This window comes from Ursus arctos, unplaced genomic scaffold (genome assembly GCF_023065955.2).
Source record: "Ursus arctos isolate Adak ecotype North America unplaced genomic scaffold, UrsArc2.0 scaffold_34, whole genome shotgun sequence".
Taxonomy (NCBI): Eukaryota; Metazoa; Chordata; class Mammalia; order Carnivora; family Ursidae; genus Ursus; species Ursus arctos.
Window position 1 is genome coordinate 1,383,148 of NW_026623030.1, and position 144,179 is coordinate 1,527,326.

A 144,179-nucleotide genomic window follows, 5' to 3' on the forward strand; every position below is an offset into this window, starting at 1 on the left:
TGGCAGTGTCTTCTTCTTCTGACTTAAATGGAACCCAAAAGGGATAACGCTGATGTTAATATGGAAATTTGTCAGTTTGAGCCATAGGGAGTAGAAAAGGGGGGAAACTGGAAAAGAGTTTTGAAAGCTTTTAGAGGAGGTCCCACTGTGTCTGCTAACATCCCTCCATGCAGCAAAGTTGGAGAGGGGCCAGGAAATCAGGGACTAGGGAGTGCTGAGACAAAAAGGTGTCAGAACAGGGTCCCTGTCCTGGCACCAAGGCAGGAAGTAAGAGACCCAGGGGAGGGGCTTGGCCAGAGGAGATTGATCAGGTCTCCTGGGGCAGACATGGTGCCCAGGTCAAGGCTGCTGGGGAGATTCAAAGCATTCTTCCCAGACCATGGGTGCAATTAGGGGGTCGACTTGGAGCTCTAGTCACTTGGCTCTGGCTTCTCCCAGTTTTCCCATCAGCATCCAGTCCCTGGAAGCCAACAGGGTTGACAAAGAAGGGCTTCAGCCAAAGGTTGTCCTCCTTCCAAAGGGAGGGTCCCACTGTGTCAGCCAGAGGAGAATCAAGGGGGATGGCGGGCCCTAGGGAGTGGATGGAGCAGAGGTCGAGGGGCTGGTGGTAGCAGAGAGTGTCTCCCTTGACTCTCAAATACCTCCTTTGTTTCATTGTCTACTGAGTGTGCTTAGTACCAATGAGCACCCTGATGGTCCTGGCTCGGAGGCTCTGACCCCACCTCCCCTGTGTCTACTGCAAGGAAACCAGGAGGGAACTGGTTTGGGGCACAGCCTTGCCCTCCTCCCTCCCCGACTCCCATGCACCAGGGCGAGGGTTGCTGGGACGGGAAGAGGGAATCTGAGTCGGCCCTAGGTTCTCCAGGACTCCAGCAGGCACCAGCATGTCCTCAGCACCTGGGGCTGGAGAGACCCAGGTGCTGCTGCATGGTGTGGAGACGGGAGAGCTAAGAGTAGAGCCTGAACCCCAGCCTTGCCAGGTGCACCTGAGTAGTTGTATGTCCCAGAGCATGAAGGAAGGGCAGAGTGTTCCAGGCGCAGAGGCAGGGCCACGGCCCTCAGTGCACTGGGGGAGTTGGCAATGGGCAGATGTACTTCCTTGCACCACCACCCGGCAGGTCGTCCTCTCCACAGGTTCCCTGCTCAAGCTGATGGCCACATTGAATTGGTGTCCAGTTTATCCTTCCTTCCTGTGTGTGTCCTGTTACTGCTGCCTGTTGCGGGTTGTGATCATGATGTTTTTCCAGTGATGTGTAGCTACTGCCTATTGTATGCATACATGACTCCGTATGCCACGTTGGTTTACAGTGAATGGTCACCTCTTCTAGGAAGACCACATGTGGACAGTTTAGGAAACTCAGAGAGGGTCGTTAAGGAGGAAAGTCAAGAAAGGTTTTGCTAATAGCAGATGGGGGCTTCCCATGCACTGCAGGCCCCCCTGACTTACCTGCCAGTGTGGTACTTACCAGTAAAGATTATTGCTTTAGCCTTTCATTTAGAGAAGGAAGAAAGCCAAGAAAACTGAAACACACACACAGAGACATACAGACACACACACACTGAGGGTCATTGGGTGGCACACTTGGTTAGGCATCTGCCTTCAGCACAGGTCAAGATCTGGAGTCCTGGGATAGAGCCCCACAGCTCAGCAGGGAGTCTGTTTCTCCCTCTGCCACTCCCCCTGATCCTTCCCTCTCAATCTCTCTCTCAGATAAACAAATAAAATCTGTCACACACACACACACACACACACACACACACATGTGACTGAGAAAACAACTCTAGGCTAAAATGGAATGGAATCTTGAGCAATATGACATTTATAATGAATACCAGTCTTGGGCACACAGACATGTTCGCCATCAACCTGCCCTTGCCTTCTCAGGTTCATCCCTCCATAGAACACCTGCCATGGGCAGCATAATTTTTATTCTTCATTTTTAGGTTGAGAATCAGAGTAGGGGAAAGGGAAGCTGTTTGTTTGAGGATGAAAGGGCAGAAGGAGGAAGAGCAGACACAGATGTACAGCTGTTGCTCCTGGCCTGTGCTCCTGGTTCCCTCCAGTGGTTTCCTCACACCTGCCCACCTTCTTCTCTATGGGCCGGTGGTGAGTGCTTAGGGATGACTGATATACTAGTGGGATCCAGTATTGCAGATGCTTCAGCACAGAGGAGTTGGGGTGGGGTCAGTGATGAGCCTGCAGCAAGGGGAGACCCTGCCTCCCTCCCCCACCAACAGCAGGTGTTTGTGTATCATAAACAACAACACTTTCCTAACCATAGAGAGACTCTGACGAGTGGGCACCTTTCAGGGGGCATTTCCTGGGCAACACAGGCCTGGGATCACCAAGGAGACATAGCCACGTCATAGCAGAGACACTGAAGGACCAGGTACCCATCAACTCAAGGGCCTTCAGCACACCTGTGTGTTCAATGCAAGTTATTTACAAATAAGCTGATGGGTTTTGATGTTGCCCATGCACCAGTACAAACAAGTAGGGGTGGGGACGGTGACAGGTTGCAGCTGGGTGAGAGCCCACCACCACCACCAACTCACAATAGATGTTTCCACTGGGGTGGGCAGTAACTCTGTCCTAAGAGTAGAAACATTCTCAGAAGGACCCCAGCAGAGGGCACAAAAGAAAGTGCCCCTGCCTCGAATGTTCACAGAGACAAGGTCATGACAGAGCAGAAACACAGAAGGTCCAGAAGCTCATCACCATGAGTATCAGGAGCTCTTTATCTTCTGGACAAACAAGGCATGGATATTCAAGTTCCTGACTTTCAGAAATACATGGAAAGTGTTTCAACCTTTTCCACTAAGCTCTGTTGTCCAAAGATTCAGAAGTATCCCTCTTATTCAGGGCACATGTGGGGTCTCCAGGGAAGGCACCATGAGGACATCTGGGTTGATCCACTGTCTCTAGTCAGATTCCCCTGAGGTTCCAGCACTGACCTAATAAGAGTGTGTTTTTCCTCTTTTTGTGTTTCTGGGCCCAGACTGCCCTAACTAGTTTCCCTCAGGGCCTGGGGCTCTGGAAACAGGAATGACATTGGCAGGCATAATGATGTCTCCTGGCACCAACAGCATCCAGGCATGGGCCCCAGAGATATGATTTATAATGTCCATACTCGGCTGTCAGGGATCACTGATCCTTTCTCAGGCTCCAAGCCTGGAAACACAGCCGCCCTGACTATCTCTGGGCTCTAGGCTGAGGATGAGGCTGAGTATTACTGTTGTTCATATGCTGATAGTGGCACTTTCCACAGTGGTCCGAGTTCGTGAGGAACTGACACCAAAGCCTGCCTTGTGCTCACAGGCTCTCCCCTTGTTGTAAGGATGCTTTCCAAGCCCTTTGAACCAGGGGCTTCATGCAGCATGCTCTTGAGAATTATGTTCTCTCTCAGGTCCTCTCCTTGATCAACATAAGATCCAGGAGCCACACTCCCTATGCTCTTTTCCTTTAGTACAATGATGGCTTCTTCTTTCCCGTTTTGCTCTGTCCCAGAGTGGGACTTTTCTCATCTTTTCAACTCATCAACAAAGAAATGAAGAGTCAGTGTCTCCACCAGCACAGGCTCTTTCTACAATATCTCCTTTTCTTCTAGAAAGGAAGACATAGCTGATGGGTTTGTCCCCCTTTTCTCTGGAAAGTCAAAGCATCTATTTCCCTGATGAACAACCAGTGTGTAGCTGGAGCTTCAGTTGCGATTAATTGCTAATTATATAAAAATAAATTATGTACTTTAATAATTTATAAATAGATCCATGAATTGTTTGAACAACTGAATGAAGCAAGGCTTGGGCATCAGAAGATCTAGAAGGCGCACGTCATGTTGCAGAAGTTTCCCAGTTTAGCACTGGAAGTGCCATGTCCTCACAACAGCCTCATTCCCTGGTGGGGTATCAGGAAAGATGGTCACTGTGATGGTTAAGTTTTTGTGTCTGTCTATGCGGGTCAGAGGGTGCCCAGATGCAACATTATTTCTGGGTGTTGACAGTATTCCTGGCTGAGATTAGAATTTGAATTTGTGGGTTCAGTACAGCAGATTGCTGTTCCTAAAGTGTGTGTGAATGACCCAATCCATGAGGGCTTGAGTGGATCGGAAGCCAGACATGGAGGAACTCACCTCCCTAATCTCATCTCTGGTTGAGCCGGAAATCTTATTTCAACTTCTCCTGCCTTTAGACAGGAATTCACATCATTGGCTTCCCTAGTTCTCCGGCCTTGGACTCTAAGTGAATCACACCATTGACCTTCTGGGGCCTGTAAGTTGCAGATGGAAGCTCATTAACTTCCATGCTTCAATAATCATGTGCACCAATTTTCATATACATAAAATTTCATATGTATGAAAAAATATTTTAAATGTATATCTATCTTTTTTGTACATTCTATATAATATATATTTCCTATAATGTATATGTATATAATTATGTGCAAAACATTATATAGTTATGTACAAAATATGATATATATTTATATATCTATACACATTGCACATAATATATTTAAAATATAAATATACACAGACATATATATATACACACACACACACACACACACACACACACATGCGCACATACAACTCATATTAGTTCTGTTTCTGGGGAAAGCCTTGAATAATAGTCGCCCACTTGAGAGCTCAGTCTTTCCATAATGTTCTCACCATCAGTTATTTTCAAATCTTTTGACCACCTACCATATTCCTTTCCCTGATAACAGTCAGCAACTTTAGGCTTGAATCATCAAGGCCAGAACACTGTCATATATGGAAACCCTTAGCAGGCGGGTCCCAGCACAGTGGAAAGGGGGCCTGTGCTACGAAACAGGATAGTGTCTTGAGTCATGGACATTTTGAGTCATGGAGTCATTTTGCCTCCTTTATGAGGCAGTCAAGATTATTATATCTATGTCACGTGTAATTATGTGGGCACATTATTGCAGCAGAATTTTACATAAAACACTAACTCTTCTATTATAGGTGGTGCTGATGTTGCCTCTAGAACTCACAGAAAATGGAACAGATGCACAGCAGCTCCTCGTGAAGATCAGTGGTTGGTGTTTTGCAGGAAGCATCTGGATGCTTGGGATGTTCACAGGAGGTCTCTCTGAACCCTTGTCTATGTGAGGCTGGTCAGAGTCTGCACCTGCTGTGGGGTGTGGGTCTTCACAGAGACAAACAAGTTGGCAGAGGGAACACTGACAGTTGGCCTGAGGTCTTCTAGTGTAAGACGTCTCCCTGACTGTCATGGCATCAGTGAGATCTTTACAAAGTATCCACATGCGCATAGGAGGGCAGGGAGCCCCCATGCCACTTCAACTGTGTCTCCTATTAAATGGGACCACAGTTTCCTTCTGAGAAATTAGTTTCTATTTTCATAATAGGGAAATTACCAGGAAAATCACAGGCTAGATGTCAAGTGAACAGGTCAATCGAGTATGAGATCTGTGGAGCTGCCATTGCATCTTGTATGGTGTGACTCAAACTATAGGAACAGTCTTCTATGTCTTCTCAAATAATTCAACTATCCATATTTTCAAATCTTTTTTCTTTTGAAGACGAGAAAAGAGACACCTTTGATAAAACAACTGGAAATGTTTTAGAAGTTCTTAAGGTCAGTATATCCATCGATGTCTTTTTTTTTTCTCCATCTGAAGTCTGGAGTTCAATTTTTTTTTTCTGTTCAGTTAGCCACTGTATAGTACATCATTAGTTTTTGATGTAGTGTTCAATGATTCATTAGTTACATATAAACCAGTACTCACCACAACATGTACCTTCCTTAATACCCATCACCTGGATACCCCATGCCCCGATCCCCTCCCCTCTGAAACCCTCAGATTGTTTCCTGGAATGCATAGTCTCTCATGGTTCACCTTCCCCTATGATTCCTCCCCCTTCAGTTTTCCCTTCCTTCCCATAATGTCCTCTGTTCTATTCCTTATGTTCCACATAAGATAATTGTCTTTCTCTGCTTGACTTATTTCACTTCACATATTCCCTTTCAGTTCCATCCAAGTCAATGCAAATGGTGGGTATTCATTCTTTCTGATAGCTGAGTAATATTACATTGTATATATGAACCATATCTTCTTTATCCATTGGTCTGTTGAAGAGCATCTAGGCTCCTTCCACAGTTTGGCTATTGTGGACATTGTTGCTATCAACATTGGGGTGTATGAGCCCCTTCTTTTTACTACATCTGTATCTTTTGCTTAACACCAGTAGTGCAATTGCTGAGTCATAGGGTAGCTCTATTTTTAGCATCTTGAGGAACCTCTATACCGTTTTCCAGAGTGTATGTACCAGCTTACATTACTACCAACAGTGTAAGGGGGTTCCCTTTTATCCACATCCTTGTCAACATTTTTTATGCCTCCTTAATTTTTGTCATTCTATCTGCTGTAAGGTGGTATCTCATTGTGGTTTTGATTTGTTGAGCATTTTTTTAGTGTGTCTGTTAGCCATTTGTGTGTCTTCTTTGGAGAAGTGTCTGTTCATGTCTTTTGCCCATTTTTTGACTGGATTATTTGTTTTTTTTGGGTGTTGAGTTTGAGAGGTTCTTTATAGATCTTAGATGTCAGCCCTTTTCTCTAATATCATTTACAATATCTTCTCCCATTCCATAGATTGTCTCTTAGTTTTGTTGACTGTTTCCTTTGGTGTGCAGAAGCATTTTATCTTGATGAAGTCCCAAAAGTTCATTTTTGCTTTTGTTACCTTGACTTTAGAGACGTGTCTTGAAAGAAGTTAAGTGGCCTATGTCAAAGAGGTTACTGCCTACGTTCTTCCTCAGGATATTGGTAGATTCCTGCCTTACATCAGTGCTTTTATTATTCTACATGGGAATGGAATTGGCATGTGAAAGAATCACCATTCACATGCCCATTCATTTTCTGGGTCAGATACCAGACATGTTGTCTCAATATTTTTTCTCTCTTTCTCTCTGTCTCTTTTAATTTGCTATTGTTTATGGAATCTCTATATTTATCATAACCTAAAAGAAAAGAACGTAGTTATTGATTTTTTTATTTTTAAAAATTTACATGCTTTAGCTCTATTACTCATTCATTATTTTATGTGCCAGTTTTCATTTTGCCTCCTTTTTGAGGCAGTCAAGATTATTATATCTATGTCACGTGTAATTAATGGGCACATTATTGCAGCCGAATTTTACATAAAACACTAATTCTTCTATTATAGGTGGTGCTGATGGTGCCTCTAGAACTCACAGAAAATGGAACAGGTGCAAGGCAGGTCCTCGTGAAGATCAGTGGTTGGTGTTTTGCAGGAAGCATCTGGATGCTTGGGATGTTCACAGGAGGTCTCTCTGCAGCCATCCCAAGAGATAGGGATCCAAACTAATGGGCTGCAAATCTCATTTCAGATGGGTGCTGATATTGACAGTGTCACGATCTATTATTCTATTATTCTCCAAAATATAGACATCATTACCTAAACAAAGGTCTAAATAGTTCAGTAGTTGAATGTTTCAAGCACACAAACAATCATCTCACAATCTAAACTATTTTTTTCCCACAAACACTTTTCCTTTCCCCCATACCAGAGACCACCACTCTGTCCATCCCATGCTCTGGGCCAGCAACACATTGTTGAGAACTTCTTGCAATCACCTGTCAGGTGGTATAAACAGTGACATGAAAAGAGTGTCATCAGAGCATCTCTATTCCATAAAATTCCTGGAAAGATCTGTCAGTGCTGACCAGTTTCTCTACAAATCCACCTCCTCTTACAAAAACACACAAGTTTCTTGCTGTGGATGAGGAGAACTTGCCCCAGGAAAAACACAGCTGTAGGTCAGGTCACAAAGTGTGCACGAAGAGACAGACTGAGAAGATCCTGTGTCCCCTGTAGCACACAGACTTGCCCTGGTGAGAAGTCCCTGGAGCTGGGTCCCTGAGGCCAAACATGACTCCGAGTCCCTTTTTCCCAGAGGCTCAGACCCTGAATCCTTTCTCTGGATTTCAATGAGGTATTTCTCCACCCTACTCCCCTCTCTCTTTCTTGCATTATTCTTCTTTTCTAATCATATTGAGAACTCAATCATTTTCTCAATGTCCCTCTTTTGTCAGACCATCACCATCTCCTGTGCCAGAAGCATTAGTAATATTGGTAGTGGTAATTCTGTCTCCTGGTATCAGCAACTCCTAGGCACGTCCACCAAACTCCTGATTTATAATGGAAATACTCGGCCATCAAGGAACCCTGATCCCTTCTCTGGCTCCAGATCTAGAAACATGGCCTCCCTGACCATCTCTGGGCTCTAGGCTGAAAACGAGGTTGAGTATTACTGATACTCATATGGTAGGTAGCTACACTTTTTCACAGTGATCCCATTTCATGAGGAAGTGAGACCAAAGCCTACCCTCTGTTCAAAGGCTCCCTACTTGTACTGAAGGTGCTCACCCAACATGGCGACATCTGGATGCACATTTCTATGGAGGCCCCTTATTCTCTGGGGCAGGTGCAGTAGTTTCTTTAGGAATTCACACTTCACAAAATTAGTAGTCTGTTTCCTGAAAGTCCTGTCTCTTCTGAAAGGGACCATTGAGCCTTGATTGGTATTTCCCCTTTAAACCATCTAATGAGAAAGCACACAAGGTCAGGCAGCTCTCTGGGAATGGAAAGGACTTTACCCCAGGAAGGTCCACGGTTATGACTTGTTAGTCTCTGTACAGAGAAAATTAAGTGAAGAATGTCTTCCGCCCCACATGATAGAGAAATGCACTCTGATATTAACTCGGAGAGTTAGGCTCTTTAGAGTAATCCTGACCCCAGTTCCCTTCTACCTAATTCACAAACCCTAGAAAATTGCTCCTGTTTACTTTGGCTGTTTCTGATGCTGACTGAACTCTCTCTCTTTCTCTTTCTCTCTCACAATATATTTTGTTTCAACAGAAGTAAAGAATATTTTTTTTTCTGCCTGTGCCATAGTTCTCATCCAGGCTTTCTTCAGGGGATGGTTTAATTTGACCTCTAATATTTCCTCAACACTGAGCCCACAACTGCCACACTAACACAAACCCTGTGACAAGGCTGTTCAGGGGGACAAGCTACCTGGTTATGAGGGATAGCGTCTGAAGCACCTGGTGTGGCAGGTGACCCATTCCTTTCTTGAGGATGATGGATTTAAGAGGGATTTAAGGATTTAGTACTGACTGGGAGGGGAGGAAGGAAAGAGCAGAAGGAGCAGAGAAGAAATTCCAGCTCTCACTCAGCAGGCTTCCCCGGTGCTGGCTTACACCATCTGTGACCAACAGGGGGCAGCAAGGACCTGGATTTGGGGAAGGTCATGACTGAGATTTACCTTGACCTGTGCAGAGACCCAAGAGCAGATTCTTCCTGAGTCATGCAAAGGAGGACCATGTGTGAAGGGTGATCGAAATCTAATTTTCCCCAATAAGTTCCCTGCATCGAAGGCCAATGGACACCCCCAGGCCTCAGCCTCGAGTCCTGCAAGGAAGGGGACTGAAAAGCAAGAGGACCCACAATACTGAGGAAGAGAGGAAGGAGATAAGGAATGTGAATAATCCCCTGCTCTGTTTTTGGAGCCTATCAAGGAAAGAATGAATCTCTCTAACTCCAGCCCCTCTGGTTCTTTTCCCCAAGCTCAATCAGCACAACACAAGTAGAAAGGAATGGGATCATTTCTCAATTATATGGGGATTCCCACAGTAGGAACTAAGGGACATTCCAATTCTGGCTGCATTTCCTGGGCAGAAACATGAGCTCTGTCCTAGAATACTGATGTCAAAGTACTGGAATCCTTCAGCTAAGTTCTGTTGCCCCAGAATGCAGATATACCTAGAATGAAGGGTCAGATCAGAGGGGGTGAGGAGAGGCTTGGCAGGAAGCACATTTGCATGGAGGCCTCTTCCTCTTCCAAGCAGGGGAAGGGAATTAGAGGAGGGGGACACCCAGCCTTAAGGTTGGGGTCTCAGAAGTCAGTGCTCTTGGGGTTTCTCCATCACGACTAAGGCTCTGGTTCTCCTCACCATCCTCACTCAGGGCAGAGGTGAGGTCTCCATAGAAGAGACCATGGGTACATGTGGGCACTCCTATTTCTCCTCCTCAGTCTTAACTGGGGCCCAGTAATGAATTAAAAAGAGTGTGTTTTGTACTTTTCAGTGTCCTAGACCCAGTGTGCCCCGAATCAGCCTCACTCAGTACCTGGGTCTCTGGGAAGGACTGTCACCATCTCCTGTGCATGAATGAGCAGTGATATTGGGGCAACTGACTATGTCTCCTGGCAGCAACCGCACCTGTGATTGACTCTTAAACCTGTAATTCATTGTGTCACTAAGCAGCCCTCAGGGATCCCTGATCGTTTCCCTGGCTCTGGCTCTGACAACACAGCCTCCCTGACCATCTCTGGGTTCCAACCTGAGGTTAAGGCTGATTATGACTGTGACTCATATACAGCCAGTGACAGTTATCACAGTGGTGGAAATTCATGGGGATGTGACACCAAAACCTATCCTGAGCTCACAGGCTCCCTCCTTGCTCTGAAGACTTTTGCCAATCCTGTGCAGAGGGGGCTTCTTGCAATGTGGTCACAAGACTTCAGTTATTCACCCTCTCTTGTCCTCCAAGGATGTCCGAAAGGAAGACATTCCTTTGATGAATTTTCTAGGGACAGAGTCAGCTTCCACTTCCTTGTGTGATGTGTTCCAAGGTGGTCATTCCTTTTAAGTCTTCAGTGATGGGAGCAGAGTAAGTGGAGACTCCACGTAAGCACACTCCACCTGTTCTTGGGGAAAGTCTCACTCTTAATTGCACCATTGCTCACACTGGTAGAGGGCAATGCTGGTTTCCCTTTGTGACTTGTGATCCAACAAAACTTCAGGAATGGAGTAGGATGCCTGGGGAATTTCACCAAGTGAAGACAACCTATGGAATGGGAGAGAATATTTAAAACATATACATAGCATTAGTGGTAAATATCCAAACTTTCTAGGGAAAACAATTTCTTACATTCATGCCAGGAAGTATCTTCGCATCTTGGAGCCAGGTTCCCAGTCATGTTAGACCGATTCTCTCATCTGTCAAAGAATCGGTAAAGTAGGGACACTCTCTTCCTTGCTGTTTTCATTTTAAAGTGATGAGTCTCAGGAACTTGAGACAGTGATCCCTTGGTTGTACACCTGAAAAGGGTCTTATATGTGTGTGAAACACATTAAGTAATTTAACTGAGGGCAGAGAAAAAATTTACAACTCATGTTTTCTTGGTAAACATGAAAAGTAAGGAGAGCAAGGCCTTTCTTTCTTGGTGATCAGAGACAATTTCATTCCCACCCAACCTTTTTTTTTTTTTTTAGTTTTGTATTTACTGTTAGAGTCAAGGCACATTTGTAGGGAATTACTCAGGAGTCAGCCTGGCATATTCTTGTCTTGTCTTTGTGTCTCCAAAGCATTCCATATTCAGGCTCATCTTTCCTTCCATTTTACCTGCCCTCTGGATCTGCCCTGAACATGCTGGGGTGAGCCAGGAGGGAGGTCACAGACCACAGCCTCACCAGAACCACGGGAGAGTGGCTTTGTCCTACCATTGACTTGTTCTCTTTTAGAGTTTCTTCTCAAGGAGTCTGTGTGAATTTATTTCCACGAAAAACAAAATACCCACAGGGATAGTGTTTTCTCCTTTTTCATCTTGTTGCTCATGGCAATGCTCTCTTCTATATTTGTTCACAGTCTGCTCTACGTAAAGGACAGGAAAATTGCTGACGTCTGTTTGAGTTTGCTTTCAAAATTCTTTCATTATGATGCTTATCATATCTAAACAAACGTGCATAAAATAAATGTTTTTACTTTAAGAAGGAAAAATAAATGGAAACCACATCTACCCACTCAAAGCAGAGCCACCTAAAAAAAATAAATAAAACCTATCAGCTGTCTATCCTATCTGCAATTAACTCGTATATTGTGTGGGGTATTATTCACCCCTTTTATTTCCCACACATTATTTTCACCTTGGTATGAATCCCCAAACTTTTGGGAATCTGAAACAGTGAGTAGAAAGCGACAAACTAGCTGAGAAAGGAAAGGATAATGTGTCCTTTGGGTGAGATCCCAGGAGACCTTAAGCTTAAGAGAGCCTCAGGATCTGTGTGGGTTGAGTTTCCTGGGAGTTTAGCACAGCACCTACTGAAGAGGACCGACAAGGCCCTGGGAGAAGATGAGCGACTTCTAGAACTGGAAATCTGGTCTTGCTCTATGTGCGCCAGTTACTGAGTATCTAGCAGGAATATTGTCAGGGTTTAGGACTCCCAAATTTTCTACTAACTGGCTCAGCATGTCCTCCAGGAGGAGTCTCCGGACCCTTCTCTTGAGGGAGAGAAAGGGTGTCATCTTGACTGACCATGACATTGGTGCGTTGTCCTATGAAGACAAACCCAGCTCAGACAAGAAAGCACCATGTTTTATGCTCTCCTGAGACGAATCTGTTTGTGGAGGGGCTGGTAGAACACGGACTATTGTCTTACTACACTAGAGAGAGGTGTTATAGAGACTTAGCTGTTTATGTAATAACTTGCACTCATTCTAATTTTTGTTTTCATCTCCATCATCATTTCGATACTCATGACCAGTTGAGAGTCATGAGGGGACAAAATTCCTTGGTTGATGAATTACTACAACATCAATACTTACTCAAGTCAAACAGTTGTCTGGAAAAGGGTCCACACCTGCACAAATCAAATAAAATGTGCCTTTCTTTAGGTTTCTTGTCCTTGGGGTTTTTTCAGCTTCTGGAAACACGTTTCCTTCTAGTGCTCTTTGTTTTCTCTTTTAGGATACCCTATTCTATGCATTTTGGGGCACCTGAAGAGGTTCCACAATTTTCTGATAATTTTTGATCCCTAAATCTTTTTTCCATCCATAATTTAGATTGCATACTTTTGTATGCTATGACCCTGAGGTCATTATTCTTTTCTTTTCCAATATGTAGTCAGTTCCATATAATGTACTTTTGAGATGTGCTTCATTATGTCTTCTATTTCTTGGCTGAGATGGACTATCCCTCTGGTAATTTTCAAAGAAATTCTCCCCTTTTTTTGTGTCAGTTGTTAAGTAGCTGTTTGAAAGTCTTTGTGAGAAAATCCTAATTATCTGTCGTATAGGGTTAAATATCTTTAAATTTCTTTTCCAGGCCAGCTGGGATTTTCCTTGTTTCATATACTGAGTAATTTTGGCACCTGTCCTGAATCTATCCAGTGTTATGTTATGAAACTGGGATTCCTGTGTAAATCCCAAGTGAAGTTTTTGTTTTAGCAGATACTTGACCCAATTAGGTCCAAGCTCCTAGTTTCAAAGAGCCTTCTGTGGAATGTGATTTCTGTGTCAGACACTTTGCAAAACCTTTGTTCTGCTATTTGCATCTGTCCTAAGGGGAAGCTACACATTGAGCTCCACAGGTCACATTTGGGATGTCGGAGGAAGTCCCTTCCAGTTCTCTTACCCACATCTTTCCATCCTCCTTAGTAGCAGACACTGCACAAGTGTGGCTTAGAGATGAATCACGAACTCATAAACAAGTTACAGCATTGCTTTCCCAGGCTTCTCTCACTCTACCATCGCCCCAGTATTTCAAGTTCCCTGGATCTTCCTTCTGGTCTTGTGGATAGAAACCTGGATATTTCGCTCCTTTCTACTGCCATGGAATTCCCATAAAAATGCTGATATCTGAGCCTTGTTCCACGAGGACAGAGAGGATAGTGTTTCGGGCCAAAAAGCAAGTTGCCAAATTCATCACTGTTATTTTTCTCATTATACAAATATTTCCTTTCTCAATGGGCATAGAGAAGGAAAAGAAAAAACCCTAAAAGAAAAGAAAAAAATGGTTATCCAATCATGCTCTGAGTGTTAGAAATCATCTTTCTCACATGTCAAGCCAGAACAATGGGCTAGTCCTGGATATCCATTTGTCTCAAGCTGGTGCATGGTCCCGTCTCCCAGCTGCCTTAAGGGCAGGTGGCAAGACTGTGAAGGGAAAAGAGGAAAGTCAGCACTGTTTCTATGTTACTTGAAATGTCAATGTCATTCCCAATCTGCCTTGTAGGAGCTTGTTCTAGGGACTCAAATGGTTCTCACGTACATTATTTCTTCGCTTAAAGCAACATTTACTGGGGAATTGTGGTGTCTGCTCACTATGCCTTAAATGGAAAATGAGCCTCATAACAGTACTTCCAATTTGGATTATGATACCTGTGGAAACAGGCATTAGGGAAAAGGGGAAATTGAAAATGAATTTTAAAACTTTTACAGGAAAGATTAGGGAAGGGATATTCCACAATGCTTCTGTTCCTTCAGTGGTACAAGGTGCAGAGTTTACTTTTATGGTTACCAGTGGGTGAGTGGTGGTGTAAAACTGAGTAGATAAAACATGTCTCTACTGCCAGACAAAGAGATCTAATATAAATGAAATGAGAGCTGGATAATATAAATCTTATAACAAATAACACTCTGGGCACTGAGAAATGTCTCATTATCAAACCTACACAACCCTATTCTGATTCATCTCTCACTAGATAATGTACCATGGACAGTGTAACTTTCTTCTTCATTTCTCATGTTGAGATTTTCGGCTGAAGAAGGGCAAGTGGCTTGTTCATGAGTGGAATGTGCAGAATGTCCTGGCAGGTGCTCCTTTTCCCCTCCTAGGATTTGCTTTCACCTGCGGACCTGACCCTCCACATGGCATGTGGGTAAGTAGCTGGGGTGACTGACAAGCTGATGGGTTTCAATGTTGCATGTCCATCACCACCAACAAGTATGGGTGGGACCGTGTCAAGCCTGCAGCTGCAGGAGAACCCAGCACCAACCGCCAACTCACAGCAGATGTTTTCACTGGCATCAGCAGAGACACTTTCCTAACAGTAGAGAGATCCTCAGAAGTTGGTGCCCAGCAGAGGGCACAGAAGGAAGGGCCCCAAATCTTGCATGGTCACAGAGAAACACTCATGGTATTGCAGAAACACAGAAGGTCCAGGAGCTCACATGCATGAGGTCGTCAGGAGATGCTTCTCTTCTGGATATATCAGGCATAAAAATTCAAATTCTTGACCTTCAGAAGGTACATGTCAAAGTGTTTGAGTCTATTCAGCTAAGCTCCGCTGCCCAAGGATGTCAAATATCTAGGATGAAGTGTCAGATCTGAGGGTGTGAGGAGAGGAAGGTGCAGGAAGCACATTTGCATGCAGTCCACTCCCTCCTTGAGGCAGGGAGGGGGAGGAGATAATAGAGGTCTGGGAGAGACAAGCCTGTGATTGGGGGTCTCAGAAGGCAGTGCTGTTGAGGAGTCACCACCATGGCCTGGACTCTGGTCTTTCTCAGTCTCCTCACTCAGGGCACAGGTGAGGTCCCCACGGAAGGTTCTTGGCAACATCTAAACTGATCCTTTCTCTCCTCTTCAGGTTCACCTGAGGCCCCAGCACAGAGCTAACTATTGCATTTATCCTTTTTTTAGGTTCCTGGGCCCAGTCTACCCTGACTCAGCCGGCCTCAGTGTCTGGGGCTCTGGGACAGACAGTTACCATTTCTTGTACTGGAACCAGCAATGACATTGGAAGGTATAATTATGTCTCTTGGTACCAACAGTATCCTGGCATGGCCCCCAAAACTCTGATTTATTATGTAAATACTCGGCCATCAGGGATCCCTGATCGCTTCTCTGGCTCCAAGTCTGGTAACACAGCTACCCTGACCATCTCTGGACTCCAGGCTGAGGATGAGGCTGAGTATTACTGTGCCTCAGCTAGAAGTGGTAGCACTTATCACAATGGTCTAAGTTCATGGGGAAGTAAAACCAAAACCTGCCCTGTTCTCACAGCCTCCCTCCTTGCTCGGAAGATGCTTCCTCAATCCTAACCATTTACAGAGGGGGCTTCATGCAATATGGTCTTGAGATTTTGGTTCTCTCTCAGATTTCAGTTTTCCCTCATGCAATATAATAAAATAGAATAGGCTTCCAGGTGCATTCTCTGGGGAATTGTCAGTCTCTTTGTTCTTTTATATGTTCCCAGATATGATCTTCCCATTCATCAACAGTAAGTAGAGACTGACAAAGAGATCTCTGTTCTGTCTAATTTTCACAGGTCAGGGACATCCTTACTTTCAATGACAGCCTCTCACTTCTGTTAGGCCTCGTTGGAATAATTTATCCAGAAATGACCTTGTCTTACTCAACTCAGTGTCTGCCATACTCTAGTCATCATGATCCAGCTTGGTGGGATATTGTTCTGCATGTCAGTGTTTGAGAAAACAGCAACACAGTGAAAGCTGAAGATCTAGCTGAAGGAATGAGTAGAAAAGGAAGATGTTGTTTTTCCAGTGCCCCTTCTTGTGGACCCCATATCCAAGGAAGCTGAGCGGGGGATTTGGTGTTGAGATTATAGCATATGTGGAAGCTCCCCTACCATCCGACCAATAAATCTTTATGCTGGATTCAGCCCTGTCTTCCTGACAGGGTGGACTCTTTCAACATGGTTCCATTTTCCACATGGGAAGAGAAGGCTTGTGTCCATTCCTCAGGAACCCCATTATACTTGAGTTTCAAGAGGAGCTAGTCCACGTTCTACAGGGAATCCCAGTTATGACAAATCACTAAATACAAATACACGTTATATATATCCACGGATTCTCTGTCCCTTAATTAAGCCTGGTGTAGACCACAGAAAACCTGTTTCAGTAACCAATTGTTCTTAGTTTGCCAGAATTGTCCTAGTTTTTGCAGTGAAAGTGTCACATCCTAGCAATTCCCTCGCTCTCGGGCAATTCAGGATCCAAGGTCAGCATACCTAAGATCTCAGTCTTTCTCATTCTGTTCTCTCATTTAGTTACTTCTCCAAATCTCTTTCCAGTTACCTCCTTTCTTTTTTTTAATAATAATTTTTTATTATATTATGTTAGTCACCATACAGTACATCCTTAGTTTTTGAGGTAAAGTTCCATGATTCATTACTTGCATATAACACTCAGTGCACGATGCAATATGTGCCCGCCTTAATACGCATCACCAGACTATCCCATTCCCCCACTCCCTCCCCTCTGAAGCCCTCAGTGTGTTTCCCAAAGTCCATAGTCTCTCATGGTTCATTCCGCCTTCTGTTTACCCCCACTTTCTTCTCCTGCTGATCTTCCTGCTTCTTATGTCCCAAAAATGAGTGAAACCATGTGATAATTGTCTTACTCTGCTTCACTTATTTCAATAGTATTATCTCCTCCAGTCCCGTCCATGTTGCAGCAAATGTTGAGAAATCATTCTTTTTGATGTCTGAGTGCAGAAAAAGCATTTGACAAAATACAGCATCCTTTCCTGATTAAAACACTTCAGAGTGTAGGGATAGAGAGTACCTTCCTCAATTTCATAAAAACCACCTATGAAAATCCTACAGCAAATATCATTCTCAATAGGGAAAAGTTGGAAGACTTTCCCTTAAGATCAGGAACCCGACAAGGATGCCCACTCTCACCACTATTATTCAACATAGTACTAGAAGTCCTTGCAACAGCAATCAGACAACAAAAAGGATAAAAGGTATCTAAGTTGGCAAAGAAGAAATCAAACTGTGACTCTTCACAGATGACATATTAGTCTATATGGAAAACCCAGAAGAATCCACCCCCAAACTACTAGAAGTTATAGAGCAATTCAGTAATGTGGCGAGATACAAAATCAATTCTCAGAAATCAGTTGCATTTCTATACAGGGACAATGAGACTGAAGAGAGAGAAATTAGGGAATTCAATCCATTTACAATAGCACCAAAAATAATACATTATCTCAGAATTAACTTAACCTGGGACGTAAAGAATCTATATTCTAGAAATTACAAACCACTCTTAAAGACATTGAAGATAAAGACACAAAAAGTTAGGAAAATATTCCATTCTCATGGATCAGAAGAATTAACACAGTTAAAATGTCTATGCTCCCCATAGCAATCTATACTTTCAATGCCATCCCAATCAAAATACCAAAGACGTTTTTCAAAGAACTGGCACAAACAGCCCTTAAATTTGTGTGGAACCAGAAAAGGCCCCGAATCACTAAGGAATTCTTGAAAAGGAAAAACAAGGTTAGGTCATCACGGTGCCAGATTTCAAGCAATACTACAAAGCTGTGATCAAAAAGACAGCATGGTACTGGCACAAAAACAGATACACAGACCAATGGAACAGAATAGAGAACCCAGAAATGGACCCTCGGCTTTTTGGGCAACTAATCTTTGACAAAACAGGAAAAACATCCAGTGGAAGAAAGACAGTCTCTTCAATAAATGGTGCTGGAAAAATTAGACAGCTATGTGCAAAAGAATGAAACTTGACCACTCTCTCACACCATACACAAAGATAAACTCCAAATGGATGAAAGACCTCGTTGTGAGACAGGAATCCATCAAAATCCTAGAGGAGAACATAGGCTGCAACCCCCTTTACATCAGCCACAGCAACTTTTTCATGACACATATCCAAAGTCAAGAGAAAAAAAAGAAAAAATGAACTTGTGGGACTTCAAGATAAAAAGCTTTTAAAGAAAGGGGGGTAATCAGAAGGGAGAATGAAGCATGAGAGACTATGGACTCTGAGAAAAAAACTGAGGGCTTCAGAGGGAAGGGGGGTGGGGAATGGGATGGGCTGGTGATGGGTAGTAAGGAGGATATGTATTGCATGGTGCGCTGGGTGTTATACGCAACTAATGATACATGGAACTTTACGTCAAAAACCAGGGATGTACTGTATGGTGACTAACAATATAAGAAAAAATATTATTATAAAAAATAAATAATAAATAAATGTTAACTCATCCTGAAGGTAAAAAAAGAAAAAAGCTTGTGCACAGCCAAGGAAACAGTCAAAAGAACTAAGAGGCAGCCCACGGGATGGGAGAAGATATTTGCAAATGATACTACAGATAAAAGATTAGTATGGAAGATCTACAAAGAACTTGTCAAACTCAATAAACAAGAAACAAATAATCAAATCAAAAAATGGGCGGAAGATATAAACAGACACTTTACCAAAGAAGACATACAAATGGCTAAGAGACACATGAAAAAATGTTCAAAATCATTAGCCATCAGGGAAATTCAAATCAAAACCACATTGAGATATCATCGTACACCAGTTAGAATGGAAAAATTGGCAAGCCAGGAAACAACAAACGTTGGAGAGGATGTGGAGAAAGGGGATCCCTCTTACATTGTTGGTGGGAATGAAAGTTGGTACAGCCACTCTGGAAAACAGTGTGGAAGTCATTTAAAAAGTGAAAAATCGAACTACCCTATGATCCAGCCATTGCACTACTGGGTATTTACCCCAAAGACACAGATGTAGTGAAGAGAAGGGCCATATGCACCCCAATGTTCATAGCAGCATTGTCCACAATAGATAAATTGTGGAAGGAGCCGAGATGCCCATCAACAGATGACTGGATTAAGAAAATGTGGTCCATAGATAAAATGGAATATTACTCAGCCATCTGTTACCTCCTTTCTTCCTCTAACAAATGCTCAGTACCTTCATGTGTTATTCATCCACCTGGAAATGAGCCTCACATGGACCCCTAAGCATTTGGGTCAAATCACAGTGGGAAGGAGCATTTGCTTTTGAGGACACAGCATAAAAACCTAAGTTAGTCCCTCATGTTTGTGGAATGCTGTATAAAGACTATATCTGCATGTTGGATGTGTGTCCTGGTGGAGAAAACCTGAAGGAGGTAGAGGGGCCACTGTCTGGTTATTCTCTGTGGTATCTGGCATAAGTGTGCTTCCAGACGGGAATGACATCAATAGGTTCTTTAACAAGTATCTACATGGGCAGAGGAGTGTGGGAGGCACCATTTCCTATTCTAATGACTCTCCTTTTAAGATGGGGCCACAATATCCTTCTGAGACAGTAGTTAGTATGTTAATAATAGGGAACATTACAGAGTAATCCTAAGCATAGATATTGTTTGAACAGGATGGCTCCAGTATGACATAATGGGAAGCCATATCCCTTTATGTTTTGAGTATGTGGAGACTCAAGTTGTAGGAACAGCCTCTTGGGTATTCTGAAAAATTGAAGCAGCATACACTTAAATATTTTTATGAAAAGATGAGAGTGGTCGCTGCTTCAAAAATGTAGGTAAAATTGGTATATGATATTATGTTAGTTTTAGGTGGAGAGAGGTCATTTTTAAAACATGTTTTTAAATAAATTAATTTATTTATTTGAGAGAGAGCAAAAATTAGAGCGAAAACACGAGTGGGGAGAGGGAGAAGCATATTCCCCCTGAGCACTGAGTCTGACCCAGGGCTTCATTCCAGGGTCCTGGGATCCTGAACTGATCCTAAGGCAGACCCTTAACTGACTGAGCCACCTAGGTGCCCCTTAAAAATTGTTTTTCAACTTTTTCAACAGTAGTCTCCACACCCAACATGGTGCTGAAACTTATGAACCTGATCAAGAGTCACACGCTCTACTGACTGAGTAAGCCATGTACCCCTAATGAGGTTACTTTTGATAGAGATAATTTGAAAATTTTTAGGTGTCCAAATGATCTAAATATTGAGTAGTATTTTTCTCTACAGTGTAGTCAGAGAATCAATGCTTCAGGCAATTCTCATTGAAGGGGTCATAGAATTTCTAATTAAGTGCCAGTTATTTTCTTTGACATCATTTCTGCATTTTTTCTTACTTTATTTTTTCATAATAATATTTTTATTATATTATGTTAGTCACCATACAGTACATCCCTGGTTTTTGATGTAAAGTTCCATGATTCATTAGTTGCGTATAACACCCAGTGCACCATGAAATACATGCCCTCCTTACTACCCATCACCAGCCTATCCCATTCTCCCACCCCCTCCCCTCTGAAGCCCTCAGTTTGTTTTTCAGAGTCCATAGTCTCTCATGCTTCATTCCCCCTTCTGATTACACCCCTTACTTTATCCCTTTCTTCTCCTACAGATCTTCCTAGTTCTTATATTCCATAGATGAGAGAAACCATATGATAATTCTCTGTTTGACTTATTTCACTTAGCATTATCTCCTCCAGTGCTGTCCATGTTGCAGCAAATGTTGAGAATTCATTCTTTTTGGTAGCTGAGTAATATTCCATTGTATATATGGACCACGTCTTCTTAATCCAGTCATCTGTTGAAGGATATCTCGGCTACTTCCATGATTTAGCTATTGTGGACAAGTCTGCTATGAACATTGGGGTGCATATGGCCCTTCTCTTTACTACGTCTGTATCTGTGGGGTAAATACACAGTAGTGCAATGGCTGGGTCATAGGGTAGCTCAATTTTTAACTTTTTAAGGGATCTCCACAGTGTTTTCCAGAGTGGATGTACCAACTTGCATTCCCACCAACAACGTAGGAGGGATCCCCTTTCTCCACATCCTCTCCAACAATTGTTGTTTCTTGCCTTGTCAATTTTTGCCATTCTAACTGGCGGAAGGTGGTATCTCAGTGTGGTTTTGATTTGAAATTCCCTGATGGCTAATGATTTTCAACATTTTTTCATGTATCTGTTAGCCATTTGTATGCCTTCATTGGAAAAGTGTCTGTTCAGATCTTCTGCCCATTTTAGGATTTGTTTATTTGTTTCTCGTGTATTGAGTTTGAGAAGTTCTTCGTAGATCTTGGATACCAGTCTTTATCTGTAGTATCATTTGCAAATATATTCTCCCATTCCATGGGCTGCCTCGTAGGTTTTTTTTACTGTTTCCTTGGCTGTGAAGAAGCTTTTTATCTTGATGAAGCCCCACAAGTTCATTTTATCTCTTGTTTCTCTTGACTTTGGAGATGTGTCATGAAAAAGGTTGCTGTGGCCGATCTCATAGAGGTTGCTGCCTATGTTCTCCTCTAGGATTTTGATGGATTCCTGTCTCACAATAAGGTCTTTGATCCATTTGGAGTTATCTTTGTGTATGGTGTGAGAGAGTGGTCAAGTTTCATTCTTTTGCACATAGCTGTCCAATTTTCCCAGCACCATTTATTGAAGAGACTGTCTTTCTTCCACTGGATGTTTTTTCCTGCTTTGTCAAAGATTAGTTGCCCAAAAAGCCGAGGGTCCATTTCTGGGTTCTCTATTCTGTTCCATTGGTCTATGTGTCTGTTTTTGTGCCAGTACCATGCTGTCTTTTTGATCACAGCTTTGTAGTACATCTTGAAATCTGGCATTGTGATGCCCGCAGCTTTGTTTTTCCTTTTCAACAATTCCTTGGTGATTCGGGGCCTTTTCTGGTTCCACACAAATTTAAGGACTATTTGTTCCAGTTCTTTGAAAAATGTCCTCGGTATTTTGATCGGGATAGCTTTGAAAGTGTAGATTGCTCTTGGTAGCATGGATAATTTAACTATGTTAATTCCTCTGATCCATGAGCATGGAATATTTTTCCATCTTTTTTGTCTTACTCAATGTCTTTCAAGAGTGATTTGTAGTTTCTAGAATATAGCTCCTTTATGTCTCTGGTTAAGTTAATTCCAAGATAGCCTATGATTTTTGGTGCTATTGTAAATTTAAAATTGTTAGTGTATAAGGAATCATCATCTTCCATTTGTCTTGTAAAATAAGATACTGGATGTTGATTTCTGTATATTTTTAATCATATTTGCTTAGTCTCCAATTGGAACATAAGGATATTGCATACGTGCGGTCATTTTGTCACTTTTGGATGACTGTCATTTTTAGTGTTTGAATATCATGTCTTATTGTGTGGACACAAAAATCCAAAGGGATTGAAATCAGTCAGTGCCTCCAGCCTTTTGCAGAGGGAGAGCTGAATTTGTTTCTGGTGCTAACAAAACACGGAACAGAAGCAACCAGCTCACTGTAACGTTCAGGGTTTACTTCCTGCAAGAAGTGCCTGAGATCCAGAAAATTCACAGGAAGCATCTCCAAAGTGGTATCAAGAGACAAATATCCAGTCAATGAGGCTACAAAGCCATGCTCAATGTCCAGCTGAATGATTTATGAAAAAGTCAACTTGTTACTTTTTGGTATTGTATAAAATAATAGACACTGTTATCTAAATTCCCTCCAAAATTATAGTATGTGAGAATTTAAAGCACACGGGAATGACTGTGATTGTCAATACCAAAGCTATCCCAACTATTTCCTTCTGCCCCAATCACTGAGGCCACGAGGGAGCTAACTGGTCCAATCCTAGGCCAGAGTGTCATCTAACTTGTGCCCTGAGAAACACCTGTTACAGATATGTGAATAGTAGTACTTAAATGGTTTCTTTAGGACATCCATACTGTGTAGAATTCCTAATCTGTTTCCTGAGGGGACATTTCTCTTGTGGCAGGGACCATCAACCTTGATCAGAATTTCCCCCTTTAACCCATGTTGTGTAGAAAGCACATTAGGTCAGGCATCTCCTTCTGGATGGAGAGGAATTTACCTCAGGAAGGTGCACAGCTCTGAGCTAAGTTAGTCTCTCTATAGAGAAGATTAAGACAAGAATGTCTTCTCTCCGATGTAATCAACAGAAAAATGCACTCTGATGAGAGGTCCCAGGAGTTGAGCCCTTTAGAATATACCTGACCCCAGTTGCCTTCTAACAGATCCACAAGTAGTGGAAAATGAAATCACGATTTTTGTTAGGTTGGTCTCAATGCTGTCTGAGCTCTCTATCCTTTCTGCAATAGTTTTGATATCAAGATCATGAGAAACCAACTCTTGGTCTCCCTGTGCCATTGTGCTCATCAAGATTTCCCTCAGGGGTTGGTTTTATTTGACCTCTAACATTACCCTGGCCCTGAGCCAAGAACTCTCACACTAACAGGAACTCTGTGACAAGGCTGGGGAAGGGGAGAAGCTACCTGGTCTTGAGAGGTGAGTCCATGCCACCTGGTATGGTATGTGAATTATTCCGTTCATGAGGAAGATGGAAAAATGTCAAATGAACTCTAATGGATTGAAGAGGAATCTAGGGACTTGGTAGTAACAGGGCTGGGAAGATGGATGGAGGAGAAGGATCACAACAGGGATTCCAGCTCTCATTCAGCTTCCTCCCCTGGTGCTTGGGTTGCACCATGTGTGGCCACCAGGGGACACCATGGATATGGATTTAGGGAAGGTCATGAATGTGCTTTACCCTAACCTGTAGAATTCCCAAGAGCTGATTCCTCCTGAGTGCTGCAGAAGAGGACCATGTGGGAGGGGTGATCCAAATCTATTCTGTCTCAATAAGTTCTTACTCAAAAGTCCAACAAACACCTCCAGTCTTCAGACTCAGAGCCTTGTGAAGAAGGGGACCAAAAGAGGCATGAGAACCCATGCTAGTGAGGAGGAGAGGAGTGTTTGAGACATGTGAACAACTCCAGCTCTGTTTTTGGTGCCTACAGAAGAAAGAGTGAATGTCTCCTAACTCCAGGCTTTCATGGCCCTGTTCTCACCCTTGATCCACACAGCACAAAGGTAAGTTCTGGGATTATTTGTCAACTGCATGGAGATACTCACAGTAGGAACTAAGGGGTATTCCAAGTGTGGCTCCATTTCCTGGGCACTAACATGAGCTGTGTCCTAGAAAATTCATGTCAACATGTTTTAATCCTTCAGCTATGTTCTGCTGCCCTGGGATGGAAAAGTATCTAGAATGCAGGGTAGGTAAGGAGGGTTGATGAAAGGCACATACAGGAAGCACATTTGCCAAGAGGTCTTTCCATTTTCTGGGGCAAGGGCAGGGGATAAGTTAGGGCTTGGGGAGCCTGGACAGGGGTAGGGGTCTCAGAAGTGAGTGTTCTGGGGTGTCTCCACCAGGGCCTGGGCTCCAGTCCTTCTCAACTTCCTTACTCAAGGCATTCTTGAAGTTCTGTGGAAGGAACCAAAGGGAGATCTGGGCTGATCGTTTGTCTCCTTTTCCTCAGTATCTTTAAGGCCCCAGGACTGAACTCAGCAATGTGTGTTCTTCCCTTTTTAGGCCGTGGTCTCAGTCTATCCTAACTCAGCCTCTCGTGTTCTGCAAGACTCTGGGAAAGACTGTCAGTAGCTCCTGTGCTGGAAGCAGCATGATATTGGGGATTCATAATGAAAACTCCTGGTACCAACAGTAACCAGGAATGGCTTTGAAACTAATAGTTTACTATACCAATACTGGGCCCTCAGGTGTGCCTGATTGCTTTTCTGGCTCCAAGTCTGGCAAGACAGCCTCCCTGACCAACTCCAGACGCTAGACTAAAGGTGAGACTGGTTATCACTGCTGGTAGTATTAATTTCCAATGTTATGGGAAGGTGAGACCAAACCTTGCCCTGTCTTCACAGGCTCCCCCCTTGCCCTGCAGATGCTTCCCAACCCTGTACAGAGGGGGCTTCATGCAGGGTGGCCTTAGGAAAACAGTTCTCCTTTATCTCCTCTGCTTGATCACCAGAACATCCTAGCGCAACACTGCATCCGATGAGTACAATGATGGCTTCCTCTTTGCCTTTGTGCTCTGGTCCCAGAATGGGACTCTTCCCAACTTTTCATTTCAGCCACATAGAAATGAGGAGACTGTCCCCGTTAGCCAGAGCTTTTTCAAAAATGGGTCCTTTTCTTCTAGATTGGAAGAGAATGCTGTTGGATGTGTCCCTCTTTCCTCAGGAAAGCCAATGCATCAGTTTCCCTGACGAGCAACCGATATCTAGCTGGAGTTGCAGTTAGAATGGATCACTAATTATATAAACCTAAATAAATTTATTAAAAGGTTTAACAGTAAATCTATGGAGTCCTTGAACAACTGAATAAATCTAGGCCTGGGTATCACAAGACCCCGGGGGCGACCAACTCTAGTCCTGTTGCCAGAAGTTTCCCAGTTGATCACTGGAAATGCCATGTCCTCTCAACTACCTCATTACCTGTTGGAGAATCAGGAATGATGGTCACTGAGATGGTGAGGTTTTTGCGTCAACCTGCATGGGGTGCAAAGAGGAAACATTATTTCTGGGTGTCCCTCTGAGGGTGTTCCTGGCTGAGATTAGAATTTGAATTTGTGGGTTCAACACAGTAGATTGCTGTACTTAAGGTGTGTGTGCCTGACCCAATGCATGAGGGCTTGAGCGGAACAAAGGCCACGGACGGAGGAATTCACCTCACTGCTAACATCGCTGGTTGAGCTGGGAATCTTATCTCACCTTCTTCTCCCGATGGGCTGGAAGGCCTGGATCCGCTGGCTTCCCTGGTTCTCAGGCCTTTGGGACCTAAGTGAATTATGCCGCTGACTATACTGGTTCTGTAGGTGGCAGATGGCAGCTCACGAACTTCCCTGTCCAATAATCATGTGAGTCCTTCCTGATTGGATACAATTTCACAAGTACAGAAGTACATTTTAAATGTGTAAGTATCATTTTTGTATATTTATATATAATATAGATCTCATATAATTTATATATATTATACTTATGTACAAAACATATTATATATGTATAAAGTATATTATACACTTATATAAATGCATATAAGTACATCATATATTTTAAAATACAACAAATAAACACACACATACATATACACACATATACACACATACAACACAATGCGTATAGTTTGGTTTCTCTGGATAGTCCTCACCCACTTGAGAGCGCAATCTTTCCATAATGTTCTCACCATCAATTATTTTCAAAAATCTTCTCACCACGTACGTTCTTCCTTTCCCCAGTAAACAGTCAGCACTTTCGTTGTCGAATTATTGAATTATTGAGGCCAGAACAGTGTCGTACATGGAATGTTACAGGATCTTTGTCAGCACAGTGGGAACGGAGTCTGTGCTACTGAACACAGAATAGTGTCCTGACTAATGGATCCCTGTCTATGAGAGGCTGGTCAGAGGCTGCACCTGCTGTAGGGTGTGGTTCTTCATGGAGACAAACAAGTTGGCAGAGGGACCATTGTCTGGGTGGGCTCTAGGACCTCTAGTGGAAGCCGTGCTCCCTGACTGTCATGGCATCAGTGAGATCTTTACAAAGTACCCACATGTGCACAGGAGGGCAGGGAGCCCCAACAGCCATTTGGACTCTGTCTCCTCTTAGATGGGACCACAGTTTCCTTTTGAGAAATTAGTCTCTATTTTCATAATAGGGAAGTTGCCAGGAACATCACAGGCTAGATACGGAGTGAACAGGATCACTCCAACATGAGATCTGTGGAGCTGCCATAGCCCTTCTGTCTCGTATGCTGTGCCTCAAACTGCAAGAACAGTCTTCTAGGTCTCCTCAAATAATTCAACAGTACCTATTTCAAAAGCTTCTTTTAAAAGATGAGAAAATAGACACTTCAGATAGAATGATTTGAAATGTTTTAGAAGTCCCTGAGGCCAACTAATCCGCCCGTGCTTTTATTATACTACATGGGAAGGAATCAGCATGTGAATGAGTAACCATTCATGTGTCCATTGATTTTCTGGGTCAGATGCCATACGTGTGATCTGGATGTTTTCTCTCTCTTTCTCTCTCTATCCCTTAACTTGCTATTATTAAAGGAATCTCTATACTTATTATATCCTGAATGATACAACCTAGATATTGATTTTTGTGATTTTAAAAACTTTACACGCTTTAGCTGCATTGTGCATTCATCATATTATGTGCAAGTGTTCAATTTGCCTCCTTTTGTGGTAATCAAGCTTATTATTTCTGTGATGTGTGATTGTGTGGGCAGAATACTCAAAAAGACTTGACATGAAACCCTTAGTCCTCTCTTATGGAGGCCCTGAGGGTGCTGCTAGTACTCACAGAGATGAAACAGATGCATGATATCTCCTCAGGAAGAGCAGTGTTGGTTTTCTGCAGGAAGCATGTGGACACCAGAATGTTCACAGGTGGTCTCTCTGCTGTGATCCCAAGACACAGTGATCCAAACCAATGGGCTGCAAGTCTAGTTTCAGATGCATCCCTGATTCTGACAAAGTCATGATCTAGTTATGATGGTATTCTTATCCAAAAATTAGACATCATTACTTAAACAATGGTCTAAAGAGTTTAGTAGTTGAATGTTTAAAGCACATAAAGAATCTCAAGTCCCAAACAATTCTTGTTTCCCAGAACACTTTTCCTTGCCCCCATCCCAGTGGTCACCACTCTGCTCATCCCATGGTCTGGTCCAGAGACACATTGTTCAGAAGCTCTTGAAGCCACTGTCTTATGTTATGAATAGTGATATGAAAAGTCTCATCAGAGCATCTCTATTCCACAAAACTCCTAGAAAGGATCCGTGAGTGCTGAACAGTTTTTCTCCAAACCCACCTGCTACTAGAAAACACACTAGATCAAACATCTCTGTGGATGAAGAGACTTTGCTTAGGAAGTACCTAACTTTGAGGTCAGGTCACAAATGTGCACCAAGAGGCAGATAGAGAACATCCTGTGTTTCCTGGGCACACAGACTTGCCCTGTGAGATGTCCCTGGAGCGGGACCCCTGAGGCCAATCTTGACTCCCGTCTCCTTCTCCCAGAGGCTCAGACCCTGAATCCTTTCTCTGGATTTCAATGAGGTATTTCTCCACCCTCCTCGGCTGTCTCTCTTGCATTATTCTTATTTCTTAATCATGTTGAGAATAAAAGCATTTTCTCAATATCCCTATTTTGTCATCCTCGAACCAGCCGGGGCTGGAATAATTCAATGTGTGATGTTTCCTCAGCCCTGAGCCACCTCCCCCTACACACTCTATCCCTGCGATGTGGCTTCCTGGTGACTTTGAGAAAGAGCATGTGGGCCACTCAATGAGGCAGGTACCATATTTCGTTATGTACGAAATAAAGGAGAAATGGGAAGGATCTCAAATTACACCAGAAAGGATCAGAGCTTGTGACAGAGCTGGGAGGATTTGGAGGATGGGCAGGAGGAGGAGCAGAGCATGGGTTTCCAGCTCCCTCAGCTGCTTTCCATGGTGCTTGGCCTTTATCCTCTTGGCCACTAGGGGAAAGCGAGGACCTGAATTTGGGAAAAGCAATTTTTGCTGTTCTGTTATCCTGAAGGTAGGTCCAAAAGTGCTTCTGGAGCCACTCTATGTGCGACACAAGGGAAGGGGGGCCTAATATCTGTTGTATTCCAGTAGTTCCCTTTATGGAAGTTCCAGGAAACATCTCCTAATCTCAAGGCACTGTAGAGCAGGAGAGTGAGTCTTGAGAAAATTAACTGAGGGCACCAAGAGTGATTTGAGGGAGAATGAGACCCCAGCTCTGCCCGTGCTCCTGGCGAGAGGAGTAATTGAATTTCCCCTAATCTCAGCCCCCTGGAGAGCTTCCCTAACCCTCCTCCTGCACAGCAAAGTGGTCCTGGGATTCCACCCCCAGCCACACCAAGACTTCCCCAGTAGAAGGCAAGGATATTCCAAGGCTGGCTTGAAATCCTGGAGTCTGTCACAGACTCTGCCTCTCGTGATTCAGCGAATGCATCTGACGTGTTAACATCTGGACACCTAGGCTTTGTTACCAGCGATGAAGAAGTATTTGGTATAGAGAATCACATCAGAGTGGGTGAGGAGAGGCAGGGCAGGAAGTACACTTGCATGGAGGCCCTCCCTTCTCTGAGGCAGGGGGATTGGATAAGAGAATTATGGGGGAGCCAGGCTCAGGGTTGGGGTCTGGGAAATCAGTGCTCTTGGAGCGTCTCCACCATGGCTTGGGCTCTGGTCCTCCTCACCCTCCTCACTCAGGACACAGGTGAGCCCTCCAGGAAAGGGAGCACAGGGACATCTGGGCTGATCCTTTGTCTCCTCCTCAGACTCACCCGGGGCCCCAGCACTAAACTCACTAGATCATGTTCATTCATTTTTCAGGATCCTGGGCACAGTCTTCCTTAACTCAGCCTCTCTCAGTATCTGGGGCCCTGGGTCAGACCATCACCATCTCCTGAGCTGGAAGCAGCAAAAACTTTGGGAGTGGTAATTATGTCTCTTGGTATCAGCAGCTCCCAGGCACGTCCCCCAAACTCCTGATTTATAATGTAAATACTCAGCCATCAGGGATCCCTGACCCCTTCTCTGGCTCCAGATCTGGAAACACGGCCTCCCTGACCATCTCCTGTCTCCAGCCTGAACATGAGCCTGAGTATTACTGCTGCTCATATAGTGGTAGCGACAATTTTTCACAGTGATCCCATTTCATGAGGAAGTGAGAGCAAAACCTGCCCTCTGTTCACAGGCTCCCTACTTGCCCTGAGATGCTCACCCAACATGGGGACATCTGGATGCACATTTCCATGGAGGCCCCTTCATTCTCTGGGGCAGGTGCAGTAGTTTCTTTAGGAATTCACACTTCGCAAATGTCGTAGCCCGTTTCCTGAAAGACCTGTCTCTTCTGAAACGGACCATTCAGCCTGATTTGTATTTCTCCTTTATTTTTTAAAAAAATTTTTAAAGTTTTATTTATTTATTTGACAGAGACAGCCAGCCAGCGAGAGAAGGAACATGAGCAGGGGGAGTGGGAGAGGAAGAAGCAGGCTCCCAGCGGAGGAGCCTGATGCTGGCCTGGATCCCAGAATGCTGGGATCACGCCCTGAGCTAAAGGCAGACGCTTAACTCTGAGCCACCCAGGTTCCCCAATGGTATTTCCCCTTTAAATCATCTAATGAGAAAGCACACTAGGACAGGCAGCTCTTTCTGAGTGGAAAGGACTTCTCCCCAGGAAGGTGCACAACTATGAGTTGTTAGTCTCTGTACAGAGGAGATTAAGAGAAGAATGGCTTCTGCCCCATGTGATAGAGAAATGCACTCTGATGTTAAGTCCCAGAGGTGGGCTCTTTAGAGTAATCCTGACCCCAGTTCCCTTCTACCTAATTCACGAACCCTGGAAAAACTGCTCCTGTTTACTTTGGCTGTTTCAGATGCTGACTGAACTCTCTTTCTCATTCTCTCTCCCAATATTGTTTGATTCAAAAGTATAAGTAACTAATACTTTTTTTTTCTGCTTGTCCGATTGTTCTTATCCTGGCTTTCTTCAGGATATCATTTAATTTGACCTCTAATATTTCCTCATCCCTGAGCCAAAACCTGCCACACTAACACAAACCTTGTGACAAGGCTGTTAAGGGGGAAAAGCGCGCTACTTCTGAGTGGTAGGGTCTAAAGCCCCTGGTGTGGCAGGTGACCCATTCCTTTCTTGAGGAAGATGGATTTAAGAGGAATCTCAGGACTTGGTACTGACTGGAAGGGGAAAAAGGAAGGGGGAGAAGGAGCAGAGAAGAAATTCCAGCTCTCACTCAGCAGCCTTCCCTGGTGCTTGGGTTGCACCATCTGTGACCAACAGGGGGCAGCAAGGACCTGGATTTGGGGAAGGTCATGACTGAGATTTACCCTGACCTATGCAGAGTCCCAGGAGCTGATTCCTCCTGAGTCATGCAAAGGAGGACCATGTGTGAAGGGTGATCCAAGTCTATTTTGCCCCAATAAGTCCCCTGCATGAGAGGCCTAGAGACACTCCAGGCCTCAGCCTCAGAGTCCTGCAAGGAAGGGTACTGAGAAGCAGGAGGACCCACCCTACTGTGGAGGAGAGGAAGAAGATAAGGGATGTGAACCACCCCTGCTCTGTTTTTGGAGCCTGCCATGGAAAGAGTGAATCTCTCTAACTCCAGCCCCTCTGGTTCTTTTCCCCAGGCACAATCAGCACAACACAAGTGGAAAGGAATGGGATCATTCCTCAACTATATGGGGACTCCCACAGTAGGAACTAAGGGACATTCCAAGTCTGGCTCCATTTCCTGGGCAGAAACATGAGCTCTGTCCTAGAAAATCCATGTCAAATTATTAGAATCCTTCAGCAAAGTTCTGTTGCCCCGGGATGCAGATATACCGAGAATGAAGGGTCAGAAGCAAGGGGGTGAGGAGAGGCTTGTGCAGGAAGCACATTTACATGGAGGCCTCTTCCTCTTCCAAGCAGGGGAGGGTGGTTAGAGGAGGGGGGCAGCCAGCCTTAAGGTTGGGGTCTCAGAAGTCAGTGCTCTTGGGGTGTCTCCACCACGGCCTGGGCTCTGGTCCTTCTCACCCTCCTCACTCAGGGCACATTTGAGGCTTCCATACAAGGGACCATGGGTACATGTGGGCCCATTTTTTTCTCCTCCTCGGTATGACCAGACCCAGCAATGAATTAAAAAGGGTGTGTTTTGTACTTTTCAGTGTCCTGGACCCAGTATGCCCCTAATCATAATCAGCTTCCCTCAGTATCTGGGTCTCTGGGAAGGGCTGTCACCATCTCCTGTGCCTGAAGCAGCAGTGATAATGGGTCCTCTGACTATGTCTCCTGGCAACCACAGCACCTGCGATCGAATCTTAAAGTTTTGATTCATTGTGTCAATAAGCAGCCCTCAGGGATCCCTGATTGCTTCTCTGGCTCCGGCTCTGGCAACACAGCCTCCCTGACCATCTCTGGTTTCCCATCGGAGGATGAGGCTGATTATGACTGTGACTCATATACAGCCAGTGACAGTTATCACAGTGGTGGAAATTCATGGGGATGTGACACCAAAACCTGTCCTGAGCTCACAGGCTCCCTCCTTGCTCTGAAGATGATAGCCAATCCTGTGCAGAGGGGGCTTCCTGCAATGTGGCCACAAGAATTCAGTTCTTCACCCTCTCTTGTCCTCCAACGACGTCCGAAAGGAAGACATTCCCTTGATGCATTTTCTAGGGACAGAGTCAGCTTCCTCTTCTTTGTGTGATGTATTCCTGGGTGGTCATTCCTTTTAAATCTTCAGTGATGGGAGCAGAGTAAGTGGAGACCCCACCTAAGCACACTCCACCTGTTTTTGGGGAAATTCTCACCCTAAATTCCACCATTGCTCACACTGGTACAGGACACAGCTGGTTTCCCGTGTAACTTGTGACCCAACAAAACGTCAGGAATGGAGTAGGATGCCTGGAAATTTCACAAAGTTAAGACAACCTATGGAATAGGAAAGAATGTTTATAACATATACATCATATAAGGGGTTAATATCCAAAATTTCTAGGAAAAACAATTTCCTACATTCATGCCAGGAAGTACTTTTGCAACTTGGAGCCAGGTTCCAAGGCATGTTAGACCCATCCTCTTCATCCCAAAGAAATTGTTAAGTAGGGACACTGTCACCTTGATGTTTTCATTTCAAAGTGATGAGTCTCAAGAACTTGAGAAAGAGATCCCTTGGTTGTAAACCTGACAAGGGTCTTATTTACCTGTGAAACACATTAGGTAATTTAAGTGAGAGCAGAGAAAAAATTGAGAACTCATGTTTTCTTGGTAAATACGAAAAGGAAAGAGAGGAAGGCCTTCCCTTCTTGGTGATCAGAGAAAATTTCACCCCCCACACACACTTTATTTTATTTTTTTAGATTTATATTTATAATTCAAAAATCAAGGCACATTTGTAGGGAATTACTCAGGAGACAGCCTGGCATATTCTTGTCTTGTCTTTGTGCCTCCAAAGCATTCCATATTCAGCCTCATCTTTCCTTCCTTTTTACCTGCCCTCTGGATCTGCCCTGAACATGCTGGGGTGAGCCAGGAGGGAGGTCACAGACCACAGCCGCAACAGAACCATGGGAGAGTGGCTTTGTCCTACCAAGGCTTGTTCTCTTTTTCAGTTTGTTTCTCATGGATACCGTGTGTATTTAAATGAAAAGCAAAATACCCAAGGGGCATTGTTTTCTCCTTTTACATCCTGTTTCTCATGGCAACACTGTCTTCTATATTTGTTCACAATCTGCTCTACATAAAGGACAGGAAAAGTGCTCAGGTATATTTGAGATTGTTTTCCAAATTCTTTCATGATAATGCTTATCTAAACAATAGTGCATAAAATAAATGTTTATACTTTTAGAAAGAATAATAAATGGAAACCACATCTACCCACTCAAAGCAGAGCCACCTTTTAAAAAATAAAACCACTCAGCTGTCTATCCAATCTGCAATTAACTGTATACTGAGTGTGGTGTTATTCATCCCTTTTATTTCCTATACATTCTTTGCACCTCTGCATGCATCACCAAACATTTGGGTGAAACGGTGTGTAGAAAAGTGATACAGTGAGTGTAAAGCAAGAAACAAACTGAGAAAGGAAAGGACAATATATCCATTAGGTGAGATCTCAGGGACATTAAGCTTAAGAGAGCATCTGGGCCAGTGTGAGTTAGTCTCCTGGGAGTTTTTCACAGCACCTACTGAAGAGGAGAGATAAGGACCTAGGAAAAGGTGAATATTGTCACAGGTTGATCCCAAGTCCTGTACTAATTGGCTCAGCATGTCCTCTGGGAGGAGACCCTGGACACCTCTTTTGAGGGAGAGAGAGGGTATCCTCTTGACTGACCATGACATTGGTGCTTTGTCATGTCAAGACCAACCTAGCTCAGACCAGAAAGTACTCAAAAGGAATCCAGGCTAGAGACACACAGGCATTTCAAGCTGGTATCAGTGTTCCCAGCCCCTTAGTGATGTCAGTTTCCTCATGGATGAGCTTTTCGTTTGCTTGAGGAAGAGTCTGAAAAGGGGATGATCCCCTGAGGGAGGTCGCCCCAGATCTCAACATCTTTATCACACCCATGTTCTCATCCTAATAGCACACTGCCAACTCTACTTGGCTTCCGCTGATCCAGGCAGGTGTGTTTTATGCTCTGCTGAGACAAATCTGTCTGGGGAGGTTCTGGTAGAACATGGACTATTAGTCTTTCTACACCAGGGAGAGGGGATGTGGAGACTTACCTACGTATGTACTAACTTGCACTCACTCTAATTTTTGTTTTCATCACCATCATCATTTCGATGCTCATGACCAGCTGAGAATCATGAGGGAACAGAATTCCTCGCTTGAAGGTTTATTAAGAAATGAATAGTTACTCACGTCAAACAGTTGTCTGGAAAAGGGTCCACACAACCACGAATCAAGTAAAATGAGCCTTCACATGGTTTTCTTCATGTTTCTTGTCCTTAGGGTTTGTTCAGCTTCTGGAAGCACATGTTTCCTTCTTGTTCTCTTTGTCTTCTCTTTTAGGATCCCCCATTCTATGCATTTTGGGGCAGCTGAAGAGATTCCACAGTTTTTTGATAGTTTTTGATCCCTAAATCTTTTTTCCCTCTGTATTTTAGATTGTACGCATTTCTTTGCTATCCCCTGAGGTCATTAGTCTTTTATTTTCCAATCTCTGGTAAGTTCCATATAATGTACTATTGAGATTTTCTTCATTATGTCTTCCATTTCTTGGCTGATATGTACTATCCCTCGAGTAATTTTCAGAGAAATTCTCCCCTTTTTTTGTGTCAGTTTTTAAGTAGCTGGTTGAAAGTCTTTATGAGAAAATCCAAATAATCTGTCGTACTGGCTTAAGTATCTTTAAATTTCTTTTCCAGGCCAGCTGAGATTTTCCTTGTATCATATACTGAGTAATTTTGGCACCTGTCCTGAATCTATCCAGTGTTATGTTATGTTATGAAACTGGGATTCCTGTGTAAATCCTAACTGAAGGTTTTTTTTTAGTACATACTTGACCTAACCAGGTCCAAGCTTGTAGTTTCAAACAGCCTTCTGTGGAATGTAATTTCTGTGTCAGTTTGCAAAACCTTTGCTCTGCTATTTGCATCTGTCCTAAGGGGAAGCTACAGAGTGAGCTCCACAGGTCACATCTAGGATGTCTTTGGAAGTCCTTTTCCGTTTTGTTACCCACATTGTTCCATTCTCCTTAGTATCAGACACTGCACAAGTGCAGCTTAGAGATGAACCATGAACTCATAAACAAGTTGCAGCATTGCTTTCCCAGGCTTCTCTCCCTCTACCGTCTCCCCAGTATTTCCAGTTCACTGGAACTTCCTTCTTCTCTTGTGGACATATCCGTGGATTTATGGCTCCACTCCACTGCCATGCAATTCCCCTGACAGTGCTGATGTCTGGGCCATGTTGCACGAGGACAGAGAGGATTGTATTTGGGGCCAAAAAGCAACTTCCTAGGGCCACCACTGTTATTTTTCTCACAAGAAATGTACTTCCTTTCTGAAGGCACATAGAGAAGGAAAAGAAGAAACCCTAAAAGAACATAAAATTGGATAACCAATGTTGCTCTATCTATGTTGATATTCTCACATATCAAGCCAGAATAATGGGCTATTCTGGGATCTCTTTCTGTCTCAAGGTGGTGCCTGGTCCTGGCTCCCAGCTGCCCGAGGGCAGGTGGCAAAACTGTGAAGGGAAAAGAGGAAAGTCAGCATTATTTCTATGCTACTTGAAATGTCAATGTCATTCCCAATCTGGCTTGTAGGAGCTTCTTTGAGGGACTCAAACAGCTCCCACGTGCATTATTTCTTGGCTTACAGCAGCATTCATTGGGGAATTGTGGTGTCTGCTCACTATGTCCTGAATCGAAACTGAGCCGAGTTATAGTACTTCCATTTTGGGCTATGTTACCTGTTGAAACAGGCATTAGGGAAAAGGAGAAATTGAAAATGAATTTTTAAAGTTCCACAGGAAAGAAATAGGAATGGATACTCTATAATGGTTCTATTCCCTCAGTGGTCCAAGGTCCAGAGATTACTTTTATGGTGACCAGTGGGTGAGTGGTGATGAAACCCTGAGTAGAAAAAAAATGTGACTATTGCTAGACAAACAGATCAAATATAAATGGAATGAGAGCTGGATAATATAAATCTTATAACAATTAAGCACCTGGGCACCGAGGAATGTCCCATTATCAAACCTGCACATCCCTGCTCTGATTCATCTCTCCTTAGATTATGTACCATGGACAGTGTAACTTTCTCCTTGATTTTGCAGGTTGAGATTTGAGTCTGAAGAAGGGCAAGTGGCTTGTTCATGAGTGGAATGTGCACAATGTCCTGGCAGGTGTTTCTTTTCCCTTCCTTGGGTTTGCTTACACCTGTGGACCTGACCCTCCATATGGCATGTAGGTAAACACCTGAGGGGACTAACAAGCTGGTGGGTGTCAATGTTGCATGTCCATCAGCACAAACAAGTATGGGTGGGACCGTGGCAGCCTGCAGGTGGAGGAGAGCCCAGCACCAACTGCCAACTCACAGCAGATGTTTCCATTGGCGTCAGCAGTGGCGCTTTCCTAACAGTAGAGAGATACTCAGAAGTTGGTGCCCAGCAGAGGGCACAGAAGGAAGGGCCCCAAGTCTTGCATGGTCACAGAGAACACTCATGGTATTGCAGAAACACAGAAGGTCTAGGAGTTCACATACATGAGGTCTTCAGGGGATCCTTCTCTTTTGGGTAAATCAGGCATCAAAATTGAAATTCTTGACCTTCAGAAAATACATGTCAAAGTGTTTGAGTCTATTCAACTAAGCTTTGCTGCCCAAGGATGCAAAGAATCTAGAATGAAGGGTCAGATCAGAGGGGGTGAGGGAGGGAGGAAGGTGCAGGAAGCACATTTGCATGCAGGCCACACCCTCCCTGAGGCAGGGAGGGGGAGGAGATAATAGAGGTCTGGGGGAGACAAGCCTGGGATTGGTGGTCTCAGAAGGCAGTGCTGTTGAGGAGTCACCACCATGGCCTGGACTCTGGTCTTTCTCAGTCTCCTCACTCAGGGCACAGGTGAGGTCCCCAGGGAAGGGTCCATAGGGACATCTAAGCTGATCATTTCTCTCCTCTTCAGTTTCACCTGAGGCCCCAGCACAGAGCTAACGATTACATTTATCCTTTTTTTTAGGTTCCTGGGCCCAGTCTACCCTGACTCAGCCAGCCTCAGTGTCTGGGGCTCTGGGACAGACAGTTACCATTTCTTGTACTGGAACCAGCAATGACATTGGGAAGTATAATTATGTCTCCTGGCACCAACAGTATCCTGGCATGGCTCCCAAAACTCTGATTTATGATGTAAATACTCGGCCATCAGGGATCCCTGATCGCTTCTCTGGCTCCAAGTCTGGCAACACATCTTCCCTGACCATCTCTGGACTCCAGGCTGAGGATGAGGTTGAGTGTTACTGTGCCTCACCTAGAAGTGGTGGCACTTACCACAGTGGTCTAAGTTCATGGGGAAGTAAAACCAAAATCTCTCCTGTTCTCACAGCCTCCCTCCTTGCTCTGAAGATAATTCCCCAATCCTAACCATGTATAAAGGGGGCTTTATGAAATATGGCCTTGAGAATTCAGTTCTCTCTCAGGTCGTCTTCCTCCTGGATTGTAGTAAAATGGAACCAGCTCCCTTGTGAATTGTCTGGGAAATTGTCAGTCTCTTTGTTCCTTGACATGTTCGCAGAAGATAGTCTTCCCAATCCTCAGTGGCAGGAAGAGAGGGATAAAGAGACCTGTGCTCTGTATAATTTTTACAGTTCTCAGGAACATCCTTATTTTAAATGACATCCTCTCACTCCTGTTAGTCCAGGTGGGAGTCATTTATCCAGAAATGACCTTTTCTTTTTTTTTTTTAAAGGTTTTATTTATTTATTCGACAGAGATAGAGACAGCCAGCGAGAGAGGGAACACAAGCAGGGGGAGTGGGAGAGAAAGAAGCAGGCTCATAGCGGAAGAGCCTGATGTGGGGCTCGATCCCGTAACGCCGGGATCACGCCCTGAGCCAAAGGCAGACGCTTAACCGCTGTGCCACCCAGGCGCCCCAGAAATGACCTTTTCTTACTCAACTCAGTGTCTGCCATTCTCTACTCAACATGATCCATCTTGGTGGGATATTGTTCTGCATGTCAGTGTTTGAGAAAACAGCAACACAGTGAAAAGCTGAAGATCTAGCTGAAGGAATGAGTAGAAAAGGAAGATGTTGTTTTTCCAGTGCCCCTTCATCAATGCCCCCATATCCAAGGAAGCTGAGCAGAGAATTTGGAGTTCAGACTGAATGCTATGTAGAAGCACCCCTTCCCTCAGACCGATGAATCCTTATCCCGGATTCAGCCCCATCTCCCTGACAGGGTGGGCTCTTTCCAACATGGTTCCGTTTTCCACATGGGAAGAGAAGGCTTGCCTCCATTCCTCAGGGAACCCATTATATCTGATTTTCATAAGGAGCCAGCCTAAGTTCTACATGGAATCCCAGTTATGACAAATCACTAAATACACATACACATCATATATGTCCATGGATTCTTTATCCCTTAATTAAAGCTGGTGTAGGCCACAGAAAACCTGTTTCAATAACCAATTGATCTCAGTTTGCCAGAACTTTCCTAGTTTTAACAGTGAAAGTGCCAGATCCTAGAAGGGCCCTCACTCTGTGGCAATTAGGATGCAAGGTAAGCTTAGCTGAGAACTCAGTCTCTCTCATTACGTTCACTCCTTTAGTTAATTTTCCAAATTTTTTTCCAGTTACCTCCTTTCATTCTCCAATAATACATTCATGAGTTAATCATTGAGGCTGGGAATGTTCCACACACGACCCCTAAGCATCTGGTCAAATCACAGCAGGAAGGAGCATTTGCTTTTGAGGACACAGCATAAAAACCTAAGTTAGTCCCTCATGTTTGTGGAATGCTGTATAAAGACTATATCTGCATGTTGGATGTGTGTCCTGGTGGAGAAAACCTGAAGGAGGTAGAGGAGCCACTGTCTGGTTATTCTCTGTGGTATCTGGCATAAGTGTGCTTCCAGACTGGAATGACATCAATAGGTTCTTTAACAAGTATCTACATGGGCAGAGGAGTGTGGGAGGCACCATTTCCTATTCTAACGAGTCTCCTTTTAAGGTGGGGCCACAATATCTTTCTGAGACAATAGTTAGTATGTTAATAATAGGGAATCTTACAGAGTAATCCTAAGCATAGATATCGTTTGAACCGGATGGCTCCAGTATGACATAATGGGAAGCCATAGCCCTTTATGTTTTGAGTATGTGGAGACTCAAGTGTAGGAACAGCCACTTAGGTATTCTGAAAAAGTGAAGCAGTATACACGTAAATATTTTTATGAAAAGATGAGAGAGGTTGCTGCTTCAAAAATTTAGGTAAAATTGAGAGTTAAGATGGCGGAGGAGTGGGGGAACCAGACTCACTGGAACTCACTGGAACCAGACTGAGACCCAGAGCTCCGGCGCATGCGGGGGCGGATGGCTGCTGGCGGGGTGAGAAACACAAAGGACAGAGACGCCCCAGCCCTGGAAGTGAGGGCTGGGACAGCGGGTGTGGGGTGCACATTCCGGGACTCTGCAGGGTTGAGCAGCAACAACAGAAACAGAGTTAAAGTGGCCAGAACATCAGTGGAGAATGGTCCATGATCCCTCTCTTCTGAGACAGAGGCTAAGATTCATCTACTGCTGCTCTGACTCTCAGAAGAGGCACAGCAAAATGCCAGGGAAAGCCACGAGAGAACAAAAGCCTGGAAATACCAGCTTACAGTGGGCCCATCACAATCTCCCCTCCCAGGGGACATGGAGACACTACCCAAACAGGGTTGCCTCAGTATCAGTGAGGCAGGCCCCTCCCCCAGAAGGCAGCCTGAAAAATCAAGAAGCCCACATCCCTAAGATCCTTATAAAACAAGGGCACACTGCCTGGGTCCCAGTCAATAATTTGAGCTCTAGACAATCCCGCAACCTCTTCTCATCAGAATGACGAGAAAAAGAAATCCCCCCCAGCAAACAAAAGATAATGAGTCTGTGGCCTCTGCCACAGTACTAATAGATATGGATATAACCAAATTATCAGAAATGGAATTCAGAGTAACAATGGTCAAGATGATGTGTAGACCTGAAAAAAGTATCAATGAAAATGTTCATGAGAATATAAATTCTCTAAGGGCAGAAAGGAGAGAGAATCCATCAGAAATTAAAAATTCTATGAGCAAAATGCAGTCAAAACTAGAGGCTCTGACAGCCAGGGTGAATGAGGCAGAAGAACGTATCAGCGAGTTGGAGAATGGGTTAGTAGAACAGAAAGCCAAATTAGAAACTGGGCTCAAAAAAATCCAATCTCAAGAATGTAGGTTACGGGAGATTACTGACTCAATGAAATTATCCAATGTCAGAATCATTGGCATCCCTGAGGGGGTGGAGAAAAACAGAGGTCTAGAAGAGATATTTGAACAAATTGTAGCTGAAAACTTCCCTAATCTAGCAAAGGAAACAAGCATTCATGTCCAAGACACAGAGAGGACCCCTCCCAAGCTCAGCCATGACAAACCTATGCCACATCACGTCATAGTGCATTTCGCAAATATTAGATCCAAGGATACAGTGTCAAAAGTGGCCAGGGCAAAGAAATTTCTCACGTACCAAGACAAAGGTATCAGAATTACGTCAGAACTGTCTACACAGACCTGGAATGAGAGAAAGGGTTGGACGGGATATTTTTAAAGCTCCTTCAGAGAAAAACATGCAGCCAAGGATCCTCTATCCAGCAAGGCTGCCATTCAGAATTGATGGAGAAATAAAGACCTTCCAGAATCGCCAGTCATTGACCAATTTCATAACCACAAAAACAGCCGTACAGGAGATATTAAGGGGGGTTCTATAAAAGTAAAAAGGCCCCAAGAGTGATACAGAACAGAAAATGACAATCTATAGAAACAAAGACTTTACTGGCAACATGGCATCATTAAAATCAAATCTCTCAATAATCAGTCTTAATGTAAATGGCCTAATGCTCCCGTAAAACACCACAGGGTTGCAGATTGGATAAAAAGACATGACCCATCCTTTGCTGTCTACAAGAGACTCATTTTGAACCTAAAAATACATCTAGACTGAAAGTAAAAGGATGAAATACCATCTTTCACACCAATGGACCTCAAAAGAAAGCTGGGGTAGCAATTCTCATATCAGACAGATTGGATTTTCAACTAAAGACGATAGTTAGAGACACAGAAGGGCACTATATTATTCTTAAAGGATGTATCCAGCAAGTGGATATGACAATTATAAATATGAATGCCCCCAAAAGGGGAGCAGCAAGATACACAAGCCAACTCATAACCAGAATAAAGAGACATATAGATAAAAATACACTAACAGTAGAAGGCCTCAACACTCCACTATCAGCAATAGACAGAGCACTGAAGCAGAAAACAAACACAGAAACAAGAGCTTTGAATGCTATACTCGACGAGTTGGACCTCATAGATATATATAGAACACTACACCACAGAACCAGAGAATACACATTCTATTCTAATGCCCATGGAACATTCTCAAGAATAGACCATCTTCTGGGTCACAAAACAGGCCTCAACTGATACCAAAAGACTGAAATTATTCCCTGCATATTCTCAGACCACAACGCTTTGAAATTGGAACTCAACCACAAGGAAAAATTTGGAAGAAACTCAAACACTTGGAGACTAAGAACCATCCTGCTCAGGAATGATTCGTAAATCAGGAAATCAAAAATCAATTTAAACAATTTATGTAACCAATGAGAATGAAAACACAACGGTCCAAACCTATGGGATACTGCAAAGGCAGACCTAAGGGGAAAATACATAGCTATCCAAGCCTCACTCAAAAGAATAGAAAAATCAAAAATGCAGTTTCTATATTCTCACCTCAAGAAGCTGGAACAGCAACAGAGGGACAGGCCTAATCCATGCACGAGAAAGCATTTGATCAAGATTAGAGCAGAGATCAATGAATTAGAAACCAGGAGCACAGTAGAGCAGATGAACAGAACTAGAAGATGGTTCTTTGAAAGAATAAATAAAACTGACAGGCCACGGGCAAGACTTATCCAAAAGAATAGAGAAAGGACCCAAATTAATAAAATTATGAATGAAAAAGGAGAGGTCACAACCAACACCAATGAAATTGGAAGGATTATTAGAAACTTTTATCAACAGCTTTATGCCAATAAATTAAGCAATCTGGAAGAGATGGAGGACATCCTGGAAACCTATAAAATACCAAGACTGAAACAGTAAGAAATTAATTTTTTAAAAGGGCCAATTAATTATGAAGAGATTGAAACAGTGATAAAAAGCCTTCCAAAAAACAAAACTCCAGGACCAGACGGTTTTCCTGGGGAACTCTACCAAATATTCAAAGAAGAAATAATACCTATTCTCCTAAAGCTATTTCAAAAAATAGAAACAGAAGGAAAGCTACCAAACTCATTCTATGAGGCCAATATTACCTTGATCCCCAAACCAGACAAAGACCCCATCAAAAAGGAGAATTACAGACCGATTTCCCTAATGAAAAGGGACGCTAAAATTCTCAACAAGATCCTGGCTAATAGAATCTAGCAGTACATTAAAAGTATTATCCATCATGATCAAGTGGGATTCATCCCTGGGATGCAAGGGTGGTTCAACATTTGCAAATCGATCAGTGTCTTAGACTTTATCCAGAAGGAAAAAGCCAAAAATCATGAGATTCTCTCAATAGATGCAGAAAAAGCATTTGACAAAGTACAGCATTCTTTCCTGATTAAAACCCTTCAGAGTGTAGGGATAGAGGGTACATTCCTCAATTTCATAAAAACCATCTATGAAAAGCCTACAGCAAATATCATTTTCAATGGGGAAAAGCTGGAAACCTTTCCCTTAAGATCAGGAACATGACAAGGATGCCCACTCTTGCCACTATTATTCAACATAGTACTAGAAGTCCTTGCAACAGCAATCAGAAAACAAAAAGGGATAAACGTATCCAAAGCAGCAAAGAAGAAGTCAAACTGTCTCTCCTCGCAGATGACATGATACTCTATGTGGAAAACACAAAAGAATCCACTCCCAAACTATTAGAAGTTATAGAGCAATTCAGTAATGTGGCGGGATACAAAATCAAAGATCAGAAATCAGTTGCATTTCTATACACAAATAATGAGACTAAAGAAAGAGAAATTAGGGAATCCCTTCCATTTACAAAGCACCAAAAACCATACGTTACCTTGGAATTAACTTAACAAGAGACGTAAAGGTTCTATATTCTAGAAACTATAAATCACTCTTGAAAGACATTGAAGAAGACACAAAGAGATGGAAAAATATTCCATGCTCATGGATTCGAAGAATTAACATAGTTAAAATGTCCATGCTACCCAGAGCAATCTACACTTTCAATGCCATCCCGGTCAAACTACCAATGACATTTTTCAAAGAACTGGAACAAATAGTCCTTGAATTTGTATAGAACCAGAAGAGGCCCTGAATCACCAAGGAACTGTTGAAAAGGAAAAACAAAGCTGGGGGCATCACAATGCCAGATTTTGAGCTGTACTACAAAGCTGTGATCACAAAGACAGCATGGTACTGGCACAAAAACAGACACATACACCAATGGAACAGAATAGAGAACCCAGAAATGGACACTTGGCTCTTTGGGTAACTAATATTTGATAAAGCAGGAAAAAACATCCGGTGGAAAAAAGACAGTCTCTTCAATAAATGGTGCTGGGAAAATTGGACAGCTACATGCAAAAGAATGAAACTTGGCCACTCTCTCACACCATACACAAAGATAAACTCCAAATGGATGAAAGACCTCGATGTGAGACAGGAATCCATCAAAATCCTAGAGGAGAACATAGGCAGCAACCTGTAGGACATCGGCCACAGCAACTTTTTTCATTACACACCTCCAAAGGCAAGAGAAACAAAAGATAAAATGAACTTGTCTGACTTCATCAAGATAAAAAGCTTCTGCACAGCCAAGGAAACAGTCAAAAAAACTAAGAGGCAGCCCACGGAATGGGAGAATATATTTGCAAATGACACTACAGATAAAAGACTGGTATCCAAGACCTACAAAGAACTTCTCAAACTCAATACACGAGAAACAAATAAACAAATCATAAAATGGGCAGAAGATATGAACAGACACTTTTCCAATGACGACATACAAATGGCTAAGAGACACATGAAAAAATGTTCAAAATCATTAGCTATCAGGGAAATTCAAATCAAAACCACACTAAGATACCACCTTACGCCAGTTAGAATGGCAAAAATTGACAAGGCAAGAAACAACAATTGCTGGAGAGGATGTGGAGAAAGGGGATCCCTCCTACATTGTTGGTGGGAATGCAGGTTGGTACAGCCACTCTGGAAAACAGTGTGGAGGTCCCTTAAAAAGTTAAAAATTGAGCTACCCTATGACCCAGCCATTGCACTACAGGGTATTTACCCCCAGAGATACAGATGTAGTGAAGAGAAGGGCCATAGGCACCACAATGTTCATAGCAGCATTGTCCACAATAGCTAAATCGTGGAAGGAGCCGAGATGCCCTTCAACAGATGAATGGATTAAGAAGTGGTGGTCCATATATACAATGGAATATTACTCAGCTATCAAAAAGAATGATTTCTCAACATTTGCTGCAACATGGATGGCACTTGGAGGAGATAATGCTAAGTGAAATAAGTCAAGCAGAGAAAGACAATTATCATATGATTTCTCTCATCTACGGAACATAAGAACTAGGAAGTTCAGTAGGGGAAGAAAGGGATAAAGTAAGGGGGTAATCAGAAGGGGGAATGAAGCATGAGAGACTATGGACTCTGAGAAACAAACTGAGGGCTTCAGAGGGGAGGTGCATGGGGGAATGGGATAGGCTAGTGATGGGTAGTAAGGAGGGCATGTATTGCATGGTGCACTGGGTGTTATATGCAACTAATGAATCATCGAACTTTACATCAAAAACCAGGGATGTAATGTATGGTGACTCACATAGTATAATAAAAAAACATTTAAAAATTTTTAGGTAAAATTGGTATATGATATTATGTTAGTTTTATGTGGATAGAGGTCACTTATTAAAACATGTTTTTTAATTAAGTAACTTATGTACTTGAGAGAGATAGAGAGAAAATGAGAGAGAAAGCACGAGTGGGGAGTGGGGAGTAAGAAGCATACTCCCACTGAGCAGTGAGCCTGACACAGGGCTTCATTCCAGGAGCCTGGCATCATGGACTGAGCCAATGGCAGACCCTTAACCGACTGAGCCACCCTGGTGCCCTTTTAAAAAATATTTTTTAACTTTTTAAAAAGTAGTCTCCACACCCAACATGGATCTTAATCTTATGATCCTGATCAAGAGTCACACGCTCTACTGACTGGGCTAGCCATGTACCCCTAATGAGGTTACTTTTGAGAGAGATGATCTGAATATTCTAAGGGTCCCTATAATCTAAATATCCAGCAGTGTTTTTCTGTTCAATGTAATCAGGGAAAGAGCACCTCCATTCAATTCTCATTGATTAGCTCATAGAATTTCTCATTAAGTGCCACTCATTCTCCTGGGCAACATTTCTGAATTTTTCTTATTTTAAATTGCTAGTGTATAAGGAATCATTGTCTTTCATTTGTCTTATAAAGTAAGATGCTGGGTATTGATTTCTTATATTTTTAATCATATTTTCTATGTTTCTCATTGGAACATAAGGATATTGTGGACATGTGGTCATTTTGTCACTTTTGGATGATAGTGGGATTTATTGTTTGATATCATATCTTATTGTGTGGACACAAAAATCCAAAGGGTTTGAAATCAATCAGTGGCTCCTGCCTTTGCAGAGGGAGAGAGGAATTTGTTTCTGGTACTAACAGAACACGGAACAGAAGCAAATGGCTCGTTGTAAACTTCAAGGTTTACTTCCTACATTAAGTGCCTGAGATCCAGAAAATTCTCATGAGGCTTCTATAAAGTGATTTCAAGGGACAAGTATCCAGTCAATGAGGCTACAAAGATATGTTCGGATGTCCAGCTGATTGACTTATGAAAAAGTCAACTTTTTGGTATTTTATACAACACGTACCATTTGGTATTGTATAAAATAATAGACACTGTTACCTAAATTCTCTCAAAAATTATACTACATGAAAATTTATTTATTTTTATTTTTTATAATAATTTTTTATTCTGTTATGTTAGTCAAGATACACTATATACTTAGTTTCTAATGTAGTGTTCCATGATTCATTAGCTGTGTATAACACCCAGTGCACCATGCAATATGTACCATCCTTAATACCCATCACCAGCCTATCCCAATCACCCACCCCCCTCCCCTCTAAAGCCCTCAGTTTGTTTCCCAGAGTCCACAGTTTCTCATGGTTCATTCCCCCTCTGTTTACCACCCCTTCCTTTTTCCCTTCCTTCCCCTACAGATCTTCCTATTTCTTATGTTCCATAAATGAGTGAAACCATATGATAATTGTCTTTCTCTGCTTGACTTATTTCACTTAGCATAATCTCCTCCACTCCCATCCATGTTGCTGTAAATGTTGGGTAATCGTTCTTTTTGATGGCTGAGTAATATTCCATTTCATAAATGGACCACATCTTCTTAATTTGGTCATCTGTTGAAGGGCATCTTGACTCCTTCCACAATTGAGTTATTGCACACAATGCTTCTATGAATATTAGGGTGCATATGGCCCTCCTCTTCACTACGTCTGTATCTTTGGGGTAAATACCCAGTAGTGCAATTGCTGGATCATAGGGTAGCTCGATTTTTAACTTTTTAAAGGACCTCACACTGTTTTCCAAAGTGGCTGTACCAACTTGCATTCCCACCAACAGTGTAAGAGGGATCCCCTTTCTCCACATTCTCTCCAACATTTGTTGTTTCCTGCCTTCTCAATTTTTGCCATTCTTTTTTTATAAAAATTTTTTATTATGTTATGTTACGCATCATACAGTACATCCCAAGATTTGACATAAAGTTCCATGATTCATTACTTGCATATAACACCCAGTGCAACATGCAATATGTGCCCTCCTTAATACCCATCACCAGCCTATCACGAGACCCCATGCCCATCCCCTCTGAAGCCCTCAGTTTGTTTCTCAGAGTCCATAGTCTCTCATGGTTCATTCCACCTTCTTTTTATGCCCCTTTCTTCTTCCCTTTCTTCTCCTACTGATCTTCATACTTCTTATGTTCCATACATGGGTGAAACCATATGATAATTGTCTTTCTCTCCTTGACTTATTTCGCTTAGCATTATCTCCTCAGTCCCGTCCAAATGTTGTGAAATTGTTCTTTCTGATGGCTGAGTAATATTCCATTGTATATATGGATCACATCTTCTTAATCCAGTCATCTGTTGAAGGGTATCTCGGCTCCTTCCACAATTTGGCTACTGTGGACAATGTTTCTATGAATATGGGGGTGCATATGGTCCTTATCTTCACTACGTCTGTATCTCTGGGGTAAATACACAGTAGTGCAATTGCTCGAACATAGCGTAGCTCAATTTTTAACTTTTTCAGGGACCTCCACACTGTTTTCCAAAGTGGCAGTCCCAGCTTGCCTTCCCACCAACATTGTAAGAGGGATCCCCTTCCTCCACATCCTCTTCAACATTTGTTGTTTCCTGCCTTGTCAATTCTAACTGGTGTAAGGTGGTATCTCAATGTGGTTTTGATTTGAATTTCCCTGATGGCTAATGATTTTGAACATTTTTTCGTGTGTCTGTTAGCCATTTGTATGTCTTCATTGGAAAAGTGTCTGTTCATACCTTCTGCCCATTTTTTGATTTGATTATTTATTTCCCATGTATTGATTTTGAGAAGTTCTTTATAGATCTTGGATACAAGTCTTTTCTCTGTAGTGTCATTTGCAAATATATTCTCCCATTCCGTGGGCTGCCTCTTAGTTTTTTTGACTGTTTCCTTGGCTGTGCAGAAGCTTTTTATCTTGATGAAGTCAGACAAGTTCATTTTATCTTTTGTTTCTCTTGCCTTTGGAGATGTGTAATGAAAAAAGTTGCTGTGGCTGATGTCAAAGAGGTTGCTTCCTATGTTCTCCTCTAAGATTTTGATGGATTCCTGTCTCACATCAAGTCTTTCATCCATTTGGAGTTGTTCTCTGTGTGTGGTGTGAGAGAGTGGTCAAGTTTAATTCTTTTGCATGTAGCTGTCCAATTTTACCAGCACCATTTATTGAAGAGACTGTCTTTTTTCCACTGGATGTTTTTTTTTTTTTTCCTGCTTTGTCAAAGATTAGTTGCCCAAAGAGCTGAGGGTCCATTTCTGGGTTCTCTATTCTGTTCCATTGGTCTATGTGTCTGTTTTTGTGCCAGTACCATGCTGTCTTTGTGATCACAGCTTTGCATTACAGCTCGAAATCCGGCTACGTGATGCCTCCAGCTTTGTTTTTCCTTTTCAACAATTCCTTGGCGATTCAGGGCCTTTTCTGGTTCCACACAAATTTAAGGGCTGTTTCTTCCAGTTCTTTGAAAAATATAATTGGTATTTTGATCAAGATGGCATTGAAAGTGTAGATTGCGCTATTCATCAGCATAGACATTTTAACTATGTTAATTCTTCTGATACATGAGCGTGGAATATTTTTCCATATTTTTGTGTCTTCTTCAATGTCTTCAAGAGTGATTTATAGTTTCTAGAATATAGTTCCTTTACATCTCTGGTTAAGTTAATTCCAAGGTAACGTGTTCTTTTTGGTGCTATTGTAAATGGAATGGATTCCCTAATTTCTATTTCTTCAGTCTCATTGTTCGTGTATACAAATGCAACTGATTTCTGAGCATTGATTTTGATTCCTGCAACATTCCTGAATTGTTCTATTAGTTCTAGTAATTTGGAGGTATAGTCTTTTGGGTTTTCCATATAAAGTGTCATGTCATCTGCAAAGAGAGACAATTTGACTTCTTCTTTGCCAATTTGGATACCTTTTATCCCTTTTTGTCATCTGATTGCTGTTGCAAGGACTTCTAGTACTCTGTTGAATAATAGCGGTGAGAGTGGGCATCCTTGTCGTGTTCCTGATCTTAAGGGAAAGGCTTCCAGCTTTTCCCCATTGAGAATGATATTTGCTGTAGGCTTTTCATAGATGCTTTTTATGAAATTGATGAATGTGCCCTCTATCCCTACACTCTGATGGGTTTTAATCAGGAAATGATGCTTTATTTTGTTAAATGCTTTTTCTGCATCTATTGAGAGAATCATATCATTCTTCATTCTTTTCTTGTTGATATGATCTATCACACTGATCGATTTGCAAATGTTGAACCACCCTTGCATCCCAGGGATGAATCCCACTTGGTGTTGATGGATAATCCTTTTAATGTACTGTTGGAGCTATTAGTTAGTATCTTGTTGAGAATTTTGGCATTCATATTCATCAGGGATATTGGTCTGTAATTCTCCTTTTTGACAGGGTCTTTGCCTGGTTTGATGATCAAGGTAATACTGGCCTCATAGAATGAGTTTGGTAGTTTTCCATCTGTTTCTATTTTTTGAAACAGATTCAGGAGAATAGGTATTATTTCTTTTTTGAATAATTGGTAGAATTCCCTGGGGAATCTGTCAGGCCCTGGACTCTTGTTCTTGAGGAGGTTTTTGATCACTGCTTCAATTTCTTCATAATTAATCGGTCTGTTTATTTTTTTCTTTTTTAGGTGTCAAACAGGCTTTTATTTTTTTATTATTTTTTTTAATGTTTTTTATTACATTATGTTAGTCACCATACAGTACATCCCTGGTTTCTGATGCAAGGTTCGATGATTCATTAGCTGCGTATAACACCCAGTGCACCATGCAATATGTGCCCTCCTTACTACCCATCACCAGTCTATCCCATACCCCTGGCCCCCTCCCCTCTGAAGCCCTCAGTTTGTTTCTCAGAGTCCATAGTCTCCCATGCTCCACTCCCTCTTCTGATTACCCCCCTTTCTTTATCCCTTTCTTCCCCTACCGAACTTCCTAGTTCTTATGTTCCATAGATGAGAGAAATCATATGATAATTGTCTTTCTCTGCTTGATTTATTTCACTTAGCATTATCTCCTCCAGTGTCGTCCATGTTGCAGCAAATGTTGAGAAATCGTTCTTTTTGATAGCTGAGTAATATTCCATTGTATATATGGACCACCACTTCTTAATCCAGTCATCTGTTGAAGGGCATCTAGGCTTCTTCCATGATTTAGCTATTGTGAACAATGCTGCTATGAACATTGGGGTGCATATGGCCCTTCTATTCACTACGTCAGTATCGTTGGGGTAAATACCCAGTAGTGCAATGGTGGATCAGAGGGTAGCTCAATTTTTAACTTTTTAAGGGACCTCCACACTGTTTTCCAGAGCGGCTGTACCAACTTGCATTCCCACCAACAATGTAGGAAGGATCCCCTTTCTCCACATCCTCTCCAGCAATTGTTGTTTCTTGCCTTGTCAATTTTTGCCATTCTAACTGGTGTAGGGTGGTATCTCAATGTGGTTTTGATTTGAATTTCCCTGATAGCTAATGATTTTGAACATTTTTTTCATGTGTCTGTTAGCCATTTGAATGTCTTCATTAGAAAAGTGGCTGTTCATATCTTCTGCCCATTTTATGATTTGTTTATTTGTTTCTCATGTATTGAGTTTAAGAAGTTCTTTGTAGGTCTTGGATACCAGTCTTTTCTCTGTAGTGTCATTTGCAAATTTATTCTCCCATTCCGTGAGCTGCCTCTTAGTTTTTTTGACTGTTTCCTTGGCTGTGCAGAAGCTTTTTATCTTGATGAAGCCCGACCAGTTCATTTTTTTTCTTTTGTTTCTCTTGGCTTTGGAGGTGTGTCATGAAAAATGTTGCTGTGGCCGATGTCCTACAGGTTGCTGCCTATGTTCTCCTCTAGGATTTTGATGGATTCCTGTCTCACGTCAAGGTCTTTCATCCATTTAGAGTTTGTCTTTGTGTATGGTGTGAGAGAGTGGTCAAGTTTCATTCTTTTGCATGTAGCTGTCCAATTTTCCCAGCACCATTTATTGAAGAGACTGTCTTTTTTCCACTGGATGTTTTTTTCCTGCTTTATCAAAGATTAGTTGCCCAAAGAGCTGAGGATCCATTTCTGGATCCTCTATTCTGTTCCACTGGTGTATGTGTCTGTTTTTGTGCCAGTACCATGCTGTCTTTGTGATCACAGCTTTGTATTACAGCTCGAAATCCGGCATTGTGATGCCCCCAGCTTTGTTTTTCCTTTTCAACAGTTCCTTGGCGATTCAGGGCCTTTTCCGGTTCCACACAAATTTAAGGACTATTTGTTCCAGTTCCCTGAAAAATGTCATCAGTATTTTGATCGGGATAGCATTGAAAGTGTAGATTGCTCTGGGTAGCATGGACATTTTAACTATATTAATTCTTCAGATCCATGAGCATGGAATATTTTTCCATCTTTTTGTGTCTTCCTCAATGTCTTTCAAGAGTGATTTATAGTTTTTGGAATATAGATCCTTTACATGTCTGGTTAAGTTAATTCCAAGGTAACTTAATAGGTCTGTTTAAAAAATCAATTTCTTCCTGTTTCAGTCTTGGTAGTTTGTAGGTTTCCAGGAAGGCATCCATTTCTTACAGGTTGTTTAATTTATTGGCATAAAGCTGTTGATAAAAGTTTCTAATGATCCTTCTAATTTCATTGGTGTTGGTTGTGACCCCTCCCTTTTCGTTCATAATTTTATTTTTGGGTCCTTTCTCTTTTCTTATGAATATGTCTTGCCAGTGGCTTATTGATCCTATTTTTTCTTTCAAAGAACCAGCTTCTAGTTCTGTTGATCTGCTCTACTGTGCTCTTGGTTTCTAATTCATTGAAATCTGCTCTAATCTTGATCAACTTCTTTCCCGTGCATGGGTTCGACCTGTTCTTCAGTTCCTGCTCCAGCTTCTTGAAGTGAGAATATAAAAGCTGCATTTTATTTATTTCTTTTTAATTTTAATGTTTTTTTTATTATATTATGTTAGTCATCATACAGTACATCCCCGATTTCTGATGTAAAGTTCGATGATTCATTAGTTGCGTATAACACCCAGTGCACCTTGAAATCGTGCCCTCCTTACTACCCATCAGCAGTCTATCCCATTTCCCCACCTCTCTCCCCTCTGAAGCCCTTAGTTTGTTTCTCGTAGTTCATAGTCTCTCATGCTTCATTCCCCCTCTGATTACCACCCCTTTCTTTATCCCTTTCTTCCCCTACCGATCTTCCTACTTCTTATATTCCATAGATGAGAGAAATCATGTGATAATTGTCTTTCTCTGCTTGACTTATTTCACTTAGCATTATCTCCTCCAGTGCCGTCCATGTTGCAGCAAATGTTGAGAACTCATTCTTTTTGATAGCTGAGTAATATTCCATCGTATATATGGACCACAACTTCATAATCCATTCATCTGTTGAAGGGCATCTCGGTTCCTTCCACGATTTGGCTATTGTGGACAATGCTGCTATGAACACTGGGATTTCTCTATTCTTTTGAGTGAGTTGGATGGCTATGTATTTTCCCCTTAGGACTGCCTTTGCAATGTCCCAAAAGTTTTGGACCATTGTCTTTTCATTCTCATTGGTCTCCATAAATTGTTTAAATTGATTTTTAATTTCCTGGTTTATGCAATCATTCTTGTGCAGGTTGGCTCTTAGTTTCCAAGTGTTTGAGTGTCTTCCAAATATTTCCTTGTCATTGCATTCCAATTTCAAAGCACTGTGGTCTGAGAATGTGCAGGGAATAATTTCTGTCTTCTGGTATCACTTGAGACCAGTTTTGTGATCAAGTATATGGTCTCTTCTGGAGAATGTACTATGTGCATTCAAAAAGAATGAGTATTCTTTTGTTCTGGGGTGTAGTGTTCTATATATATATCTATGAGATCCATCTGGCCTAGTGTGTCATTCAAAGCTCTTGTTTTTTTGTTGATTTTCTGCTTAGGTGATCTGTCTATTGCTGATAGTGGAGTATTGAGGTCCCTACTATTAACGTATTTTTATCTGTATGTCTCTTTATTCTGTTTTTAGAGTTGGCGGTGTATCTAGCTGCTCCCCTTTTGGTGGCATGGATATTTATAATTATCATATGCACTTGTTGGATACACCCTCTAAGAATAATATAGTGTCCTTCTGTATCTCTAACTACAGTCTTTTGTTTAAAGTTTAATCTGTCTGAGTATTGCTACCCCAGCTCTCTTTTGAAGTCCATTGGCATGAAAAATGCTTTTCCATCCCTTCACTTTCAGTCTGGATGTATCTTTAGGTTCAAAATGAGTCTCTTGTAGACAGCAAATGGAAGAGTCATGTCTTATTATCCAATCTAGAACCCTGTGGCATATTACGGGAGCATTTAGGCCATTCACATTGAGACTGATTATTGAGAGATATGATTTTAATGATATCATGTTGCCTGTAAGTACTTTGTTTCTATAGATTGTAAAATTCTGTTCTGTATCACTCTTGGGGCCTTTTTACTTTTATAGAACCCCCCTTAATATCTCCTGTAGGGCTGGTTTCGTGGTTACTAAATTGGTCAGTTTCTGCGAATCCTGGAAGGTCCTTATCTCTCCATCAATTCTGTTTGACAGCCTTGCTGGATAAAGGATCCTTGGCTGCATGTTTTTCTCAGATAGAGCTTTAAAAATACCCTGCCAACTCTTTCTCTCATTCCAGGTCTGTGTAGACAGGTGTGACATAATTCTGATATTTTTGCATCTATGCATGAGAAATTTCTTCGCCCTGGCTGCTTTCAATACTGTAGCCTTGGATCTAATATTTGCGAATTGCACTATGATGTGACGTGTTGTAGGTATGGCATGGTTGAACTTGCGAGGAGTCCTCTCTGCCTCTTAGACACGAATCCTTGTTTCCTTTGCTAGATTAGGGAAGTGTTCAGCTATAATTTGTTCAAATATCTCTTCTAGACCTCTCTCTTTCTCCAACCCCTTGGGGATGCCGATGATTTTGACATTGGAACGTTTCATTGAGTCAGTAATCTCCTGTAATCTACATTCTTGAGATTGGATTTTTTTGAGCCAAGTGTCTGTTTTAACTTTCTCTTCTACCATCCCATCCTCCAATTCACTAATTTGTTCTCCTACCTCATTTACCCTGGTTGTCAGAGCATCTAGTTTTGACTGCATTTGATTCATAGCATTTTTATTTTCTGCCAGATTTGCTCTCATTTCCACCCTTAGAGATTGTATATTCTCGTTAATATTATCATTAACATTTTTTTCAAGTCTACACATCATCTTGACCATTGTTACTCTGAACTCCATTTCTGATAATTTGGTTATATCCATATCCTTCAGTTCTGTGGCAGAGGCCACAGACTCATTATCTTTTCTTTGCTGGGGGGGATTTCTCCTTCTCATCGTTCTGACTCGGAAAGGTTGCAGGGTTGCCCAGAGCCCAAATTATTGACCAGGACCCAGGCAGTGTGCACTTGTTTTATAGGGACCTTAGGGATGTGGGCTTCTTGATTTTTCAGCCTGCCTTCTGGGGGAGGGGCCTGCTGTGCTGATACTCAGGTAACCCTGTTTGGGTAGAGTCGCCCTGTCCCCTGTGAGAGGGTATGGGGCTGGGCACACTGTGAGCCGGTATTTCCGGGCTTTTGTTCTCCTGTGGCTTTCCCTGGCAGTTTTCTGTGCCTCTTCTGAGAGTCAGAGCAGCAGTGGCCGTATCCTAGCCTCTGTCTCAGAACAGAGAGATCGCAGTCCACTCTCCACTGAGCTCTCTTGGCCTCTTTAACTCTGTTTCTGTTGGTGCTGCTAAAAACCCTGCAGCATCCCGGGTTGTGCACCCCACAGCCAGTGTCCAGCCCTCACTTCCAGGGCCATCATATCTCTGTCCTTTGTGTTTCTAACAGTGCCTGCCGCCCCCGGTTCCCACGCGCGCTCCCAAGCTCTCTGTTTCAGTGTGGTTCGCGCGCACTCCAGAGCGCTTGTTTTCAGTCTGGTTGCACACGCGCTCCCGACCTCCCAGTATCAGTCCAGTTCCAGTGAGCACTCCGGAGCTCCAGTTTTCAGTCAGGTTGCACGAGCGCTCCCAAGCTCTCAGTTTCAGTCTAGTTTGAGTGTGCTTTCCAGAGTTCAGGATTTCAGTCTGGTCGCACATGCGTTTCCAGGCTCACAGTCTCAGTCTGCTCTCTCGCAGGTGCCAGTCCACGAGTCCAGCCCACTCCCCAGTGCAGGGGTTTACTGCTTCCCAGCGCCCAAGTGCAGTGCCTCCTCCCCCTTCCATTTATCTTGTGATATCTGTGCACGGATTCACGGCTCCCCGCTTTGTACCTCAATACTCAGTGCTGGAGATGTTCCTTTGTAGAGATCCAGATGTATCTTCCTGTGTCTCCGGCTGATTCCATGGGTTTTCAGGATGGCCTGGTACATATACAGCTTGACTCAGGGAACCAGCTGAAAAAGGGGACCCCTACTCCTCCACCATCTTATCTCCTCCCTCCCCATTGATTTTCTGAGTCAGGTGCCATATATGTTTTCTTGATATTTCTCTCTCTCTACGTGCATCTTGTAATCTGTGATTCTTTAAGGAATCTCTGTATTTCTTGTATCCTTAAATAAAAGAATCCAGGTATTGATTTTATGATTTCAAAATTTTTTACATTCTTTAGGTTTATTGTTCTTTCATCATATTATATGCAAGTGTTAATTTCACTTCCTTCTGTGGAAGTCAAGCTTATTATTTCTGTGTCTTGTGTAATTGTGTGAGCACAATATTCAGCAGAATTTTACATGAAACCCTTACTCCTCTATTATAGGGGGTTCTGAGGGTATTCCTAGAACTCACAGAAGATAGAGCAGATGCAAGGCAGCTCCTCATGAAGATCAGTGGTTGGTTTCTTGCAGGAAGCATCTGGATACCTGGAATGTTCACAGGACGTCTCTCTGTAGCAAGACCAAGAGACAGGGATCCAAACTAATGGGCTACAAATCTAGTTTCAGATGCTTCACTGACTGATTTAAGACAAAGTCATCATGTAGTTACCATGTTATTATTATCAAAAAAAATAGGCATCTTTACCTAAACAAATATCTAAATATTTCAGTAGTTGAATGTTTAAAACACACAAGCAATAAACTCAAGTCCCAAAATCTTCTTCCCCAAAATACTTTTCCTTTCCCCCATCCCAGTGGCCACCACTCTGCTCATCTCATGATCTGGCCCAAGAAAACATTGTTCAGGACCTCTTGGAATCACCTGTCATGTGGTATGAACAGTGATAGGAAAAGAGTGTCATCAGAGCATCTATAGTCCATAGAACTCCTGGAAAGGATCTGTCAGTCCTGATCAGTTTTTCTCCAAACCTTCTAGAAAAGCACAGTAGGTCAAACATCTCTGTGGATGAAAAGAATTTGCCCCAGGACACACACAGCTGCAAGATCAGGTCACAAAGTGTGCACAAGATAAAGGGCTGATATCCAAGATCTGTAAAGAATTTCTCAAACTCAACACTCAAAAACAAATAATCCAGTCAAAAGATGCCCAAAGACATGAACAGACACTTCTCCAAAGAAGACATACAAATGGCTAACAGACACATGAAAAAATGCTAAACATCACTAGCCATCAGGGAAATACAAATCAAAACCACAATGAGATACCACCTTACAACAGTTAGAATGGCAAAAATTAACAAGAGAGGAAGCAACAAGTGTTGGCAAGGATGTGGAGAAAGGGGAACCATCTTACACTGTTGGTGGGAATGCAAGCTGATACAGCCACTCTGGAAAACAGTATGGAGGTTCCTCAGGATGGTAAAAATAGAGCTACCCTATGACCTAGCAATTGCACTACTGGGTATTTACACCAAAGATACAGATGTAGTGAGAAGAAAGGGCACATGCACCCCAATGTTGATAGCAGCAATGTCCACAATAGCCAAATTGTGGAAGAAGCTGAGATGCCCTTCAACAGATGAATGGATAAAGCAGATGTGGTCCATATATACAATGCAATATTGCTCAGCCATCAGAAAAAAATGAATACCCACCATTTGCATTGACATGGATGGAACTGGAGGGGATTATGCTAAGTGAAATAAGTCAACTAGAGAAAGACAATTATCATATGGTTTCACTTATGTGTGGAACATAAGAAATAGCATGTAGGAACATAGGAAAGGGAGGGAAAACTGAATGAGAAGAAATCAGAGAGGGAGACAAACCATGAGAGACTCTGGACTCCAGGAAACAAACTGAGGGTTACAGAGGGGAGGGGGTGGGGGAATAGGGTAACCAGGTGATAGGTATTAAGGAGGGCACGTGTTGTGATGAGCACTGGGTGTTATACAAAACTAATGAATCATTGAACACTACATCAAAAAACAATGATGCTGGCTAATTGAACATAATTAAAAAAAGAAACAAAAACAAAATGAAGTGTGCACCAGAGACAGACAGAGAGCATCCTGTGTCCCCTGTGACACACAGACTTGCCCTAGTGAGAAGTCGCAGGAGCTGGGCACCTGAGGCCAATCTTGACTCCTGTCCCCTTCCCCCAGAGGCTCAGACCCTGGATTCCTTTCTTTTGATTTTAATGAGGTATCTCTCTTTCCTGAATCAGCTATCTTTCTTGCATTAATCTTGTTTTCTAATCATTTTGAGAATTCAGTTGTGTTCTCATGGTCCCTTTTTTCTCATCCTCATACTGACTGGGGTTGTATTAATTTAATATGTGATGTTTCTTCACCCTAAGCGATATCCCCCTCACATACTCTATACCTGTGACATGGCCTTCCTGTTATGAGCAAGGTGACTCTGGGAGGGAGCATTTGGGCCACTCGCTTTTGCAGGTGCCATAATTCATTTTGCAGGGAGTAAAGAACAAGTGGAAAGGATCTTGAATTGCATCAGAAGGAATCTGGGGCCTTGGGACTGAGCTGGGAGGGTTTGGAGGGAGGGCAGGAGAAGGAGCAGAGCATGGGTTTCCAGCACTCTGTCAGCTGCCTTCTCTGGTGCTTGGCCTTTATGCTCTGAGTCCACTAGGGAACAACAAAGGCTTGAATTCAGGAAAAGCAATTTTTGTTGTTCTGTCCTTTAAGCATTTCCAGTACCTCCTTCTGGAGCCACTCTAAGTGGAACACCAGGGAAGGGGGCCCTAATATCTGTTGTGTTCCAATAATTCCCTTCTCAATGTGCCAGTAAACATCTAGACTCAAACCACTGCAGAGCAGGGCACAGAGTGATGCTTGAGGACCAGGTAACTGAGGGGCACCAAGATGGAGTTGAAGGACAATGAGATCCCAGTTCTGCCTGTGCTCCTGGGAAAAGGAGTAATTGGATTCCCCTAATCTCAGCCAGCCTGGAGAGCTCTTCTTACCCTCCTCCCACATAGCAGTGTGGTCCTGGGATTCCTCTCCCATCCATACCAAGACTTCCCCAGTGGAAGGTAAGGATATTCCAGTGCTGACTTGAATCCCTAGGCTCAATCTGTCATGACTCAGAAAATCCATGTCAAAGCATTTTAATGTCTGGACAGCTAAGCTCTGCCCTCCAGGGATGCAGAAGTATCTAGAATATAAAGATAGATCAGAGTGGATGAGGAGAGGCAGGTCAGGAAACACATTTGCATGGAGGCCCCTCCCTTCACTGAGGCAGGGGCAATGGATAAGAGATTTATGGGGAAGCCAGACCCAGGGTTGGTGTCTCAGAAGGCATTGTTATTGAGGAGTCTCCACCATGGCCCGAGCTCTGGTCCTCCTCACCCTCCTCACTCAGGGCATGGGTGAGGCCTCCAGGGAAGGGAGCACAGGGACATCTGGGCTGATCCTTTGTCTCCTCCTCAGCCTCACTTGGGTCTCCAGCACTAAACTCACTAGACTGTGTTCTTTCTGTTTTCAGGGTCCTGGGCCCAGTCTACCCTGACTCAGCCTCCCTCATTATCAGGGGCTCTGGGAAGTACTGTCACCATCTCCTGTGCTGGAAGCAGCAGTAACATTGGAGGTAATAATTACATCTCCTGGTATCAGCACCCGCCAGGCACTTCCCCCAAGCTCCTGATTTATCGTGTAAGTTCCCGTCCATCAGGGATCCCTGATCGCTTCTCTGGCTTGAAGACTGGAAACACAGCCATCTTGATCATCTCTGGGCTCCAGGCTGAAGACGAGGGGGATTATTATTGCACCTCAGTTACTTCGAGTGATAATTCTCACAGTGGTGTAAGTTCATGAGGAAGTGAGACCAAAACCTGCCCTCTGCTCACAGGCACTCTCCTTATTTTGAAGATGCTTACCCAACATGGGGACATCTGGCAGCTCATTTCCATGGAGGCCCCCCTTCTCTGGGACAGGTGGAGTGTTTTCTTCAGAATATTCACACTTCATAGAATTCCTAGTCTGTTTCCTGAGGGGACATTTGTCTTCTGGCATGGACCAGTCAGCCTTGATTGGTTTTCCCCTTTAAACCATCTAGGTCAGGGATCTCTGTGCAGATGGAAAATAATTAACCTCAGGAAATTGCATAGCTCTGAGGTAAGTTAGTATCTGTACAGAGAACATAAGAAGAAAGTCCTCTGCCCCACGTAATAGAGAAATGCACTCTGATGGGAGGTCCTGGAGTTGGGGTCTTTAGGGCTATCCTGACTCCAGTTCCTTCAACCACATCCACAAACCCTGGAAAACTCTACTCCTGTTTATTTGGAGTGTTCTCAAAGCTGACTGAGCTTTCTCTTTCTCTCTGTGTCTCTCTTCTCTCCCATATTTTTTGTTTCAACATTGTAAGAATCCAATCATTTTTCTCCCCATGCCATTGTTCTTGTCCAGGCTTCCTTCAGGGCTTGGTTTTATTTGACCTCTAACATTTCCTCAGCCCTGAGCCCAGATCTACCACAATAACACAAACCCTGTGACAATGCTGTTCAGGGGGACAAGCTACCTGGTTCTGAGGGGTGGGCTCTGAAGGACCTTGTGTAGCAGGTGACGCATTCCTTTCTTGAGGAAGATGGAGACAAAGGCAAATGTCTTTGGATGAATTTAAGGGTGATCTAGGGACCTGGTACTAACTGGGAGGGGAAGAAAGAGGGAGGAGAAGGAGCAGAGCAGGGATTCCAGCTCTCACTCAGTGCCTTCCCTGGTACTTGGGTTGCACCAAATGTGGCCCTCAAGAGACAGCAAGGGCCTGAATTTGGGGAAGGTCATGGCTGTGATATACCCGGGCCTGTATGAAGTCCCAAGCGCTGATTCTTCCTGAGTTATGCAAAGGAGGACCTTGTGTGAGGGGTGATCCACATATTTTGGGGCCCAATAAGTTCTTTCCCTGAAAGACCCACAGACACCCCCAGGCCTGAGCCTCAGAGTCCTTCAAGGAAGGGGACAGAGAAGCATGAAGACCAATCCTAGTTAGGAGGATAGGAGGGAGATAAGTAATGTGAACCACCCCCTTCTCTGTTTTTGGTGCCTACAAAGGAAAGAGTGAATCTCTCCTAATTCCATCCCCTCTGCATCCTCTCCCCACCCACAATCCACACAGCACAGAAAGAAAGTACTCGGATTATTCCTCAACTATATGGGGATTCCCAGAACAGGAACTAAGGGGCATTCCAAGTCTGGCTCCATTTGCTGGGCACAAATATGAACTCTGTCCAAGAAAATTCATGTCAAACTGTTTAATCCTTCTTCTAAGTTCTGTGCCCTGGGAAGCATAACTATCTAGAATGAAGGGTTAGATCAGAGGGGGTGAGGAGTGGGAGGTGCTGGAAGCATATTTGTGTGAGGTCCCTCACTCCTCTGAAGCAGGAAAGGGGATATGAGAGGTCTGGAGGAGCCAGGAAAAGGTTTGTGGTTTCAGAAGGCAGTGACCTTTGGGCATCTCTACCATGTGCTTGATGGTCGTCTTCACCTTCCTTACCCAGGGCATTGGTGAGTCTTCCACAAAAGGGACCACAGGGACATCTAACCTGATCATTTGTCTTCTTTTTCTCAGTTTTGTTAAGGCTCCAGCACTGATCTCAGCAGAGTGACTTCTTCCTTTTTTCAGGGTCTTGAGACCAGTCTGCCATGAATGGCTGCCTGGGACTGTGGGATGGACACTCACCTTTGCTGGAAGAAGCAATTTCATTGGACATTATAATGCTGTCTTCTGGTACCAACAGCACCCAGGCATGGCCTCCATACTCCTGATTTACTATACACATTCTCAGCCCTCAGGAATCCCTGCTCACTTCTCTGGCTCCAAGTCTAGGAACACAAACTCCCTGACCATCTCTCAGCTCCAGCCTAAGTATGAGGCTGGTTATCACTGCTGCTCATATGCTCCTGGTGGCACTTTCCATAGTGGTCCAAGTTCATTTGGAAGTGAGACCAAAACCTGCCTTGTGCTCACAGGCTTCCCACTTGCTCTGAAGATGCTTCCTAACTCTGTGAATAGGAGGTTCATGTAGCATGGTGTTGAGAATTCAAGTGTCACTGCTCTCTCTCTCTCTTCAAGCTAAAGTGAGAGGAAACATACTCCACCTAATTGTCTGGGACATGACAGACCTTATTTGTTTCTAGGACCTGGTCCTAGATAATGACTCTTTCCAACTCTGCAATGACAGGAACTGGAGGCCATCAGACCCCTACACTGTTCTTCCTGCAATTTGCAGGGAATCCTTACTTTATTTATTTATTTTTATGTTTTTGTTTTCAGTTCCATTTTTTATTTAAATTAAATTAATTAACATGTTGTATTATTCTTTCAGAGGTAGAAGTCAGTGATTCATCACTTTTATATAATACCTTGTGCTCATTATATCATGTGCCCTCCTTAGTGTCTATCACCCAGTTACCCCATCCCCTCACCTCCTGGAGGGGACAAGGGGATCAGTATCCAGAGTTGCTAGAAAATATTACCTCAAATTACAAAAAATCAATAGGAAACGATGAGACATATGATGAAAGAGGAAAGTGTTATCCATACATGGGGGGGAAGTGGAAGGAGCACAAACTATCTGCAAGAGGGCCAGGATATCAGATTTAGCAGAAGAAGACTTTAAAGTAACTATTATCAATATATTTAAAGAGCTATAAGGAACCATACTTAAAGAACTAAAAAAGAGTATGCTATGTCTCATCAAGTAGAGAATTTCAGTAAAGAGAAAAAATATATGAAAAGCAACCAAGTGGAAATGGTGAATTTGAAAAATACAATAACTGCATTGAAAAAAATCATGAGAGGGGACCAAAGGTAGATTTCAACTAGCTGAAGAAAGCTTCAGCACACTTAACAGAAAGAATGATAGTGTGCCACCCAAAAATCATAGAGGGAAAAGAATGAAGCAAAATTAACAAAACCTCAAAGAAAAGTGGGACACCATTAAGCACACAAGCATGTGTATAGTGGGAGTACCAGAAGGAAAGAAGATAAAGAGAAATGTTTAAAATATTCAAAAAATGGTTAAAAACATCTATGTGATGAAGAATATATATATATATATATATATATATATATATATATATATATATATATATCTCCCCAAGAAGCTGAGCAACCTCCAAAGAGATCCACACACTGGAGAATTAAGAAAATCTTGAAAGCAACAAGATGAAAATGACTTATCATGTATAAGGAAACCCCAATATATTAATAGCCAACTGATCATCAGAAACAATGGAGGTTAGAAGGCAGTGGGATGACATATTGAAAGTGTTGTCAGAAAAAAATTGTCATTCAAGAATCTTATATCTAGCAAAACTAAAATAAAGATGAAATAAAGGTAATCCCAGGTAAAAATTGAAGAGTACATTGCTACACAGGCCTACTATTCAAGAAACACTAAAGAAAGTCGTTCAAGCTAAAAGCAAGTGACCACCAAGAGTAATTCTAATCCATAACAACAAAACAATAACAACAACAAAAGCAAGGAGTACCAGTAAATGTAATTATGTGCAATAGCCCCCACCTCTTACCCGTGGTTTTGCTTTCTGTGGTTTTTGTTACCTGTAGTCAACAGCAGTCTACAAGCAGATGATCCTCCTTCTGATGTATCATGTCTGCTTCATTATAATGTCTACATCATTCACCTTACTTCTCATCATGTAGACATTTTATCATCTCACATCACAAGAAGAGGGGTGAGTACAGGACAATGAGATATTTTGAGATAGGGGAAGAGACTACATTCACATAACTTTTAGTACAGTATATTATTATAATCATTCTACATTAGTTTTCATTATTGTTGTTAAGCTCATACTATGCTTAGTTTATAAATTAAATGTTACCAAAGGAATATATGTACAGGAAAAAAATTATATAGGGCTTGGTACTATCTGTGATTTCAGACATCCACTGGTTGTCTTGGAACACAAGACCCTCTGCAGGTAAGGGGGGAATATTGTAATTATAAAAAACAGTATAAGTTCATATTTCTTCTGTTTTCTTCTATAAACTGATTTTAAAAGCAATTGTATAAAGCAGTGTGTATAAATTTTATTTGACAATAATAACACAAAATGGTGAGCAGGAGAAAAGCTATACTATAGCAAAGAAATGACATTGGATGGTAACTCCTATTGGAAAGGACAAATGAAGAGAACCATAAATGGTAAAAATTAAGGTACCTATAACAAATTCAATAAATAGATACTTGCTCTCCTTTATTCTCTCAGCTTCTTTAAAAGACATAAAATTGTATGAAGTAATGATTGAAATAATACACTGTTGAGTTTGTAACATATACAGGCATACAGCAATAGTGATCTGTCAACAGCATCTCAAGAGAAAGATGGGTGGAGAAGAAGGAGGTAGGATGGAAGTACATAGAAGTAGTATTTCTATATCTCACGAGAATTAAGTTTGTATAAATCTCAAGTGGATACTGTTATATTAAGTTACACATGGTAAGCTCTAAAGTAACTACTAAGAAAATAACAAATTAAGTGAAAACAATCATTAAAAAGTTTAAATGACAACTAGAAAATATTCACATAATGCAAAAGAAAGTAGTAAAGGAAGAAGACAAGATAATAAAAACCATGTGACATAGAATCAGAAATAAACTGGCAGATGTAAATTCAGCTATAAGCCTAAGAACATTAATGTGAATGAATTAAGCAAAGATTAAAGGCAATTAAAGGCAGAGATTGTCAAACTGGATGACAAACATACAACTATATGCTCATATATCCTCATCAACCCCTTTCTCCCATCTCATGGTTAATCTCCACTCTTTGTCCCTCATCCCTTCCTGGGGTACTGGCCCTTACTTGGTTAACTCCAAATTATCCCTTCAAGAGGAGGATAATTTATTTAAAAATCCCAACCTTAGGAGGTCAACCATGAAAGGAAGAATAAGTGAGATATTTTTGCTAAATATTCTCATAGGATCCCATACTCCCCTCTCACAATGTTCTGACACAGGTAATATCTCAATACCTATTGTTACTGTTAGACTCAGTTCTGTGTGAAAGAGATAGTGCACAGGTCCCAACAAACTAGTAATTTTGAATATCTACAGTCATGCTGATAACTTACATTGGAAACTACAGAATGCCCTTGTGGGACAGGACAAGACCCTGGAGACCATGTGCACCAATCACCACCATGATCCCAGGAGGAAACTTAGGTTATAGGACCGACACTTTGCTGTCTGGGGAACTTGAGGCAGGCCTCTGGGGATGAGAATCAGATACTCTATGAGAGGAGAAAAATAGGTAGGCCTTTCCACAGGTGCTGTGATAACAGACTGGAAGGAACCCAGCCACGTTGCTACTGCCCTGAAAATCAGAGTTCTTATGGGTGACTGTATTAGTTTGCTAGGACTGTGATAACAGATCACCACAAGCTGGGGATGGAGTTGACAATAGAAATATATTATCTCACAACTCTAAGGTCAGCAGTCTGAGATCAAGGCACTGGCAGGGCTGCTATTGTTTTGTAGGCTGTGAAAGAGAATCTGTTCCATGCCTCTCTTCCAGCGCCTGGTGGCTTTCTGGCAATCTTTGGTATTCTTTACCTTGTAGATTCTGCCTCTATCTTCATATGGTGTTCTCCCTTGACAGAGTCTGTCTCCAAATTTTCCCTTTGTATAAGGACACCAGTCAAATTGGATTGGGGCCCACCCTACTCCAGTGCAACCTCGTCTTAATTTAACTAATTACATCTGCAATGATCCTATACTGAAAGAAGGTCCCAGTGAGAGATACTGGAGGTTAGGACTGAAACATATACACTTGGGGGCAGTGGGACATAATTCAACCCACAACTGTCTCTGCCAAGGTTGGCCCCTCCCTGCCCTTGGGGGATTCTGCAGGTTGAATGGGCACCACAAAGCTCTCAAGGATCAGGGGGGCATACCTACTAGCCCAGAAGAAGCCCTGACCATCTCCTAAATGGCCTCTCTGCCTTGACATCCAGGCTCCATCCTTGCTTTCTGATTATCAGCACAGTGAATGAATCTCTGACATGACAAGATGGCTTCCACATTCTCCCAATCAGATCAGAAGTGAGACAAGAATCTCATAATCATCAGGACATGGAGTGCAGTGCCAGCTGCCTTCCTGATGGAGTTCCCCCAGGACACCAAGATGATCTGCTTCTCCTGCACCTGTGCATCTAAGACCTCCTGAGCCCACCGCAGCTCTGCTGGGGACATGGCATGTCTATAGCCTGTGAAATCCCCATTGTGCTTCTCTGACTCCTAGAGGGATCAGTGTGAGGTGCCCCTGGTCTCTCTGCCCCAGCCTCTCTTCACTCAGTGAGACCAGCCCCAGCCCTGAGGCCCATCATCCCTCCCCTATGCCCACCCAGGCCTCCGTGCTACCCTCTGTGGTCAGGTCAGAGGACACACGCTGACTGTCAACCTGTGTAGTTCAGGTTTGCAGTTTCTGCAGAACTCGGTTCTCCCTCCCAGAACTAGGAAGTCACAGGTAGGGCACCTCTAGTGAGATGATGGGGATGACATGGCACATGTCACAGAGTCTGGACAAGCAGGAAGTAGTTCTGCTGTAGTTCTGCTGGGACATCCCATGATGTCTCTGTTGGAGAACCAGGACCATGTCCCTGGGCTGGAAGACCCAGCAAGCAGGATGGCACCCTGAGAGGATGTGCCTCTTGTGACCTGTGCGAAGAGAGTTCCTCTGAGGGTGCGTGCGCGTGTGTGTGTGAGAGAGAGAGAGAGAGACAGAGACAGAGACACAGAGACACAGAGACACAGAGACACAGAGACAGAGAGAGGAATACATATAGAGTGACATTCAACCTGGAGGCCACTAGGGGACACTGTGGGTCTTGGTTTTGGAGCCCAGTAAGTCCAAATCCCCTGGGCTGTGCTTAAGTGCAAAGGGTATGACTGATGCTTCCTTTGAAGAGACTTGTGTTGTGTAAAATCAACTCTCCATTCTTGAAACCCACACCTGGCCCTTCTGGCCTCAGGAAATTACTAGCATGAGGCCCTTAATCTCAGGGCTCAGACATGAGCTTACAGAGACACACTAAAGAATGTAAAATAGATTTTCATCTGATGCCCCTCCTTCCTTGAGCTGCAAAAACAGAGGATAAGATGGGACTTTGGAGAGTTCAGCCCCAGCAGGACAGCCTCAGAGCAGTTTCTACAGCTCCTCCCCACCATGGACTGGGTTCCCTTCTACCTCCTGCCCTTTATTTTCTCTACAGGTCAGGGTTCCACCTCCATGTTATTTCCCTCCAAGCACAGTGACTGGGGACCTCTGTCCTGTGTCCAGTACATTCTGCATCATTCTTGTGTTTTGTGTTTCCAGGCTTCTGTGCTCTACCTTTGCTGACCCAGCCTCAATCTGCATCCACTTCCGTGGGAGCCTTGGTCAAGCTCACCTGCACCCTGAGCAGTGAGCACAGCAATTACTTTGTTTACTGGTTTCAACAGCAACCAGGGAAGGCCCCTCAGTATGTGATGAAGGTTAATAGTGACAGAAGCTACAGAAAGGGGGACAGGATCCCCAGTCACTTTTCAGGCTCCAGCTCTGGGGTTGACTGCTATTTAACCATCTCCAACGTCCAGTCTGAGGATGAGGATGAGGATGAGGATGAGGATGAGTCTTACCATGGTGCAGACTATGCAATCGATGGTCAATATGGTTAAACCACAGTGATACCCATAAAGGGGAAGTGAGGCCAAAACTTCCCACCCTCTCTCTCCTCTTCCCATGGGGACTAAGATGGAGCTGCTGCCTGTCCCTCTCCAGGACCCTGAGATCTTTGACTCTTCTTATAAACACTGTCATCCTGTGCCTCTCTCCCAAGACACCACTACAGAAAGGCAGACAGAGGTCATAATTTAGGTCATTTTTGACAACAGAACATTCTCTTTCCTCTACCACAGTGCAGGGAAATATCAGACCAACCCAGGCAAGAAAACTATCCTGAGAAGGTAGCTGGGCTGAAATGACCCCAAGAGCCATCAGACCATGTGCATCCATGATGGGTCTCACTCAGGGAATAGACAGAGATCTCAGGGTTCTGGGTTTGACCAAGAAAGTTAGTTCAGTGAATACCTTCTTTTTTTAAGATTTTTTATTTTATTTATTTGACAGAGACAGCCAGCGAGAGAGGGAACACAAGCAGGGGAGTGGGAGAGGAAGAAGCAGGCTCCTAGCAGAGGAGCCTGACATGGGGCTCAATCCCAGAACGCTGGGATCATGCCCCAAGCTGAAGGCAGATGCTTAACGACTGCGCCACCCAGTCACCCCTGAATATCTTCACTATAGTTTCATCATGGAGTATGATAGGACTCCTACCAGTGTTGAATGTTCTCCCCAAAGGAGGCAGGACAGAGAGTCTTAGACTCATGGTAGGTGCAGAGCTGAAGTCTAGTAGGAAAACAGAGTGCATGTTAAGATATCTGTGTCAGGACCAACGTGGACTATGACTTGGGCTTCTCCATCTGCAGTCAATTCTCAGCTTTTGGTGCCAAGAATGAGTCCACATCCTGCATATAGGACCTCTTGGGTCTGCCCAGGACCATATCTACTAGGACTACAGCACGGCCTGTTGAAGGGGGAGTGCTTACATGGTAAATATATTGAATCTCCTGAATCCCAGCCCTGTGACCCTCAAATGTATGCTGGAATGGGGGCAAGCTTCTTTGACATATTGGTTTCCTCCATAGTTTTTAAGCATCTGAAAAACAAGCATGTGTCGCACACACCCACACTTTTGTGTTAACATTGAGCATCTGTATTGATCAAGGTAACACTGGTTCCTGGGTGCTGGCTTGAACAGGGTTGGGAGATTTTGAGTCTGGATCCCAGAAAGTCAGGTTGGGTCCCCTTAGTGATGAAGCTCTGAGATGGAAAATCCAGGAGCTGCCAATAGCCTGGAAAACTCCCAAGTGGGTAGGAGGAGAGAAAGTGGCTGTTCTTCTGGAGATGGAGTCGGCAGGGGTGCAGAAGGAGTGAGAGGAGAGGTGAACATCAGGTCCTGGAGTCACAAGGGATCGAAGGTCCATCCTACTCACTCCAGTAAAAGATCATTCTCTACGAAGGGTTTGCAGTGGTTTTGTCTCCAAAAAAGGCCCCCACAGGTCTTTTTAGTAGGGATTTTGCTACACCACTTACATTGTAAGAAAGGCAGTCAAAAGGATTGTACAGAAATAATATCCAAGGCCATACTGTGAATCATGCCACCTTCAAACCCACTTGGGGCCTTTTGGTATTTATAACTTTGAAGAAAGTAACCCAGGGGTCTTATATGGACAGACAGATGGACAAACTGTGGAAGCAAGGACATTGAATGGAAAAGGGAGGCAGATAAAGAGCATTCCTTGTTGTGTTTAGATGGTAACCAACCAATGAGGCAGTAACAACTACAAAGAGTTGGTTAAAAGGGGTCAAAGTATTCCATTAGTGGCCATTAATAGGTTCAGGGTCTCAGTAAGAGACCACTGGTCAGCTTGTTATGTGAAAGTGAATAATGAACAGTGTCAAGAGTGAGTTCCACTTCCTGGATTGTTCCTCTTCAGTGGCTATTGGCTTAACAGATTTCTAGGTGATTCTGAGATCAGTAATGAAATTTATCTCAAACATTCCTGTGTAGATTGTGGTCTTAGCAAAGTTCTCCAGAATGGAAGTCCCTTAGTATCATTGTCTCATTTGGGGAATCTCTTGGACCTGATGAGGTATTTATAATTTAACTCAGGGAGCAGATGAAACAGGAAACAATATCTAGATAGGAGGAGAGAAGGAGGTGATGTCACTGACAGTGTGACAGGAGAGACCAGGCAAGCTGAACGAAGAGTGAGCATATGTTGAAGGAGGTCTCCTTTCCCTAGTGTCCCCCTACTTATTCTGCATCTCCCTCCCTTCTTCCCTATCTCCCTTCACCCCTATCTCCCCATTCTCACTAATTATCAAAAGTTCTCACTTTTGTGGCACTTGGGTGACTCAGATGGTTGAGTGTCTGTCTTCGGCTTGGGTCATGATCCTGGGGTCCTGAGATCGAGGCCTAAGTTGGGTTCTCTGCTCAGTGGGGAACCTGCTTCTTCCTCTCCCTCTGCCTCGCACTCCCCCTGCTTGTGCACTCTCTCTGTCTCTGTCAAATAAATAAATAAATAAATAAATAAATAAATAAATAAATAATCTTTTTTGAGAAGTTCTCATTTCAATCTCTTTCTCTGGAGATGTCTGAAATACTCCCCATTTGTCATGTTCTATTTAATTCTTCCAGTATCCCAGCTGCATCCTATACTGTGTGTTCTTCTTTCATATATTCTTTCCACAATTTTTTTCTGTCCTAGAGTATGTGTGTTTGTGTATCAGTCTGTCTGTCTGCCTGACTTTATTCTGTAGTGGTCACAATACCAAAAATAGTGATATTGAGTCTGTTATTGTACTAGAAGTCCTGTGTGACAACCAGAATCCTAACCTTCACCTACATGATTGAAACTCTCATTTCCCCAGAGGTGGGGTGTGTTGGCAACCACAACTCCAGGACTTACTTCTGCTGAAGACATCTGGTACAGCAGGGGCATGTCACCTTCCTGATAGCAGCCTGCATCTGGTGACCTCTGCATGTGGGTGGGATAACAGCTGGGCCCCTGCAGTCTATTCTGTAGGATTCTGAGGAATATACCCAGCAACAGAGCTCCCATAATTTCTACTGTAGGCCTGGCTGTCACAATCTCACAGCGCACCTCCTTCTCTGCTCATGCCTGCTTCTTCATCTTTCATTTTATCTTAGCTGTTCTGATAGATATGTAGTGATATCTTATTGTAGTTTTAATTTGCATGACTCTACTGGGAAATGATGAACATCTTTCCATGTGCCATTTGCCATCTTTATATCCTCTTGAATGATTGAATTTGTTGTTGGTTTTTTTACTCCTTAATTTTTGATAGCTCTGTATATACTCTATACACCAGTTGTTTGTTATATATGTGGTTTTCAAATATTTTCTGTCTGTTACCTCTTTATTTCATTCTCTTTAGATATTTCTGCAAAGCAGGTTTTAATTTTCATGAGGTTCAGTTTATGAAACTTTCCTTTTACAAATAATGCTTCTGGTGTCATCAAAAACTTATGCATATCCCTAGATCCTGATGATTTTCTCCTATGTAATTTTCTAACACATAGAACAGACAAGCAAACAAACAACAAACTACCTAAGAGCTGCAGGACCAGTTCACTGTGTTAGATGATGGAATTATGGCCTCTCCTATGGCCCATGACCACTGTCCCTATAAGCCCTGTTTCATGCACTCTGCAACCTACCACCATGGATGATCTCATCACTAGAGTGGATGACTGAAGTATTCTTGCCAAGCCCAGAGAGGAAGCCCAGGGCACAGACTAAACATCAGAGAGAGTTCTGGGGAACCCGAGTACAGGCTTTGAAGTTAGGGCCCAAACTTAAATTCTCCAGTAAACCCAGTTGTTCTCTGCTCAACAAGGAGCCACTCAACAAGGCCACAAGTAAAGAAGTAGATCTGCATGAGGACAACCCGTTCCTGAGGATAAGAGAACTTCTGATGCTCCATCCCCAACTTTGGGTTCAGAGGTAGAGCCTGAGGCATCTCTACCATGGCCTGGACTCCTTTCTTTCTCCCCCTCCTCCTTCTCTGCACAGGTGCTTCCCCCCCAACAACTCAGCTCCCAGAGATACCAGGGATCAGCCTGGCCTTGATCTTCAGCTCAGAACAGAGGATGTTACATGGTATGAACCCTTGAGAATAAGACTCTCATTCTCAGATGCACCTCTCTTCTCTCTCAGGTCCTGTGGCTGCTTCTGAGCTCATTCAGCTACCTGTGGTATCTGTGGCCTTGGGACAGATGGCTAGTATTACCTGCCAGGGAGACATCTTTGGAAGTGGTTTGGCTAACTGGTATCAGTAGAAACCAGGCCAGGCCCCCACACTGGTCACATACACTGAGAGTGACCTGCCTTTGGACACCCCTGACTGATTCTCTGGCTCCAACTCGGGATGCAGCCACCCTGACCATCAGGGGGGTCCATGCTGAGGATGAAGCAATTATTGTCAATCATATGACAGCAGTAACAATGTCACAGTGACAGGCAGAGGGAGAAGTGAGACACAAATCCCATCCCCATCTGTGTCACACTCCCCTCCATCTCCAGGAGGACTATGGACAAAGCAGTGAGCACATCTGGCCCAGATCTTTAGAACTCAGGTCCCCAGAAACTCCTTCTTCCCTCTGCCCTCCACACAGGCTCTGCACAGGGTGGATCAGAAGTACAGTTAGGGCTGGCAGGACCAGGCTGTCCTGTTGTCTGCAGATATGTGTTAGGGAAAAGGGGCCTGAATAGAAGGACAGACTGAGGGAGACATGCACCCAGTGGTAATTGGCCCTGGATGTCCATACGGTAGTGAGGGAGCACTCATCAGCCCAATTTTTCTGCACTAATCCCCAGAAATCCCCAACTTACCTGAGCTCCTGAAGCTCCAGAATATTATAGCAGCCTTGAATTCTGAACAGAGCAATCCAGTGTAGTAGTGGACACTGTAGTATCCACCAAGGTCTCCTTCTCAGAGATGACCCATGTACCACCTACCCAAACCTACTGGGAGCTCCTGGCAGCTCACTGCTGGGCACTCACTGGGAATTGCTATTGTGGAGGACTGTCTCTCTCAAGGCTATGCCCCATCTCAGAATGTGGCTCAGGTCTAATACTGCCTGTGGTCAAGACCCCAACTTCCTGTCTCAGTACAGAATGACTTTGTAGGCCCTCCCAGCTAAGGCCTCAATTGCAATTACATTACACGTCTTCTAAATCTTGCCTCTTACATTTCCTTTTAAAGGCATCACCCTAAAACCTTTCTGTATGCAACTGTCCATCACTGAGTGTGATTCCAGAGACCCGGAAGGAAGGAAGGAAGGAAGGAAGGAAGGAAGGAAGGAAGGATCAGTCTGAACTGGTTCTAAAATTGTATTGATGATAGAATTTATAGGTAAGACAGAGGGAAAAAAGACAGTGGAGGAGTAGGGGACCCCTTTCTCAGCTGGTCCCCTGAGTCAAGCTGGATATGTACCAGACCATCCTGAAAACCCACTGAATCAGCCTGAGATGCAGGAACATACATCTGGATCTCTACAAATGAATATCTCCAGCGCTGAGTATTGAGGTACGAAGTGGGGAGCCGTGAACCTGCGCACAGATATCAGAAGATAAATGGAAGGGGGAAGGAGCTGCCGCGCTCGGGCACCAGGAAGCTGTAGCCACCTGCCCTGGGGAGTGGGCCGGACGTGTGGACCAGAACCCATGAAAAAATAGACTGAGACCGTTAGCCTGGGAACGCGGGGAACGAGACTGAAAACAGGAGCTCTGGAGCGCTCACTGGAACCAGACTAAAACCAAAGCTCGGGAGCGTGCTTGCGACCAGACTGAAAACTGGCGTTCTGGAGTGTGCGTGAACCACACTGAAACAGGGGGCTCGGGAGCACGCACGGGAACCGGGGGCAGCTGGCAGTGTTAGAAGCACAAAGGACAGAGATGTGCTGGCCCTGGAAGTGAGGGCTGAGACACCGGCTGTAGGGCGCACAACCCGGGACACTGCAGGGTTTTTGGCAGCACCAACAGAAACAGAGTTAAAGTGGCCAAGAGAGCTCAGTGGAGAGAGGACTGCGATCTCTCTGTTCTGAGACACAGGCTGGGATTCAGCCACTGCTGCTCTGACTCTCAGAAGAGTCACAGAAAACTGCCAGGGAAAGCCGCCAGAGAACAAAAGCCCAGAAATACCAGGTCACATTGTGCCCATCCCCATCCCCCCTCTCAGGGGACAGGGAGACTCTACCCAAACAGGGTTGCCTGAGTATCAGTGCAGCAGGCCCCTCCCCCAGAAGGCTGGCTGAAAAATCAAGAAGCCCACATCCCTAAGGACCATAAAAAACAAGTGCACACTGCCTGGGTTCTGGTCAATAATTTGGGCTCTGGGCAACCCCGCAACCTCTCCTCATCAGAATGACAAGAAGGAGAAATCCCCCCCAGCAAAGAAAAGATAATGAGTCTGTGGCCTCTGCCACAGAACTGAAGGATATGGATATAGCCAAATTATCAGAAATGGAGTTCAGAGTAACAATGGTCAAGATGATGTGTAGACTTGAAAAAAATTAAAAATATTAAAGAGAATATAGAATCTCTAAGGTTGGAAATGAGAGTGAATTTGGCAGAAATTAAAAATGCTATGAATCAAATGCAGTCAAAACTAGATGTTCTGATGGCCAGGGTAAATAAGGCAGAAGAACGAATTAGTGAATTGGAGGATGGGATGGTAGAAGAGAAAGTTAAAACAGAAACTTGGCTCAAAAAAATCCAATCTCAAGAATGTAGGTTATGGGAGATTACTGACTCAATGAAACGTTCCAATGTCAGAATCATCAGCATCACCGAGGGGGTGGAGAAAGACAGAGGTCTAGAAGAGACATTTTACTAACATAATATAACAAAAAAATATTATTATAAATAAAAAAAGAAGAGATATTTGAACAAATTGTAGCTGAAAACTTCCCTAATCTGGCAAAGGATACAGAAGGACAATATATTATTCTTAAAGGATGTATCCAACAAGTGGAATGGCAATTATAAATATCTATGCCCCCAACACGGGAGCAGCTAGATACATAAGCCAACTCTTAACCAGAATAAAGAGACATATAGATAATAATACATTAATAGTAGTGGACCTCAACACTCCGCTCTCAGCAATAGACAGATCACCTAAGCACAAAACAAACAAAGAAGCAAGGACTTTGAATGCCATACTAGACCAGATGGACCTCATAGACATATACAGAACACTACACCCCAGAACAACAGAATACTCATTCTTTTCGAATGCACATGGAACTTTCTCCAGAATAGACCATATACTGGGTCACAAAACAGGTCTCAACCAATACCAAAAGAATGAAAATATTCCCTGCATATTCTCAAACCACAATGCTTTGAGGGGAGAGGTCACAACCAACACCAATGAAATAGGAAGGATTATTAGAAACTTTTATCAACAGCTTTATGCCAATAAATTAAACAACCTGGAAGAAATGGAGGCCTTCCTGGAAACCTATAAACTACCAAGACTGAAACAGGAAGAAATTGATTTTTTAAAGAGACCGATTAATTATGAAGACATTGAAGCAGTGATCAAAAACCTCCCCAAAAACAAGAGCCCAGGGCCTGATGGATTCCCCAGGGAATTCTACCAAACATTCAAAGAAGAAATAATACCTATTCTTCTGAAGCTGTTTCAAAAAATAGAAACAGAAGGAAAACTACCAAACTCATTCTATAAGGCCAGTATTACCTTGATCCCCTAACCAGGCAAAGACCCCGTCAAAAAGGAGAATTACAGACAGATATCCCTAATGAATATGGACACCAAAATTCTCAACAAGATCCTAGCTAATAGGATCCAACAGTACATTAAAAAGGATTATCCATCATGAACACGTGGGATTCATCCTTGGGACGCAAGGATGGTTCAACGTTCGCAAATCGATCAGTGTGATAGATCATATCAACAAGAAAAGAGTCAAGAACCATTTGATCCTCTCAATTGATGCAGAAAAAGCATTGGACAAAATACAGCATCCTTTCCTGATTAAAACACTTCAGAGTGAAGGGATAGAAGGTACATTCCTCAATTTAAAAAAACCATCTATGAAAAGCCTACAGCAAATATCATTCTCAATGGGGAAAAGCTGGAAGCCTTTCCCTTAAGATCAGGAACACGACAAGAATGCCCACTCTCGCCACTATTATTCAACATAGTACTAGAAGTCCTTGCAACAGCAATCAGACAACAAAAAGGGATAAAAGGTATCCAAATCAGCAAAGAAGAAGTCAAATTGTCTCTCTTCGCAGGTGACATGATACTCTATATGGAAAACACAAACAACTCCACCCCCAAACTTCTAGAAGTTATAGAGCAATTCAGTAATGTGGCAGGATACAAAAGCAATGCTCAGAAATCAGTTGCATTTCTATACACGAACAATGAGACTGAAGAAAGAGAAATTAGGGAATCCGTTCCATTTACAGTAGCACCAAAAATCATACATTATCTCGGAATTAGCTTAACCAGAGACATAAGGGATCTATATTCTAGAAACTACAAATCACTCTTGAAAGACATTGAAGGAAAAGACACAAAAAGATGGAAAAATATTCCACGCTCATGGATTGGAAGAATTAACATAGTTAAAATGTCTATGGTACCCAGAACAATCTACACTTTCAATGGCATCCCGATCAAAATACCAATGACATTTTTCAAAGAACTGGAACAGACAGCCCTTAAATTTGTGTGGAACCAGAAAAGGCCCCGAATCGCCAAGGAATTGTTGAAAAGGATAAACAAAGCTGGGAGCATCACGTTGCCAGTTTTCAAACTATACTACAAAGCTGTGATCACTAAGAAGCATGGTACTGGCACAAAAACAGACACATAGACCAATGGAACAGAATAGAGAACCCAGAAATGGACCTTTGGCTCTTTGGGCAACTAATCTTTAACAAAGCAGGAAAAACCATCTGGTGGAAAAAAGACAGTCTCTCCAAGAAATGGTGCTGGGAAAATTGGACAGCTACATGCAAAAGAATGAAACTTGACCACTCTCTCACACCACACACAAAGGTAAATTCCAAATGGATGAAAGACCTCAATGTGAGACAGGAATCCATCAAAATCCTAGAGGAGAACATAGGCTGCAACCTCTTTGACATCGGCCACAGCAACTTTTTTCACGACACATCTCCAAAGGCAAGAGAAACAAAAGAAAAAATGAACTTGTGGGACTTCATCAAGATAAAAAGCTTCTGCACAGCCAAGGAAACAGTCAAAAGAACTAAGAGACAGCCCACAGAATGGGAGAAGATATTTGCAAAAGTCACCATACAGTACATCCCAAGATTTTGATGTAAAGTTCCATGATTCATTATTTGCATATAACACCCAGTGCACCATGCACAGATAAAAGATTAGTATCCAAGATCTACAAAGAACTTCTCAAACTCAATACACATGAAACAAATAATCAAATCAAAAAAGGGCAGAAGATATGGATAGACACTTTTCCAAAGAAGACATACAAATGGCTAACAGACACATGAAAAAATGTTCAAAATCATTAGCCATCAGGGAAATTCAAATCAAAACCACCTTGAGATACCACCTTACGCCAGTTAGAATGGCAAAAATGGACAAGGCAAGAAACAACAAATCTTAGAGAGGATGTGGAGGAAGGGATCCCTCTTACATTGTTGGTAGGAATGCCAGTTGGTACAGCCACTTTGGAAAACAGCGTTGAGTTCCCTTAAAAAGTTAAAAATTGAGCTACCTTATGATCCAGCCATTGCACTACTGGGTATTTACCCTAAAGATACAGACGTAGTGAAGAGAAGGGCCATATGCACCCCAATGTTCATAGCAGCATTTTCCACAATAACCAAATTGTGGAAGGAGCCTAGATGCCCTTCAACAGATGACTGGATTAAGAAGATGTGGTCCATATATACAATGGAATATTACTCAGCCATCAAAAAGAACAATTTCACAACATTTGCTGCAACATGGACGGCACTGGAGGAAATTATGCTAAGTGAAATAAGTCAAGAAGAGAAAGACAATTATCTTATGGTTTCACTCATCTATGGAACATAAGAAGTAAGAAGATCAGTAGGGGAAGAAAGGGAAGAAGAAGGGGGGGTAATCAGAAGGGGGAATGAACCATGAGAGACTATGGACTCTGGGAAACAAACTGAGGGCTTTAGAGGGGAGGGGGTGGGGGATCGGGATAGGCTGGTGATGGCTATTAAGGAGGGCACGTATTGCATGGTGCACTGGGTGTTATACGCAAATAATGAATCATGGAACTTTACATCAAAATCTTGGGATGTACTGTATGGTGACTAACATAAGAAAAATTTTTATAAAAAAAATAAAATATATTAATCAGTCTTTCTCATCAACATAACAGTGAATGGGCTGGCACCTCCCAGGGCCTAGGTGGCCCCATGGGTAAGTGCAGGAGTGCCCCCCACAGGCTTCTGGCAGAACGGAGAGCAGGAAGCTGTCTCCCTCAGGACCTGGAACATTTGGCTGAGGTTGTCCCACATCCCCTCTCAGCCTGGGCAGCTTTCCTCACCTGGTGCAGGGGACGGCTGCTGATTTGCACCTGCCAGTTTCTGCTCTTCTCTCTCCCTCTCCAGGGACCAGGGACCTGCACTCCTCCCCTGGCCTCCCTTCCTTGTCAGGTGCACACCTCCCTCATTTCCTGCTCAGCTCAGCCAGTCTGTGGGGCACTGGAGAAAGCAGTGCTGGTCATCAACTGGGGACAAGACAGGGGACAGATCCAGATACACATGTATAATCTTAGTCCCTGTAACTGCAGTTGGATTAGAGGGACAAAAGGAGTAGTAACCACTCCCCTGAGTGGCTTGAGCCTTCAGGTGACTTATGGAGAACTCAGGACTTTTCTGAACCCACCTATGTCAAATATGTCCACACCCCAGCAGCTCTCCCCTGGAGACCATCTACGTGCCCAGGAGCTGCCCAGAGAACTTGACTTATTACCTGGAAATTGTCTCTTACCACACCTGACCACATCCCTCTGTGCACAGAATGCTCCCCTTAGGAGAAAAGTCCACACTGGCCCTGAAGTGGGTTTGAATCCAGGTCCCTCAGCTTTATCCTGCTCTTCCCTATCCTCTAACTCCCTGCTGCTAGCCAAGGGCACAGTTCTTCCCATACATGTCACACTGCTTATTTCTCTTCCCATTCCAAGAGCAGCACCAGAGTTCCCTCTTCAAGAACTGTGTCTTGTTCATGCAGAATTCCCAGGATGGAATGCCAGACCAATGTTGGTCTGCTTGGTGGAAGCTCTCCTGTCTTTGTCTTTGGGGCATTAGTCCTTGATCACCCACCCACACACCCACACTTGAGCCCTGCATCCACAATTGGCCCTAATGAGAGCCATCCCCTGAGTCTGGCACCCCCAGTGCTAAGCTGCATTACTACCTGCATGACCTTAAACCAGTGCTCTCCTCCTCCAAATGAGCCTGCTCATGTTTTCATGGATAATCCAGGCCCATCAGCCAGAACACGAGGCAGGCAGAAGCCATGACACATTCCTGGACACATACAAAACTCATTCCTCACTGTAGCAGCAGTCCATTCAGGAATCAGGACCTGAACTCTAGGCTATAAATTTACATCTTTACAAAGAGAGGCCCCTGCCCCTCCAGCAGCCTGCGTGGAGTGGCCACCAGGGGGCAGCAGAGATCACCTAGTAAAGCAGCCTGCAGATGGGGAGGACCTGGGCATCAAGGCTTCTAACAGGCAGGGGGGGGGGGGTTACTAACCAGGATCTGAGAACTTAAGGATATTTTTCATTTGTCTACAGCGCCATCCTTCATTCTCAAGTACAGACTCCTCACGGTGCATGTGTCAGGTCCAAGTCTTGCAGACATTGCCTATTTCTCTAATACAGGTTAGAGGCTCTTGGCCTTGCACCACCAACTCGTGCCCCACCCCACTTAATTTTTTTATTTTTTTAATGTTTTTTTTATTATATTATGTTAGTCACCATACAGTACATCCCTGGTTTTTGATGTAAAGTTCGATGATTCATTAGTTGCGTATAACACCCAGTGCACCATGCAATACATGCCCTTCTTACTACCCATCACCAGCCTATCCCATTCCCCCACCGCCCTCCCCTCTGAAGCCCTCAGTTTGTTTCTCAGAGTCCATAGTCTCTCATGCTTCATTCCCCCTTCTGATTACCCCCTTCTTTATCCCTTTCTTCCCCTACCAATCTTCTTAGTTCTTATGTTCCATAGATGAGAGAAACCATATGATAATTGTCTTTCTCTGCTTGACTTATTTCACTTAGCATTATCTCCTCCAGTGCCGTCCATGTTGCAGCAAATGTTGGGTAATCATCCTTTCTGATGGCTGAGTAATATTCCATTGTATATATGGACCACAACTTCTTAATCCAGTCATCTGTTGAAGGGCATCTCGGTTCCTTCCACGATTTAGTTATTGTGGACAATGCTGCTATGAACATTGCCCACCCCACTTTATTAGCGCTAAATGGCTAACACTGTCCACAAACACTCATCCTCCCTGTGATCACACATTTCCTCCTCCCTCCTCTGTGCTGAGACCCCTGTGCTGTCAGACACAGCTGCTCCTCCTGCCTGGAGGTGCCTCCCACCTGCCCCTCACCTGTCCCACCACTTACCCCCCTCAAGGAAGGGAGAGAGGACTGGAAAATTCTGGTCTTCCCTTTCCCAGTGCCTGGGACAAAGTAATCTTCATAATAAACTTTTTCCCACTTAACTTATAAATTAAGATGTTTATTACCTATTTTTCCTACACTGAAGACAACCTAATTATGATAAATATTCCCTTGAACTATTACTAAACTTTGAAGCTCCCTCTCATTCTCTTATATGGAAAACATCTCCTTTTGTATCTGCAGAGGCTGACTGCAAAATGGGGATACTGACGCGCAGCCTCTATGACTCCCTGTAAGAGCTCATGGCCAAGAGCAAATATTTACAGCACCATGATGGTTTTGGGAACTCCATGTGTTCTTGATGAAGGATGAATTTTACTTGATATCTGTGGCCTATGAGCTGTGATCTGATGTAGGAATCTACACCTGTGTGAGCATCGTAGTGTCACTAATAGAATGGGTTCAGAAAATAAAGACACACTCCACCTCTGAGGTCTCAGGCCAGGACAGCGAAGGAGTGAACACAGGACATGATCTGGGATGAAGATATCATCTCTGGACTATGGGACCAGGATGACCCTCCCCTCTCTATGTCCTTTGGCACTGAATCTTCTCTGAACCCAGAAAGCTCCTCAGCAACATCCCCTGAGGCCCCGCTGATTTGAAGCACCAGCAGGTCTCCCCAGCAATGGGATAAGAGAGCCCTGGGAGGAATATTGTTCAACCTCAGGCCTTGATAGCTGAATCAGGGCACGTGCACCATGGCCTAGACCCCTCTCCTCCTCAGTGTCTCACTCACTGCACAGGTGCTGTGCCTAGGCTCACATGCCTCCTACATACTAACACAGCCCCACTCCATATCAGTGACCCTGGGACAGACAGCCAGGATCATCTGCAGAAGTACCAACATTGGAGGGGAAAATGTCCAATGATACCAGCAGAAGCTGGGCCAAACCCCTTTGCTGATTATCTATTCAGCCCCAGGAGGACTATGAACAAAGCATTCAGCAGGCCTGGCCTATGTCTCCAGATCTGAAATTCCCAGACCTCTCCCCCAACCCAGCCCTCCAGGTAGGTTCTGCACCCTGTGGATCAGGAATGCATGTGCAGGAGACAGAATGAGCCTGTCACGTTTTCTTGGCTAGTGTATTTATTGTGGACAGAAGACCAGGCTGGAAGTACAAACAGAGAGACATCCATGGAGACACGAGAAGCTCAAAATGACCAAGGGAAGTCTGGCCTATCCCAATCCCCCACCCCTCTCCCCTCAGAAGCCCTCAGTTTGTTTCCCAGGCCAGTGATGGGTAATAAAGGCTAAGCACATACTGCATGGAGCAATGGGTGTTATATGCAAACCATGAATCATGGAACTCTACATCAAAAACTAAGGATGGTGACTAACATGACATAATAAAAAATTAAAAAAAAAAACAAAAAACAGGGGGAAGTATGATCTCTCGGTTGAATAGAATCATTGTTATGTCTCTGGGTGGAAGCAGTTCTCCTTTAGAGCTAAGACCTCTAGGACACCAGAGTGTAGGGTCATGGTGACAGGATCATAATTTTGCAGCAGGTCACTGGGAATATCAGTGAGTGGGGACATTCCCAATTCCACCTCTAGATCCCTGGACCCATGAATGCTGACTATGCGAGAAACATCACCATATATTGGACACATATTTAATGTAAATATCAACTCTGGAAAATGTTGTCCCAGACCTACAAGGTGTTGTCCCATGCCTGGCACAGTAACTGAGTCTTCTAGAGGACGTTAGTCCATTCATTCAAGCCAGCTGTTTCAGAATGATGGGGAAGATGGTAGAACAAGTGAATTCCACAGACATGAGCCATTGCAGCCCTTCATTTGATGCAAAATATGTACTTTGCATAGAAGACTCCCTGAAATACTAGAACAGTGGGTGAGGCATCCTGTAAGACCAAGGGTAATTGTTTGGGAGGAAGGATTGCAGTCAAAGTAAGCCTATCTAGGTAAAGGTCTATTCCAAAAACTACAGAGCTATCCCTATCATGATGGAAGAGGTCTAATGTAATTTGTCTGCCACCAAGCACAAGACTGTTTCTCAAGGGAATGGTCTCATGCTGGGAACTCAGAGTTGGTCTCCACTGTTGGCAGAGTGGTCCTCAGAAGTGACCATAGCCAGGTAAGCTTTAGTGGTGGAGATCCACAGTGATTATCCCATGAATAACCATCCACCTTGCAACATGGGCACTGTGTAATGGGGCCCACTGGACAAGTTCAAAAGTGGATGGACAAGAAGGCTGACCACTGTCCCCAGACGAGTCACATTATAGACCTGATTATTAACACCATTTCCTTTTGAGGACACACTATGGTAGACATTTTCATGGAACACATATAGGGTCCTGCTCTGTGTTCATTTGGGGAGTTGTACTCACATATCTTTTCCTCAAACACCTTTCACCAGTTTTCTTACTGTGTTTCTTGAAATCTCTGGCCATCCACTGAACTCGGATTAGAGCCTATAGGTTAGTATAGCCTCTGTCCTTCTCTCTGTCCAGGTGAAACTAACCAAGTACTCTGCTCAAATATTACCTGATTGAAGAATTATCTTCCACCCATGTTATGCAGTGGTGCCCCGGTGAGGGCTGCAGGACTAATATTGTTAACTATCAGAGCTGGCTGCACATCATACCAGAACCTCTGTAAACCAGTGGTGTGTATTTTCTCTGTTTCAGCTAGGCACAGGATTGTCCCCTTTCAGCCATAGTTGGGAGAAGAGAAAAGACAATGCAACAGGGGTTGGGCTCATGGGCATTGACCTCTTCCTCATGCAACTCACCTGTGCCTTCAGGGCCTGGTGAAGTCTGATATCAAATTAACCTCTTTGGTTCGATGTTGAACAGCTGCTCTGAATGCCCAAATCCATCACATGGTTGGACAGATGGCACCAGTCCAGGCAGGCAGTTCAGGTCACAGAGTAAATCCGTGGCTAATGAGGAGCAGACATTCTCTCTTAAGGTTCAATAGCAAGCCAAAGTGTTTCCCAATGGAAAGTTCTATTATACAGATGAAAAAAGTTGGTAAGTTGGTAAGCTTTCCATCTATTTCAGATCTAGGAACAGCATCATTCACTGATACCAGTGCCCTCTCTCAAATGAGTCTGATTAACATTTGATCCCACTATTTCTTATGGTAACCACACCCACCTTATCAATGCTGATAAAATGTAACCACATGCCTCCTAAAAGCCCAAGAATCACATCAATGGCAACCTTGGTACCCAACGCAGAGTTCAGAATCTCTAGAAAATATATGCATATACATTGTAAATATATGTACACACACATACATGTACACACATACATACAACAGACACCATTAGTATATACGTGCACACATACTAACTGGTAAATTCATATATGTATATGTGTATAACTATATACTATAAAGGAGTGTGTGACAGGAATTTGATGTCATGCGGACACACACACACACAGATGAGCCTCAGAGAAGCCACAGGGACTGTTGGCTACAAACGGGTTCCTGCTTCCCATGGTTTGCAAGGAGCTTCACACAGGCTCCTCTTGTGATTCACCTTCCCTGGAAACATACAAAGATGAGGATTCTAACACATCACACCTGCCCCTCAAGTTCTTAACTTATGAGAAATTATCACCTGGGAACTGAGCTAGTTTTGAATCACAGCCACCTAGGGTCCTCACTGTCCCTGCATCCTCAACAAAGAAGACTCTTCTCCAAAGGGACTGACTCCAAACACTCTTCCCTTCTTGTCCCTTCTTCAAATCCTGGCAGCAGCCCCACACTCACCTCTGCAGAGAGGACTCCTCCAGCCTCTCCGCACACACTACCTGCATGCCATTTTGTCTGATCTCACTTCATTCTCTGCACATCACCCTAACACTGTTCTGGTTCTTCTATCATTATTTTATTAATTGATCATTTTGTTTTTATTGTTATCCTAACTGGTCAGGAAGTATTTAATGCAATACATGCACATCTCAACAAGACGCATGAACATTTAGATGCTTATTTTTGTCCTGGAGAAATAAGTCTGAAGTCAGACGGTGGGTCTCTAGGCACTCACCAGTTCTGTGAGGTCCCAAATCTTCTCACTTTCTCTCCCACCAACACTACTATGGAGGCTTTGCTTTGCCTTATTGTTGGCAGCAGACCTCAGGATGGCTGCTGCAGCTCCAGCTAGCACACCTGAGTACCAGAGAAAGAGCACTGCATAAATCTAGTTTGTTTACTTCCTTCACAAGAGCAAAAGTCCCCAAAAAGATCCCCAGCCACATGATACGTCCATGGGCCAGTTTTGGGCCATGGATGGGGTCAATGCTGACCAAGTGGCACCTGAGAATAGCCATAGCGTAGCTTCTAAAAGAATATAGAAGACAAGATGCAGGTAGAAGGGGTTGGAGTCTATATGCTCTGTCAGCAAAGCATGTATGTACATTCTGCTGCTCCTGCCCCAAGATGGAAACTCTGACAATGGGACTGTGTCCTGTTCACACTAATTTCCAGGATGGAATGTCTGCCAGACCAAAGTGGGTCTGAATGAATGTTTGTTAAGTGACTGTTCTCCTGTCTCTGGCTTTGAGGCAATAGTCACCTCTGCCCCAGTTTGGTCCTGCACCAGCCGCTGGCACCAAAGAGGCAGTCCCTGAGTCCTGTGTCCCCTAGTGCCAAGCTCCAACACCACATGCATGACCACCCACCACCCCATACTTCAGATGAACCCTGCCTTCTCCTCCTCTGCATGAGCCTGCTCATATTCTCACGGGTAATCTGACATGCTCTTCATGATCTTGGGGCTGCAGGGAATACTTAGAGAAGAGCAATTTCTCACATGGAGCCAAAAGTCTATAGATCAGGGAATCAGGATCTGAGCAGTGGATTCAGAATCTCCACCTGGAGGTAGGTCTTCCCTGTACTTCCAGCCACCAACGTGGAGTGGCCTCCAGGGGGCAGCAGAGATCACCTGGACATGGGGTGTGATTGGGCATCAGAGGTTCTAACAGCCAGGGAGGGTTCATCACTACCACCTGAGACCTAAAGGAAAAGTCATAGGCTTTCTATAGTGTCTATAGTGTCACCTTTCACACCAACATAAAATTCTGACTCCGTGTCCCTCACATCTCTCTCTTCTAGAATTTGCCTCTATCTCTTGCACAGGTCCAGGACGTCATGCCTCTCCGGCCCAGCCCATTTCAGCTAAAACCCAGTCACTGTCAATCCCTGTAAGGCACAGCATCTATCCCAGGAGCTGAGTGCACACTGGGGATTCTGAGTCACAGAATCTAGGACCTGTCCTAGGAGCTCTCTGTGAGGACATCACCTACAGTACCTCAATGGCTCCTGCAAAGAGAAGAATTTTCTTAGCAAGAGAAGAATTTTCTTCACGTTTGATGGTCACAAACAGGGATCTGGGTAGAAACTGCACCGACCTAAGCCTCTTAAGTTCACCCAGGAGCAAGGAAAGGACAAAATCTGGAGGGGACATTCAGAACCAACTATGGGACAACTGGGTGAAGCAGAATCCCCTGGGCTGATGGGAGGTCTGTCTGCACGGGCCACCCCTCCCTCTCTGTGTCCCTTGGGGCTGAGCCTTCTCTGAAACCACAAACCTCCTCAACAGCAGCCTCTGAACCCCTGAGGATTTGCATAACCTGCAGGTGTTTCCAGCAAGGGGATAAGAGAGGCCTGGGAAGGAAACTGCCCACCCTAGGGCCTCAGGGAGCAGAATCGGGGCACCTCCACCATGGCCTGGACCCCTCTCCTCCTCGGATTCCTGGCTCACTGCACAGGTGCTGAGCCCAGGCTCACACCCACCCAGACCCACAGAACTGTCACAAAGCTGGCCCTGACTCAGAGCTCAGCAGGGCACTACCTGTGGGGGGCAGGGTGCTCATGACCCAGCTGCAGGATGAGGGGCTGGAGGGGTGAACTCCCCCCACTGTGTTCACTGGACTGTATGAGCCCTGAGGGGCTGCACCTGCCAGGGAAAGATTGTCAGGGTTCTTATTTGTTCAAACGCTCCATCCATCAGCCTATCCAGGGGGCCCTGGGGCTGAGACTGGTGGGAAAGGTGCCCTGTGTGCCCAGAGTACCCCAAAACTTGAATCTAGGTCAGGCGGGTGGGGACTACCTAACGAAAAGACTCGAGTTAAAAGCCCACCTCTCCTTTTCTCTCTTGCAGGTTCCATGGCTGCCTATGTGGTGACTCAGCCCCCCTCAGTGTCAGTGACCCCGGGACAGACGGCCAGCATCACCTGTGGGGGAGACAACATTGCAAGTAGATATGTTTCTTGGTACCAGCAGAAGCCAGGCCAGGCACCCGTGATGATTATCAATAGTAATAACAACCGGCCCTCAGGGATCCCTGAGCGATTCTCCGGCTCCAAGTCAGGGAACACGGCCACCCTGACCATCAGCGGGGCCCAGGCCAAAGACGAGGCCGACTATTACTGTCTACCATATCAGGGTGGTAGTTACACATCACAGTGACACAGGCAGATGGGGAAGTGAGACATAAACCCCTTCCCCGTCTGTGTCACCCTCTCCTCCAGCAGCAGGAGGCCTGTGCACAAACCAACGAGCAGGTCTGATCCAGGTCCGATCCAGGTCCCCAGGTCTGAGGTCCGCAGGCTGCTCCCGCCTCCCTGCCCTGCAGACTGGCTCCGCAGAGGATGGATGAGGGAAACATACAAATTACCATTGAATGAGATTCCATTTGTTTGAAGAGGCAGAGCATGACTGAACATGTTCAGTGCAGACGTGGACATCATGTGAACAGGGCCACCTCTCACTTCTGGGGATGAAAACTGCAGTCAGGGTCTGAGAGTAAACATGCACGGGATGACACTGACAACAGATTAGATGCTGCAAAAGAAGAGATTCGTGAACCTCATGACATAAAAGTTGCAACCATTCAAAACGAAATAAGAGGGGAAAAAAAGCCTGTAAGAAATGAACAGGGCCTCGTTGTTTGCAGGACCACCTCCTGCAGCCCACTGTGCTTGTACCTAGAGCCCCCCAGCAGAGAAGACAGACAGGACAGAATAGAAAATATGCTTAAAGAAATATTGGACACAAATGTTACAAATATGGCAAAAACAACAACTGACATATTCTGGAAGCTCAACGAGGCCCAAGCATGGGAGCCATGAAGCATCGACAGTCTCACCCCCATCACAGTCCACTGCTGAACCCCAGCGTGGAAGAGTCATGTGCGAAGCAGCCAGAGAGAACACGCTCGTCATATGCTGAGGCCTAAACATGGTGGAAGGAGATTTTATTATGAGCAATGCAAGCAAGAAGGCGGTGGAGAAATATCCTTTAACAGAAAGGTATTTATGAATCTGTAGGGACTCCTGGGTCGTTCATTCGGTTAAGCGTCTGCCTTTGGTTCAGGTCATGATCCTGGAGTCCTGGGACCAAGCCATTTGTCCTGCTGCCTGCTCAGCGGGGAGTCTGCTTCTCCCTGTCCCTCTGCCCCTCCCCCTACTTGTGCTCTCTCACTCTCTCTCTCAAATAAACAAAATCTTTAGAAGTATATTAATGTGTAAAAAAAGAAAAATCTGTCCACCTGAAATTCACTATCCAGTGAAAATCTCTCTCAAAAAGGAAGCAAGATAAAGCTTTCGGACTGCACGACGTCACATAACATCAACCACGGACACTCACTACAACAGCGAGGGACGGACGCTCCTCGCACAGAGGCAGAGTCGATCAGATAGCAACGTGAATGCACACACAAAGTGTCAGCTCTGGGATCTACATGGACAAACAGAGAAACTTCTGTCGTACATTCACGCCTCTGAATGGTAACTGTGTGAAGCCGAACATAGTGACAATATGTCCTGGTCTGTGATGAATCTCAGACTAAACTCATGACCGCCATAGCATAAAATTGGGGGTGGGGTGAGAAGAACACATTAAAATAGTCTTGTGTTCTATGTGAAGTGATAGAAAATCACTGGAAGGTGGAATTTGGGAGGTCGATGGGTCCTGTAAACCCTAAAGCAACAATAAGCTAAAACCTTTCAATAACAAAGAGTCGTATCTAACGAGGTGTACTCGTTAGGGTTCTCCAGACGGAACCAACAGGAGAGGCACACAGCTGACCCCTGAACAACACGGGCCGAATGGCTTGAGTTACTCACAAGGGTTTACATGATAGTAATGTAAATGTATTTCTTTTTGTTCATGCTTTTTCCCCAAATCTGTGTTTTATTCCCACAAGACAGCCAGGGTTGGGGTGTGCCGAGCAGAGACAGGTGGACGGACATTCCTCCGGGAGAGGGTGCCTACCCTGTCTGGAGTCTCTCCCAGAGCAGAGGTCTGATTTTCAGGGAGACAGTAAGGGTACCTCATGGAACCCTCCAAGGGGAAGTGGGCTCGGGTGAGGGGCGCACAGCTACAGAGCTATGGGTAGCAGAGAAGGTCCTTCTTTATTACCAGGGACCCTTCCATGGGACATACCACATCACCACACAGCCTTCTGGTCAATATGGAACTTGGTGAAGGTCCATTTGACGGCATTTCCCTGCATGATCCAGCACTTGGGCTGGGCTTCTACCCCCTTCCACAGGGACTGGGCAACCTCCGTATTCGCACGGATCTTGCTGTGCTTATAGAATTTGATCTTAGAGCCATCGGCAGACTGCCCCATCTGCACATGACTCCCCGGCTGCTGCCTCTCCAGCTGGGCACAAGGGAAGGCCAGGCTCCATGAACCCCACTCAGCATAAGGGGCTGGCTGGTCAAGGAGCTGAGTGCATTCACGTCTCATGTGCCACATCGTTAGGGCATGTTGGTGACGATGCACAGGTGCTTGTGCAGATCAGCCATATGCCCATCGATGTCCTGGGCTGAGAACTGGTGCACGGGGTGAGCACAGTGGCCGTCCTCACTAGAGACTCACATGGCGCTGGCCGGGCAGGGGCTGCTAGGGCCCCACACACCAGCACCAGCTAGCCAAATTTGCCTTATTTTCTACTTCACAACATTTTCTTTTTCAGCTTACCTTTTTATGAGAATACAATATATAACACATGTAACATGTAAAATACGTATTAATCCACTCTGTATGTTGTCAGTAAGGCTTATGGTCGAGAGTAGACTATTAGGAGTTAAGGTTTGGGGGAGTCAAAAGTCATATGCAGATTTTTGACTGCACAGGTGTCAGCATCCCTAACACCTTCTTAGTTCAAAAGTATAATACAAAATTTTCACAATGTGTTCCAAAAGATACACGAATGTGGTTGACTTCCTATCTCTTTTCATGTAGCCATTGTTACAAAGTAAAGTACACATCACTAGAAATCTATAGACCACTAACTCTTACAAATAGGGGCACAAAAATCCTCGACAAAACACTATCAAACCTAATCCAGCAAGTTATAGAGAGAATTAGACACCATGAGCAGATGGGATTTATTGCAATAATATGAAGTATTTAACAGATGAAGTACAATTAGTGCAATACATCTTATCAATGGGATATAATTTTAAAATCAAATAATTATCTCAATATTTGCAGAAACAGCATTTGACAAACACAATATCCTTTCATTAATAAACCAGGCATATAAAGTGACTTTCCTGTATAAATTAGGCATATAAAATCCAGGAAGTCTGCCACACAAAGTACATCAATAAATGTTTGCAGGGTGAGGGTCTCCTATCTCCAACCTGGGGGTAACGACCACCACAACCCCATTTTAGCATTTCACCATCAGCCAGCACCAGTAGGAAAAAGACTGTGAGTCCTTTCCTGCCTGGGCTTGAGGCTGCAGAACTTACTTGGAAATAGGGAGTTTTTCCCTGCAGCCAGCTGTCCACAGATCAGGAAATCAGGATGTGAGCAGTGGGCTCTGAATCTCCACCTGGACAAATGACGCCGCTGTGCCTCCAGCAGCCACGAGGGGGCAGCAGAGATCACCGGTCAAACAACCTGAACGTGGGGGGAGCCTGGCATCAGGGGTTCTGATAGAGGGTGGGTAGGTCACCATGACCTGAGGCCTGAGGGAAAAGGTGAAGGTTTTCTACAATATCACCTCGACACTGATGTACAATTCTAAATTGGGTCTCTCGAGCTGGCTCCCCTAGATTAGCCTCTGTCTCTAGCACAGGTCCAGGACTTCAGGCCTCCCCACCCCATTCCTGATAAACTCAATGAATTTCAAACCTTACTCAAGCACTGGGTCTGTCCCTGGCACTGAGTGCACCCAGGGGATACTGAGGCACGACATCTATGACCTGCCCCGGAAGCTCTCCACAAGGATAGACCCTATGGCACCTCAAGGGCTACTTAAACTCTATGCACACTTGGCAAGGGAGGAATTTTGCTCAGGTTTCATGCTTACACACTGGAATCTGCACTGACCTAAGCCTCCTAGGCCTGGGGTCAGCCGGGGTCCAGCGTTCAGTCCTCAGGAGGAAGCTGAGATGGTCACCCCTATCTCCAGAGGCTGAAGGGACCTTATTCTGAGGGTCAGACACACACTGACCCCCAGGACACTGACGGGATGACACAGTGAATGCCTCACATGGGAACTGCAGATCCCTGCACTGGGCACCAGTGTTCTGGAAGCTGACTCGTCTGAGCTGGACATGTCGGGAACATCCTGACCATTCACCTCCTGCCTCTGTTCCCACCTCCAGGCAGAGTCAGGCCAGGACTGCAGCTTCTTTCTTTGTTTGGCAGCATCTCAGGGCTTAGGAGGATGAACACTGGGAGCTCCCAGACCCTGGAATGACGATCCACAGCCTCCCCGTGAGACGGTCTCCAGAATGAAGTGGAATCTCACTACCTGAGGCCACAGCTCTGCTCCATGAGCTGTCCTTGGGTCAGCGACAGGATCCAGCTCCTGCAGGGACCCTGGCTCTGGACACCAAGCCCACCCCATATGGGAAGACCTAACCCTGGGGACCCCGACAAGACATGGAGCTTGATGGTGGTTTGTTAAGTCAGGGATGGTTTCTCATGAAATTTGCATGATTGCATCTAATATTGACAAAAACCTAAAACAAAATTGTTGACAATACCAATTGTTCCAATGCTGCAGATTAAGGGGAGAAAAAAGCACCATGTGTGAATAGACTAGAAGTTGTGATGCATCTCCAACAGCAGGTGGTGGTTTCACAAGTGGACTCCCACAGACCAAATCATGCACGAACATTCTAATGAGAAAGTTCCACAGTATAGTGACATGGGAAGCATAGGACCACAGTGCCTCAGGGATGCAGGGGGGACATGGTGCAGGAGGAGGAGGGAATGAAGCCACAGGCCGTACTCCCTGTATCAAGTGTTGACTGTAACTCTCAGAGGGCCCAGCCCAGCTGCATAGTCAGGCTCCTGAAAGATACAGAAGGAGCCAAGGACAGCATGCAAGCAAGGTGGTCACAGAGGGTTGTCATGTGGTCTGATCCCCAGAAGGTGCCTGTGATCCCAGACCCTGCAGACAAAGGCTAGTGTCTGACCTGAAAGCTGTTTGGAGGGAGCTGGGGCCTCCCCTCTTCCTCCTCAGTCACATGATCTCATCTCACCACTGATTTATTAAGTAGGAGCCCAGAAGTGGAGGAAATTTGCATAAGTACTACCAATCACAGTCCCAGGGCCCTGGAAGGGAATAAGAGAGGCTGGGGTGGAGCCCAGCAGTGCTGTGAGTCTCAGGAGGCAGAGCTCTGGGCACATCCACCATGGCCTGGACCCCTCTCCTGCTCCCCGTCCTCACTCTGTGCACAGGTGCCGCCCCCCTCCAAGACTGCCCACATGCTCAGACCCCACAGGATTGAGCTGGGTCTCAAGCGACCACTGAGCTCAGACCAGCACAGACTCGGGACTGGGTCCCTGGGCTGAGCCCCTGAACCTCACACCAACCTCTCCTCTTCTGTCTTTTCAGGCTCCGTGGCCTCCAGTGTGCTGACTCAGTCTCCCTCGGTGTCAGTGTCCCTGGGACAGACGGCTACCATCACCTGCTCTGGAGAGATACTGAGTAAAGCATATACACAATGGATCCAGCAGAAGGCAGGCCAAGCCCCTGTGACGGTCATTTATAAGGACACTGAGCGGCCCTCTGGGATCCCCAACCGATTCTCTGGCTCCAGTTCCGGGAACACACACACCCTGACCATCAGCGGGGCCCGGGCCGAGGACGAGGCTGACTATTACTGTGAAGCCTGGGACAGCAATGTTAATGCTCACAGTGACACGGGCAGATGGGGAAGTGAGACACAAACCCCTTCCCCTTCTGGGTCACCCTTTCCTCCAGCCCCAGGAGGCCTGTGCACAGAGCAGGGAGCAGATCTGACCCAGGTCCCCAGGTCTAACGTCCCCAGGCCTCCCTCCCCACCCACCCAGGTTGAATCCGGGGAGGGAACGCACACAGTAATAGTAACTATGTTTCATTTGTGACTGTGGGGGGACGAATGACTGAATATGTGAGAAGAAGATATCAAAGATATACTTTATAGACCAAGTGCTTAAAAATGTCCCTAAATGAAAATTACACGAACTGAAAGTCACTGTGATATTGTCAGCAGATTCGATGATGACAAGGAAGAGATTAGTGAACTTGATTTCATGGCCGTGAAAAAATCTCTTCAAGCGAAACAGAAAGAGTAAAGCTGGAAAAAATGAATGAAGATCAGTGTGCTTAGGACAACTTCCTGCAGCCTCGAGTGTGTGGTGCAGTAAGTGACTGAGACAAGGTGGGGAGCAGGGGTTCATAGAACAGCGTTTGAAGAAATAATACACAAAATACTTCAGATTTGGTGAAACCTATGAGGCAGATTATCCTAAAGCTCCAAAACCTCTGACAAGGGAGCACAAGAGACATCACAGGACACGTTGTATGAAATGGCTGCAACCCCGCGATGCAGACGTTCTCGCAGCCAGAGAGGACAGCTGTGTTCCAGACAGAGGAACCCGCATCGCGGTGGGAGCACATTTCTCATCACAAACTGTGTCACCAAGAATACAGGAGAGCAATGCTTTCAAATTACTGATAGGAGATACCTGTCAATTTTGATCTTCATTCACTGAAAATGTCACTGAAAAGTGAAGGCAAATAAACCCTTTCTCAGATGGCAAACCTCACAGAAATAATCACCTGCAGACCTTCAGCCCAAGGACAGTGAAGGACCCTCCTCGGACAGAGGAAAGGGTGACAGACAGAAATGTGGATGTATACAATATGTGAATCTATACAAAATTTGGTACTTATAGTTGGTATCAGATATCAGAACTATACGTATACATGTAATAAGATTTTATTGGTTAATGTCCCTAGAAGATAGTCAATCTTTTTTTTTAAAGATTTATTTATTTATTTATTTATTTATTTATTTATTTATTTACTTATTTATTAGACAGAGAGAGAGACAGCCAGCGAGAGAGGGAACACAAGCAGGGGGAGTGGGAGAGGAAAAAGTAGGCTCCCAGCGGAGGAGAAAGATGGGAACTCGATCCTAGACCATCGGGATCACACCCTGAACTGAAGGCAGACGCCTAACGACTAAGGCACCCAGGCGCCCCTAGAAGACAGTCAATCTTAAGCAGAAATACAAACTATATATTGGATGGAGAAAAAAAAATATATGCCAATATCAGCAAAATTGGTGGGAGAGAATATCATGTTATTACCTCCTTATTCCCTGTGAAAATTATATCATGTCACAAGGTAAGTTAGAAGGTAAGGGTTTCCAACCCTAAATAAGCCATTAAAATGAAACCATTTGAACTACAAAGACTCAGAGCAAATAAGATCCATTACCTGGGATTCGCCAGAGAATACGGATCCAATCAGACCTGTATCTCATCTACACCCAGATGTATATACATATGTCACACACACACACACACACACACACACACACACACACGTAGAGAGAGAGCGCCAGAGACAGCAAGAGAGACAGAAAGTTATTTTAAGAAATTGGTCATGAAGTCCTGGGGCAGCAGGTCTGGAAGATGCAGGGAGACCAGAAGACTGGAGACTCAAGCAACAATGACGTTGCAATGGTAGTCGGAATATGGCTGCTAACATGTCAAATGATGTGTTAACAGGAGACAAGAAGAAAATTAAAAGATAGAAGTCATACTCAGATCACAAATACAAGGGTTGAGAATAACAGCAGACCCGACAAGACCAACACGTGAGGGAACCGGAAGACACAGCACAGACACTGAAAGTGAAAGACAGAAAAAAATTTTAAAGTGAACAGAGAATCCCTGAGTTGTAGGACACAGTTAGCAATGGAATGGGGTGTGATTGTGTCAGAAAAGGAGAAACAGTGGGGTGCAGAGGATGGGAAAATATGAAGAATTATTAGCCAAAATGTTCCAAATTTGATGAAAATTCAAAAGTGACAGATCAAAATCTCAACAAAGCTGAAGGACAAGAAATCAATTTAATAGTAATAAAAGAAATACCTGTCCCTTCAATATCAAACATTTAAGGCAGCTACAAGAGACAGGCTTAGAAGCAGCCAGAGGAAGACACCTGTACTCAGGGGAATGAAGACAAGGTTTGCAGTGGACTTTGCATTGACAGAAATGCCCACAAGAGACAGTGGATTAACACCTTTAAGATGCTGGAAAAGGGAAAAACTTTAATTCTTCATCTAGGGAAAATATCCTTCAAAATGAAAGCTGAATAAAAAAATTTCACATATACAAAAACTGACAGAATCGCTCATCAAATGACCCATAATACAAGCAATAAGCAGACATCCTTCTGGAGGGACAAGGTGATTCCAGAGAGAATCTGAATCTACAAAAAAGAATGTAAAAATCAGAAATGCTAACTATACAGATAAAAATTAAGACTTTTTCCTTATCTAAATCTCTTTAGAAGACAATTGTTTGTCTATAGCAAATATAATAACTATGTACGGTGGAATTTCTAATATAGGTAAAATTACATGTGTGCAATGTCTGTATCCAGGACGCCTGGACTTCTCTCCTGGACTCACCCCCACTTCTCTCGGTTTTTCTGGGAAGCGAACCTCTCTGGGCCTTTGCTTCACCTGCTGTGAAATGGGGAAGCTTATCTCAAGTATGAAACATTTTTTAAATCAAATGATACATAACAGTGTAAGCGTCTTACTAATTAGAGAGCCTCCATGTGATCTTGGGGAGTTGACCTTGGAGGTGGAGTCCCCTGTCTCCCTCTGTGGGAATACGAGGACAAGTTGTCAGCTGCACTGGGACCTGCATCTTGTGCGATTGCTTCCAAGTCTGAGTGAGCAGGTTCCCGGTTCCACAAAACCACAGACTAGGCCACGGTAAAAATCCTCCCACACCACACGCCAAAAGATGTGGGCTGGAATAATAAAAAAGTAGTAAAAAACAACACTAATAACATCAAAAACTGAAGGTTCGCCTGCACAACTGAACTTAGCTCCAGAAGCATCACCTGTTGCTCTGATGACCCAACTACACTGATGGGGATACAGGAAGCACCAGTCCTGATGCCTAAATACCCAGGAATCTGCTGGCTGTGGGACATCACACAGGTTTGTCTGCACCCTGACCCTTTTCAGATGCACTACACTGAACCCTGCACTCTCTCTGTTGTATGAACACAAGGGGCCAGGCCAAGGCATTTCAACTCAGGGACAAGTACAGGAATCCCACGTGTCCTGCTTCCTGCAGCATGTATGTGACCTTCTGTGCTGGGCTGGGCAGGGCAGGGGAGCAGCTGGCTGTGGGAGGCGGGAAACCCTGGTCCACACCCTTCCTCAGGTGACAGGTGCTGTGGGATGACCTGCAGGAGGGAAGCTCAGGATCTGAGTCCTCCTCCACCAGCAGGGGACAGCAGAGCTGCAGCAGGAGCAGCAGAACAGAGGCTAGGGCTGCCCAGGGGGACCCTCAAAGGGATACCAGACCTGGGGGTCGGGAGGGGCTGACCTCAGAGGCCATGGGGATGACCCATCCTATCTCCTCAGGCTGCAAAGACCATGTTCTGAGGGTCAGACACCCAGTGTCACCCAGGACACTGCCAGGAGTCCTGACACAGTGAGCACCTCACCTGGGAAATTCGGGTCCCCTCTCTGTCCACCAGGGTTCCCAGGGACTGACTCCTCTGTGCTGGGCACGTCCAGAGACACCCCGATGACTCACACTCTGCCTCTCCTTCCCCACCTCTGCCCCAACTCAGACCTGGGGCTGTAGCTCCTTTGCTCAGAAGCATCTCAGGGGGCAACAGGCAGAGCACTCAGAGAGCCTAGTCCCTGGCAGGAGCATCGGCAGCCTCCTTGTGAGACTGTCTGCAGAGTGACGTGATTCCCATGGCCTGCAGGGACCACGGCTCAGGCCCTAGAGCTCACACCGTGGGGGAACTTCTGATCATGTGGACCCTCACAAGACCACAACCTCGAAGTTTGTTTCACAGGTTTGCATGAGACGATTAAAGAGATCAAATGGCTGACAGTGCCAATTGCTGGTCTGCTGTGGGTGGGGCCTGTCCTAGAGACAACAGCCCCATGTGTGAATGCACTAGAAATCCTGATGAATTCCAACATCAGGCAATTGTTTAACAAGGAAACTCCCACCTACAAAATGATGAATGAACCACAGAATGAGAGAGTTTCCCATTCTGATGACATGCTAAGTATGGGACCACAGTGTGTCTGGGGGACGCAGAGGGGACCTGAAGCAGGAGGAGGAACGAGGAAGATCACAGGACCGTGTCACCCTGACTCAGGTGTTGTCCGCATGTCTCAGAGGGACCAGGTCAGCCCCATGGCCAGGATTCTGGAAGGCCCTGGGCCAGCCCCGGACAGTCCCCAGACATGATGGGTGAGACAGTGATTTTGTTCTAACCCCAGGAATGTGAGTGTGATACCAAATTTGGAGACCAAGGCTCACTTTCTGACCTGAGAGCTGCTTGGAGGAAGCTGGGGGCTCCTCTCTTCCTCCTCAGTCACCTGGTCTGAGCTCACAGGAACTTTGAGTCAATTTGGAATCCCAGAGAGGAGGAAATTTGCATAAAAACTAACAATCACAGACCCAAGGGCCTGAAAGAAATAAGAGAGGATGGGCTGAGGTTGGCCCAGCTGTGTTCTCAGAGGACAGAGCGCTGAGCACATCCACCATGGCCTGGACCCCTCTCTCACTCCTCGTCCTCACTCTCTGCACAGGTGCTGCCCCCGGTCCTGCCCACAACCTCAGCCCCACCGGACCTGAGTGGAGCCTACCCGAAACCCTGAGCTGAGGCCTAGCACAGCATCAGTGTTGGGACCCTGGGGTGAGCCCCTACACATCATTCCAACCTCTTCTCTTCTGTCTTTCAGGGTCCGTGGCCTCCAGTGTGCCGACCCAGCCACCTTTTGTGTCAGTGGCCCTGGGACAGACGGCTACCATCACCTGCTCTGGAGAGGAACTAGAAGATTTTTATGTACAGTGGTACCAGCAGAAGCCAGGCCAAGCCCCTGTGCTGGTCATTTATGAGGATCATGATAGGCCTTCTGGGGTCCTTGACCGATTCTCTGGCTCCAAGTCAGGGAACACAGCCACCCTGACCATCAGCGGGGTCCAGGCAGAGGACGAGGCTGACTATTACTGTCAGACCTATGACAGCAGTGCTGATGCTCACAGTGACACGGACAGATGGGGAAGTGAGACACAAACCCCTTCCCCGTCTGTGTCACACTCTCCTCCAGCCCCAGGAGGCCTGTGCACAGAGCAGTGAGCAGGACTGACCCAGGTCCCCAGGACTGAGGTCCCCAGTCTGTCCCCTTGCTCCCAGCCCTCCAGGCAGGCTGCAAAGGGTGGATCAGTGGGGATTTGTAAGCAGTTATTAGAAATCCATTTCCCTGGGACTGTGGTTGGAGGAAGGACTAAACATGTGAGAAGCAGAAATGCAAGACATTTTTCATACACCAACTCTTTTAAAACTTCCCCAAATGAAATGGTCTGAAATTTAAAAATGCACTGGACACACTGACAGCAGATATGATGCTGCAAAAGAAGAGATTAGGGAATTTGATGTCATGGCGATGGAAAGTATTGAAAATGAAACACACAGAGAAATAAATGAATAATAAAATTAATGAAGGCTCGGTGCCCGGAGGACACTTTCACGCCACCCAGACAGTGTGCAAGCGTAAGGACTGTGGGAGGGAAGGTAAGGAACTGATGGTGAATCAAAAAAACTGTGAAGAAATAATCTACGAAAAGGCTTCAAATTTGGAGAAACCCAGGAACCAATATATCCAAGAAGCTCAATGAAGCTCGGGCACAGGGAACACGAGAGACAGCACAGCACACATCCTATGAAATTGTTACAAACCGGCAATGCAGACACTTTCACAGGCAGATAGGAGAGCCGTGTTCCCTACAGAGAACCAGCATCGTGGTGGGAGCACATTTCTCATTACGAATGATATCACCAGGAAAACAGGGGAGGGAAGTCTTCAAAATCCCAATAGAAAATACTGTCAACCTTGGTCTTTACCAGGGAGAATGTCATTGAAAACCGAAGACTAACGAAGCCTTTCTCAGACTGCAAACCTCCCAGAACTGATCACCCACAGACTCTCAGCACAAGCGACAGGAAGGACGCCCCTCGGACAGAAGGAAAGAAAGGGTAACAGACGGAAATGTGAGTCTACACAGACTATAATAAGCTGGGGAAATCATAACTACATCGATAAACCTAAAACAGATTTTAGTGGTTAATGTCTGTAAATACAATCAACTCCTTAAATCAACAACAATAGCAACGTGTTGGAGTTATAATGGAGGAACAAGTAAAACACATGACGATGAGAGCAGAAATGATGAGGGAGATGAGACCATGTTATGACGTCCTCATCCTGCTTCTGAGTGATGTCATGTCACTGGGAGGAACTCTGATAAAGTAGGAGGTGAGGACTGTAAATCCACAAGAAAACGTTAAATCACGTCATTTTAGGGGCGCCTGGGTGGCACAGGTTGAGCGTCTGCCTTCGGCTCAGGGCGTGATCCCGGCATTGTGGGATCGAGCCCCACATCAGGCTCCTCCACTATGAGCCTGCTTCTTCCTCTCCCACTCCCCCTGCTTGTGTTCCCTTTCTCGCTGGCTGTCTCTATCTCTGTCAAATAAATAAATAAAATCTTTAAAAAAAAATCACATCCTTTTAACAAGGAATTATGACTACTAGGGTGCACGACTTAGGATTGTCTGAAGGGTACAAATCCAACAGGACATGGGTGTCATGTGCGTGTATGTGTGTATTTGTCTGTGACGCACAGAGAGACAGAGACGTGGGAGAGAGACACTCACGATGAGAATCGGCTCAGGCAGTCCTGGGGCGGCAGGTCTGGACGCTGCAGGACGGGACAGAGGGCTGTGCGTGGAAGGCAGGATGATGTTGCAGACTTTTATCCGAATCTACTCTGCAGGATTGAAATGTTAAGAGGAGAGAGAGAAGAAATTAAACCATTCCAATCAGACTGCTAGAGTTGAAAACTGCAACGTGTCAGATCACAAATACAAGGACTTAGACCAGCAGCAGACATGACAAGACGAAGAAGGTGAGGGAAAGTGAAGACACAGCACGGACAGGGCAGAGTGAAAGGCACAGAAAGACAAAGTGAGCAGAGCAGCACTGAGTGTAGGACAACATTAGCAGTATCATCCACATGAGACTGTGAACCCAGGGAGTGAGGGTGGGGAGGTGGAAAAGAATATTTGATGGATTATTGGCCACAAATGTCCCAAAATCCAAAAAAAATCAGCACCTACAGATTCCAAGTTCTTGAGAAACCCTAAGCACAAGAAATATGGGGGAGGGGGGACAACACACCAATACCCATCCAGTAGCACATTTTTAAGGCAGAGAAAAAGAGACAGTGTGAAGAGCAACCAGAGAAGAGAGACACTTGGTTCAGGGGAACAGCGACAAGGATCCCAACAAATTTCTCCTTTGCAGAAATGCACACAGAGGTCAGTGGATTAACATATTTACAATACCGAAAAAAACCCTTAATGATTCTTTAACCAGGGAAAGTATCCTTCAGTAATGAAGGATAAATAAACAATTTTTCAGCTCTACCAAGCTGACAGAACTGATCACCAGCAGACCTGTAACACAGGAAGTAATACTGACTTCCCTCAGGCAGGACGGAGTGATGCCAGAAAGAACTGGAATCCACAAAAAGATTGTAGGAGTCAGAAATGATAACTGCAGGGATAAATATGGAGAATTATTTTGATGACTTAACTCCCTTTGCAAAGTAAATCACTGTCTACAGCAAATCTACTCACAGCACATGCTGGAATTTATCACGCACCAGCAGTGACGGGTATGACATTCCTACCACAGTGCTGAGAAGAGAGCGCGGGAAGTGGGCTCCAATGTCTGATGCTGTCAGGTGGTGTGACGTCACCTGAATGGAGCCTGTGATGAGTCACAGATGACAGGACAGCAAGGGGTTACAGCTAAATAGCCAATAAAGAAAGACAGTATGGAATCGTAAAAACTTGCTCCATTACTAAAAAATGCGAGATGAATGGAGAAGAAGAACAAAGGGGAGATGGAACATCTTGGAAATAAATAGCAAGATGATCTATAATAAACGCTGCTACCCACCAGTCAGGAAATGGTCTAAGCACCACAACTAAAAGATAGATAGATATTGGGGCGTCTGGGTGGCTCAGTCAGTTAAGTGTCCAACTCTTGATCTCAGCCCAGGTCTTGATCTCGGGTCCTGGGTTTGAGCCCCACATGGAGTTTCACTCTGGTGTGAAGCCCACTTAAAAAAAAAAAAGATAAATATTGTCAAGTTGAATTGAATGTAACACCCAAGGATAAGAAACCTACAGTAAATAGACTTATACTAAGTGCAAGTTCAGGACAGGATTCCCACTCAATTCTGTTGCACAATCCAGGATGTAAAAATTTCACAGAACAGAGAATCAAGGAAGATGAGGAGAACACTTCAAATGGTTAGAATGGAATATTTCATGTTCCACACACAAAAACTGAAAGAAATGGTGAGAGTGCACATTTCATGAGAACAGTTACAGAAATGCCCTCACCTCCTCACTGCCCCCCAGGCTGTACGATTTTCAAACACAGAGTGACAAGAGCTCCCCTAGGAGAGTGGAGAGGTGAGCATGGCTCCACTGAACCAGATCCCTGAAGCCCGCCCAGGAACACAGAGATTCTCTCCAGCAGCTTGAGAAAAAGCATTTTCACAGGGACCAGTGAGGGCACGAGGGAGGCTTGGGGAGGCCAGACTCAGCTGTGGGCTCAAGAGACAGAACTCTAGGGCCTCCTCCAAGGCCCGGACCCTTTTCTGCTCCAACTCCTCACTCTCTGCACAGGCGCTGCCCCCAGACTGTGCCCACATGTGACAGCATTTCCACAGTCTTAAGAGTTAATATGCTTCTAACTTATGTCCTCCTTTCTTGCTGACAGAAGTCCGTTGATCTGTAGCAGAATCAACTTACTTTCTTGGAGATTTGCTCATCTCTGGTCTTGAGAAGCGCAGATTAGGCCTGACCACACTTGAACACACCTGCCAGTGATGCCAGCAAGTCTGCTCAGGGCCATGTCCACATAGGACTAGCCACCTGGGCACCTGCCTCTCCTCCAGGCGCCCCTCCCTTGTCATATGTCTTCTTGTTTAAAGCCCCCTGGCTTCACCCGGATGGGGAAGATGGTCTCTGAGACATTTGTCTACCATGTCCCCACATGGCCAGCTTCCTGAATAAACCTACCTTTCCTTTCCCACCATCACTTGTCTCTCCAGAGTAATTTTCCAGGGGCAAGGACGAAAAACTGAGTTTGGAACCAGTGCTGTCTAACACACAGGCTCAGTCCCCACACGACCCTGAGCGTGACCCTGACCCTGAGCTCAGCCCAGGGGATGCTGCAGGCATGGGACCTTGAGAATATGCCCCACAAGTCTTCTGAAGCTGCAGATTCTATGGTCCCCTATAATAATCAGCTCTCCCCAGTAGAGTGACCACAAGACCTGTGATTCTCAACTGCTCAGGAGAGGGAGGACCAAGCAATAAAGCAGAGCAGAGCCAGGAGGACCCAGGTCAGGCCCCTGCACAGATGAACAACCTCAACAACCCCAGGAACCTCCAGCTTTAACCTGGAACACAACGGCACTGACCCTCCCCAGGTGCAGGCTGAGGGGCTCCTTTATAGACCAGGCCAGGATGGGGATGGCAGAGAGTCTGGGGTCACAAGCCCTACAGTGCAGCCTGGCGTCACCCTCGCTTTTCCCACCCTGGCCAAACTCTATGCCAAGGAGCCCAGGGTCTGAATCCAGCACACCAGGGCTCTACTCCTGGACTTGCCCCATGCTCCGCTGTTTTCCTGGGAATATAGCCTCTCTGGGACTCAATTTTATGTGCTGTAAAATGGGAAAGATGAAACTGATGTCAGAACAACTTTTCTTTCCAAATTAAATGATACAAAAATATTGAAGAAATCATATTAACAAGAAACTCTGTGGGGTCTCAGTGAATGGGCCCTAGGCCAAGAGTCTCTTGTTCCTACTCTGCAAGAAAAGGGGCTTAAAAAAGTGTGATGTGTATGATGTGAAATTGCATATCCAGGTCTGAATTAGCAGATTCGAATGTCATTCAAACCACCCATACACTAGTGTAGAAATGCTCCCACCCTAAACTCCAAAATGTGGGGGCTGTAAAAAAATAGTAATAGACATAGTGATAATAATATTACTAATAAAGATTTAGGTGTGTAAATGAACTTCAACAGTACCCCTGTTCTTGCAAATGACCCCGGTGCACTGATTATGGTGTGGAAGCTGAAATGCACCTGACTCCTACATGGACAAGAATCCAATGACCGTAGACATCACACAGATTTCCTGACTTCAAGCCTTCTCACATGCACTACAGTATACCCTGCACTCTCCTTTTTGTAACAAAATAATGGCCAACGGCATTTTAATCCTGGGACAACTACAAGAATCTTACCTGCCATGCCTCCCGTACCGAGTATCTGTCCTGTCTCTACTGGGCTGGGTGGGGCACAGGGCACAGCTGCCTGAGGGAGACTGGATACCCCCCTCACAGGTGACAGGTTCTGTGGGGTGACCTGCAGGAGGGAGGCTCCTGCTCTGAGTCCTCCTCCACCAGCAGGGGGCAGCAGAGCTGCAGCAGGAGCCTCAGGACAGAGGCTGGGGCTGCCCAAGGGAGCCTCACAAGGACACCAGGCCTGGGAGTCAGCAGGGGTCCAGAGTTCAGTCCTCAGAAAGAAGTCATAATGATCCGTATTATCTCCTCAGGCTGCAGGGATCACATTCTGAGGGTCAGACACACAGTGTCACCCAGGACACTGACAGGAGTGCTGACACAGTAAGTATCTCACCTGGGAAATATGGGTCCCCACATTGTCCACCAGGGTTCCTGGGGGGGGGCTGACTCCTCTGTGCTTTCACATCGAGAGATGCCCTGACCACTCACCCTCTGCCTCTCCTTCCCACCTCCAGACAGACTCGTACTGGGGCTATAGCTTCTTTGCTCAGTTGTGTCTCAGGGGATGTGAGGTGAGCCACCCAGAGCCCCTGGTCCCTGAAAAAAGTATCCACTGCCTCCTTTTGAGACTGCCCCCAGAATGAAGTGGATTCTGCCCAGGGGGAGCCTCACAAGGACACCAGGCCTGGGGTTCAGCAGGTTGTCTAAGGGTCAGTCCTCAGAGACTGTCGGGGTGCTCCATCCTAAGTCCTCAGGCTCCAGGGACCACACTCTGAGGGTCAGACTCAGTGTCACCCAGGACACTGACAGGGTTCCTGACCCAGTGAGTAGGAAATTCCAGTCACCTCACTCTCCACCTGGGGTCCCAAGGAACAGACCCTTCAGTGCCGGGCACATCCAGAGACTCCCTGACCCTCACCCTCTCCCTCTCCTTCCCCACCTCCAGGTGGACTCAGACCCGGGGCTGTAGCTTCCTTGCTCACAAGTGTTTCAGGGGACGGGAGGTGGGGCACTCAGAGCCCCTGGTCCCTGGAAGGAGGGTCTACAGCCTCCTTGTGAGACTGTCTCCAGAGTGAAGTGATTCCCACGGCCTCAAGCCCCTTCTCAGGTCCCTGTGCTGTCCTTGCTCCAGTGATAGAACCCAGTTCCCAGGAGGGACCCCTGACTCTCCAGTCCCCAGAGGTCACTCTGTGTGCAAAGTCGTGACCCTGGGGACCCTCAAAGAGACACAGAGCTTGAAGTGAGTCCCTCAGTCTGGGGTGGGTTCTGGGACTTTTCACAAGTTTACATGGAACTCGGATGAAAAAAAAACTGTTAACAATGCCGGTCTCTAGTCTCCTGTGGGATGGGGTGTTACAGAGACAGAAGTATTGTGTGGAAATAGACTAGAGGTTGTGATGAATCTCCAACAGCAGGGGCTTGTATAACAAGTAAATTCCCACATGCACCGTGAGGAACAAGTGTCAGAATGATGACATGCCAAGGCTGGGACCAGAGTGCAGCTCGGGGACACAGAGGGGACATGAAGTAGGAAGGGTAGGAGTTGAGGCCACAGGACCAACTTTCCCTGAGTCAGGTGTTGTCTGTAGCTCTACAAGGACTCAGCTGAGCCCCATGGCTGGGATCCTGAATGCCTCCTGGGTACTGACACAGCTGGCCTGCGCTCAGTGACTGTGGGACAGATGGCAGAGATCACCTGTCAGGGAGACAGTATAGAGATCTGGTGTACAGTGGTACCAGCAGAAGCCAGGACAGGACCCAGTCCTGGTCATATCCAACAATAGCAGCTTCCCTCAGGGATTCTGTCTGATTCTAAGACTCCAGCTTGGAAGACACAGCCCACCCTAAACACCAGCAGACCACAGCCAAGACGAGGCTGACTACTCCTGTCAGGTGTAAGACAGTAGTGCTAATGCTCACAGTGACAGAGACAGACAGGGATGTGACACACAAACCCCTTCCCGATCTGTATCACACTCTCCTTCAGCCTAGGAGGACTGTGGGCAAACCACAGTAAGTCTGGCCAGGTCACCAGATCTGAGATTCCCAGACCTCTCTCGCAACCCAGCCCTCCAGGCACCCTCTGCACCGTGTAGATCAGGAGTGCATGTGCAGGAGGCAGGGTGGTGCTGCCATGTTTCATGTTTTCTTCCCTGGGTTTTGTTGGGGATGGAGATCAGGCTGGAAGGACACACAGAGAGACATTCATGGAGACATGACAAGGGGACATTTCAGTTCTCAGTTGAATAGAATCACGTTCTGGCACTAGGTGGAAACAGTCCTCCTTTAGATCTAAGACCTCGAGGGCAGCAGACTGAAGGGTCATGGTGACAAGTAGTGAAAATCTTGCAGTGGGTCACCGGGAATGTCAGTGAGTGGGGACATTCCCAAGTCCACCTCTTCATTCCTGGACCCATGAACGCTGGCTAGGGAAGAAACAACATCACATATTGGACACAGATTCAGTGCAAATAAGACCTCCTTCGAAATCTTGCCCCAGCCCCGCAAGGGGTTGTCATGTGGCAGGACAAAAACAGGTCTGCAAGAGGCCAGTAGTCCGTTCATTCAAGCCAGCTGTTTCGAGTGGTGGGGAACATCGTAGAACCAGTGAGTTCCAAGGGCTTCAGCACACTGCCGCCCTTTTTCTGGTGTGAACTGTGAGCCTTGGACAGAAGCTGCACTGTGTACTAGAACAGTGGGTGAGGCATTAAGTCCAAGGGTTACAGTTTGGGAAGAAGCACTGCCGTCCAAGAAACCAAATCTTTATAGGGAAAGGTCTATTCCGATAAGGACAGAGCTATCCTTTCCATGATGGATGAGGTCTGATGTAATTCATCTGCCACCAGGCTCCTGGCTGACTCCCAAGGGAAGGGTCTCACCCTGGGAACTCAGGGCTGGTCTCTGCTGTTGGCAGACTGCTCCTGAAGAGTGGCCATAGCCATGTCAGCTTTATGAGTGGAACTCCCTAGGGATTATCCCATGAATAACCTCCCAACTTGCAACATGGCCACTTTGCTAAGGGAAATGGACCATTTCAAGAGTGGATGGACAAGAACGCTGACACTGTCCTCACACGTGTCACATTATCCACCTGATTATTAACACCATTTCCCTTTGAGGACACACTCTTGTGGGCATTTTCATGGAGCACAAATAACTCTATTCATTTGGGGGGTGGGTTCTCCTCACATATGTCTTCTTCAAACATCTTTCACCACTTTCCTTATTGTGTTTCTTCCAACTCTGTGACCATCCAGTCAAACTGACTCGGAGACTGTAGGTTAGAATAAAGCCACTTCTGTCCTGATCTCTGTCCAGGTGAAATAAACCAAGGACTCGCCTCAAATGTTGAATTATTGGAGAATGTCCTCCACCCATATATGCAGGGGTGTCCCGGATGAGTGCTGCAGGACTAATATAGTTAAATATCCAAGTTGACCGCCCATCACAAGGGAACCTCTTAAACCAGCCCTGTGGTTTTTCCTCTGTTTCAGTTGTTCATAGAAGTGTCCTCACTGGGTCATATGTGTGCCAAATCCTCTCACTTTCTCTCCTACCATCACTACTATGGAGGCTCTGCTTTGCCTTGTTCTTGACAACACACCTCAGGATGGCTGCTGCAGCTCCAGCTCTCACAAACGGGTACAAGAGAAAGAGCACTGCATAAATCTAGTCTGTTCCTTTCATTCACAGACAAAACTCCCCAAAAAGATCCCCAGTGGAATGACTCATCGATGGCCTAGCTCTGGGCCACAGGGTCAATGCTGACCTACACAGAGCTGAGAATAGCAATAGTGTGACTTCTCAATGGTTCTAGTAGATGAGATACAGGTAGGCGGGGTTGGTGACTGTGTGCCGTCTCACCAAAGCAACTGCATCCTCTGTGCTGCCCCTCCCAAGGCAGGATCCAAGAAAGACTTGTGTCTTACTCACACTGATCTCCCAGGGTGGGACCCATGGCCGACCAAGCTGGGTCTGAGGACGTTTCTGTTGGTTGAGTGTCCTCCTGTGTCTGTCCTTGGGGCAGGAGGCATCGTCACACTCTGAGGTGCCCCAGCAGCCAGAACAAGGAAGAGGCCATCCCTGAGTCCTGTGTCCCCAGGGACCCAGCCCCAGAACCACACCCATGACCACCCACCACCCCAGAGACATGAGCCCTGATACCTCAGATGGGCCAACCTTCTCTTCACATGAGCCTCTTCCTATTTTCATGGATAATCTGACACCTCCTGCCTGGCCCTGAGGCTGGCAGGGGCCCAAAGAGAAGAGCAAATCCTCCCCTGGGGCCAGCATGCGTGGATCAGGGGGAATCGGGATGTGAGCAGTGGGTTCTGATTCTCCACCTGGAGGAAGGAGTTCCCTGCACCTCCAGCCTCCTGTGTGCAGCGGCCACTGGGGGGCAGCAGAGATCACCTGGCAAAGCCTCAGGGCTTCTACAGGGAGGGCTGGTCACCAGGACCTGAGACCAGAAGGTAAAGGTGTAGGTGTTCTGCACTATCACCTTTGCTCTGATGTAAAATTCTGACTCGGGGTCTCTCATCTCTCCCCTGTGGAATCTGTCTCTGTCTCTAGCACAGGTCCAGGGCCACATGACGCTCCACCCACCCCATTCCCGCTACACTCAGTCAGTGTCAATCCTTGCTCAGGCACTGGGTCTGTCCCTGGCACGGAGCACACCTTGGGGATACTGAGGCACAGCATCTATGAACTGTCCCAGGAGCTCTCCCGTGGCAGAGAATCCAACAGCACCTCAGTGACTCCCTAAAAATCCACATGCACCTGGCAAGGGAGGAATTTTGTTCATGTTCTGATGTTCAGCAACACAGACCAGGGGTAGGACACACACTGACCTATGATCCTCTAGTATCTAGAGAGTAAACATTCTATGATGGGTTCAGGAAACGCAGACAGACTCCACCTCCCAGATCTGCTGTGACCACACCCACCAAGGAGCCAGGTCAGGACAGGGAGAGGAATAGAGTTTGGACCCCGGACTATGGGAACACAAGTGAATGAGAATCCCCAGGGCTGAGGATGGGTTTGCAGGGGCTGTCCCCTCCCATCTCTGCCCCCTTGGAGCTGAGCCCATTTCTAAAACCACAAGGCCCCTCAGCAGTAGTCCCTGGGCTCTGGCTGATTTGCATAACCTGCAGGTGTCTCCAGCAAGGGGATAAGAGAGACCTGGAAGGAACCCTGCTCAGCCTTGGACCTCAGGGAGCAGTATCGAGGCACCAGCACCATGGCCTGGACTCCTCTCCTCCTCGGATTCCTGGCTCACTGCACAGGTGCTGAGCCCAGGCTCACCCCCACCCCAGCCCTGGGTTCTGGGACAATCCTGGCCCTGACTCTGAGCTCAGCAGTGGACTGTCAGTGGGGGGCAGGATGATCAAGACCCTGCAGTGGGATGAGGGGCTGGTGGGTTGATAACCCCCCACTGTGCTCCCTGACTCCTTGTGAGCCCCATGGACTGCACCTGCCCATAGAAAGGGGGTGGGTGTTTTTCATTTGTTCAAAGTCTCCATCCACCAGGCAGGTCCAGGAGACTCAGGATCTAAGATGACAGCAGGGTGGAAATGGCCTAGAGACTCAAAAGAGCTCAAACCAGCAGGTGGGAATATCCAGGGGAGACACCCCAGGCTGGACCCTGACCTCTCATCTTCTCTTCTGCAGGTTCTATGGCCTCCTATGTGCTGACTCAGCCCCCCTCTATGTCGGTGAACCTGGGACAGACCGCCAAGATCACGTGCGGGGTAAACAACATTGGAAGTAAAAATGCTTATTGGTACCAGCAGAAGCCAGGCCAGGCCCCCGTGCTGATTATCTATGAGGATAGCACCCGGCCCTCAGGGATCCCTGACCGGTTCTCAGGCACCAACTCAGGGAACACGGCCACCCTGACCATCAGCGGGACCCGGGCTGAGGACGAGGCTGACTATTACTGTCAGATCTATGACAGCACTACTTATGCTCACAGTGACACAGACAGATGGGGAAGTGAGACACAAACCTCATCTCCATCTGTGTCACACTCTCCTCCAGCCCCAGGAGGCCTCTGCACAGAGCAGGGAGTGGGTCTCACCCTGGTCTCCAGATCTGAGGTCCCCATTCCTCTCTCCCCACCAGTGCACCCGACAGGCTCTGCACAAGGTGAATCAGAAAAGGGAACGAGCACAGTAGTTTTAACTACGTTTCATTTCTGACTGGAGGTGAAGGAATGACTGAACACGTTCGAAGAAGACACGGAAGATATTTTCTAAGACCAATGTTTTAAAACATCTCTAAATGAAATTACATGATCTGAAACACCTTGTGATGTTGTCAGCATATGCGATGCTGCAAGAGAAGGAAGAGATTAGTGAGCTTGATTTCATGGCAATGAAAAGTCTTCAGTTGGAACAGAAAGAGTAAAGCTGGAAAAGATGAATAAAGACCGGTGTGCTTAGGACAACTTCCTGCAGCCTCAAGTGTGTAATTGGAGTAACTAAGGGAGAGAAGGTGGAGAGCAGGTGGTTAATAGAAAAACATTTGAAGAAATAATACCAAAATATTCCAAGCTTGGTGAAACCTATTAGCCAAAAGTTCAAAAAACCTCTGACAAGGGAACAGGAGAGACAGCACCACACACGTCGTAATGAAATGGCTACAAACAGTAATGCAGACGCTCTCATGGCCAGAGAGGAGAGACCAGTGGCTACAGAGGAGCTCGCATCCTGGTGGGAGCACCTTACTCGTCTCAAGCTGGGTGAGCAAGAATACAGGGGAGCAATGGTCTCAAAGTACTAATAGAAAATACCTGTCAACTTTGATGTTTACCGAGGGAAAAGGTCATTGAAAATTGAAAACAAAATAAACCCTTCTCAGACTAAACATCTCAGACTGGATCACCCGCAGACCCACAGCGACAGTAAAGGACGCCCCTCGGATAGAAGGAAAGGGTGACAAACGGAAATGTGAATCTATGCAAAGTTATACTAAGTGTCAGATATCAAAACTATATTGATAAATATAATAAGATTTTATTGGTTACTGTCTATAAAAGATAGTCAACTGTTTAAGCAGAAATAAGAACAATAGGTTGTGATTTATAATGGATAGAAAAATGAGATATATGACAATGTCAGCAAAATTGATGGTGGAAAGAATATCATGTTATCACATCCTTATTCTCCGTGTGAATTATATTATGACACAAGGAGATACATGATAAGTTAAATAAGCCATTAAAAGAAAGCCATCTGAACTACAAAAATAAGACTTGGTAAGGTGAACTAGTTGGGATTCCTCAAATAATTCAGATCCCATAAGACATGTATCTCATATACACCTACATATATAGTCATATGTTACACACACACACACATAGAGAGAGAGAGAGAGACAGAGACAGAGACAGAGAGAGACAGAAAGCTAATTTAGAATTTGGTGACACAGTCCTGGGGCACCAGGTCTGGAAGATGCAGGAGACCAGAAGACTGGAGACTCCAGCAACAATGATGTTGCAATGTGCAGTCGAAATATAGTCATTAACACGTCAAATGATATGTTAACAGGAGACAAGAAGATAATTAAAAGATAAAAGTAAAACTCATTGAGATGAAATCTGCAACGTCTCAGATCACAAATACAAGGGTTGAGAATTAACAGCAGACACGACAAGACCAACACCTGAGGGAACCGGAAGACACAGCACAGACACTACAAAGTGAAAGAAAAAAGATTTAAAAGTGAACAGAGAATCACTGACCTGGAAGGCACCTTTAGCAATGGAATAGGGTGTGATCGTGTCAGAAAAGTAGAGACAGTGGGGCGCAGAGGATAGGAAAATATTAAGAAAAATTGGCCAAAATGTTCCAAATTTGATGAAAATTCAAAAGTGACGGGTCAGAATCTCAACAAAGCTGAAGATCAAGAAGTCGTTATAATAACAATCAAAAATCCAAACCTAACAATATCAAACATGTAAGGCAGTGACAGAGACAGTCTTAGAAGGAGCCTCAGAAAACACCTGTACTCAGGGGAACAAAGAGAAGGATTCTAGCAGATTTTGCACTCACAGAATTTCCCGCGAGAGACAGTGGATTCACAGCTCTAAATTACTGAAAGAAGGGTTGTTCATCCAGGGAAAATATTCTTCAAAACTGAGGCTGAATAAAAAATTTTCCCATATTTAGAAACTGACAGAATTGCTCATCAAATGACCCATAATACAAGCAATAAGCAGACATCCCTCAGGCAGGAGAAGGTGATTCCAGAAAGAATCAAATCAACAAAATGAATGTAAAAATCAGAAATGCTAACTATAGGGATAAAAATTAAGACTTTTTCCTTATCTAAATCTCTTTAGAAGATACTTGCTTGTCTATAGCAAATATAATAACTAGGTAGGTTGGAATTTGTATTATAGGTAAAATTACATGTATGAAAATCATAGCAAATATGCTGAGAGGTAAGAGAAATATATCATCAGGTTCCTTTTTTTCTAATGTGACCACTTGATTTAATTATAGATCTAATTATAAAAGTAATAACCAAGAAACAAATAAACAAATCATAAAATGGGCAGAAGACACGAATAGACACTTTTCCAATGAAGACATACAAATGGCTAACAGAAACATGAAAAAATGTTCAAAATCATTAGCCATCAGGGAAATTCAAATCAAAACCACACTAAGATACCACCTTACGCCAGTTACAATGGCAAAAATTGACAAGGCAGGAAACAACAATTGTTGGAGAGGATGTGGAGAAAGGGGATCCCTCTTACATTGTTGGTGGGAATGCAATTGGTACAGCCACTCTGGAAAACTGTGAAGGTCCCTTAAAAAGTGAAAAATTGAGCTACCCTATGATCCAGCAATTGAACTACTGGGTATTTACCCCAAATATACAGACGAAGTGAAGAGAAGGGCCATATGCACCCCAATGTTCATAGCAGACTTGTCCACAATAGCTATATCGTGGAAGGAGGCGAGATGCCCTTCAACAGATGACTGGATTAAGATGTGGTCCATAAATACAATGGAATATTACTCAGCCATCAAAAGGAATGATTTCTCAACATTTGCTGCAACATGGATGGGACTGGAGGAGATAATGCTAAGTGAAATAAGTCAAGCAGAGAAAGACAATTATCATATGGTTTCTCTCATCTATGGAACATAAGAACTAGGAAGATCGGTAGGAGAAGAAAGGGATAAAGAAAGGGGGTAATCAGAAGGCGGAATGAAGCATGAGAGACTAAGGACTCTGAGAAATAAACTGAGGACTTCGGGGGGGGGTGTGGGGGAATGGGATAGGCTGGTGATGGGTATTAAGGAGGACATGTATTGCATGGTGCACTGGGTGTTATACGCAACTCATGAATCATGGAACTTTATATTAAAAACCAGGGATGTACTCTATGGTGACTAACATAATATAATAAAAAATATTTTATAATAAAAAATAAAATAAAATAAAATCATTGTTTTTTGCCAAAAAAAAAGTTATACAATAAACATATGAGGTATATCACAGGAAAATACTTCCATGACTTTGGAGTAGGCAAAGATATTTTGGACAATACAAAAGAAGCAGTAATCATAAAAAAAATTGATGAATTGGACTACATTAAAATTAAACACCTCTGTTCATCAAAAGAGATTTTTTAATTATGTTATTTCAGTCACCATACAGTACATCATTAGTTTTTGATGTAGTGTTCCAAGATTCGTTGTTTGCATATAACACCCAGTGCTCCATGCAATAATTGCCATCCTTAATACCCTTCACTGGGCTAGCACATGCCCCCAGGCCCTCCCCTCTGAAACCTTCAGTTGGTTTCCCAGAGTCCACAGTCTCTCATGGTTTGTCTCCCCATCTCCTTCCTCCACCCTTCGTTTTTCCCTTCCTTCTCCTAATGATCTCCCTGCTATTCTTCATGTTCCACAAACAAGTGAAACCATATGATAATTGTCTTTCTCTGCTTGACTTATTGCACTTAGCATCATCCCCTCCAGTTCCATCCATGTTGATGCAAATGTTGGGTAATCATCCTTTCTGACGGCTGAGTAATATTCCATTGTATATATGGACCACGTCTTCTTTATCCATTTGTCTGTTGAAGAGCATCTTGGCTCCGTTCACAGTTTGGTTATTGTGGACATTACTGCTGTGAACATTGGGGTCCATATGGCCATTCTTTTCACTACATCTGTATCTCTGGGGTAAATTCCTGGTAGTGCAATTGCTGGGTCATAAGGTCGCTCTATTTTTCACTTTTTGAGGAACCTCCACATTGTTGTCCAAAGTGGCTGTACCAACTGGCATTCCCACCAACAGTGTAAGAGGGTTTCCCTTTCTCCACATCCTCACCAACAATTGTTTCTTGCCTTATCAATCTTTGCCATTCTAATTGGTGTAAGGTGGTATCTCAATGTGGTGTTGATTTGAATTTCCCTGATGGCTCATGATGGTGAACATTTTTTCATGTTTGTGTGAGCCATGCATATGTCTTCATTGGGAAAGGGTTTGTTCATATCTTTTGCCCATTGTTAGACTTCATTATTTCTTTTATGGGTGTTGAGTTTGAGAAGTTCTTTAGAGCTCATGGATACCAGCGCTTTATCTGTAGTATCATTTGCAAATATCTTCTCCCATTCTATGGGTTGCCTCTTTGTGTTGTTGACTGTTTCCTTTACTGTGCAGAAGCTTTTTAACTTGATGAGTTCCCAAAAGTTCATTTTTGCTTTTGTTTCCCTTGCCTTTAGAGACATGTCATGAAAGAAATTGCTGTGGCCGATGTCCAAGAGGATACAGCCTATGTTCTCCTCTATGATTTTAATGGATTCCTGTCTCACATCAAAGTCTTTCATCCATTTGGAGTTTATCTCTGTGTATGGTGTGAGAGAATGGTCAAGTTTCATTCTTCTGTATATAGCTGTCCAATTTTCCCAGCACCATTTATTGCAGATACTGTCTTATTCCCATTGAAAGTTTTTTCCTTATGTGTCACAGATTACATGACCGTGGAACTGAGGGTCGATATCTGTGTCAGGTTCTTATATTCCATGTAACATGGGATAATATCCCCAGAATGTAGACAATTACAAGTCACTGATCAGAGGACCGCACGCACTAATAGCTCAAAAACACAACAAAGAGCAAAACACAAAAACCAACAGAAGCCTAAAAACATAAAAAAATGTTCCATGACTTAAAAGAAACCAGACAAATGGAAAGAGAGAGCAAAGACAACATGGGACAAATAGAAAATAAAAACGTGGATGCCATATTGAAATGGTGACGCTAGTCACATGCAGGAAATGGTCTCTACCAGTATTACAAGGCACAGATTGTCAGAGGTTGTTGGACTGAGTTTCACAGTAACACCCAAGTAGATACTGCAAATAAGATCCCCACAGCATATGAAATGACACTAAAATCTAAGCAAAAATTCAGGACAATTCCCACCAATTCTGCTCCAAAATGTGGGACATGAAACATTCTCAGGGACCGGATAGAAAAACTGGGAAGATGAAGTGAACCTTAAACATAATTAGAATGAAACATTTTCTGTTATATATTTTATACACAAAAGAAAAGAAGAAATATTCACAGGGTATAATGCATGAGCATAGCTAATAGAATATCCTCATAGCCCCCTTCTGACTGGAGCCTTTATAATGTTCAAACGCAGTGACAAGAGCTCCCCTATGGAGCCCAGAGGTGAGCAGCTCGCCACATGAACCACCCATGAAGCCCGTCCAGAAGCAGAGATTCTCTCCACCCGCCCGAGAAGGAGCGTTCTCATGGGGACCAGAGAGGGCATGAGAGAGGTTTGGGGCAGCCAGGCTCAGTGGTGAACTGAGAAGACAGAAATCTGAGGTCTCCACCGTGCCCTGAACCCTTAGCTGATGCCCCTCCTCACCCTCTCCCCCACCTCACTCCCCAAGGTCCTGCCCCCAAGCCGTGCCACAGGATCAGCACCCACAGGACTGCAACATGAGCCTGGCCCTCGGCTCAGCCCAGGGGATGCTGCAGGATTGGGACCCTTGAGAATGAGTCCCACAGGCTCCTGAAATGACTGAACCGACCATCCCCTTTAATAATCAGCTGTGCCCAGTAGTGTGACCATGAGACCCCTGTCATTCCCACCTGCTTAGGACAGAGAGGACCAAGCAATAGTGCAGAGCAGAGCCAGCAGGACCCAGGCCAGGACACTGCACAGCCAAACAGCCTCCACTGGCCTCACAGAACCTTCAGCTCTAACCTGGGACAAGACCCCATGGACCCTCCCCACATGCAGGTTCAGGGCCTCCTTTATAGACCAGCCAGTTTGGGGATGACAGTGAGTCCAGGGTCATAAGCCCAGCAGCCAGGCCTGGCCTCACATTTCCTCATGCCCTGGCCAAGCTCTGCCCCCAACAGCCCCGGGTCTGTATCCAGGATGCCTGGACTCCTCTCCTGGACTCGCCCCCACTCCTCTCTGTTTTCTGGAAAGCAAGCCTCTCTGGGCTTTTGCTTCACCTGCTGTGAAATGGGGAAACTTATCTCAAGTATGAACATTTTTTAAATCAAATGATACATAACAGTGTAAGCGTCTTACTAATTAGAGAGACTCCATGTGATCTCGGGGAGTCGACCTTGGAGGTGGAGTCTCCTGTCTCCCTCTGTGGGAATCCGAGGACAAGCTGTCAGCTGCACTGGGACCTGCATCTTGTGCGATTGGAGCCAAGCCTGAGTGAGCAGGTTCCCGGTTCCACAAAACCACAGACGAGGCCACGGTAAAAATCCTCCCACACCACACGCCAGCAGATGCGGGCTGGAATAATAAAAAGGTAGTAAAAAAACAACACTAATAACATCAAAATTGAGGGTTTGCCTGCACAACTGAACTTAGCTCCAGAAGCATCACCTGTTGCTCTGATGACCCAGCTACACTGATGGGGATACAGGAAGCACCAGTCCTGATTCCTAAATACACAGGAATCTGCTGGCTGTGGGACATCACACAGGTTTGTCTGCACCCTGACCCTTTTCAGATGCAGTACACTGAACCCAGCACTCTCCCTGTTGTATGAACGGAAGGGGCCAGGGCGTTTCAACCTGGAGCAAGTATGGAAACCCCACCTGTCCTGTCTCCTGCACCGTGTATGTGACCTTCTGTGCTGGGCTGGACAGGGCAGGGGGCAGCTGCCTGTGGGAGACAGGAAAACCTGGTCCACACCCTTCCTCAGGTGACAGGTGCTGTGGGGTGACCTGCAAGAGTGAAGCTCAGGGTCTGAGTCCTCTTTCACCAGCAGGGGGACGCATAGCTGCAGCAGGAGCAGCAGGACAGAGGTTGGGGCTGCCCAGGGGGAGCCTCAGAGGGACACCAGGCCTGGGGGTCAGCAGGGCTCCAGGGTTCAGTACACGGAGGCTCTCAGGATGACCCATCCTATCTTCTCAGGCTGCAAGGACCATGTTCTGAGGGTCAGACACCCAGTGTCACCCAGGACACTGCCAGGAGTCCTGACACAGTGAGCACCTCACCTGGGAAATTCGGGTCCCCTGTCTGTCCACCAGGGTTCCCAGGGACTGACTCCTCTGTACTGGGCACGTCCAGAGACACCCCAATGACTCACACTCTGCCTCTCCTTCCCCACCTCCGCCCCAACTCAGACCTGGGGCTGCAGCTCCTTTGCTCAGAAGCATCTCAGGGGCAGCAGGCAGAGCACTCAGAGACCCTGGTCCCTGGCAGGAGCATCGGCAGCCTCCTTGTGAGACTGTCTGCAGAGTGACATGATTCCCATGGCCTGCAGGGACCACGGCTCAGGCCCTAGAGCTCACACCGTGGGGGAACTTCTGATCGTGTGGACCCTCACAAGACCACAACCTCGAAGTTTGCTTCTCGTGGTTTCAGACCCTTTTCACGGGTTTGCATGAAACATTGATGAAAAAATTAAAAGGAATGAAATGGCTGACAATGCCAATTGCTGGTCTGCTGTGGGATGGGGCCTGTCGTAGAGACAACAGCCCCATGTGTGAATGGACTAGAAATCCTGATGAATCCCAACATCGGGCGGTTGTTTAACAAGGAAACTCCCACCTACAAAATAATGAACGAACCTCAGGATGAGAGAGTTTCCCATTCTGATGACATGCTAAGGATGGGACCACAGTGTGTCTGGGGGACGCAGAGGGGACCTGAAGCAGGAGGAGGAAGGGAGGCCACAGGACCGCCTCACCCTGACTCAGGCGTTGTCCACATGTCTCAGAGGGACCAGGTCAGCCCCATGGCCAGGATTCTGGAAGGCCCTGGGCAATCGCCGGACAGCCCTCAGGCAGAATGGATCCCAGGAGGAGTCTTAGGTTATACGACAGACTCCTTGCTCTCTGGGGGACTTGAGGCAGGCCTCTGGGGAGCAGAATCAGACACTCTAGGAGAGGAAAGCACCTGGCTGAGGCCCCTCCTCAGGTGCTGTGATAACAGAGCGTAAAGCAACTGGAAGGAGCCCAGCCAAGCTGCTGCTGCTGAGGGGAAATCAGAGTTCTTATGGGTGACTGTATTACTTTGCTAGGGCTGGAATAACAGAGCACCACAAACTGGGGGGAAGCAGCTGACAATAGAAATGTATTGTCTCACAGCCTGGAGGGCAGCAGTCTGAGATCAAGGCACCAGCAGATTTGTTGTTTTGTAGGCTGTGCAGGAGAATCTGTTCCATGCCTCTTCCAGCTCCTGGTGGTTTTCTGGCAATCTTTGGCATTCCTTGGCTTGTAGATTCCTTCTCTATCTTCAATTGGTGGTCTCCCTTGTCAGAGTCCATCTCCACATTTTCCCTTTGTATAAGGACACCAGTCAAATTGGATTGGGGCCCACCCTACTCCAGTGCAACCTCGTCTTAATTTAACTAATTACATCTGCAATGATCCTATACTGAAAGAAGGTCCCAGTGAGAGATACTGGAGGTTAGGACCGAAATACATACATCAGGGAGCAGTGGGACATAATTCAACCCGCAAGTGTCTCTGCCAAGGTTGGCCCCTCCCTGCCCTTGGGGGATTCTGCAGGTTGAACGGGCACCACAAAGCTCTCAAGGATCAGGGGGGCATAACTACCAGCCCAGAAAGAGTCCTGACTGTCTCCTAACTGACCCATCTGTATGACTGGGTACACAGGCTCCAACCTTGCCCTCTGAATTTCATCAGAGTGAGCAGATGTCTGACATCTGGCCTCGGCATTCTCCCAGTTAGGTCACAAGTGAGACAAGGATCTCATAATCATCAGGATGTGGGGTGCAGTGCCAGCTGCCTTCCTGATGGAGTTCCCCCAGGACACCAAGATGATCTGCTTCTCCTCCATCTGCACCTCCAGGACCTCCTGAGCCCACCGCAGTTCTGCTGGGGACATGGCATGTCTATAGCCTGTGAAATCCTCATTGTGCTTCTCTGGCTCCTAGAGGGACAAGTGTGAGGTGCCCCTGGTCTCTCTGCCCCAGCCTCTCTTCCCTCAGTGAGACCAGCCCCAGGCCTGAGGCCCATCAGTCCTCCCCTGCCCTCCGAGGCCTCCGTGCTGCCCTCTGTGGTCGGGTCACAGGACACACACTGACTATCAACCTGTGTAGTTCACATTTGCAGTTTCTGCAGAACTCGGTTCTCCCTCCCAGAACTAGGAAGTCACAGGTAGGGCACCTCTAGTGAGATGATGGGGGTGACATGGCACAGGTCACAGAGTCTGGACAAGCAGGAAGTAGTTCTGCTCTAGCTCTGCTGTGACGTCCCATGATGTCTCTGTTGGAGAACCAGGACCATGTCCCTGGGCCTCTAACCCAGTGACCAGGACAGCACCCTGAAAGGATGTGCTTTCTGTGTCCTGTGCAAAGAGTAGTGCCTCTGAGAGCCTGGTGTGTGTGTGTGTGTGTGTGTGTGTGTGTGTGTGTGTGTGTGAGAGAGAGAGAGAGAGAGACAGAGACAGAGACAGAGACAGAGACAGAGAGACAGAGAGACAGAGAGAGATTTTAGTGTTACCAGGAAATTTGGCCAGTTTTAAGTGTCCCAAACCCAATTGTCCCAACCTCCTTTGTTTCCATAACTTCCCTCCATCCTCTAGACTCCAGTGACTTTCCTTTATATTAAGTTTAAGGATAAAGGATTTTAAAAGGAGCAGGAGGAGTAAAGAATTATATGTGCTTACCACATATGAAGCACAGTTCCAAGCAATTCACATTTATTAAATTCTTTAACCACAGATACTCTACAAAAAAGCATTCTGATTATCACCCCAATTTACAGATGCAGAAGCTGAGGCATGTAGGATGTAACTTGCCTGAGGTTGAAGCTAGAAAGTGGCCAAACCAGCAGCAAACCAAGGTCTTCTGATCCCACAATCCCTGGTCTTCACCACCAACCTATGGCCTCTTGTGCTTTCAACCTAAGACGTGGTCTCTTCTGAATGTTCCAGAAGGTTCTCTCTCCTTTTTCGAAAGCAAGTGACTGCTACTGGATGTTGCAGAGCAGCCCGTCCAACAGAAATAAAATTCAAACCACATATGTAATTTAAAATATTCTAGTAGCCATATATTAAAAATGAAAAGCGGGGCGCCTGGGTGGCACAGCGGTTAAGCGTCTGCCTTCGGCTCAGGGCGTAATCCCGGCGTTATGGGATCGAGCCCCACATCAGGCTCCTCTGCTGTGAGCCTTCTTCTTCCTCTCCCACTCCCCCTGCTTGTGTTCCCTCTCTCGCTGGCTATCTCTATCCTGTCGAATAAATAAATAAATAAAATTTAAAAAAAAATGAAAGAAACGAGCAGAATTTCTTTTCACACATTTTGTTTAGTTCAATTACTTGAAACTATTATCACATCGATATGAATTAAATATAAAAATATGATACATTTTACCTTATTTTTATGCTATGATTTTGAAATCTGGTAGGTCCCCCAGAACTACAGCACATCTGCATTGGGACTACCCCATTTAATGGTCCACCTGCATGTGTGGCTTGTGGCAGCCACATTGGACAGAGCAGGTTACATACATAAGGTTTCCTTAGGGTAACTGTGCCTGCAGTATGGACGCACAGCCAGCAGGCGGTTTTTCCTTGGGAAACACTGACTGCAACAGCATGAAGACCTTAGCACTCTTCAGAACAGACCCAGGGAGGACAGACAGTGGAATAAAGAAGAGAGGGTCATGACAAGAGAGGACTGGGACCAAGAGCTTGGGATGGGGGGAGGGGGAGCACGGTGAGGGGAAGGGGCTGGGAGGGGATTGGAAGGTCAGGTTCTGGGACGTCCCCCTGGACTGGAAACTTGACTCACTCATCACTGTCTTGGCGATTGAGAAGTGAGAAAATCATTGAATCTCTCAACGTTAGAGTCTTCATTGAAAAGACTGAAGGAGAACCGTGCCTTGAGCATAGGGTACTGTTTTTATTATGTCTCATTCGGTGAAGCAAGTACACACTCAACGAGGGTCTGGCGCCTACTGAGGGCTCAGAAGTAGTCATTTTGTTAAACTAGCAAACCATGAAGGGTGCTTTCATCCTAGGAGGCCCAGGGGGCACTGTGGGTCTTGGTTTAGGACCCTAATAAGCCCAAATCCTCTGGGTTGTGCTTAAGTGCAAAGGGTGTGACTGATGCTTCCTTTGATGATACGTGTGTTGTGTAAAATCAACTCTCCACTCTAGAAACTCACACCTGGTCCTTCTTCTGACCTCGGGAAATTACCAGCATGAGGCCCTTAAGCTCAGGACTCAGACAAGAGCTTACACAGATGCATTGAAGAATGGAAAATAGATTTGCATCTGATGCTCCTCCTTCCTTGAGCTGCAAACACAGAGGATAAGATGGAGTGTTCAGCCCCAGCAGGACAGCCTCAGAGCAGTTTCTACGGCTCCTCCCCACCATGGACTCAGTTCCCTTCTACCTTCTGCCCTTCATTTTCTCTACAGGTCAGGGTTCCACCTCCCTGACATTTCCCTCCAAGCACAGTGCCCAGGGATCCCTGCCCAGTGTCCGGTACATTCTGCATCATTCTTGTGTTTTTGTTTCCAGGTTTCTGTGCTCTACCTGTGCAACCCAGCCTCAATCTGCTTCTGCCTCCCTGGGATCCTCGGTCAAGCTCACCTGCACCCTGAGCAGTGAGCACAGCAATTACTTTGTTTACTGGTTTCAACAGCGACCAGGGAAGGCCCCTCAGTATGTGATGAAGGTTAATAGTGACGGAAGCCACAGTAAGGGGGATGGGATCCCGAGTCGCTTCTCAGGCTCCAGCTCTGGGGTTGACCGCTATTTAACCATCTCCAACATCCAGTCTGAGGATGAGGCTGAGTATTACTGTGGTGAGAGCCATACAATTGATGGTCAAGACGGTTAAGCCACAGTGATACACACAAAGGGGAAGTGAGGCCAAAACCTCCCACACTCTCTCTCTTCTTCCCCATGGGGACCCAGGGGAGCTCCCGACTGTCCTTCTCCTGGGCCCAGAGAACTTTGACTCTTCTTACAAACCCCGTCATCCTGTACCAAATCCCAAGACACTGTAATGATGTCTTGATAGACAGACGCAGGTCATAATTTAGGTCTTAACAACAGAACATTCTCTTTCCTTTACCATACTGTTGGGAAAGACCAGACCAGCCCACATAGGAAAACGACCCTGAGAGAGTAGCTGGTCTGAGATGACCCCATGAGCCATCAGACCCTGTACGTCCATGATAGGTCTCTGCTCAGGGAATGGGCAGAGATTCCAGGGTTCTGGAGTTTACCAAGGAGGAGGGTTCAGTCAATATCATCACTATAGTTTCATCATGAAGTATAATGGGACCACTGCCAGCGGTGAATGTTCTAAAGGAAATCTCTGGTCCCCAGGGGAGGCAGGACAAAGAGCCTTAAACCCATGGTGGGTGCAGAGCTGGGAGCTAGTAGGAAAATAGTGTGCATTTTAGGATGCTGTGGCAGGACCAACATGGAGCATCGCTTGGGTTTCTCCATCTGTAATGGATTCTCGGCTTTTGGTGCCAAAAATGAGTCCCTATGCTGCCCATGGGACTTTCCGAGGTTCTGCCCAGGAACACATCTACTGGAACAACAGCAGGATATGGTGAAGGGGGAGCACTGAAGTGAGTGATCCATCTCAAATGCATATGATGGGAGTGGGGCAAGCATACTGGACATGTTGATCTCCTCCATAGTTTTTCTGGTATCTGAAAAGCAGCATCTTTCACATACACCCACAATTTTGTGTTAACATTAAGCATCTGTATTGATCAAGGTAACCCTGGTCCCTGGACACTGACCTGAGCAAGGTTGGGAGGTTTTTAATACTGGATCCCAGAAATTTCTGACCAGGTCCCCTTAATTAGTGATGGAACTCTGAAATGGAAACCCCAGGAGCTGTGCATAGCCTGGAAAAATCCCAAGTTGGTAGGAGGAGAGAAGGTTGCTGTTCTTCTAGAGATAGTGTAGGCAGGAGTTCAGGAAGAGTAGCAGGATGAGTGAACACCAGGTCTCAGTCCTGCAGTGATTTCTTTCAGCACTTGGCTGGCTGGAGTCACGGGGATCACAGGCCCATCCTACTCACTCCAGTAAAGGATTGTTCTCTTTCAAGGGTTTTCAGTGACTTTGTCCCAAAGAGGCTTCCCACAGTTCACTCCAGTAGGGACTTTCCTCCACCATGTACATTGTAAGAAAGGCAGTCCAAAGGATGGTAGGGAAATAATATCCAAACCCATACAGTGAATAATCGACCTCCAAGCTCACTTGGGGTCTTCTGGTGTTTATAACTTGGAAGAAAGTGATCCAGTGAGACAAGATGGACAGACAGATGGACAAAGTGTGGAAGTGATGACAGTGAATGGAAAAGGGATGCAGATAAAGAGCATTCATTGATGTGCTTAGATACTAACCAACCAAGGAGGGAGTAACAACTACAAAGGGTTGGTCAAAAGGGGTCAAAGGATTCCGTTAGTGGCCATTTCTATTTGTCAAGTTTATAACAGGACCAGAGTCTCAGTACGCTACCACTGGTCACTTCTCATGTGAAAGTGAGTAATGAACAGTGTCAAGAGTGAGTGTCACTTCCTGGATTGTTCCACATCAGTGGCTTTTGGCTTCAGATTGCCAGGTGATCCTGAGGCCAGGAATGAAAATTCATCTCAAAAGTTCCATTTTATTATATTATAGTCTCCAAAAGATAATTCAGTAGTTAAACAAAAAACAATAACAACGTATACCATGGTTTATAATGTATGGTACAGCAAAATACATGACAATCTTAGCACCATATTTGGTTGGAAGAACATATTAAAATGTTCTTACGCTATCTGCGACGTGACATGATGTCCGTAGAAGGTAGACTTTCAGAAGTTAGATGGACTGTAGGCCCTACAGCAATCATTAAAATGAAACCTTTTTAGTAAAAGTTATGTCTGAAAAGCTAACAAAGAGATAATATGAAACCACACAAATATATTCATTTAATTTAAAATGAAATAGAAAAAGGGAAAGGGGAACAATGAACAGATGAGGCAAATAGTAAATAAATTGATGAAGATGATATACTTCAACAGAACTGTATCACTAATGGTCTAAATGTCAAATCAATAGGCAGAAATGGTCAGATTGCAATTTACAGCAAGAGCCAATGAAATGCTGACAGAAGAGACCCACTTTCATTTTTTTAACTGCAAAAGTCTAAGCAGGATGAGGTCCCCACTCCACCAGCTGGCTCCCCAAACCACACAGCAGTACACAGGGAAAACCACAGTGTACAACTGGTGAGACACAGCCATAGAAATAACCCTCTCTGCACCCACCTTCCCAACATCAGACTCCAAGATCTGCATCTTAATACTAGAGCCAAAGGAAATGAGGCACAGAAAGGTTAAATCAAGATGAATTGTAAGACCATGAAGGTATAAGTAGAATAGATGATGGAATGGAAGAGATATTGGGCTCACTCCTTGGGAGAGAGCTCCTGCATGATGCTTTTGGCATATTATCGAGATTTTGAGTCTGTACTCATGGGGTATTTTAGTCTGTAGTTTTCCTCTCGTGTGATGTCTTTCTCTGCATTTGGTATCAGAGGACCTCAGAGGACCAGTAAGAAAGTATTCCCACTCCCTCCATATTCTGAAAGAATTTGAATGGGAATATTATGGAACAATTTCTTCCTTAAACATTGATAGAATTTAACAATAAAGCTGGGCTTTTCTTAGCAAGATGTTTAATTGCTAATTCAATGCAGTTCCTTGGCACAGGTCTAATCAGGTTTTCTATTTCTTCATAAGTCAATCTTCAAAGTGTATGTCTTTCTAGGAATCTGTCCACTTCATTTAAGTCATCTAACATTTTCGCCTTCGTTATCTGTAACATTCCCTACAACCCTTTTAACTTGTGTAAAGTTGGTGTTGAAGTTCCTCTTTTATTCCTGGTTTTTCTGATTTTTGTCTTCACTCTTGTTTCTTTTTTTTTCTTGGTCAGTTTACCTAGAAGACTTCTGCTTTTATTTCTTTCTTGAAGGAGCCAAAGTTTGGTTTCACAGATATTCTCCATTTTTGTTGTAGTTCTTGTTTGTTTTCTATTTTATTTCTAGTTTACGGATATTTTGCTCCGGTCTGCTTTATGTCTTTTCTTGTACTTACTTTAGTTTGCTTATTTTTTATTAAGGTTTATAAGGTAGAAGCTTAGATGATTTATTTTAGACCTTTCTTCCCTTTCAATACTAACTTTTTAAAGGTATGAGTTTGCTTCAAAGCACCACTTTAGCTACATCTCTTAAATTGTTATAAGGTTTGCTTTTGTGTTTAAAAGGTTCATAGTTTCCCATTTGGAAAAATCAATCTTGGAGAATTTTCCATATATACTTGAAAAAAAATTTTATTCTGCTATTGTGGTGTAGTGGTGTTGTACAAAATCCATACTGATAATCTCTGTCTCACTATCTCTCCCGCTTTCTCTCTGTCCTTAGATATATCAGCCTACATGACATTCTACTAAGCCCAACATTGTTATCAAAAGTGAGCAAGTTAATAACAGTCTTCTGTCTTCTGATTTTTAACCAACCAGTATCATGAAGATTCACATTCTTGAAATTGCTTGTTAACTTCAAACTAGCATTTCTTTTTTCTAATTTTTTAAAAGAGTTGGTTTATTTACTTGAGAGAGGGAGGGAGCACAAGTGGGAGGGGCTGAGGGAAAGGGAGATCAAATCTCAGGCAGATTCCCTGCTGAGCATGGAGACCCATGTGGACCTCAATCTCACAATCCTGAGGTCAGGACATGAGTCGAAACCAAGAGTCGAATGCTCAACCAACAGTGCCACCCAGGTGCCCCTCAAACTAGCATTTCTCAACCAGGATTCCTTAGAAACTAACGGTTCCAGAAAATGTCTTAAGTTCCACAGAAGAGGTCCATGTTCATTGTACATAGTAGGACCAGTTTCTCCTCTTCGGCCCATTTTATGTTTCTGGTGCCACAGGGAGATTGTTGTTTACTGAAAGTCATTGAATTGCACAGAGGTGTATTTTTTGGCTGACATGAACGTTACACACATACAGAAGTACACAAAATCTACTGGACATGTAGAAAGCTGGAGGGAACATGGAACTCTAAATACAGAATTTTCCTTATTTTTCCAACTTTATTTAGATATAATTGATATATAACACTGTGTGAGTTAAAGGTATACAACATGATTATTTGTTATACCTCACCTGTATATTGTAACATGGTGACCCCAAATATAGTTACTTAACCCATCCATCAGCTCAGCCCCTTGCCTTTGTGGGTCTGTGCATGTGGTGAGAACATCCACGCTCCACCATCTTAGCAACTGTCAAGTATCCAGTAAAGTATTCTTACCTATGAGCCACCACGCTGCACATTACATCCTAATAACTTACTCATCTTATCCCTGGGAGTCTGTACCCTTTGATCAGCATCTCCTCATTTCTCCTCCCCTCGTCCCTGGTAACTACCCGCCTACTCTGTGTTCTTAGGAGTTCAGCCCTTTTATTTTATTTATTTTTTTTTAAGATTTTATTTATTCATTTGAGAGAGAGACAGCGAGAGAGGGAACAGAAGCAGGGGGAGTGGGAGAGGAAGAAGCAGGCTCCCAACGGAGGAGCCTGATGCGGGGCTTGATCCCAGAACGCCGGGATCACGCTCTGAGCCAAAGGCAGCCGCTTAATGACTGCGCCACCCAGGCGCCCCTGGAGTTCAGCCCTTTTAGATTCTACATATAAGTGAGATCATAGAGTATTGATTTTTCTGTCTGACTTATTTCACTTAGCATAATGCCCTCCAACTTTATTGAAGTTGTTATGAATGGCAAGATCCCCTTCCTTTTTTATAGTTGAATAATATTCCTGTGTGTGTGTGTGTGTGTGTGTGTGTGTGTGTGTGTGTATCTCAGTTTCTTTATTCATTCAACTATAGACCAACACTTAGATTGTTTCCATATCTTCACAATTGTGAATGATGCTACGATAAACATAGGGGTGCAGATATTTCTTTGAGATACTGATTTCATGTACTTTGGATTTATATGCAGAAATGGGATAATTGGATCACATGTTAGTTCTGGTTTTAACATTTTGAGGAAGCTCCATATGTTTCCATTCTGGCTGCACCAATTTCTGTTAGGTTAGGATTTGCACATGCTGAATCTCCATTGCCCAGCCCCCACCAGAGCACTGCACTTGGGGTAAACGTGGATCACAGGGTTAGGACTGAAGGGGATGGTGAAGTTCTTCCATTCTCTCATATCTTCGTCCCAGGTTTATATAATATGCCCTTTTACATTGTGGTCTACAAATACCTCTGCTCACTGCACTAGTGATCTGAGAGTGGAGCCGTGTGCGGTAATCAGTCCCTTTGGAGACATTACCATGGCAAGAACCAGTAAACACATCTCTACAAGGCCTGGATTTCAGGTGAGAAATTCTTGGATTTAAGAGGAAACCAGCTCTTTGGAGAAACCACATTGCAAAAAGAAATTCTGACACTTTCCCACCTGCTTGGGCCTCAGTGAGGAAGGGACTCGGCAAGACTCAGGTCATGGTGACCTTGAGGGAAATCCTCAGTAGGAAAAGACAGTCCTGCCCAGCCTTACAGCACAGCATGTGACAGGAGAGGGGATCACTCTCTGATCTTCTGCTTGTGAGAAATTGGCATTGAGAGAAAAGTTAGGACTTGCCAGCCGGCCATGGCCATGACAGAAAGGTGAGAGAGATATCCCCATGTGCCCGCACACAGCCCAGCTCTGCATCCCAGAAGGAACCTCCTGCCTGGGTCAGATGAGCCGGGGGCGGGTGGGGGGGGGGCTTCCCACAGGTGTGAGCAGGACAGAGCCACCTTGTTCGGGGGGAAGGATGTGTGCACATAGCTCAGATGTGACCCACATGGACTCACATCCACACCATTGTTGACCCTGTGGATGGCCACTACTGCATGTGACCATCACGTGTCACTGTGAGGGAAGAGGCTTTTTCCAAGACTTGAATAAAGTCGTATTACAAGCTGAATTGCTATTCATGATTCCTTGGCATGTGATTTTGAAAGTGATTTTTAGCACACCTACATGAAGTAAATTCAACACATGTGGAATATATTAAGAAGAAAAGGACAGGTTTCCTTTATTTCCACTTCTGGCTTGTATTGAGTTGACATCTCGGTGAAGACAGGGAAACACAGGACAGAAAATCATTTCCTCCTCAAAAAACCATGGATAACTACAATTGGATGATTTAATCTATAACTTATTATGGACCTGATTGATTATGATGTAGAGAGCCTACGTTTTATTAGGGGAATCTCAAAGACTTAAATAATATTTCCAGGGATTTTTTTTAGGTTAAAAGATCATGAAAAGGTCCATCTAAGGGATTGTAGTAGAAAGATCCTAATCACAGGCTTTCTCATCAACAGGACAATGAATGGGCTGGCACCTCCCTGGATCCAGGTGGCCCCCTCCCCCACTACAACAGCGCCCCACACAGGCTGCTGGCAAAACTGAGAGGAAGGAGCTGTCTCCTTCAGGATCCGGAACATTCTGACTGAGGTTGTCCCACATCCCCTCTCAGCCTGGGCCGGTAGCCTTCCTCACCTGGTGCAGGGGGCGGTTGCTGCCTTGCACCTGTCAGCTCCTGCTCTTCTCTCTCCCTCTCCAGGGACCAGGGACCATCACTCCTCTCCCAGCCTCCCTTCCATTGGAGGTACATTCCTCCCTCATGTTCCTGCTCAGCTCAGCCAGTCTGTGGGGCATTGGGCAAAGCAGTGAGAGGTCATCCATGTGGGACCACAGACAGGTGGACAGGACCAGAGGCACATGTTGCACCTTAGTCCCACTGGCTGCAAATAGGTAAGGGGGAGGTGAAAGAGTGTAAGCACTGCCCTGAGTGACCTCAGCCCCCAAGTCACATAAGGAGAACTCAGGGCCTCTCTGAACCCACCCGTGTCAAACCTGTCACACCTTCCTCCTAGAGGACCCTCCATGTGCCCAGTTGCTGCCAAGAGAACATGACTTATTACCTGGAAATTGCCTCTTACCACACCTGCCACATCTCTCCGTGCCCAGAATGCTCACCTTAGGAGACAAGTCCACGTGGGCCTTCAAATGGTTTGAATCCCAGGTCCCTCAGCTTTGTCCTGTTCTTCCAGATCCTCTGACCTCCTGTACCATCCTTCCCGGGGGCACTGACTGGGCTCCTCCCACACACGTCTCACTGCTCGTTTTACTTCCTGACCTAAGCAGCACCAGAATTTCCTCTACAATAGGAACTGTGTCTTCTTCATGCAGAATGCCCAGGATGGACTGTGGGCCAGACCAGTGTGGGTTTGAATAAATGTGTGTTGAGTGGATACTCTCCTGCCACTATCTTTCAAGCATTAGACCCTGGTCAGCCCTCCCCCCACACAACAGCTCTGCATCCCCAGTTGGCACCAATGAGAGCCACCCCCTGAGTCCTATGACCCCCACTGCTAAGCTATACTACCACCTGCTTGACTTCCACCAGCCCCAGTGAAACCAGTGCTCTCCTCCTCCAAATGAGCCTGTTCGTGTTTCCATGGGTAATTTGGGCCCCTCATGCCTGAAAGTGAGGTAGGCAGAAGCCACAGTTGAAAAGTCATTCCACACCAGGACAGCAGTCCATGGATCAGGACTCAGGACCTGAGCTATAGGTTAGGAATCTACACCTTTGGAAGGACACCCCAGCACCTCCTGCACTCAGTGTGGAGTGGCCACCAGGGGGCAGCAGATATCATCTGACAAAGCCACAGGCAGATGGAGCAGGACAGGGAATCATGGGTCTTTTTTTTTTTTAATGTTGTTTTATTACATTATGTTAGTCACCATACAGTACATCATGGGTCTTAAAGGGAATGGGGGGGGGGAGTGTTAGTAACAAGGACTTGAGACCTTCAGGTCATTTGTCATTTGCTCCAGAGTCACTCTTCACTCTCAAGTACAAATTCTCAGGGGAATTGTGTGTGCATTGAGGGGGGTGGGTTCTGCTCTTGGAGACATTGCCTATTCGTCTCATACAGTTAGAGGCACATTTTGCCCCACAACCATCCCACTTTAATAAAATGAAAGCGCTGTCACCATCCACAAACATCCAGCCTCCCTGTGAACACGTTTCCCTCTCCATCCCCTATGCTGTGACCCCTGAGAGACACAGCTGCTCCTCCTTCTTGGAAGTTCCTCCCTCCTGCCCCTCACCTGTCCTTCCATGTACCTCCCTCAAGGAAGAGAGGGGATTGGAAGATTCTGTTCTTCCCCATCTTAGGGCCTGCAACACAGCAATTTTCAAGATAAGCTTTTTCAATTTAATGTATAAATTAAGATGATTCTTATATAGTTTTCCCAGCAACTGATGAAAACTCAACTATGGTAAACATTCCCTTGAAGAGTTACTAAACTTTGAAGCTCCCTCTCATTCTCCTATACAGAAAACATTTCTTTTAGCATCTGATCAGTTCCCACTCCTGACTGCAAAGTGGGGATACTGAGGCACAGTATGACATGCTGCAGGAGCTCACAGCCAAGAGCAGATATTTACTGCACCATGATAGTTTGGGAAACTCCATGCGGGCTCTAGAGAGAGGATGAATTTTATTTGGTCTCTGTGTCCCATGAGCTGTGATATGGGTAGGAACCTGCCCCTATGTGAGCCTCATAGAATCATTTACAGAATGGGTTCAGAAAATAAAAACACACTCCACCTCTGAGGTCTCAGTGCCAGGCCAGCCATGGGGCAAACCCAGGACACAATGTGGGATGAGATGTGGGCCCCACACCGTGTCACCAGGCTGCCCCTCCCCTCTGTGTGTCCCTTGGGATTGAGCCCTTCCTTGAACCCACAAGACCCCTCAGCAGCAGCCCCTGGGCTCTGGCTGATTTGCATAACCAGCAGGTGTCTCCAGTAAGGGGATAAGAGAGACCTGGGAGGAACTTTGCCCAGCCTTGGGCCTTGGTAGCAGAATCAGGGCACCACCACGATGGCCTGGATCCCTCTCCTCCTCAGTGTCCTCGCTCACTGCACAGGTGCTATGCCCAGGCTCACACCCACCTCAGCCTCAGAGATCTGAGACAAGCCTGGGCTTGACTCTGAGCTCAGCAGGGAGCTTTCTGTGAAAGGCAGGATGCTCATTACATTGGCGTGGGATGACGGACTAGAGGGCTGTGATCTCCCGACTGTGCTCACTGGCTCTGTGTGAGCCCTGTGGGGATGGTCCTAAGGAGAAAAAGGGGTGGATTGGTTCTCATTTGTTCAAAGGCTCCATCCAGCAGCCAGACTCATAAGCCCCTGGGGTTGAGACTGATAAGAGGGGGTGCCCTGGGAGCCTAGAGTATCCCTGTGGTGAATCAAAGCCAATCAGCTTAAGGAATTTCCTAGAAATGGGTCCTTCAACTCCCAGTCCAACTCATCTTTCTCTCCTATAGGTTCTGTGGCCTCTTACATGCTGACTTAGCTGGCTCGGTGTCAGTGACCCTGGGACAGACGGCCAGTGTCACCTGTGGGGGAGACAACATTGGAAGGAAAGCTGTTCAATGGTACCAGCAGAAGCCAGGCCAGGCCCCTCCGCTGATTATCTAGAGTGATAGCAACCGGCCTTCAGGGATCGCTGACTGATTCTCTGGCTCCAACTCAGGGAACACAGCCACCCTGACTATCAGCGGGACCCGGGCCGAGGATGAGGCTGACTATTACTGTTAGGTGTAGGACAGCGGTACTTTCATAGTGACACAGGCATGTGGGGAAATGAGACACAAACCCCTTCCCCGTGTGACACACTCTCCTCCAGCCCCAGGAGGCCTGTGCACAGGGCAGGAAGCAGATCTGACCCAGGTCCACAGGTCTAACATCCCCAACCCTCTCTCCACCAGCACACTGGACAGGGACTTCAGGGGATGGATCAGGGAAGGGAACGCACGCGGTAGCTTTAACTATGTTTTATTTGTGACTGTAGGTGAAGGTATGACTGAACATGTGAGAAGACTTGGAAGATATTTTATAAGACCAAATGTTTTAAAATGTCCCTAAATGTAAACTACATGATCTGAAACACCTTGTGATACTGTCAGTATATTTGATACTGAAAGAGAAAGAAGAGATTAGTGAACTTGATTTCATGGCAATGAAAACTCTTCAGTTGAAACAGAAAAAGTAAAGCTGGAAAAAATGAATAAAGATCAGTGTCCTTAGGACCACTTCATGCAGCCTCTAGTGTGTAAGTGGAGTAACTGAGGGAGAGAAGGTGGGGAGCAGGTGGATAATAGAAAAACATTTGAAGAAACAATACCACAAACATTCCAAATTTGGTGAAACCTATTTGTCAGGATATCCAAAGGTCCTCAAACCTCTGACAAGGGACATGAGAGACAGCACAGCACACACTGTCATGAAATGGCTACAAACTAGCGATGCAGACACTCTCACAACCACAGTCGTGTTCTATAAAGAGGAACCAGCATCATGATAGAAGCAGATTTCTCATTATAAACGACGTCAGCAAGAAAACGGGGGGGGGGGGGGGCAATGTATTTGAAATACTAATAGAAAATACCTGTCAACCTGAATCTTTCTTCTAAAATTCTTTAAAAAGATTTTATTTATTTATGTATTTATTTATTTGAGAGAGTACACAAGTTGGGGGAGAAACAGAGAGAGAGGGAGAGGAAAAGAATCTCAAGCCAGCTCCATGCTGAGTACGGAGTCTGATGCAGGGCTCGATCTCATGACACTGATGCCATTACCTGACCCGGAGCAAAGAGCCAGGTGCTCAACCAACTGAGCCCCCAGGCACCCAACCTCGATCTTTACCAGGGAAAATTTCATTGAAAGTGAAGACAAAATCAACCTTTCTCAGACTACAAACCTCCCAGAACTGATCGCCGGCAGACCCTCAGCACAGGCGACAATAAAGCAGATCTGTTGGACAGAAAAAAGGGTGACTCGGGATATGTGAGCCTACACAAAGCTATAGAAAGTATCAGATAGCAGTCCTATATCAACAAATATAACAAGGATTTATTGGTCGATGTCTATAAAAGATAGTCAACTGCTCAAGCAAAAATAATAAGAATATTTTATGATCTATACTGGATGTAAAAATACAATTGTAACAATCTTAGACAAATGATGGGGGAAAGACTATCATGTTATCACGTACTTATTCTACATGTGAATGACATCCTGTCGAAAGGAGGCACTTCAATAAGTTAGGAGGTGAAGATTTCCAACCTAAATAAGGCATTAGGATAAAACCATTTGAACCACAAAGAGGAAGAGCTCATAAAGTGAATGAAACAGGATTCCCAGAGAATACGGATGCAATAGACCGTGTATCTCATACACACCCAGATGTCTGTTCACTTGTGACCTACACACATACACAGAGACAGAGAGACAGACAGAACCTTATTTCAAGGCATGGGTCATGCGAACATGGGGGGGCAGATCTGGAAGATGCAGGGAGGACAGAAGGATGGAGATTCAAGAAAGAATGTTTACTCTGCGTGTTTCATATGTTAACAGAAGACACAAAGAAAATTACAGGATCCAAGTCCAACCCTACAGTTGAAATCTACAACTTCCCGAACCACCAACACAGTGGCTGAGATGAGCGTAGACATGACAAGACGAAGACCATGTGAGGCGACCTGAAGACACAGCACAGACGCTGCAAAGTGAAAGATTTAAAAGTGACTAGAATCCCCTGAGCTGTAGGACAGCATGAGCAGCATAATAGGAGGTGGCCTCTCAGAAAAGGAGAGACAGTGGGGCACAGAAGATAGAAGAATATTTGAGCAATTATTGGCCAGAATGTTCCAAATCTGATGAAAACTCAAAAGTGACAGGTCCAAAATCTCAACAAACTTCAAGCACAAAAAATAAGAAGTAAAAACAAAACAACCACAAAACGAGGCATCAATATCAAATATTTAAGGCGGTGAACAAGAGACAGTCTTAGAAGCAGACAGAGGAAAACACTCCCTGTGCTCAAGGAAAAAAGAGAAGGATTCCAGTGGATTTTGCATTGGCTGAAATGCCAGCAAGAGACAGTGGATTAACATCTTTAAATGACTGAAAGTAGGAAAAAAGCCTTAATTCTTCATCTAGGGATAATATCCCTCATATTAAGGCTAGATAAAAATGTTCACACGTACAAAAACTGACAGAAGTTTTCAACAGCTGATGAAGCAATAATACTGCACATCCCTCAGGCAGGAGGAAATGATTCCAGAAAGAATCTGAATCTACAAAATGAATGTAAGACTCAGAAGCCCCCGGGTGGCTCAGGCAGTTAAGCATCTGCCTTCAGCTCAGCTCATGATCAGAGTCCTGGGATCAAGCCCCACATCGAGCTCCCTGCACAGCAGGAAGTCTACTTCTCCCTCTGCCCCTCCCCACCGTTCATGCTCGCTCTCTCTCTCCCCCAAATAATAAATAAAACCTGAAAGAAAAGGAAGAAGTACTAACTACAGGGGTAAATATTAAGACTTCTTTAGTTTCAAAATCTCTTTAAAAGATAATTCACCATCTATAGCAAATATAATAACTTTGTATGTTGGAATTTCTAATAGAGGTAACATTACATGTATGAAAATCATAGTATATATTTGGGGAGCTGAGAGATAGAGGTATGATATCAGCTTCTCATTCTCCATGTAACATGGTAGAAGCACCAGAATGGAGACTCTTGCCACTTACTGATAATAAGGCAGCAAGAACTTATGGCTCATATGCAAAAAAAAACAAAAACAAAACAGTAAAATGAAAGCATGGAAAAGATCCATTACTTAAGAAAAAAGAGATATGGAAAGAGGGATCAAAGAAGAGATGGCACACATAGAAAATAAATACGTGCACGGTATAGATAAACAATACTAATAATCATATTCAGGAAATGGTCTAAACACCATGATTAAAAGATTTTGTGGGACTGAGTTTCACAGCAACATCTAAGTAGATGCTGCAAATAAAAATCCTCCAGTAAAGGAAATGACCCTGACTTCCCCAAGCCAAATTTCAGGATAATTCCCACCAGTTCTGCTCCACAATGTGGGACATGAAATATTCACAGGGAGAAGAAAGGAAATCTGGGAAAATGAATTGAATCCTTCAAAATAATTGGGATTTTCTGTTATGTATTTTACATACACTAGAGAGAAGACATATTCAAAGAGCACATTTCAGCAGGACCCTGCTGACCATCCACACTTGCAGGCTAAGGGGCCCCTTTATAGACCAGCCAGGATGAGGTTAATTGTGAGCCCAGGGACGGAAGCCCTGCTGCCCAGCCTGGCCTCACCCTCCCTCCCTCCCATTCTGCTCAAGCTCTGCCCTGACCAACCTGGGATCTGAATCCAGCACACCTGGGCTCCATCCTGGACTCACCCCACGTTCTTCTGCTTTCCTGAGACGTTAGCCTCTCTGGGCCTCAACTTTATGTGCTGGGAAATGGGGAAGATTATAATGATATCGGAAAACATTTATATTGAAATGAAATGATATGAAAACATTGACAGAGTCGTCCTAAAGAAACAGAGTCCCAGCCGGGTCTCAGTGAGTGGGTGCTGGGTTGGGAGTCTCTCGTCTGTCCTCTGCAGAAACCCAAAGAAAAGGGCTCAGCAAAAGTCTGACGTGGATGATGTGAATTTGTATGTCCAGGTCTGAATTAGCAGATTTCCAACGTCGTCCAAACCACCAACTACGCTAGTGCAGACACCCTCCCACCCAAACTCCGAGAGATGTGGGCTGTCATAAAAACAGCAGTAGCAGAGATTGTAGTAATCATAATAAAGATTAGGTGCCCACGTTAGCATCAGTGCCAGGAGCATCACCTACTCCCACCGTGACCCAACAGCACTAACTGGGATGCGGAACCATCAGTCTGGATTCCTAAGTGGACAGGGAATGGAAGGCTGCAGGGCACCACACAGCTGACCCAGACCCAAACCCTTCACAAATGCACTCCACTTTATCCTGCTCTGCCTTCTATTGTAACAGTGGGCCAGGCCAGGGCATTCAACACTGGGCTACAGTGCCTGCCTCCGTGCACCTTGGAAGTGACCTATCTGTGCGGGACTGCACAGGGCATGGGGGGCAGCTGCCCATGGAGGCTGGACTCCCTGCTTCACACCCTTTCTCAGGTATCAGGTGCTGTGGGGTGACCCACAGCAGAGAAGCTCCTGATGTGAGTCCTCCTCCACCAGCAAGGGGCAACAGAGCTGCAGCAGGAGCCGCAGGAGCAGCAGGACAGAGCTGGGGCTGCCCAGGGGAGCCTCACAAGGACTGGGGGTCAGAAAGTGTCCCAGGGGCAATCTGTAGGAGAAAGTGAGGGTGGGGAGGAGGAGTTAAGATGGTGGAGGAGTAGGAGTCTCCTTTTTCAGCTGGTCCACTGAGTCGAGCTGTATAAGTACCAGACCATCCTGAACGTCCGTCAGAATCAGCCTGAGACGTAGGAAGATACATCTGGATCTCTACAAATGAACATCTCCAGTGCTGAGTATTGAGGTATGAAGTGGGGAGCTGTGAATCCGCGCACAGATATCAGAAGATTGACGGAAGGGGGAGCGAGCCTCTGCACTCAGGTGCCGGGAAGCGGTAGCCACCTGCACTGGGGAGCGGGCCAGTCTCGCGGACCAGAACACAAGAGAGAGCAGACTGAGCCTGTGAGCCTGGGAACTCACGAGCAGCCAGACTGAAAACCAGCGCTCTGGAGTGCCCCCGAACCATACTGAAACAGGGAGGTCGGGAGCATGCGCAGGGGCAGCTGGCGGCTGGAGAGTTAGAAACATAAAGGACAGAGACATGCCGGCCCTGGAAGTGAGGGCTGGGATGCCGGCTGTGGGGTGCACAACTCAGGACACTGCAGGGTTTTTTGCAGCACTAACAGAAACAGAGTTAAAGAGGCCAGGAGAGCTCAGTGGAGAGCGGACTATGATCTCTCTGTTCTGAGACAGAGGCTAGGATTTGGCCACTGCTGCTCTGACTCTAAGAAGAGCCACAGAAAAACGCCAGGGAAAGCTGCCACAGAACAAAAGCTCGGAAATCCCAGCTCACATTGTGCCCATCCCTATCCTCCCTCTAAGGGAACAGGGAGACTCTACCCAAACAGGGTGGCCTGAGTATCAGTGTGGCAGGCCCCTCCCCCAGAAGACAGGCTGAAAAATCAAGAAGCCTACATCCCTAAGGTCCCTATAAAACAAGAGCATGCTGCCTGGGTCCTGGTCAATAATTTGGGCTCTGGGCAACCCCGCGACCTCTCCTCATCAGAATGATGAGAAGGAGAAATCCCCCCCAGCAAACAAAAGATAATGAGTCTGTGGCCTCTGCCACAGAACTAACGGATATGAATATAACCAACTTATCAGAAATGGAGTTCAGATTAACAATGGTCAAGATGATGTGTAGGCTTGAAAAAAAATATTATTGAAAATATTAATGAGAATACTGAATTTCTAAGGGCAGAAATGAGAGCGAATCTGGCAGAAATTAAAAATCCTATGAATCAAATGCAGTCAAAACTAGATGCTCTGATGGCCAGGGTGAATGAGGCAGAAGAGTGAATTAGTGAATTGGAGGATGGGATGGTAGAAGAGAAAACTAAAACAGAAACTTGGCTCAAGAAAATCCAATCTCACGAATGTAGGTTACAGGAGACTACTGACTCAATGAAAGGTTCCAATGTCAGAATCATCGGCATCCCCAAGGGGGTGGAGAAAGAGAGAGGTCTAGAAGAGATATTTGAACAAATTGTAGCTGAAAGCTTCCCTAATCTACCAAAGGAAACAAGCATTTGTGTCCGTAAGGCAGGGAGGACCCCTCCCAAATTCAGCCATGACAAAGCTATGCCACGTCACATCATAGTGCAATTCACAAATATTAGATCCAAGGATACAGTATTGAAAGTGGCCACGGCAAAGAAATTCCTCACTTTTAAAGGCAAAAATATCAGGATCACGTCAGACTTGTCTACACAGACCTGCAATGAGAGAAAGGTTTGGGGGGGGGCATTTTTAAAGCTCTTTCAGAGAAAAACATGCAGCCAAGGATCCTTTATCCAGAAAGGCTGTCATTCAGAATTGATGGAGAGATAAGGACCATCCAGAATCGCCAGTCATTGACCAATTTCATAACCATGAAACCAGCCCTGCAGGAGATATTAAGGGGGGTTCTATAAAAGTAAAAAGGCCCAAAGAGTGATACAGAACAGAAAGTCACAATCTATAGAAACACAGACTTTAGAGGCAGCATGACATCATTAAAATCATATTTCTCAATAATCACTCTCAATGTGAATGGCCTAAATGCTCCCCTAAAGTGCCACAGGGTTGCAGATTGGATAAAAAGACATGACCCATCCATTTGCTGTCTGCAAGAGACTCATTTTGAACCTAAAGATACATCCAGACTGAAAGTGAAGGGATGGAGAACCATTTTTCATGCCAATGAACCTCGAAAGAAAGCTGGGGTAGCAATTCCCAGATCAGACAGATTGGATTTTAAACTAAAGACTGTAATTAGAGATACAGAAGGACACTATATTATTCTTTTTTTAATGTTTTTTTATTATATTATGCTAGTCACCATACAGTACATCCCTGGTTTCCGATGAAATGTTGTATGATTCATTAGTTGCGTATAACACCCAGTGCACCATGCAACACGTGCCCTCTCCACTACCCATCACCAGTCCATCCCATTCCCCCACCCCTCCCCTCTGAAGCCCTCAGTTTGTTTCTCAGAAGGGGGAATGAAGCATGAGAGACTATGCACTCTGAGGGACACTATATTATTCTTAAAGGATGTATCCAACAACTGGATGTGACAATTATAAATACGCCCCCAACAGGGGAGCAGCAAGATACACAAGCCAACTCTTAACCAGAATAAAGACACATATAGATAAAAATACATTAATAGTAGGGGACCTCAACACTCCACTCTCAGCAATAGACAGATCACCTAAGCAGAAAATTAACAAAGAAACAAGAGCTTTGAATGCCATACTAGACCAGATGGACCTCATAGATATATATAGAACACTACACCCCAGAACAAAAGAATATTCATTCTTTTCAAATGCACATGGAACGTTCTCCAGAATAGACCATATGCTGGGTCACAAAACAGGTCTCAACCAATACCGAAAGATTGAAATTACTCCCTGCATATTCTCAGACCACAATACTTTGAAATTGGAACTCAATCACAAGGAAAAATTTGGAAGACACTCAAATACTTAGAAACTAAGAACCATCCTGCTCAAGAATGATTCGATAAACCAGTAAATCAAAAATCAATTTAATCAACTTATGGAGACAAATGAGAATGAAAACACAATGGTCCAAAACCTATGGGACACTGCAAAAGCAGTCCTAAGGGGAAAATACATAGCCATCCAAGCCTCACTCAAAAGAATAGAACAATCTAAAATGCAGTTTTTATATTCTAACCTCAAGAAGCTGGAACACGAACAGAAGAATAGGCCTAATCCATGCACAAGAAAGCAGTTGATCAAGATTAGAGCAGAGATCAGTGAATTAGAAACCAGGAGCAAAATAGAGCAGATCAACAGAACTAGAAGCTGGTTCTTTGAAAGAATAAATAAGATCGATAAGCCACTGGCAAGACTCATTCAAAAGAATAGAGAAAGGACCCAAAGTAATGAAAATATGAATGAAAAGGGAGAGGTCACAACCAACACCAAGGAAATAGGAAGGATCATTAGAAACTTTTATCTACAGCTTTATGCCAATAAATTAAATAGTCTGGAAGAAATGGATGACTCCCTAGAAACCTATAAACTACCAAGACTGAAACAGGAAGAAATTGATTTTTTAAACAGACCGATTAATTATGAAGACATTGAAGCAGTGATCAAAAACCTCCCGAAAAACAAGAGTCCAGGCCTGATGGATTCCCCGGGGAATTCTACCAAACATTCAAAGAAGAAATAATACCTATTCTCCTGAAGCTGTTTCAAAATAGTAGAAACAGAAGAAAAACTACCAAACTCATTCTATGAGGCCAGTATTACCTTGATCCCCAAACCAGGCAAAGACCCCATCAAAAAGGAGAATTGCAGACCGATATCCCTGATGAATATGGATGCAAAAATTCTCAACAAGATCCTAGCTAATAGGATCCAACAGTACATTAAAAGGATTATCCATCATGACCAAGTGGGATTCATCCCTGGGATGCAAGGCTGGTTCAATATTTGCAAATTGATCAGTGCGATAGGTCATATCAACAAGAAAAGAGTCAAGAACGGTATGGTCCTCTCAATAAATGCATTAAATATTTCACAAAATACAGCATCCTTTCCTGATTAAAACACTTCAGAGTGTAGGGATAGTGGGTACATTCCTCAATTTCATAAAAACCATCTATGAAAAGCCTGCAGCAAATATCACTCTCAATGGGGAAAAGCTGGAAGCCTTTCCCTTAAGATGAGGAACACGACAAGGATGCCCACTATCGCCATTATTATTCAACATAGTACTAGAAGTCCTTGCAACAGCAATCAGAAAAAAAAAGGGATAAAAGGTATCCAAATTGGCAAAGAAGAAGTCAAACTGTCTCTCTTCGCAACTGACATGATACTCTATATGGAAAACCCAAAAGAATCCACCCCCAAACTACTAGAAGTGATTGAGCAATTCAGTAATGTGGTGGGATACAAAATCAATGCTCAGAAATCAGTTGCATTTCTATACATGAACAATGAGACTGAAGAAAGAGAAATAGGGAATCCATTCCATTTACAATAGCACCAAAAATCCTATGTTATCTCAGAATTAACTTAACCAGAGACGTAAAGGAACTATATTCTAGAAACAACAAATCACTCTTGAAAGACATTGAAAAAGACATACAAAGATGGAAAAATATTCCATGCTCATGGAATGGAAGAATTAGCATAGTTAAAATGTCTATGCTACCCAGAGCAAGCTACACTTTCAATGCCATCCCAATTAAAACACCAATGATATTTTTCAAAGATCTGGAACTAACAGCCCTTAAATTTGTGTGGAACCAGAAAAGGCCCCGAATTGCCAAGGAATTGTTGAAAAGGAAAAACAAAGCTGGGGGCATCACAATGCTGGATTTCAACCTATACTACAAAGCTGTGATCACAAAGACAGCATGGTACTGGCACATATACAGACATACAGACAAATGAAACAGAAGAGAGAAGCCAGAAAAGGACCCTCGGCTTTTTGGGCAACTAACCTTTGACAAAGCAGGAAAAAACATCCAGTAGAAAAAAGACAGTCTCGTCAATAAATGGTGCTGGGAAAATTGGACAGCTACATGCAAAAGAATGAAACTTGACCACTTTCTCACACCATACACAAAGATCAACTCCAAATGGATGAAAGACCTCAATGTGCAACAGGAATCCATCAAAATCCTAGAGGAGAACATAGGCAGCAACCTCTATGACATCAGCCACAGCAACATTTTTCATGACACATCTCCAAAGCCAAGAGAAACAAAAGAAAAAAAATGAACTTGTGGGACTTCATCGAGATTAAAAGCTTCTACACAGCCAAGGAAACAGTAAAAAAACTAAGAGGCAGCCCACGGAATGGGAGAATATATTTGCAAATGATGCTACAGATAAAAGACTGGTATCCAAGATCTACAAAGAACTTCTCAAACTCAATACACAAGAAACAAATAAATCAAAAAATGGGCAGAAGATATGAACAGACACTTTTCCAATAACGACATACAAATGGCTAACAGACACATGAAAAAATGTTCAAAATCATTAGCCATCAGGGAAATTCAAATCAAAACCACATTGAGATACCACCTTACGCCAGTTAGAAAGGCAAAAATTGACAAGGCAGGAAACAACAATTTTTGGAGAGGATGTGGAGAAAGGGAACCCTCTTACATTGTTGGTGGGAATGCAAGTTGGTACAGCCACTCTGGAAAACACTGTGGAGGTCCCTTAAAAAGTGAAAAATTGAGCTACCCTATGATCCAGCGATTGCGCTACTGGGTATTTACCACAGAGATACAGATGTACTGAAGAGAAGGGCCTTATGCACCCCAATGTTCATAGTAGCATTGTCCACAATAGCCAAACTGTGGAAGGAACTGAGATGCCCTTCAACAGATGACTGGATTAAGAGAATGTGGTCCATATATACGAGGGAATATTACTCAGCCATCAGAAAGAATGATTTCTCAACATTTGCTGCAACATGGACGGGACTGGAAGAGACAATGCTAAGCAAAATAAGTCAAGCAGAGAAGGACAATTATCATATATTTCACTCATTTATGGAACATAAGAAGTCGGAAGATCGGTAGGAGAAGAAAGGGAAGAAGAAGGGGGGTAATCAGAAGGGGCAATGAAGCATGAGAGACTATGGACTCTGGAAAACAAACTGAGGGCTTCAGAGGGGAGGGGGTGGGGAAATGGGATAGGCTGGTGATGGGTATTAAGGAGGGCACGTATTGCATGGTGCACTGGGTGTTATACGCAAGTAATGAATCATGGAACTTTGCATCAAAGGCTGGGGATGTACTGTATCGTGACTAACATAATAAAATAAAAAAATATTATTATTTAAAAAAAGACCTCTAGGGCAGTAGACTATAGGGTCACGGTGACAAGGAGTGAAAATTTTGCAGTTGGGCCACCCAGAATATCAGTGAGTGGGGACATTCCCAAGTCCACCTCTTCATTCCTGGACCCATGAACACTGGCTATGGGAGAAACAGCATCACATATTGGACAGATTCAGTGCAAATATCACCTCCTGCCAAATCTTGCCCCAGCCCCACAAGGGGGTGTCATGTGGCGGGACAGTAACAGGTCTGCAAGAGGCCAGTAGTCCGTTCATTCAAGCCAGCTGTTTAAGTGGTGGAGAACATGGTACAACCAGCGAGCTCCATGGACATCGGCACACTGCCGCCCTTTTCTGATGGGAACTGTGAGCCTTGGACAGAAGCTGCACTGTGTACTACAACAGTGGGTGAGGCATTAAGTCCAAGGGTTACAGTTTGGGAAGAAGCACTGCCGTCCAAGAAAACACGTCCCTACATAGGGAAAGGTCTATTCCAATAAGGACAGAGCTTCCATGATGGATGAGGTCTGATGTAATTCATCTGCCACCAGGCTCCTGGCTGACTCCCAAGGGAAGGGTCTCGCCCTGGGAACTCAGGGCTGGTCTCTGCTGTTGGCAGAGTGGTCCTGAAAAGTGGCCATAGCCTTGTCAGCTTTATGAGTGGAACTCCCTAGGGATTATCCCATGAATAACCTCCCAACTTGCAACATGGCCACTTTGCTAAGGGCCAATGGACAAGTTCAAGGACAGAGGGACAAGAATGCTGACCACTGTCCTCAGATGTGTCATATTTTCCACCTGATTATTAACACCATTTCCCTTTGAGGACACACTCTTGTGGGCATTTTCATGGAACACAAATAGCTCTGTGTTCATTTGGGGGTGGGTTCTCCTCACATATGTCTTCCTCAAACATCTTTCACCATTTTCCTTATTGTGTTTCTTCCAAGTCTCTGACCATCCAGTCAAACTGAGTCAGAGACTGTAGGTTAGAATAAAGCCACGTCTGTCCTGGTCTCTGTCCAGGTGAAATAAACGAAGGACTCTGCTCAACTGTTGCCTTATTGGAGAATGCCCTTCACCCATATTATGCAGGGGTGTCCCAGATGAGGGCTGCAGGACTAATATTATTAACTATTAGAGTTCCCTGCCTATCACAAGGGGACCTCTTAAACCAGCCCTGTGGTTTTTCCTCTGTTTCAGTTGTTCATAGAAGTGTCCTCACTTGGTCATACGTGTGCCAAATCCTCTCACTTTCTCTCCCACCATCACTACTATGGAGGCTCTGCTTTGCCTTGTTGTTGACAACAGACCTCAGGATGGCTGCTGCAGCTCCAGCTCTCACAAACGGGTACAAGAGGAAGAGCACTGCATAAATCTAGTCTGTTCCTTTCATTCACAGACAAAACTCCCCAGAAAGATCCCCAGTGGAATGACTCACCGATGGCCTAGCTCTGGACCACAGGGTCAATGCTGACCTGCACAGACCTGAGAATAGCAATAGTGTGACTTCTCAATGGTTCTAGTAGACGAGATACAGATAGGCGGGGCTGGTAACTGTGCCGTCTCACCAAAGCAACTGCGTCCTCTGTGCTGCCCCTCCCAAGGCAGGATCCAAGAAAGACTTGTGTCTTACTCACACTGATCTGCCAGGGTGGGACCCATGGCCGACCAAGCTGGGTCTGAGGACGTTCCTGTTGGTTGAGTGTCCTCCTGTCTCTGTCCTTGCAGAAGGAGGCATCGTCACATTCTGAGGTGCTCCAGCAGACAGAACAAGGGAGAGGCCATCCCTGAGTCCTGTGTCCCCAGGGGCCCAGCCCCAGAACCACACCCATGACCACGCACCACCCCAGAGGCATGAGCCCTGAGTCCCCAGATGGGCCAACCTTCTCTTCACATGAGCCTCTTCCTATTTTCATGGA

General features: G+C 44.9%; 6 gene segments (V, D, J or C); all 6 read left to right on the forward strand.

Moving 5' to 3' along the window:
• The first annotated feature begins 61,396 nt into the window (after positions 1-61,396).
• Positions 61,397-67,609, forward strand: LOC130542424 (immunoglobulin lambda variable 4-3-like). The segment is given in 2 exon segments: positions 61,397-61,430; positions 67,269-67,609. Coding segments are annotated over 2 exon segments (375 nt in total).
• Positions 67,610-85,964: 18,355 nt separating this feature from the next.
• Positions 85,965-86,737, forward strand: LOC113247047 (immunoglobulin lambda variable 3-1-like). The segment is given in 2 exon segments: positions 85,965-86,037; positions 86,430-86,737. Coding segments are annotated over 2 exon segments (354 nt in total).
• Positions 86,738-91,873: 5,136 nt separating this feature from the next.
• LOC113249410 (immunoglobulin lambda variable 3-25-like) lies at positions 91,874-96,413 on the forward strand. The segment is given in 3 exon segments: positions 91,874-91,982; positions 92,140-92,463; positions 96,304-96,413. Coding segments are annotated over 3 exon segments (480 nt in total).
• Positions 96,414-97,287: 874 nt separating this feature from the next.
• On the forward strand, positions 97,288-97,932 carry LOC125283018 (immunoglobulin lambda variable 3-19-like). The segment is given in 2 exon segments: positions 97,288-97,381; positions 97,535-97,932. Coding segments are annotated over 2 exon segments (444 nt in total).
• A 10,466-nt stretch (positions 97,933-108,398) lies between these two features.
• LOC125283019 (immunoglobulin lambda variable 3-9-like) lies at positions 108,399-114,242 on the forward strand. The segment is given in 3 exon segments: positions 108,399-108,470; positions 108,856-109,179; positions 114,184-114,242. Coding segments are annotated over 3 exon segments (429 nt in total).
• A 6,811-nt stretch (positions 114,243-121,053) lies between these two features.
• On the forward strand, positions 121,054-121,524 carry LOC125283029 (immunoglobulin lambda variable 4-3-like). The segment is given in 2 exon segments: positions 121,054-121,099; positions 121,203-121,524. Coding segments are annotated over 2 exon segments (368 nt in total).
• Positions 121,525-144,179: the final 22,655 nt, after the last annotated feature.